The 144179-nt window shown below is 44.7% G+C and overlaps 3 protein-coding genes across 3 annotated transcripts; 1 reads left to right on the plus strand and 2 right to left on the minus strand.

Annotated features, from left to right (window-relative positions):
* The first annotated feature begins 32756 nt into the window (after nt 1-32756).
* Nucleotides 32757-72397, plus strand: LOC128850302 (transitional endoplasmic reticulum ATPase). The gene is made up of 17 exons (XM_054053339.1): nt 32757-32773; nt 36778-36889; nt 46086-46258; nt 51917-52059; nt 53070-53200; nt 55592-55723; nt 56128-56230; nt 58005-58138; nt 58403-58538; nt 59552-59664; nt 60292-60456; nt 60567-60689; nt 61749-61961; nt 69527-69835; nt 71293-71448; nt 71728-71882; nt 72292-72397. Exons 1-17 carry the CDS (start codon nt 32757-32759, stop codon nt 72395-72397), a joined length of 2421 nt encoding a protein of 806 aa, XP_053909314.1.
* Nucleotides 72398-77700: 5303 nt separating this feature from the next.
* On the minus strand, nt 77701-82250 carry LOC128850278 (dnaJ homolog subfamily B member 5-like). The gene is made up of 3 exons (XM_054053294.1): nt 81819-82250; nt 78033-78101; nt 77701-77772 (listed from the first exon to the last, which is right to left on the minus strand). The coding sequence occupies exons 1-3, from the start codon at nt 82248-82250 to the stop codon at nt 77701-77703; spliced, it is 573 nt and encodes a 190-aa protein (XP_053909269.1).
* An 8218-nt stretch (nt 82251-90468) lies between these two features.
* On the minus strand, nt 90469-94670 carry LOC128850306 (uncharacterized). The gene has a single exon (XM_054053347.1). The coding sequence runs from the start codon at nt 94533-94535 to the stop codon at nt 91179-91181; it is 3357 nt and encodes a 1118-aa protein (XP_053909322.1). The 5' UTR covers nt 94536-94670; the 3' UTR covers nt 90469-91178.
* Between the last annotated feature and the right edge of the window lie 49509 nt (nt 94671-144179).

Consider the following 144179-nt stretch of genomic DNA (forward strand, 5'->3'; position numbering starts at 1 on the left):
ATGTGGTGCTTTATTTCGAGGCCCCGGGAACCAGGGGTATTCAAACCCAAATCAGGTTCCAAGACCATCCCGGCACATCCGCAATTTAACCCTTAAGTGTTTCACAATCTAATGTATATTCAACAGATTACATCATTTCTTCATGCATATGTATTTGAGGATTGTCTCATCATTTGTGTGGACACCAGCATTTCCTTATCTTTACTTGACTACCCTTGGTATGCTTCTGGCCTTCACAAACGTAGACTGATCAAGGCGCACCAGAAAGTGAATTCGGAATTGGAGAGAGGAAATGAGCTGGCAGACAGAGAGGAAAAAGCGGCAGCCAAAGGTGAGGTAAAAACAAAAGGGGCTTTGATCCCTGACAGGCAAATCATTCCTAACAAGATGACTGTTCTTGTATAATCACCTGTTTGGAATCCTTACTAATCTGAAAGGCAAGGTCAAGCAGGGAGCTGGAGCCAGCTCCAAATCAGCAAGAGTTTTTACTGTTGCAAAGTTTTGTAACATTAAAATTAGACCTCAGAAAGTAATAGAATATGCATAAGAATTATGGAAAATTTTATACATATGCATGTAAGTGGGAAATATATTCTGTAACCAGCTCTTGTCTTGATGCACATGATTGATGGAGATCATTCCCGCATGTTGCCCAGGCCTGATAAAAAGTTGCTCTCTTTCTAAAAGTCTAACGAGTCTTAGAGAGTTTTATTTGCCTGCATTTTCGGTATCAAAGGGGTTGGGGTCTATCTCACACTACCCTCCCCCCCCCACTCCCACCCCCACACAGTGGAAGCCTGCTTCCCCCCACAGCACCCAATCATGGAGTATCTCTTGCCTCATGACAGTAGGGGCCAGGGGCCCGGGGTCGTATCCTCCTGGCACCAGGGTCCCTCCCCGGGGGGAGGGGTATTGGGATGTGCATAGTAGGCCTGGGGACAAATGGGTATGGGGGTACGAAGGGGGCCGGGTGGGAATCTGGTTGCAGGAGTGGTATTGGGGGACAGGGGGCAACCTGGTATGAGGAGTGATGAGGTTAACTGGTGGGGAGATGAGTGATCTAGGGCTGAGGAGGAAATAAGTGTAGGACAAGTGGATGTGATGGGCTGTGGAGACCCGGAGGGAGTGTTGTGATGTGGGGGTGAAAGAAGAAATCATTGTTAAAAGTTATAAGTATGAATTAATTACAATATAGAATTCTGACATAGAGGTTTTAGCGGGGCAGTGACTGTATCTGGTTGAAGCCAGATAACAATGACTGGTACAACCGACATGGGAAGGACCACCACCTGGAACAGATAAGGCCCGAAGATGGCCTAGGCTCTCTAAGAGCATGTGCAAGGAGGGAAGGTGAAGAGTTCAGTGCGAGGAAGATGGCCTATCTTCATTCCCAAAGACCCCATTGACCATTACCACGAGAAAACGCGCAAGCGCTAAGAGGAGGAGACCTATGATAATGAGTTCCTGGAATTAATCTTACAATGATAATGAGTTCCAGTGACTAATCTTACTAACCCTACCCACTTCTTGGAAAAGACATGACTATGTATGTTACCTTGATGCATATGGATAACATGGCACAATAAAGATGTACCAGCTTTGACACATGGTGTGCAAGCTTGGAGGAAAGATCCCCCTTGCACCCTGTGCACAGCTGTTAGCGTAGAGACAAACACATAACCATTCCAGGTAGGTTATATGTGGTGCTTTATTTCGAGGCCCCGGGAACCAGGGGTATTCAAACCCAAATCAGGTTCCAAGACCATCCCGGCGCGTCCGCAATTTAACCCTTAAGTGTTTCACAATCTAATGTATATTCAACAGATTACATCATTTCTTCATGCATATGTATTTGAAGATTGTCTCATCATTTGTGTGGACACCTGCATTTCTTTATCTTCAGTTGACTGCCCTTGGTATGCTTCTGGCCTTCACAAATGTAGACTGCGTTCAGATAAGGTTGTTAGTAAAAGCGTAGGCTCTGCTGGGATAAGGTTGTTAGTACATTCTTTCTAAGTACTCCCTAATACCATACTTGTGAAGGTTATATGTGGTTTGTGAGAAAACCGTCACTGTCTACAGAGACAGACACAAAGTCTGCACAAACTTAACTATAAAGATCAACAAAATTAAATGCTAAACACAATATATATCAAATGCTAAATACAATATACATAACCTATAATTTTAATCTTATTTTAATTGAGCCCTAATTCTTCAGCTAAATTAATGTTTTCCAACAGCAGGAGTTCTGTTAATATTTTTATGTTCAGACTCCATATATGAAACGCATCATTCTTATAAAAATTGGTTGGAAGGCTGCTGTTCAGCTTTTCAGATACAATTATAGCAAACACTCTTAACAACCTGTCTTGTGTCAGAATACAGTGGAGTTGCAAGTTTCAGAAAAAGTGAATAGCATGTAGACAGTCATGTTCAGTCTTTGCATTATTTACCTAAATCAGCAAGGGTCCTATAGAAATAAATAATTTTAAAAAACTATAAAAAAGGAAAACCTTGTGTTTTGCGCACTTTGAGAACGCCTTATTGTTTAAGCAGTTGGACAATGAACTTTTCTGTTGTCACACCCACCCCCTTCCCCATCCCCATGTTTCACTTACATTTTTAACCCCTACTTGTGGAACAAAAGGTGAAACAAAACACCGTGAGTGTGGAGGATGGAGGGAATCTGCAACAGTGGATTCAGCTGTGTTTTAGTGCAGTTTCGTAGTCTCATCTTTCCAGACTGCCCAGCAAGAAGCCACATTGCCCAAATTGGCATGTTTCAATGAAAGAGAACCCCATAACTACTGCAAACAGGAAATGTTGACATAATGGAGTTACTAAGAAAATCTGAATGTTAGTCATGCTCCATAATAGACACACTGCAGGCAAGGTCACATAAGTGATATTCACATTAATACTGCTGCTGGTTTTGTCGTGACAAGGGTCTATGGCAACTAGGAAAAATACTATTTTTTTGTAATTGCATGAAATGAAAGAGCATTTCCACAATTACATTGAAAAGAAACATGTTGGGCCTCTAACATGGTTGTATCCTGTGAAACGAGAACAGATTTATTTTGAAGAGGGGCATTATCATAGAATCACCAGGTTGGAAAGGACCCACTGGATCATCGAGTCCAACCATTCCTAACACTCCCTTAAACCATGTCCCTAAGCACTTCATCAAACCATTCCTTAAACACCTCCAGGGAAGATGACTTAACCACCTCCCTAGGCAGCCTGTTCCAGTGCCCAATGACTCTTTCTGTGAAGAATTTTTTCCTGATGTCAAGCTTGAACCTCCCCTGGTGGAGCTTCAGGCCATTCCCCCTTGCCCTGTCCTCAGTCACTTGGGAGAAGAGGCCAGCTCCCTCCTCTCCACAACCTCCTTTCAGGTAGTTGTAGAGAGTAATAACGTCTCCCCTCAGCCTCCTCTCCTCCAGGCTAAACAACCCCAGCTCTTTCAGCCGCTCCTCATAAGACTTGTTCTCCAGCCCCCTCATCAGCTTCGTTGCTCTTCTTTGGACACGCTCCAGAGCCTCAACATCCTTCTTGTGGTGAGGGGCCCAGAACTGAACACAGTACTCAAGGTGCGGTCTCACCAGTGCTGAGTACAGAGGGAGAATAACCTCCCTGGACCTGCTGATCACACCATTTCTGATACAAGCCAAGATGCCACTGACCTTCTTGGCCACCTGGGCACACTGCTGGCTCATGTTCAGTCGGCTGTCAACCAACACCCCCAGGTCTTTCTCCTCCAGGCAGCTTTCTAGCCAGACTTCTCCTAGTCTGTAGCACTGCATAAGGTTGTTATGCCCCAAGTGCAGGACCCGGCATTTGGCCTTGTTAAACCTCATGCCATTGGTCTCAGCCCAGTGGTCCAGCCTGTTCAGACCTCTTTGCAGAGCCTCCCTACCCTCCATCAGATCCATGCTGCCACCCAGATTAGTGTCATCTGCAAAATAACTGATTTTTGTTTAAGAGCCAAATTGTGAGCATTTTGGAGTAATTTACAAGAAGGTAAAGTAAAACAAATTTCACCTATGAAATCAGCCACAGTGATAGGACTAGGGCAATGGGTATAAACTGGAGAGGGGAAGATTTAGGCTTTGCATAAGGAAGAATTTCGTCACCATGAGAGTGGTGAGGCACTGGAACAGGTTGCCCAGGGAAGTTGTGGATGCGCCATGCCTGGAGGTGTTCAAGGCCAGGTTGGATGGGGCCTTGGGCAGCCTGATCTAGTGGGACATGTCCCTGCCCATGACAGTGGGGTTGGAACTAGATGATCTTTAATGTCCCTTCCAACCAAAACTATTCTATGATTCTATGATTTGCAATTACAGAGATTTTTGAAAGAGAAAGGTATATTCCTGTGCCTGTAAATGTGGATAAAGGATTTCAGGATCATATCCTGTTAATGTCTGAATAAGATGACGGCCTTTCATAATTAACGATATAACCACTTCTAAAAATGTGGTTATAGTTTTGTTAAGAGTGTTTGGTGAAAATAACCATTCTAAGTAAAAAACTTGCTTATTATCTGTTGATAATTGACCTACCAGCCCAACTGGCTGATGCTCAGTTCAAAGGATAAAAAGACATACAGGTAATTCTGGTCAAATTGTGTCTGCTTGAAGCTCAGATAATTTTTGTGCTACAGAGTCAATTTCTTTCTCTGCTTCTGGCAACAAGCAGCATTTTGAGGTCAAATCGCTATCCCCTTTTAAGGAGGCAAATAAATGAGTTAGTTCATGATTAGAAATAGCCAACATAGGGCATACCCAATTAAAGGTTCCTAATAATTTTTGTAAATCATTCAAGGTATTTATTTGTTTTGTAATTTGCAGCACTTGAGGTTTAACATATCATTCTGATAAAATCCACCCTAAATATTTCCACGGTGGCATAGTTTGTATCTTTCCATCAGCAATTTCCAGCCCATAAGATTTTAATTCATCCAACATATGCTGCAGGTTGTTTTTCAGGTATAGTTCGTTTTTTGCACAAATAAGAATGTCATCCATATAATGATATATTATACTGGATGAAAAATATTGTCTGGTAGATTGCAGAGCAGCTGCGACCACAATCTGACAAATAGTCAAGCTGTTCATCATGCCCTGCGGTAATACTGTCCAGTGATATCTTTTCATGGGTTCAGAATTATTTACAGCAGGTACCAAAAAAGCAAAATACTTACAATCATCTGGATGTAGGGGGATTGTAAAGAAACAATCTTTTAGATCTATTATGAAAAAGTACCAATCTGCAGGTAACATACTTGGATTCGGTAGTCCGGGCTATAAGGCACCCATCGGCTGCATTACTGCATTTATAGCTCTAAAATCATGCAGTAATCGCCCTTTCCCTTATTTTTTGGAATGATGAATATGAGAGTATTCCATGGACTACTAGATTGAACAACATGTCCAGCTTCTAATTGTTCTACTAAACATTGCAATTGAATGAGTTTTTCCCCTTTAAGAGGCCACTGATCAACCTGAGCAGGTTTCTCTGTTAACCAAGAGAGTTTGAGCAGGGGCTTTAGATCAGTGACCTTCAGGATAAATTTGTTTCTGTAGTAGTGATAGATACATTCCATTGCTTTAGTAAATCTCTTCCCCATAAATTTATCGGTGTTGGCATTACAGGTGGTTGAAGCCACGCTCGTAAATTTTCTGGTCCTGTCACCGGTAATAATTTGGCACTCTTCATAGGAATCTGTATCCCACCTATGCCTGTAACAGTAGTGAAAGCTACGTTGCGAGGCCACTGAGGAGGCCATTCAGTTTGAGAAATTATAGAAACATCATCTCAAATATAGAATAGTCCTGTAAATGTTTTTCCCTGTATGTTAATGTTAAGTGTTGGTTGTTTTGCTGTGACTTGCTGAGCCCAAGGTACCTGGGCAGAATTAGTACTGTCAAATCATTCCTGCTCTTGAATCTGAGGGGAACTTTGGGGAACAGAAGAGGGTAACAGAATAATTTGTGCAACCTTCCAATTTATTGATATGCAGCGCAGGGTTTGAAAGGCAGCTAGCATTATCTGAATCTGACCTATATAGTATGAGTCAATTATTCTTGGTGATATATATAAAGTTTGTTTGAAATACACCCTACAATTAGTCCTACATGTCCCATCGCTACAAGTACACACATCTTAGTTCCTACAGTTTGAAATGTATGTGGTTGTAAAAGAACAACTTCTGAAACAGTTGCCAGATCAAATCCGGCACTGCCTGTTGTAACAGCTGAAAGGTCAGAGATGAAGCATTTATCAGAGGTGGGGCATGGGTGTATTGTACAGGAGCATTCAATACCTTGTTGGTTTGAAGGGCACCGGGCTGCATGCCCCCTTTCCCATTTCCCGAGAGAGTGTGCCCATTTTTGTCAAATTTAGATTTGCATTGATTAGCCCAATGATATCCTTTCTGACATTGGGGACATATCTGTTTAGGTTTTTTTGTATTTCATAGAATCATAGAATATTTAGGGTTGGAAAGGACCTTAACGATCATTTAGTTCTACCCCCCCGCCATGGGCAGGGACATCCCACTAGATCAGGCTGCCCAAGACCCCATCCAACCTGGCCTTGAACACCTCCAGGCATGGTGCATCCACAACTTCCCTGGGCAACCTGTTCCAGTGCCTCACCACTCTCCTGATGAAGAAATTCTTCCTTATATCAAGCATAAATCTCCCCACTCCAGTTTATACCCATTCCCCCTTGTCCTATCACCACAAGCCTTTATGAATAGACCCTCTCCAGCTTTCTTGTAGGCCCCTTTCAGGTACTGGAAGTTTGCTATAAGATCTTCTCGGAGCCTTCTCTTCTCCAAGCTGAACAAGCCTAACTCTCTCAGCCTGTCATCGTATGGAAGGTGCTCCAGCCCTCCGATCATCTTTGTAGCCCTCCTCTGGACCCGTTCCAGGAGTTCCATAGCCGCCTTATGTAGAGGATTCCAGAACTGGACACAGTATTCCAGATGAGGTCTCCCAAGAGAGGAATAGAGGGACAGAATCACCTCCCTCGACCTGCTGGCCACGCTTCTTTTGATGCAGCCCAGGATACAGTTGGCCTTCTGGGCTGCGAGCGCACCTTGCCGGCTCATGTCGAGCTTCACATTGACCAGCACCCCCAACTCCTTCTCTGCAGGGCAGCTCTCAATCACATCATCCCCCATCGTGTACTGAAATCAAGGATTGCCCCAACCCAGGTGTAGGACCTTGTACTTTGCCTTGTTGAACCTCATGAGGTTCTCACAGGCCCACTTCTCCAGTCTGTCCAGGTCCCTCTGGATGACATCCCGTCCTTCCGGTGTGGCAACTGCACCACTCAGCTTGGTGTCATCTGCAAACTTGCTGAGGGTGCACTCAATCTCACTGTCTATATCATTGATATTAAACAGCACCAGTCCCAGTACAGACCCCTGAGGGACACCACTTGTCACGGATCTCCATCTGGACTTTGAGCCATTGAATACAACCATCCAACCAGTTTCTTATCCACCGAACAGTTCACTCATCAAATCCATATCTCTCCAGTTTTGAGAGAAGGATGTTGTGGGGGACTGTGTCAAAGGCTTTACAGAAGTCTAGATAGATCACATCTGTTGGTTTACCCATGTCCACTGCTGTGGTTACCCCATCATAGAAAGCCACTAAGTTGGTCATACAGGATTTGCCCCTGGTGAAGCCATGCTGGCTGCCATTAATCACCTCCCTGTCCTCCATGTGCTTTAGCATAGCTTCTAGGAGGATCTGTTCCATGATCTTCCCAGGCATAGAGGTGAGGCTGACAGGTCAGTAGTTCCCAGGGTCATCCTTTCTACCCTTTTTAAAAATGGGCACAATGTTACCCTTCTTCCAGTCACCAGGGACTTCTCCTGATTGCCATGATTTTTCAAATATCATGGAGAGTGGCTTGGCAACCACATTGGCCAATTCCCTCAGGACTCCGGGATGCATTTCATCAGGTCCCATAGACTTATATTTGTTCAGGTTCCTCAGGTGTTCACAAACCTGATCCTCCTCTACTGTGGGAGGAGGTTTACCCCCTCTGGTTACCGTCTTGCTGTCTCATAACCCAGGAGGGTTGAGGAGAGCGGTTATCAGTGAAGACTGAGGCAAAACCATTGTTGAGTACCTCAGCCTTCTCCTCATCTGTTGATATGAGGTCACCATTCACAGCCATCAGTGGGGGTACATTCTCCTTAACCTTCCTTTTCTGACTGACATACCTGTAGAAGCCCTTCTTGTTAGTCTTCACATACCTTGCCAAGTTCAGCTCCAGCTGCGCCTTGGCCTTTCTGACCTCATCCCTACACAACCAGGCAGCGTCCCTATACATGCCCCAGTTTACCCATCCCTGCTTGCACTGCCTGTACAATTCCCTCTTCTTCTTTAGTGTAACCAGCAGGTCTCTACTCAGCCACACTGTTCTCTTTCCTTTCCTGCCTGATTTTCTACAAATGGGGATTGAGCAATCTTGCGCTTTCTGGAAAGCATCCTTAAATATTTGCCAGCTCCCTTGTCCCCGAGGACCATGTCCCAGGGGGTCCTACTGAGTAACTTCTTGAAGAACTGGAAGTCTGCTTTCCTGAAATAGGGTCCTGACTATACTCCTCACCTGTCCCATATCCCTCTGGACCTTGAACTCCACCAGTGTGTGATCACTGCAGCCCAGGCTGCCTCAGATCCTTAATACAGTATCTAGTAAAGAGGGCTTTAAAAGGCAGATTGTGGCTATGAGGGGTTGTGCATTAGTCACAGGAACCTTGGTCTGCATGGGAAGAGCAGGTTGCAGCACTAGATACTGAGTTAGTTCTTCAGCTTTTCAAAATCATAGGACCATAGAATCACTATGTTGGAAGGGACCCACTGGGTCATCGAGTCCAACCATTCCTAACACTCCCTAAACCATGCCCCTCAGCAACTCGTCCACAGAGTTGCAGAGCCTGCCACCCAGCTTAGTGTCATCCGCAAACTTGCTGAGGGTGCACTCAATGCCTTCATCCAGGTCATTGATAAAGACATTGAACAGGGCTGGAATCTAGCTAGACGCTTAAATAGGGCTTTAAACTAGCTGTGAAGGGGGAGGGGGAGGAGACCAGGCTAGTCGGGAGTGAGCCTGGAAGTGGGAATCCAGTAACTGAGAGATGGTGTGCTGGAGAGGACCGCCAGTACATCACCTCAGAGCAGGTGGGGGTGACTATATCTGGGGACAGTAAGGACGAAACTGGCACTGTGGAGTTAGTTATTCCAAGGACCAGTCAATTGGGAATGAGCTCTATTCCCTTTATGAGGGCTGAAGGTTCATCAGCCCAGCTGAAGTGCATTTACACCAATGAAAGCAGCATGGGCAATAAGAAGGAGGAGTTGGAAGCTGTTGTAGGGCAAGGTGACGCCGCCGAAATGTGGTGGGATGACTCATAACTGGAGTACAGCTGGGGGGGGGTATAAACTCTTCAGGTGGAACAGGAAGGGTAGGAGAGGAGGTGGTGTAGCCCTTTGTGTTAAATAGTGCTTTGATACCCTTGAGCTCAATTACAGTGCGGAAGGGACTGAGTGCCTGTGGGTTAAAATCAGAGGTGCCCACAAGAAGGCAGACATTGTGATGAGAGTCTGCTACAGACCACCCAGCCAAGAAAAAGCAGATGATGAGCTCTTCTATAAACAGCTGGGGATAGTCTCTAGATGGATACCTCTTGTCCTTGTGGGAGACTTAATTCTTCCTGATACCTGCTGGAAGTACAATATATCTGTCCTGAACTCCCCCTCCATCGGTATAGCCCCACATTCCTCCCTGGGTAAAACATATATATATTTCTCCTTTCGGGCAGGTACTGTATCCTTTAATAACTCGTCCTGTTCTACTCCCAAGGTTTTCTGCTACCCAATATTTTTGCCCTTGGATGTAACAACTTTGTAGTCGTCTCTCCTCGTAACAACCAGCGTTAATGTGTGAATGAATTGCCAATGCTTGGATGATTTGGCGTCCATATTTAACATTTTGGTAACACTTTGAGCATGAGTCAGCAGTCCCATCGGTTATTAGATTTAGCATGATTATTATCCATTCCCACTTTCGTATCCCTCTGCCTCTTCCTACGCCTACCGGGTTGCCTCCGGCAGCGAGGGGAGCCATCTTCTTGGCAGCAGGGATATTCTTCAGGGAGTCCAGGGGAAGACTGCCAGAGCTCATGTCTTTTCTTAAAGACATCCCAATTCCTTTTCTTTATTGCTGGTGCAGAACAAGGGACTTTAATTTGCTTTCTGCACTCAAGGGCAACTATATTAGGGTGCGCTCTTAATTTTCTTTGGACTCCATTTAAAAATAATTCCCACCACTCTTGGGAATCTATTTCTATAGTTCCTAGAAGTCCTGTGATATGGAGGTTCTATTCAGTATTCTTTTGGCACTCCAGACATACCCCACAGGGAGTATAACCACATCAACAATGACAGACTCACTTTTCCTTGCAATAATTGCATATAAAGCAGATAAGTGGATAACAAACACACTCTAGTTCCCCACAATTAATCTTTTGACTGCGATACCACTGTTCCTGTGATTGGGCTTCCTCTTGCATCAGTTCGGCGTTGAATCCGGAGTTTCAGGCTTCCGGGCAGGGAGACCACTGTCCATTCATTTTTATCCAAGTCTGGTTGAATAGGTCCTTTCACTCATGACGTATGGGTCCAACACTTCTCAGCAGTTCGTATTGCAGTATCTGTAGCCAAAGCCCAAGAAATGGTCCCTCCCATCGAGGAGTGAGGGAGGTTTCTTTCTAGCCTTTTACCATTACATAATCTCCCATTTGTATTTCATGTATTGCAAATCCCAAAAGGGACATTTTGTGTTAATAGGTGAAGTAATTCTATAAGATTGAATAGACATATCATTTACCCGTGGGTGATCAATGGGCATGCCATGGGAATATGGCATCCCATATAACATTTCAAAAGGTGCTAAACCACTCTCCGAATGTGGCATTGTCTTAACATTTAATAGAGCTAATGGAAGACATTTTATCCATGCCACTTTTATTTCTATACTCACTCGTTCAACTCTACCAGAACTTTGGGGATGCCATGGGGTGTGATATTCCCATTTTATACCTAAGGCAGCTATGATAATTTCAAGAACCTTTGATGTAAAATGCAATCCTTGATCTGAATTGATGACCTGAATCATACCAAAATGAGGCACTTATCAACCGATATTTTAATTCTTCTGGGCGGTAGGGGTTTGAGGGTCAGAGTCAACATAAGCAGCAAAAAAAAAAAAAAAAAAAAAAAGAAAGAAAAAAATATACCCCTGCCTCTTTAACTTAAAGCGCATGTGTCCAGGGCTTGCGCATGCGTTCTAGGAGGTGAGGAAGGGTGAAAGGGTCATATTGCGCACTTAGCTTCAGCCGAGCCACCAGCACCCATCCCACCAGGAAAAAAAATGACCGGAATCTGGGATGAACCCCTTTGTGTTGCCATGCTGGTGGGGTATATCATGCAGGTGCTCGTGATAGTGGCTGCCATCACGATATATGAATGTGTGACTAGGGGCTGGCTTAGAAGAAGAAGACCGTCTTCCCCTTCCACTTGTCCGAGGCCAAGACTGAGACCAAGACCGCTAAGGCCACCAGCATGGCCTGAAGTTTCAGTTCAGGTACTGGAGAAAGCTTTATAAAAAAAAAAGGAAAGCAAAAAAAAAAAAAAGGACAAGGTTAATCTCCATGTGGCGCATAGTTTCTTGTTGGACTTTTCCTATCATTATCGCCCCTGTGAGAAAAGACCACGATGAACAGAAGGATTGAAGGTCATCGTCAGGTGAGCGTCGGGTGCCTTACGATCATGCAGCACGCTACGGGAGAGAGACGGAGCCATATTTGTCCACCTCTTCCAGTCCCAGTCAGGTTGTCCATCATCCTGACAACCACCAAAAGACTGTTCTGAACTCACGGGTGGTGTATTTCTGTTTTGATTGTGTCGCTTGGGATTTTGTCGGATTGTTATACAGTTAATTGTTCTCAGGTTCTTATTTTCTATTAAATTGTTTAATAGTTCACTAAACTTGTCTTGGGATTGCATTAACTATATAATCCTTATTCTTGACTGTGTGGTTTGGTGTTCAGAGTTATAACGTTTTGAATCAATTGTATAAAACATGGAATAGCACATGGCAAAAAAACCAAACAAACAAACAAAAAAAACCCCAACAATGTGGCTAATTCACATAATAAATAAAATAAGATTTATTTTCCCATGGACTTCCGGGAAGCCAGGAAAACAGGTCGATGCCTCAGCCTTTCCAAATTTGGACGGGGACGTGTGCTAACTTCCGTTGCAGTCCCTGTGGTAAGCAGGACAACAAAGAGGCCTTCCCAACATGGTGTTAAAGAATTTTCTTTCCATGACTTAATAAGCACCTTATCCCCTGGCTTAATTTTGTGAATCGTTATATCTAAGGGAGGTCTCTGGGCCAACACCCCTTTTTCCCTTAGTTCCTGCCTTCGGTTCATTATTTGTATTATGTAATGCTTAATCTGGGAATCCTTTAAGCATGGATGGTCCGTAGGGACTTCCATGTCATAAGGCATCCCAAAAAGCATTTCAAACGGGGAGATTCCCACATCGGTTCGGGGTTGGGTGAGAATGTTTAACAAAGCTAAAGGCAAACACTTAATCCATGATGTGGAGAGTTTTTGTAGAGACATGGCTTGAGGAGAAGAGACGTGAGAAAATACAGCTGGTGAAATAATAACAGCCTCGTACAAGGCCACAGTCTCCCTGAGCAAGAAGTTAGGCGATAACAGGAGATAAAAACAGGACCTAGAAAAACCACAAACATCCTAGGAATGTAGCAATAGAGGCAGGGCTGACACTCTGTATCGGACCAATGATGAGCCTTACTTTTGTAATATGTATGAGCCTTATTACTGCTATTATAAAAACATGCCTATCGTATCAATAAATCGAGACTTGTTGATCATCATCGGATGTGCTTGTCTCCCGTCGACTCCATCAAATGGTGATCCCCGACATGCCGGAGCAAAATGCAGGCATTGAACCACGGACGAGCGACGACAGGGTAAAAGTTCGGGTCCTGAAGCAGCCGGGACGGCAATAAGCGCGAATAAAAGTAAGGTGACCGTATAGACGAGCCTGAGGACGCGCCGTGCTCTGGGCGACCATATAGATGGGCCCGGCCGATACGTGCTGCCGAGACCTTGAGGGGCTGCAACAGCGCTGATAAATTAGGTATGGAAAGGCAAGCAGCATATAATTTATTTACCGCTTTCCTGGAAGAGCGGCGGGTTAAGGGAATAGATTTGCAGAAGGAGTTAACGAGTCTTTTAACATATGGGCATGCTAAAGGCTTATTCATAAATCCGCATACCGTACATGAGCTGACAGAGTGGCGAAAGTTCGGAGATGTGTTGTGGGAGGCTACATTACAGGATGATAAAACGGCAAAAAAGTTGGGAAAGCTATGGAGGGTGGTACATAACGAGCTTTTACAGTACCAGGCAGAAAAGAAAGCAGCTGAGCAAGCATCTGCTGCTCACACAAAAAATAGAAACTATGAAAGAGAATGGTCCCAAACTACTCCTTTGCCCCCTACGGACACGCAGGTGGCTTTACCCCCCCCGCCGCCACCACCTTCTGGTTCTGGTTCAGAGGCAGCTTCTGAGCCGTCCGCACCCCCCGAAGAGCAGGGGCCGCGGCCGAAAGCGCCCCCGGCCGTTCTCCCTCTGGGCAATGAGACAACCCCTGGGGCGGAAAGCGAGTTAGCGGAGGTCATTGCCAGGGAGCGGAGAGAAGCTTGGGCTGCGCTTGCAAAAGACGGCTTGGAAAGGGGAGATCACTGTGCGGTTAATGCAGCAGCACAGCTAGCATGCCCGGTGATCTTCCAGGCTCAGGCAGGTGGAGGACTGATGGCAACAATTACTGCCCTCGATTGGAAATTGCTGTCACAGTTGCGATCTACAGTCAGCCAGTTCGGGGTGACAAGTGAGCCAGTAAAGCAGATGTTAGACTACATATGGGGCACTCAAGTGCTTCTGCCCGCTGATTGTAGAGGAATAGCAAAGTTAATATTTACACAGCATCAACAGCTTTTATTTAATGCACATTGGCAAGCGATTGTTAACGAATGCTTGGCAGTACAGAGGCAGCCAGCAGATCCTCTTCATGGAGTGACAGCTGATGAGCTTATGGGGCTGGGAGCGTTTCTCCGCACGGAAGCTCAGGCTATGGTGGGACCAGACAAGTGCCGAGAGGCTATGAGATTGGTCAGATTGGCTATAGATAAGGTAAAAGAACCTGGAGGAGTACCCGTATATATGGGAATCAAGCAGGGTCGGGAAGAACCGTTTGGTGCATTTATAGATAAGGCTGCTGCCGCAATAGAAAAAGCAGGGGTACCCGAATACATGCGAGGGGCACTGCTAAAACAGTGCGCTCTTCAAAATTGCAATCAGGCTACACGGAGTGTGATTAACACCTTGGGTGCAAATTGGACCATAGAGGAGGCATTAGAAAGGATGGCTCAAATGCCGTTAGGATCACAAGCATTTTTAGTAGATGCTATTAAGCAGCTGGGGCTGGGATTACAGGAACAGGCAAAGGCTTCACAAAATCAGGTGTTAGCTGCTCTCACACCCCTTCAAGCGTCAGCCGCAGTTAATTCGGCTCCATCGGGAACCCGTACGCGATGCTACAGATGTGGAGGCATGGGTCACATGCGCCGAGAATGCCAGGCTACAGGGATATGGTGCCGAAAGTGCCGTTCGGATACTCACACTACGGGCGCCTGTCGGCGGAGGTCGGGAAACTCCGGCAGGAGCGCGAATCGCAGTGGCCGCGCTCAGACACAAGTCGCCGCTGCAGCTCAACCGACCTTCCCTGCCCCCAACCTGCCACCACAGGGAGCCTCGGGCTGGACTTGGCAGCAGCAGTAGAAATCACGCTAATGACATCGCACCCACAAAAGATCCCAACAGGAATTAAAGGACCTATTGTCATACAAGGTCGAGCGGTGGGTGCACTGCTATTAGGACGATCGTCTGCCTCTATGATTGGATTATTTGTGTTACCTGGTGTTATTGATGCGGACTTTACTGGAGAAATTATGATCATGGTGCATACTCCTTTTCCACCCGTTCAAATTAATAAGGGACAGAGAATTGCTCAATTGGTACCGTTGGAGCAAATGACAAAAGAGATAAAGCCTATAAGGGAACAAGAGAGGGGAGAAAAAGGTTTCGGATCCACTGGCGGCCTGACCTTGCTGACTTTAAATCTTAATGAAAGGCCCAAGAAAACCGTGGAGGTGGAATATCAAGGACAAAAGAGGTCATTTTTAGGCCTTTTGGACACTGGGGCTGATTCCAGCATTATTAGCCCTAATTGCTGGCCTCCACATTGGCCTTTACAACCGGCTGCCACCACAGTGACCGGGGTTGGAGGTTTAACCCTGGCCAGTTGTTCCCCTCCTATCAAGGTGAACATGGATGGAAAACAATTAACAGCTACTTTCTCGGTAGTCCAATTGCCACCTACCGTGCAGTGCCTTATAGGGCAGGACATTCTGACCCAATTGGGAGTGGTGCTAACCAATGAGCACCCTTTGGGGTAGTGGCCGTTGCCTGGACTTTCCCGATACCCATTACCTGGAAAACCAGCTCTCCGGTGTGGGTTAAGCAATGGCCTTTAAAAAGGGAGAGTCTCCTGCGTGCTCATGATCTAGTGAAGGAGCAATACGAACAGGGGCATCTGCGACTATCCACAAGCCCCTGGAACACTCCAATTTTTGTGATCAAAAAGAAATCAGGAAAGTTTCGTTTGTTACATGATTTGCGTACTGTCAATGCCCAAATGGAACCCATGGGGGCTTTACAACCAGGATTACCTAATCCCGCAATGATTCCTAAGGATTGGCCACTACTAATTATTGATCTTAAAGACTGCTTTTTTACTATTGCCCTTCATCCACAAGACATGATGCGATTTGCATTTACATTGCCTGCACTTAACAGGGAGGGGCCAGACCAAAGATTTGAATGGACAGTACTCCCGCAGGGAATGCGCAATAGTCCTACTTTATGCCAAATTTATGTTGACTCTGCATTACAGCCCCTGAGAAAGAGATGGCCAAATGTAGTGATTTATCACTATATGGATGATATATTGTTTGCCCAACCAAAACCTTTTACTGAACAGCAAATTCAGGAGATACGGACTGCCTTGGCACAATTTTCCCTTGTTATAGCCCCTGAGAAAATTCAAACAACAGCTCCGTGGAAATATTTGGGATGGACAATGTCGGAACAAATAGTTAAACCCCAGAAGCTACAACTGCAAACAAAACTCACAACTCTGAATGAGGCTCAGAAGTTACTGGGCGATCTTCAATGGTTAAAACCGATTGTGGGAATACCAAACGAACTGCTGGATGAATTACGCCCACTTCTCAAAGGTACGGACCCAGCAAGACCGATCCGTGTTACTCCGGAACAACAGCACACTCTTCAGAATATAATGGACTGCATTACACAGGGGCAAGTCCATCGGCGAGATCCAGAATTATCCATAGACCTGACGATCTGGAACGGTCCCAAATACCTCCTTGGGGCACTGACTCAATTGCAAAAGAAAACGGGGGAGATAAGGGTATTGGAGTGGATTTCCCCCGCGTTACAACAAACCAAAACTCTGGTTCAAAAGGTCGAAATGCTAGCAGACTTAATAAAGAAAGGCAAGGAGAGAATGCTACAAGTAGCTGGAACCGAGCCAGCAGTAATCAGGATGCCAATTAAAAAGGATACCTTGGACTGGTACTTGTGTAATAGCAAGGAGCTGCAGGAGGCACTTTTAGGTGCGAGCTGCCCCATTGAAACAGAAAAGCTCCGGCAGGCGCCAGTTCAATGGATTGGGGAATGGAATTGGATCACCCGGCCAAAACGAGAAAATTCCCCTATCGCAGATGCTCTTACGGCATTCACGGATGCTGGCAGAAAATCCAGAACTGCTGCAATAACATGGCAAGAAAAGGGACTATGGAAACATCAGATTTTACAAGCAGAAGCTGCAGACAGTCTACAGACTATGGAACTTTTAGCAGTAGTATGGGCAATATCACAGCTAAGAGGACCACTGAACATCGTAACAGACTCTTTGTATGTTGCTGGGGTCGTAGCTAGAATCGAAGACGCCTCTATAAAAGAGGTGCAAAACCGGAGGCTGTATGAGTTGTTGGTACAGTTAAAAAAGGCTACAAGGTTAAGGGAGCACGCTTATGCTGTGATTCATATTAGAAGCCATAAATGGGAAGCTGGCTTGGGTGAGGGTAATGCTAGAGCAGACAGACTAGTGTCTGTGGCTCAGGGCACTCCACTGCCAGGCCAGATGCTAGCCAGAGAAGCTCACTCTATGTTTCACCAAAATGCAAAGGGCTTGCACCGAGAGTTCAAAATCACAATGGCAGAGGCGAAGGCCATAGTTAGGGCCTGCCCGATTTGCAGCCATCACAATGGAGGTGGTGGTCTAGGCCTAGGGGTAAACCCACGGGGACTACAATCAAATGAGTTATGGCAAATGGATGTTACGCATGTCCCTAACTTTGGTAGATTGAAGTATGTGCATGTATCTATTGACACCTATAGTAAGTTCATTTGGGCAACAGCACAGGCAGGAGAAAAGGCTATCCACGTGGAAAGGCACCTATATAGCTGTTTTGCAGTAATGGGGACGCCAAAAAGGATTAAAACGGATAATGGGCCTGCTTACATTAGCAAGAGAATAGAAGGGTTCTTAAAGAGTTGGGGAATTGAGCATATCACAGGCATTCTAAACTCCCCAACAGGGCAAGCTATCATCGAAAGGGCTAATGGCACTCTGAAAAGGTACTTGGCAAAACATGAAAAGATTGCTGATCCCCAGGCAAGGTTATTGAAGAGCTTATTTGTGATCAATCACTTGTGCATATTTGGGGACGCAGAGTACCCTCCAGCAGAACTACATCATCGGCCAAATGAAACTACCGAGCAGAAAAAGGACGTGTGGGTGAAATACAGAGACCCTAAGACAGGGTTATGGAAAGATCCTGCTAAGGTTATGTTTTGGGGGAGGGGATATCTTTGTGTCTCTACCCCTACAGGACCGGTATGGGTGCCTGCAAGGTGGACTAAACCTGTTCTCGATGCAACAACTGCCAAGCAATCTGACGGAGGAAGACAAGAGGAGAATAGAGGAGAAGCTGCCACTGATCCTACGACCGCTGCTGTCACAGTTGAAAGGATACTCGAAAGCCATCGACAGGGTTTTGAAGCACTGCCAGACCTTTGAAGGACTAATTACAACTATTGGACGGTTATTGGAAGTATTACATATGGGGCCAGCGGGTCAAAATTGTCTTGATTGTAATAATCCATGTTGTGCTGCTTGGGTAGCTTTGTACTGCAGGGGTTGCGATAAGATCTTTTGGATAGAACAGTCCCTAGTATGTGACTTATGGTGTAACAGGTGTGCATTTAACCATAACTTTAACAGCTGGCAGAAAGAGCTGCAAGAGCAAACAAGGCTAGCAACAACCACGGCCTTAGCATTTTTTTTGAAGCACCTGAACAGAAAATATTGGCTTACTACCGTTGGGAATTGGAGAATATTGTTAAAAGGGGTATAGTTCAAGGTAGATCTCATATTATCTCTGCGAGGTGTAGCAAATTGGTACCCATAACACAGCATTACGTGGTAGGGCCCATAAGAGGAGATCCTGACAGGGAATTGGATCAGTGCTTGAGCAAGTTACAGGAGTTAAAACTGCAACAGCTAGGAACAGTAAGGACTAAAAGAAATAGGGAGAGAAAGGATAGAAGAGAAAAATGAAGCCTGTTTCTGCTGTATTGCTTAGTGCTGTAGTAGCCAGCATAGCAGGAGTTATACGCTTTACACGCTTTAATCAGCCAAGAGATAACATCTGGGTAACATTGGCAAACCAAACTAGTCAATCGTCATTTTGCCTTAGCTTAGGAGGGGTTACTAATCCTTTCCGAACTTGCCTGTTAGGTTTGCCTGCTTGGTCCCCAGGGGAATTTTGTGGTTTTGTGAACGAAAGCAGCCTGTGCAAAAACTTATCGAGCGCTGAGGGCTGTAGCCAGGTGTTTCCCGAGTGGGGAGGTAACCCTCAGATTGAGGATGGCTGCCAACAATGTAAGATCATACTGTCCTTGAACATCACCCTGCACTCTCCCCCAGAAGAATTAGATCTCTTTGGAAGTGCAAATGCCAGTTTATCCAGTGTCAAACAGGGGGGTTGGTTTGGTTTTGAGCCACTGAACCTAAAAGACTTTAACAAGAATCGCAAAATTGGGCCAGCCTAGACTTATCCCTGGAATCAGGAACAGTGAATAGCCAGCTTTACTCCCGATGTAACGGTGCCAACATTACGGCCCCGAAGAAATTGCCCCCCAGGATATTTTTAATTTGTGGAGACAGAGCTTGGAATGGTATACCGGCAAAGCCACAGGGAGGACCTTACTATTTGAGGGAATTTATCGTTGTTCCATCCTAATGTATCCTTATTAGTGCAATGGAGTCAGAGAAAAACGCAGTGTGCACGAGCTAGACTGCGGTCAGATAGGGAAACCCACGTTTTGGAGTCAGATGAACCTTCTTGCTCAGAAAGAAAATGGGGGAAATGTGGAGAGTTTTTGTAGAGACATGGCTTGAGGAGAAGAGACGTGAGAAAATACAGCTGGTGAAATAATAACAGCCTCGTACAAGGCCACAGTCTCCCTGAGCAAGAAGTTAGGCGATAACAGGAGATAAAAACAGGACCTAGAAAAACCACAAACATCCTAGGAATGTAGCAATAGAGGCAGGGCTGACACTCTGTATCGGACCAATGATGAGCCTTACTTTTGTAATATGTATGAGCCTTATTACTGCTATTATAAAAGCATGCCTATCGTATCAATAAATCGAGACTTGTTGATCATCATCGGATGTGCTTGTCTCCCGTCGACTCCGTCAAATGGTGACCCCGATGTACCCCCTGGACACCACGGACGACCCCGTCACCATGACATCTTGGTTTCTAGCATTAATTTAGTCAGTTGTTTCTTAATTTCACCATTCATTCTTTCTACTCTTCCCGAGCTTACCAAAAGTATGTACTACTCTGTATGCATATTTAGAGTCAGTATAAATGGTTCCCCTTTTTCCTTTCAAGAGGCTCAAAGCTCTAAATACCGCATATAATTCGCATGCTTGTGCCGACCAACTGGGGCTGAGGGGACCGGATTCCACTGTTTTAAATGTTTTCCCAACTATTATGGCGTATCTGGATTTACTTTTCCCTTCAATGACCCAAGAGGACCCATCTACATACAATCGAGCCCCCAGCTCCAGCTCCTCTTCTTCCAGGTCTGGCCTTATTTTTGTTTGTTCCTCAATCTGTTGGAGGCAATCATGCATTAACTCAGTAGTTGGTTCCCCATATAAAAATTGAGCCGGATTTTGCCAGCCTGTAGTTTCTATAGTTAACTTAGGGGAGGACACTAAAATGCCCTCATATTTTAAGAGCCCGGCGTCTGTTATCCATTTTTCGGCCTTCTGCTGTAAAACTCCCTGAATGTTATGAGGAGATAAGACTCTCAGTTCACTCCCAAAGGTTATTTTCCCTGCTTCTTCTACCAAAAGGGCAGCAGCTACTACAGCTTGTAAACACGTCGGCCACCCTCAGCTAACAGGATCGAGGAGCTTAGAGAGGTATGCCACCGGCTTCTTGCCTCCAGCCCAATCCTGGGCTAATACCCCATATGCCACCCCTTCTTCTATATTGATAAACAGGAAAAAAAAGGTCTTTTTAGATTTGGAAGACTGAGGACCGGAGCGTTCACCAATTCAGTTTTTAAAGCCTCCAACCGGTCCTCATCATCGGGGGTCCATTTTAATAGTCCATCCTTGGTTAATTTCTCATACAGAAATTTAACCTTTCCACTAAAATTTTCAGTCCATGAACCTGCCTTTTGTTTTGTGGAGCTTGCAAGGAGAGTATTCCCTGGACTTCTTAGTCCCTTTGGTTAACTAATGTTCAAGGTATTTAACCTCTTCTTCCACAAACTGCAATTTGGGTTTTGAAACTTTGAGTCCCTTTAAACTTAAAGTTCAGGAGTTTTATGCTTTCTTCTCTTACCCTCTTCTCCTCTTTCCCCGCGATCAATAAATCATCTACATACTGTAACAACACTGTCCCTTCCCCCAAAGAATAATCTGTTAGTATCTGCTCCAGGGCTTGTCCAAATAAATTTGGAGATTCCGTGAACCCCTGGGGAAGGACCGTCCATCTTAGTTGTTGTTTTCGGTGGGTATCCGGATCTTCCCACTCAAAGGCAAAGTAATCCCTGGAAGTTTCCTTAAGAGGACAGGCCCAAAAAGCGTCCTTAAGGTCTATTACACTATACCACTGATTCTCTGGACCGAGTTGACTCAAAAGGGTGTGTGGGTTAGCTACCACCGGGAACCTCTCAACTGTTCTTTTGTTAATTTCCCTTAAGTCATGTACTAATCTGAAACTGCCATTGGGTTTCTTTACTGGCAAAATGGGAGTATTAAAAGGGGACATACATGGCTCCAGAAGTCCCTGTTCCAAAAGCCTCTCTATTTCTGGCTTTAACCCTTGCCTCCCTTCTTTAGGTATAGTGTATTGCTTAATTCTAACGGGTATCTCTGGGTTCCGAATAGTTACCTCAAAGGGTTCGATATTCAGTTTCCCAACACTATCAGGGGTGTACCAAACCTCTGGATTAAATTTTTTTTTTTTTTTCTTTTTCTTTGTCTTCAGCCCGAAGGGGGCATAGTTTCACTCTTAATCCTTCCTTATTGATCTCTATTCCTATTCCTAACTCAGTCATTAAATCCCTCCCCAATAGATTATAATCTGCTTCTGGGACCAACAAAAAGGACCCCATCCCTAATTTAGAATTGCTTTCCAGGAGTACATCCTTAATTACAGGTACTCCAAAGGGTTCCCCTTTGGCCCCGACCACCTGTATTGTTTCAGATGAAATTTTGCACCCTCGGGGAAGGGTTTGGATGGTTGATCTTTCCGCCCGAGTCCACAAGGAACTCATATTCTTGCTGCTGGGGACCTATTTTTTTAGCTTTACCAGGGGCTCTGTTTTTTTCCTTTGTCCCCAGCAGGTAGAGCCCCTGACCCCCCCTAATCTTCTTTGAACTGTCTCTCATCAGCCATCCTCTGCCAACATTCTCGCTTCAAGTGGCCCCTCTTACCACAGTAAAAACAAGTAATAAATAACTCTGCCCTTGTTTCCCCGACTATCCAAAGGGCCGCATACTCGCTTTCTTCCAAATTAAAGGATTCTTTAGAATTAACATAAATGTTCAAGGCCTGGCATATCCAATCTTCGAAAGACCCAAATATCGGCCAAAATAACTGATCTCCTCTTATTTGCTTTCCTCCTCAGACCTCCATGCAGTAATGAACCATCTTGGTTCTGTCTTTTCCCTTCCTAGAGGGGAAAGCGTTCCAATACTTAATCATTACTCTTAATGGACTGTCCTCTGGAATGTGGGGAAGCTTTACAGGGCTTCCCCCCCACACACGGGTTCAGAGGGCTTGCTTTTCCTCTGACCCATCTTCTGGAGTGCCTTCACACACACACTTCCCCCAATTTGTGGCCCAGTCCATCGCCGGATATGGGAACCGCACTACTATGGGGTCCGCACTTGCCTCATCCTAGAGGGACGTCTCACTCAGCACACTCCAGGATCCCAACCCCCAACCGAGCGGATCCTACTTCCCCGAAGCAGGACACCTCCTACGGACACAAGGTCCTTTGGAGAATACTTACACCATCTGATGTCTTCGCCCGGGGCTTTGTGCACAAAGATTAAGGGGGTTGCCGGCAATTCTTTGCTTGCTATCGGATTTTAGGTTCGTCGGTCAGGGCTTCAGGGAAGATTTCTCACGCGGGGCTTGCCAAAAAGAGACGGCAAGGGCGCCTCCCCGGGTGGAGCCTTCCACCGGGGCTGCCTGATCCGAGTCACAGCACCAAATTTGTTATAAGTTGGAGGCGAATAATTGATTCAGCCTTTGAGGATCAATTCACAATTTTATTAATTACAGCAAGCGATAGCAAGCAAACAGTGCTGGGTGCAGCCGAGGGGTCTGCGCTCCACCAACGACTCACACCCTTTCACCCCCAGCAGTCCCCTTTTATGGTTTTCTTGATAACTTCTGTGCACGCATCTCTTAGGCAAAGGTTTCCTGTTGTGCTGATAGGCAAAGGCTTCCGCGTTGTTTTCGCAAGTGGGGTGATAGGCCTCTTCCTTGTGGTTGTCAGTTCCTGCTAAGTCTGCAAAGCTCCATGCCATATGCAACCATTTTATTGTTTCACAACATCTGTCCACTTTCACACTTTATGGCTCGACCCCCACATAGTTCCTCCTGCATTCAAGTTTCCACTCTTGATGAACAAACACGTTATTGTTATTTTTCACATTAGCCTTGGCTTCCTCTTCATCCCTTCTTACGTATACCTTCTGAGCTTCTCTCAGTAGTTCATTAAGTCCCCTCTCGTGTCAGTCTTCTAGCTTCTCTAGTTTCTTCAAGATATCTGGCCACGACCGAGTCACAAAAGTGACTTTAAGTAGTTCTCACCCTGCCTCCGACTCTGGATCAATCCCGGAATATTTTTCTGTTTCACCTTCTCCAACCATTCTGTTGCAATCTTCCCCCTTATTCTGTCGACTGTCAAATGCCTTACTAGCCTTCTGTCCTCTAGGTACGGCTTCTCTTATTCCCTGATTATAAGTGTTCTATAATCACTTAAGTGGTTTCTCCCTTTTGGGGTGTTATGCCAACCCTACCGGATCCTCCAATAAGCGTTTCAATTCCCTCTTAAATTGCCGCACCTCTGTCCCTGTTAAAGGGGCAACCACAAATCCTATGCCCCCTTCCACCCCACTCCACCCAAGGGAACCTCCCTCAAAAGGAACATTCCTGCCTCCTGTTCTTTCCTCGCGGGGAGCCTCATTGCTTCGGTCCCTACCTGACTCTCCCTCACCGAAGACTAGCGCTGGAGTGGTGGGCGGGCTTGCCGTTAAAGAGCCCTTCCAGCATGCTGCATAATCACTCTCCTCCAGACTCCTTTGTATTTACATAAGCATTTAGAGCCTGACATCCCTGTTAAAGGGGCAACCACAAATCCTATGCCCCCTTCCACCAAAGATTGACATTTCGGCCAATACAAGGGGTCCGATCTAATTTCCTCCCTTGTCCATTCTACCATACAATAATGGATCATCTTAAGTTGGTCCTTATCTCATGTACACAAATTCCCTTTCCAGTTACTTAACATCCCTCCTAATGGACTGTCCGGAGGGATGCGTGCCGGCTTTTTCCCCTGACTAGGCTTATCCGCCCCCTGTCCCATTTCCCTCGGGGCATTCACACACCAACCAATTCGTTTCGTCCTTTCAACAGCCAGGTCCCTCACGGGAGACTGGAAATGCCCACTCAGGACTCCGCACTCGCTTCTCAGATCTGTATCAGTCCAAGTCTCATTCACTCCACACTCGACACCCCGAATCCGCCCAACTGGATAATACTCACCAGTCCGCGTTTTCTTACCCGGATCTTCGTGCACAAGAATTACAGGCAACCGCGGTACCTTTCCCTGAAAAACATTGCCTTGCGAATTCCACCCGTCAGGAGATCGAGCAGCCGCCCCGGCCGCCGCACTGGACCCAGTGAGCCACAGAAATTTCCGTGGGGTGCACCACTCACCGAGATCCAGTGAAACAGTCCGAGCGCGGGTCGATGTATATCCCGGACGAGCCACCAAAATTGTTACAAACACACTCTGGGAACTAAAATTCCGAGAGTATAAAATATCTCTTTATTGTGGAATAAAGTCAGCAAAGCAAGGTATACAGCACTGGGCGCGTGGCTGAGGTAAGGCTGCGTCTAGCCAGAGAGGCACGCCTGGTCCAGGCTCCCCTCCCCTTCTTATACATTTTGGGAAAGCGGTTACATTTGGGCATGAAAGCAGTTAACAATAAGGCCCATCCTTCCCTCCCCGGTCTTGCCACGTGTCTTTTGAGAATGGTCCGCCCGTGCTGTCCCGCGGGCAGAAGAAGGGGGCGGGGTGGGGGTGGGGTGGGTAAGCAGCGCTTGCTGGTACTGCACTGCCCCTCCGCTGAACCCCGCACCACAGACAAGCTGGCGCCACCAAAGAAAGAAGACATTCCACCCCATGACTTCCAAAACTCAGGTACGACTACATTTGGATCTCCACCCCCCCCCTCAAGCCAAAAATGCTGAATAGCCTGTTTATTACAGAAGTCTCTCATATTTTCAAATTTACTTCATGACAAGGTTCCACCTGGTTGCTAGTACTTCTTGGGGTCCTCCTGCTTCTTCTACCACATGTTCTGTCCCTGTTGCAGGGTGGCTAATGCAGTGGAACATTACCTGGATTTTCTGGCTCTGCTTCAGGAGAGGCTGCAGCAGTAGGCAGGTATCTGAAAAGCTCCCTTGGTGACTTGGTAGATGAGGTTTGGATCTCCAACTGTGAAAAAGGGGGAAAGAATGGTTGGCTTTGTGCCTGTAAATAATGCCAAATAAGGGCATGTAATGCGACCCCTGAAGACCTACATGGTGGACTATAATGGGGGGGAGGGGAAGCAGATGAGCCTTGTTGTTAACTGTTTTCAAGCCAAAATGTAACCGTTTTCCAAGAATGTATAAAAGGGGGGGGGGGGGAGCCCGGACCAAGCGCGCCTCTGGCTGACGCGGCTTGGCCTCAGTCACGCGCCCAGCGCTGCTTCCTTGCTTCGCAAATCTAATACCTCATAGTAAACCTGTGTTTGATTTGATAAAAGATTGTGCATTGTCTGGTGTTGACAATTTTGAGGGCTCGTCCAGGATACTCGACCGGCTGTGCCCCATCTTGGTGAGCGGGTTGAGAGGTGCACCCCGCGCCCCTTGCGCAGCTTGCCTCATTCCCCACGGTGGTGGGCAGCGGTTGCTCGAGTCCCCGAGAGGAGGTTTTGCCGAGTAAGGAAAATTCTCTAAGAAAAATTAAAAGAGACTCCCTTTTGACTATTATACCGTGGTTGCCTGTAATTCTTGTGCACGAAGATCCGGATAAGAAAACAGTATTATCTGGTTTGGCGGGGTTGGAGGTGAGTCGTCTTATACTGCAAGACCCCCCGGTATTACTGTTAGCGTAGAGACAAACACATAACCATTCCAGGTAGGTTATATGTGGTGCTTTATTTCGAGGCCCCGGGAACCTGGGGTATTCAAACCCAAATCAGGTTCCCCGACCATTCCGGCGCGTCCGCAATTTAACCCTTAAGTGTTTCGTAATCTAATGTATATTCAACAGATTACATCATTTCTTCATGCATATGTATTTGAAGATTGTCTCATCATTTGTGTGGACACCTGCATTTCTTTATCTTCACTTGACTACCCTTGGTATGCTTCTGGCCTTCACAAATGTAGGCTGTGTTCAGATAAGGTTGTTAGTGAAAGCGTAGGCTCTGCTCAGATAAGGTTGTTAGTACATTCTTTCTAAGCACTCCCTAATACCATACTTGTGAAGGTTATATGTGGTTTGTGAGAAAACTGTCACTGTCTACAGAGACAGACACAAAGTCTGCACAAACTTAACTATAAAGATCAACAAAATTAAATGCTAAATACAATATACATAACCTAATCTTACTTAATTGAACCCTAATTCTTCAGCTAAATTAACGTTTTTCCAACATTTGAGGTGAGCGAGACCCTCTGGATATCGGAGGTGAACGGATGTGAGTGTGTGAGACCTGGACTGGCAGCCAGATCTGGGAAGTGAGTGCGGAGTCCTTCTAAGCTACAGTTACGGGAAACAGATGAAGCATTGATCAACTCGGTTGTGTGGGCGACCGAAGGGAACAGAGATGGGTTGGATATACCCCCGATACACGTCCTACCCAAGGACGAAGAAAAGCCTATTTGAGTAAAGCAATATCCCATCTAAAATGAGGGGAGAAGAGGATTAAGACCAATTATAGAAGGATTTATTAAGGATGGGACCCTGGAAGTATGTATGTCCCCACATAACACCCCCATTCTCCCAGTCAGAAAGGGGGATGGGACATATCGGTTAGTCCAGGACTTGAGAGAAGTAAATAAGCGTATATTTATGCGGTATCCAGTCGTCCCAAATCCATATACGATTCTGAGTAAGATTCCTAGGGATCATGGTTGGTTTAACGTGGTAGATTTAAAGGATGCCTTCTGGGTCTGTCCTCTGGGGAGGAAAGTCGGGATATCTTTGCATTTGAATGGGAGGATCCGGACACGAAAGAGTCAATTAAGATGGATCAAGTTACCCCAGGGCTTCACAGAATCTCCCAACTTGTTTGGACAAGCTTTAGAATCCATTATGCAACAATTCTCCTCCTCCCTGAGAACGCAGATTTTACAGTACGTGGATGACTTGTTATTGTCAGGGGAAGGGGAAAAGATAGTACGAACTGAGACTATAAGACTTTTGAATTTTCTCGGGGAACAGGGGCTAAGAGTGTCAAAGGGAAAGCTACAGTTTGCGGAAACAGAAGTGAGATATTTGGGACATGTTATCAGCAAAAGGCAATGAAAAATTAGTCCGGAGCGGATTTCTGGAATTATTTCTTTACCAGTTCCACGAACCAAAAAGGAGATCAGGAGCTTGTTAGGACTAGTCGGATATTGCCGATTGTGGATTGAGGGTTATACCCAGTCCGTGCGGTTTTTATATGAGAAACTAGTTGAGGACCGAAAAGTGGAGTGGACACAAGAGGATGAGCAGAGCTTTGAAAAGTTAAAGAATAAATTGATATCTGCTCCTGTATTGGGGTTGCTGTTACTCGGACAGCCATTTTTCTTATTTGTCAATGTTGAAAAGGGGGTAGCACACGGAGTACTAGCTCAAAATTGGGGAGATAAGAAGAAGCCCATTGCACTTTTGTCAAAGGTGTTAGACCCTGTGAGTCGAGGGTGGCTGATGTGCATCCAGGCGGTAGCCACCACTGCATTATTAGTGGAAGAAAGCAGGAAATTAACATTCGGAGGGAAGTTGATAGTTTATACTCCACATGCGGTTAGGAGTATTCTCAACCAAAAAGCGGAAAAATGGCTCACAGATGCAAGACTGTTGAAATATGAAGCCATTCTGATAGATAGGGATTTGGTCCTAGAAGTAAGCTGCCACATAAATCATTCTCAGTTTTTATACGAGGAACCTGGTGAAGACCTCCAACACAATTGTCTTGACATCATACATTATCAGACGAAGGTCAGGGAGGATTTGGAGGAGGAACCCTTGACTCAGGGGGAGGAATTTTTTGTAGACGGATCCTTGAGATGTATAGAAGGGACAAGATTTTCAGGGTACGCAATACTAAATGGAAAAGGGATGGAGGTAATTAAAAGGGGAAGTTTACCCCCATCTTGGTCGGCACAGTTGTGTGAACTGTATGCATTAAAGTGAGCATTAGATTGGTTAGAAGGGAAGCAGGGAACTATCTATACAGACTCAAAATATGTGTATGGTGTAGTCCACACATTTGGGAAAATTTGGGAGGCCTGGGGGCTGTTGAATTTGAAAGGGAAAGGATTAATTCATGAACAATTAGTGCGAGATGTATTAGAATCTTTAATGAAGGCAGAAGAAATTGCAGTAGTGTATGTGAAGGGTCACCAAAAGAGGATGACGAAGAAAATTAGGGGCAATAACTTAGCGGATAAGATAGATTGCAAAGCAGCAACCCAACTAGAACCAAAAGTTTTGCTGGTTATGACTCCAGAACCCAAGGAGGTGGAAGTTCCAGTATTTGAAGCAAAAGATGAGGTCCAATTATGTGCTATAGGAGCAGAGAAAGACAAAGTTGGAATTTGGGATGAGAGTAGTTGTTAACTAGATTGAGAAAATGTGGGCAGCCCCCCCCCCTCCCCCGTAATGCATATGGCAGTAAAAAGGATTGTGAGTTCTTGTCCCACATGTTGGAAGTTTTCTGATACAAAACCCAAACAGGAAGTTGTAGGACAACCATGGGTATACTTCCCATTCTAAAGACTGCAAACTGATTATGCTGACATGCCTCCCATGAGCAGACTGAAGTACCTGCTGGTAATCATGGATCAATTCTCAGGATGGGTAGAAGCTTTTCCCAACAGGAAAGCTGATACTGTGGGAGTGGTCAAAGCACTCATTCAGGAAATCATTCCCAGATATGTAATACCTGAAACCATAGAATCCAATAGGGGTTCTCATTTTTCACCAGGAATACTAAACAAGATCTATAAAAGTTTAGGAATACAGCAATGGCTACATGTTCCATATCGTCCACAATCCTCAGGACAGGTGAAAAGAATGAATAGGACTCTTAAAAATAAAATTGCTTGAACTTGTAATCAGGTAGGTTTGAAATGACCTGAAGTTTTAGAAATAATGCTATGGGATATTAGAAATGCCCCTCACCAACCTCTAGGGTTGTCAACAGCAGAAATAGTGTTTGGCAGGCACTTAGCTGTACCTTGGATCTTTGCCTCTGCTAGGACCAGCCTATTAGATGGAGATGAATGAGTTACCAAATCTGTACTGGCAATATAAAAACACCTACAAGAAAATAGGGTATAAACCAGATGGTTTCAACCAGTAGCAGCTGCAATGCAAGTACATGATATCTGGTCTGGTGATGCAGTAATAATAAAAGTCCACTCTCGCAAAACAAAGTTGGACTCTAATTGGGAGGGACTGTATATAATGTGTTATTAACTTCTTACTTTTCCGTGAAGGTTGCAGAAAAGGATAACTGGATTCACCACTCTCGCATTAAATGACTGTCCAAAGAACATCAGTTAGATGGATCACAGTTGACCCTTCGTGACTCTGTCAATCCTGCCTTGGAGATTGGAACTGGGACCGTTCAAGCTTGCAAGGACTGAAAGAATCCCAGAATCATGTTGGTTTTGTTTTCTTTCTAGAGTCACCTGGACCAAGAAATCACCTGCTGCTTGGCTAAGTAGACAAACATAGGATAATAGAATCATACAATGGTTTGAGTTGGAAGGGACCTTAAAGCCCATCCAGGTCCAACCCCCTGCCATGGACAGGGACACCTCCCACTAGATCAGGCCACTCAAGGCCCCATCCAACCTGGCCTTGAACATTTCCAGGGATGGGGCATCCACAACCTCCCTGGGCAACCTGTGCCAGTGGTTCACCACCCTCATTGTAAAGAATTTCTTCCTAATGTCTAGTCTAAATCTTCCCCTCTCCATTCCCCCTTGTCCTATCACTTCATGCCTTTATAAAAAGCCCCTCCCCAGCTTTCTTGTAGCCCCTTCAGGTACTGGAAGGTCATTATAAGGTCTCCTCAGAACCTTCTCTTCTCCAGGCTGAACAAGCCCAACTCTCTCTGCCTGTCCTCATATGGAAGGTGCTCCAGCCCTCTGATCATCCTTGTAGCCCTCCTCTGGACCCATTCCAAAAGCTCCATATCCTTCTTATGTTGAGGATTCCAGAACTGAACACAGGACTCCAGGTGGGGTCTCAAGAGCAGAACAGAGGGGGAGAATCCTCAACCTGCTGGCCACATTTCTCTTGATGCAGCCCAGGATATGGTTGGCCTGGGCTGCGAGTGTGCATTGGCAGCTCATGTCGAGCTTCTCATCAATCAGCAGCCCCAAGTCCTTCTCTGCAGGGCTGCTCTCAATCACATCACATCATCCACCATCCTGTATTGAAACCATGGATTGCCCCAACCCAGGTGTAGGACTTTGCACCTAGCCTTGTTGAACCTCATGAGGTATACTGATGCTTTACTTGGTCATTGTAGTTTGGAGCCCAGAGAAGTGGCTTTGGCTGAAGCACACAGCTCTAGGTCTGATTTCTACCACCTGCACTAGCCAGGGAAGGTGGCAGTGCCGAGACCTGTGCCTGTGTCCCCCGTGTCCCTGGAGGAAGTCTATGCTAACCACACAATGTGGCTCTAGTCCGCTTTGTTGTGATAGTGAGCAGGGCTGAAGGGGCTCCTGCCTGGTGTTTAGTGCAGCTAATTTTGTGTGAGGAAGGTCCCACAACCACATTAACTAAGCTTTTGGCAAGCCTTGCCTCCCACAAGAGGTAAGAAATGGTTGGGAACTGCAAGGTAGCAGGTGAATTAAGGGAAAGGAAGCAGGACCTGATTAAGCTCAGGAAAAGTGTGACATAGAAGCTGCTGTGATCTCCTCTGAATACTGGAAGGGCCTTGAGTAGGCTTTTCCCTGCAGTCCCTTCAGAAAAAAAAAAAAAACTTGGAGAGTGAGGGATGAACAGAGGGCATTGAAAACCCAGTTAGTTGAGGGACAATGCCTTATCTGGAAGAGGTTAAATTCAGCAGAGCCAAACTGCTCTGAGCTGAGAGAGCACCATAGCTGCTCTTTTTCAGTCCCACCTTACTGCCCAGACTTTAAAAAGAGGACAGAAGCCAGGAGGTGGGGATTAAGTACTAATTGGCTCCTTGAAACAGAGCACCAGGTAATTAAATTATTAATAAGCACCTAGGAGAAAACAAGGGAGTGCCTGCTAGTGCTGGATGGTTGAGAATAGGTATCGGTCACATCCAATTTCCTGACATGAGCAGGGACAGGGTTGCAGGTGCAATGCCACTTGGTTCCAGCAATGTTTCTGACCCTAAGAAAATGCCATTCAGGCACGGGAACATGGGGATGGGAGTGCCCAAACAGACTGGGAAATGGTGCTTGAAGGGCAGCAGGTCGCCGAGGGCTTGGCCAGCAGTGGTGAAAGAGCTGTTTCAGGTGTTTCAAGGGAATCTAAAGCTTAAAACCCCTGATGGAGCAGGGTCTGTGTTGGGACGAGTGGATGGGAGCATGAGTCCTGTGGGGGTGCCTGGCAGGGCACCAATCAATCAGAGAAAAGAAAACCTGACAAAAAAAAACCCCAAACAAAACAGCAAGGAAAGGAATCCTGTGAGTACCGTTAGATGGAAAGGAATGGCCGGGCAGGGAATTTCCGGGAGGGAAATTAAGCCCCATGGAGCGCATCCCCCAAAAGGCTCGCCAAGGCTGCCCCACCAGCTGAGCTCAGATGCGCTCGGTGTACTCTAGCCGCTCCCCAAGCATCCACCTCCCTCCCCTCCTGTTTGGCTGTAACTACCCGTCCCCACTCATTTCTCTTTCCGCAGGCGCTAGCCAATCGGAAGGTGAGGCTAGCCCAGATGGCTGTCGTGGTAGGACTCTCCATCTGGATTTTCCCTTTGGTGGATTTTTGCCATTGGCTGCCCGGCCTTTATTGCCCTGCAGGATAGCCACAACAGGGGCTATGCTGTGATTGGCTGACAGGTTTTGCGCTTGGCTCATGACGATTGGGAAGGGAAAAGAGAGGGGGCGGGACGGAGGAGGGAGAGCACTCGTTCTTTTTTTTTTTTTCCTTCACTCCCTCGATTTCGCCTCCCAGATTAGCCGAGGCACTGACCGGGCGGGATTTCCGATTGGCCAGCGCGCGCTGTTGCTAGGTAGGCGAGGCAGCGCGGGGCGGAGCTTCCCCTTCCGATGAGTCGGCTTTGAGGTTCAGTCAGCGCAAAGCGCCTCGGCTCACCGCCGTCGCGAGCTCTCGAAAACCGCTGCCATCCGCCTTGAGGAGCCGCCGCTGCCCGCTTCCCCTCGCCCCTTTCCCCCTCAGCGCCATGGCCTCAGGATCCGAGTAAGTGTGGGCTACCTGCTGGCAGGCCGTGGCCTAGGCCCAGTCGCGGCGGTGCTGGGCCTGGCTCGGCCTATCGCTCCTTACTTCGCCCCTGCGCGGCGCTGCCTAGCCCGGGCCTGACGGCGGATCCGATCCCTGATCCCACTGTGTCATGCAGGCTCTGAGGAAGTGGGGGAGGGTCCGGGAGGGGGATGGGCCAATCCTCGCGTGTGCCCGGCCAGGCGCGTGCCTGCAGGGGGCCCCACGCGCCACCGCCCCTCCTCCCCCCCTCTGGCCAGGCCTCCCCGGGAAGTGTTGAGTCATGGGGTGGGGGCGAGCGAGGCCTGGTCAGGCCGGGCCTCCTGCTGGGTCCTGGCAGTGCTCCCGCCTAGGCTAGGCCTTAACCAGGGAGGGCTTTGTCTTCTAAGTCCTGGAGGACCGAGTAAAGTGGCGGAGTGGCTGGCAGGGCAGTGGGGGGAAGAGGCAGGTCCCGGCCTTCTCCCTGCAGTGGCCCTCGGGTCGGGGCTAGAAGTGATTTGGCATTAGAAGAGGCAGATGTGTTGTGCCGGATTGGTCTCTGTGGCAGTTGAGGCAATCGGCTATATTTTCATCTCTGGCGTCTTGCCTCTTTCTGTTTTCAGTTCCAAGCTGAGGGTCATCTTTTGTGACCTCAAAAATGAATTGAGTAATACTGGTCTCTCTGCTCCCAAGCCACTTCATTGCCCCTTGAGAGAAGTAAAAATATAACCTAAAGATAATTTCCCAAATCCAAGAATACTTAAAGTGACTTGTTTGCTTTGCCAGAGGCACCTTCAGTCCCTTTAGTGTCTATTGTTTATTTTCATAGAATCATAGAATGGTTTGGGTTGGAAGGGACCTTAAAGATCATCCAAATACAACTCCCCTGCCATGGGCAGGGACACCTCTTACTAGACCGGGCTGCTCAAAGCCCCGTCCAACCTGGACTCGAACACCTCTAGGCATCCACAGCTTCCCTGGGCAACCTGGGCCAGGGTCTCACCACCCTCATCGTGAAGAATTTCCTCCCAATGTCTAATCTAAATCTTCCCCCTTGCAATTTACAGCCATTCCCCCTCGTTCTATCATTCCACACCCTTGTAAATAGTCCCTCACCAGCTTTCCTGTAGCCCCTTCAGGTACTGAAAGGCCGCTATAGGGTCTCCTCAGAGCCTTCTCTTATTCAGGTTGAACAACCCCAACTCTCAGCCTGTCCTCATAGCAGAGGTGCTCCAGCCCTCTGATCCTCTTTGTAGCTCTCCTCTGGACCCATTCCAGCAGTTCCAATTTTCTCCTTTTCTTTTGCGACTCTTGCAGTTTAGACCTTCTTGGTCCTATTAAGTCAGTTCCAGCAAGGTGTGCCAAGAATTTAGTATCTGTAGTGGAGCTTGTGTTGGAAGTAATGGTGTCAAAGGCATATTTGGAGCCTGAGCGACATGAACAGTGTCTTTAAAAAGAAATTTCTACTTTTGCAAAGTTGTTCTCACCACATAGGAATCAACAAAAGTTACTCTTGAACTGGAAAACAGTTACTTTTTAGTTGCAATATTTGCTTGGGTCAATGCTGTTGGCAGCCATCTCGCTGAATTGAGCTTTAGTACAGAGAGTACCATTGCAAGAGCTAATAGAATGTGGTTTTTGAAGAGATTCTCAGTTTTGTGTGTATACCTGTCTGAAACAGTACTTGAGAACTTGGCATCTTGAGCATGAGTATGAACTCACTTGTGTGCTGTTTGAGTAAGTGGCTGCAATCATCAGATATTTCACTCATTTACTTCAAGGGATGAAATGTTTTATTGATTTTTTATTTTTTTTTTTAATACTTAACTGGGGAAAGTAGTTCAGTATATAACATGGATGTTCATGGTGGCAAGAAACTGCTGAAAGGTTCAGCAAGTTCATGAGGGTATTGATTAAAAAGCATACCAGAATACAGAAGGCATGACTGTTTTCGTTTGCATTACTGAAGCTGCAATCAACAACCTCTGTGCAGCGCTCCAGGCTTGGGGAAGAGTAGCTGGAAAGCTGCCCAGCGGAGAAGGACCTGGGGGTGCTGGTTGACAGCAGCTGAACATGAGCCAGCAGTGGCCTAGGGTGGCCAAGAAGGCCAGCGGCATCCTGGCTTTGATCAGCCATGGTGTGGCCAGCAGGAGTAGGGAAGGGATTGTGCCCCTCTACTTGGCATTGGTGAGGCCACACCTCGAATCCTGTGTTCAGTTTTGGGCCCCTCGCTCCAAGAAGGACATTGAGAGGCTGTAGCGCATCCAGAGAAGGGGAACGGAGCTGGGGAAGGGGCTGGAGCCCAGGGTTTCTGGGGTGCAGCTGAGGGCCCTGGGGCTGTTTAGCCTGGAGGAGGCTGAGGGGAGACCTCATGGCTTTCTGCAGCTCCTAGAAAGGAGCTTGTAGAGAGGTTGTTGTGCTGGTTCTCTTCTCCCAAGGAACAAGCGATTGGATGAGAGGAAATGGCCTCAAGTTGTGCCAGGGGAGGTTCACATTTTATACTGGGAAAACTTTCTTTAACAAAAGAGCGGTGAAGCACTGGCAGAGGCTGCCCAGGGCAGTGGAGTCTCCATCCCTGGAAGGGTTAAAAACCCATGTGGCCGTGGCACTTCAGGACATGGTTTAGTAGGCACTGTGGCGTTGGGCTGATGGTTGGACTGGATGAGCTTAGAGGCCTTTTCCAACCTTAATGATTCTATGATTTTGAGTCAGTGACTTTTTTGTATATTTCACACAGACTTGCAAGAACAACTTAGTTTCACGCTTTATGTAGAGCTATGGACATTGATAGTTGTTTTCAGAAGACTCATTAATTACTTTCTGCTCTCACTCTTCATGCTGTCCACCACAGTGCATAGCCTCTGGGCATTATCACATGCTGAACAAGGGGAGCTCTGACACAGAGAAAAACAATGAAATTATGCGAGTTGTAAAAAGTCCTCCCCACCTCTTCTGTGTGTCAAACAGGGCTATTGGACTACTTTGCTGAGAGAGAAAAGAGGGCTAAGGATCGAGACTGGGTACCCATTATTGTTGGTCTTTAGGACTAGTACATATTTGCTTCAATTTTATTGATGTCTTGTACTTTATATGCAAGTTTGGCCATTAGCTGTGCCATTATGTTCTGTTCTGCCCTTAGTCACTAGCACATCTGAACTATGAGAGAGAGTACTCAGACACCTACCAAGGGAAGTTACAACAGTCTGCTCTTGTGACTGGCTAATGTACAACTTTCAAGTGTTCCCTGGGAATCAGTTGGTTCAAGTTCATATTTCTTTTGTAAAGTGAATTATTACTATTATTATATTTTGAAGGAAATCACTTAATCTGCATTTCTTCCATTACCTTGCTGTTTGATGTGCTCCATTTTGTTAAGACAATTGAATTATATGACATATGTCTTGTGACATAAGTGGACTAGAGCTGCAGTGACTCCTGTGAAGTTATTATGTAAAGGTGCTTATATCCTAAAAAAAAACCAAACAAAAACCCATCCCATTTTTCATAAGCATTTGAATATTTCTACTGGCTTGCTAGATTTAGCTAATAGGCCTCAACAGGCTAAACTCTTAGATCTTCCTGTCAGGGGAGCTGCAGCATTGTCCTTTAATTCCTCTGTTTGTCTGGGATTTGACACCAAATAGACTTGAACTTTTGTTTTGGTGGCATTGGTTACATGCTATTTCAGATTAGTCTGACTAATTCTTTTAGGCAAAACATATTATGGTCAACAACATCTCACTGATCACTTCTTTTCATAGATAGCTTCATAACTTTCCATTTGAGGCTAACAAAAAAAAATATATTTAGTGACTGAAAACATTCTGCTTTGAACTCCTGAAACTAGTGCCTAGGAATAATATTCTCCTTTGTCTTACAAACAAGTATAGTTTCTAAAAGACAAGACAACAAAGAAACCTGTAGAAAATGGAGACCACAACAGGGGGGTGGCTGGAAAGGGAGGAGCAATATCACTTGGACTCATTAACTTCTGTTTTCTTTGCCAGTTCTAAAGCAGATGACTTATCAACTGCTATTCTGAAGCAGAAGAACAGGCCCAATCGTTTAATTGTTGATGAAGCCATCAACGAAGACAATAGTGTTGTGTCACTGTCCCAGGTGAGTCCTCTACAAAAGCAAAGCATTTAATCTGGTAATATCCAAGCTGTTGCTGTCTATTAACTTGAAATGTAAGTTTGCAACATGAATCTAAGTATTTCTGTCAGAAGCTGCAGCAGTTGCAAGTGAGGGAGGTGAGTTGTCTTGTTTTCTAATGCTCTTCCACAATAAAATATATTTTGTACCCTAGTGCACGCAGCATGGAGAAGAAACAGGAAGAACCAGAGATCTGTGTGCAGTCACAGGGCTATGACCTCATTGCGATTGCAGAGACGTGGTGGTACAGCTCACATGACTGGAACGCTGTCATGGACAGCTATGTGCTTTTTAGAAAAAACAGGCCAGCAAGGCGAGTGGATAAGGTTGCTCTTAATGTGAGGGAGCAACTGGAATATAACGAGCTCAGCCTAGGGGTGGATGAGGAACGAATCGAGAGCTTATGGGTAAGAATCAAGGGGCAGGCTAATGTGGGGGACACTGCTGCTGGTGACTACTACAGGCCACCTGATCGGGAAAAGGAGATTGAGGCCTTCTACAGGCAGCTGAAAGTAGCCTCTTGATCACAAGGCCCTGTTTCTCATGGGGGACTTACACCACACAGATATTTGCTGAAAGATAATATAGCCAGGCACGCACACTCCAAGAGATTCCTGCAGAGCATGGATGAAAACTTCTTGACACAGGTGGTGGAGGAGCCAATGAGAAGGGGTATGCTGCTGGACCTTGTGCTAACAAACAAAGATGGTCTGGTTGGGGATGTGAAAGTTGGGGACAGCTTTGGCTGCAGCAACCACGAGATGGTGGAATTCAGGATTCTGCGTGGAAGAAGCAGGGCAATAAGCAGAATTACAAAACTGGACTTCAGGAGAGCTAGCTTTCAGAGTCTTACTTGGAGGAATCCCATGGGTAAGAGCTCTAGAAGGTAGGGAGTCCAAGAGAGCTGGGCAATATTCAAGCACTTCTTCCTCCAGGCTCAAGATTGATGCATCCCTAGGAGTAAGAAATTGAGCAAAGGAGGCAGGAGGCCTGCGTGGATGAGCAAGGAGCTTCTGGAAAAACTCAAATGGAAGAAGGAAGTTTGCAGAATGTGGAAAAAGGGACTGGCCACTTGGGAGGAATATAGGAATGCTGTCAAAATATGCAGGGATGGAACGAGGAAGGCTAAGGCCCACTCAGAATTAAATCTGGCAAGGGACAACAAGAAGGGCTTCTTCAAGTACATCAGTAGCAAAAGGGAAAACGTGAGCCTGCTGCTGAATGAGGTGGCTGCCCTGGTGACAGAGGATGCAGAGAAGGTGGAGTTGATGAATGCTTCCTTTGCTTCAGTCTTTACTGCTAAGGCCAGCGCTCAAGAACCCCAGGCCCCGGAGGAACGAGAGAAAGTCTGGAGAAAGGAAGACTGTCCCTTGGTCAAGGAGGATCTGGTTAGAGCTCATTTAGGCAAACTTGACACCCACAAATCCATGGGCCCTGATGGGATGTACCCATGAGTACTGAGGGAGCTGGCAGATGTTATTGCTAAGCTGCTCTCCATCATCTTTGAAAGAACATGGAGAACAGCAGAAGTGCCTGAGGACTGGAGAAAAGCCAGTGTCACTCCAATCTTCGAAAAGGGCAAGAGGGAGGACCCAGGAAAATACAGGCCAGTGAGCCTCACCTCCATTCCTGGAAAGGTGATGGAACAGCTCACCCTGGATGTCATATCTAAGCATATGTAGGAAAAGAAGGTTATTTGGAGAGTGGTCACCAAGGGGAAATCATGCTTGGCCAATCTGATGGCCTTCTATGATGGCATGACTGGATGGGTAGATGGGGGGAGAGCGGTGGATGTTGTCTATCTTGACTTTAGCAAGGCTTTTGACGCTGTCTTCCACAGCATCCTTGTAGGTAAGCTTAGGAAGTGGGAGTTAAATGAGAGGATAGTGAAGTGGATTGAGAACTGGCTGGATGGCAGAGCTCAGGGGGTTGTGATCAGCAGCACAGAGTCTAGTTGGAATTTTAGGGCTGGTTGATAAAGTTCCTTTGGAGGCAGTCCTTAAGGGTAAAGGAGCTCATGAGGACTGGACACGCTTCAAGAAGGAAATCCTGGTGTCGCAAGAGCAGGTCATCACCATATGCCAGAAAAAGAACCCGGGGGGAAGAAAACCGGCCTGACTGAGCAGAGAGATCTGGGTGGATCTCTGCAAAAAGAGGAAAGTCTATGACCTTTAGAAGAAGGGTCAGGCATCTCAGGAGGACTAAAAGGATGAAGTGAGGTCATGCAGAGGGAAAACCAGAAGGGCTAAAGCCCAACTAGAACAGAAATCAGCCAGTTCTGTGAAAGATAATAAAAATGTTTCTACAAATACATTAACAACAAAAGGAGGGCCAAGGAGAATCTACATCCTCTACTGGATGCAGGGGGAACAATAGTGACGAAGGCCGAGGATAAGGCTGAGGTACTTCATGCCTTCTTTGCCTCAGTCTTTAATAGTAAGGTCAGCTGTTCTCCAGGTACCCAGCTCCCTGAGCCAGAAGACAGAGACGGGGAGTGTCGCTGTTGAGTCACGACACGGTGATGTGGAAGCAAGTTTCTTTATTGAAGTTACAGGGCTGGCCGGCCGGTGCTTGATCTTACGCGCGCCTCTTATACCCTTGATTAACACACGCGTCTCCGCATGATTGGATTAGCTTATACACAAACAATCTGTGAATGGATAGTGCTACTTTCATGCATGGTCCTATATTGTCTGCCCACTTCCCGTCCCATGATCTCCTTCCGGGTGCATTAATCAGGGGTCCTCAGCCCGCTGTGGACCCCACAATTCCCCCTTTTTGTATTTGTGCTGAAGAAAATTGCCCGTTAAAGATTGCCTGTGTCGGCTGCTGCGGGGCCCTTCGCAGCAGACACACAATGCAGGGCAACATCGACAGCACAACTACAAACATACCCATTCTTGAAACAGGGAAGCAAAGCAGCATCAATACTTGACCGCGCTGAGTAATATTGTAGGTGCATCTGAAAAGTATACAAACAGTGACTTATACTCTGTTTCTACTGATCCTAACAGCTCTAATCTGTGATTCCAGTACATGACTTATACTCTGTTTCTACTAATCCTAAAAACTCTAACTTGTGATTCCAGTACATGACTTATACTCCACTTCTACTGATCCTAACAGCTCTAACTTGTGGTTCTGATATACGATTTATACTCCAGTTGTTATGGCAGTTCTTTGATGTTAGCAAGGGCTATCCATCACACTCATCTCCAGCTGTTTGATTCTCCACACGTGGCCTCCGTGGCTTATCCACAGCAGGGCGAACACAACGAGCAGGGTACCACCGAGGTCCTTCATCTGTGGAAACACAAGCATACCCTCGACCCCAAGTTAATAGCTTGCATGGGCCTGACCACTGACCACTTTGAAGGTCCTTCACTTGAACCTTCACTCCATCAGAGATAGCTGTGGTAGACTTCAAGGATTCAAAATGTCGAGTCATTGGGGGATTCTGATGTTCCTCATTGATAGTTAAGAAATTTAATACATACATCACCTTGTTCAGCCTTGCTTCAGGTGATTCCCCAGACATTCCCGCCTTTTGTTTTTGTAAAAGGCACTTAAGTGTACCATGGGCACGTTCTACAAGTGCCTGACTGGTGGGGGAGTGAGGAATACCTGTAACATGGCTGACACCCCAAGACTGTAAAAATGATTTCACTCGCCCAGAAACATAAGCGGGACCATTGTCAGTTTTAATAGGGTAGGCTGCGTTTTTGTACAGTTTCCCACAGGAGCTTCATAACTCCAAACAACAGGTGGTTTGTCACTTGTCCAAGACTGCTCGTAATTCCACCACTTGTGGGGAGCCTTGTTGATGCTCAATTAAATGTTGCCAATTTTGTCCATCAAACCATGTAACAGCAGCTTTCCCTGTTTTCCCAGACCCATCTGTGAAAGCTGTGGGTCCATCAACAGGTGCTGTTTGGCTTAACAATTTCTGTGTGATAGAGATTTGAGTTCCCAGTTTACAAAGTGGATGGGAGGGAAAATGATACGATATCTGGCCTGTAAAATTAAGTAGTGCTGCTTGAAGTACAGAACTATTGGCAAGACACCATTCAAAATATTGAACTTGTAAAGGAATAACAATACATTCCGGATCTCGTGCCAATAGTTCCACACATCGTGTTCGAATTTTTATAATGAGTTGAGCTAACAGCTCATATAATCCTGGAGCAGCCTTTTTTGTTCGAAATGGTAAGAAGATCCACTCCAGTATATGGAGGGGGTCTTCCCACCCCTGATCCCACTGCCCGAGCACAGCATAGGGCATCGAGTCTTCCACAAAGACCAATGCCTGCACAATTACAGTCAGGTCAATGCGCCAGATATGCTCTTCCTGAATGGCTTTGCTCTACAAGTGTCAGAACATTTCTGGCTTCCTTATTTAGAACCCTGGGTGCTGCAATACCTGTGTTCCCTTTTAACAGATCAACTAGGGGTTGTATTTGTGATGATGTAAGGCCCAAATAGGGTCTCAGCCAATTTATAATTCCAACTATTTTCTGAACATCATTTAAAGTCCTGATTTCAGTTACTATTTTAATTGCCTGAGGTTGGACTGTTTTGGCCAGTACTTTCATGCCCAAATACAACCACGGTTTAACACGTTGTACCTTTTCAGGGGCAATGACCAGGCCATAACATTCCAACATTTGTTTAGTGTCCCTTTCCAATTCTCCTAATTGTTCTGACATTGCAGCAGCCAATAAGATGTCATCCATATAATGATAGCAATAGCATTCAGGATATTTCTGCTGTACAACACTCAGTGCCTGGGCTACAAAACCTTTTTTTTTTTTTTTTTTTTTTTTTTTTTTCCCGACAATATTTCAAAAAACTGTGCACTGAACAGGCTGAAACATAATTTGTGCAATTTGGGCAAAGTCATACGGTGTCATTTCTTCCATAGTTAATAATCAAAGCAATTGCATTGTTGCAGGGGAGCTGGGACCATACTGTGTAACAGTTTTTTGAAGTTCCTGTACTACTTTCCAGGTGTATGGTCTGTGCTCATCCATAATTCCCTGTCCTGGATCCCCCCGGACCACTGGGAATGCCATAGCTGTCACAGGGCTCGGGTCACGTTCCTTTAAGAGTGTAGTTATTGCCTCAGACAATGTCCACTGTCCTTCTAGCATAGCCCATTGTTTTATCTTTTGCCAAAATACACATGGATCATACGGTCTCACAGTAACCTGTGCCGAGGGTGGATGCCACGCCTGAGGGGTTTTAGGTTTACCGGAGGAACCCCTAAAGGGTGGCTCGGCGCTAGCCTTGATCTTTCTGTTTTTTAAAGCAGCTGCCTCAGTCCATCCCCCCCACCGCGGGATTGTCCCAATCATCCGGCTCATCTGGCAAAGGCGGGAGTAGCAGTGGATTGTATGCTTCGGGTGTCCCTCGCTCTTCAGGGGGCAGTGGAGGGGCGGATGGCATTACGGGGTTAACCCGCTGTTGGCTTTGTTTATATATCAGGCAAGCCGAGTCTGTTTCATCGTCTGACTCATCAACAAGAAAACTGTTTCGCACTAACTGAGATGGTTTATTCTTTGGGCGCGTTACCGGATTTCTTGAATGTAGGTGTTGAAACTCAGATAGAGATGCAGAGTCTGGGTTGGCAGTTAATATAGAAAAGTCCTCTTGCTCCGTTAACAGATCCTCAGCAGATGGAGGCTTGTTTCGGGAGGCAAGGGGTGAAAGATCTTGCTCTGCCCGATCCCTCTGTTTTTTAAAGTCTTTCAAAGTATCAAACAAAAGGCACCATGTGGTTAACAAAGATACCGACTCTTTGTCTCCACATGAAGCACTATCAAACAGCCTGTCCCCTATTTCTTTCCAATTCAAAACAGTAAATGATGTCATTATATCTGGCGTATAACCCTGTCTCTTACTCCATAAAAGCATCTTTTGTAACATGAATTCCTCTAGCTTTACCCCCTTCTTTTCTAGTATTTGCTTCCACATGCTTATAATCATTTCCTCCTCTTTTGTTAGTGAGGCTCCCATCTTTTTCCCCAGCAGCTCACCTGCACTCGGTGGCTTCTTAAAAGTCCCGGATCCGGAATTAAGCAGCTTCTCTCGCCGCTCCTCTTGGCTACTCTTGCCGAAAACTCTTTCAGCAGCTTCTCTCGCCGCTCCTCTTGGCTACTTTTGCCGAAAACTCTTTTAGCAGCTTCTCTCGCCGCTTCTCTTGGCTATTTTTGCTGAAAACTCTTTTAGCAGCTTCTCTCGCTGCTCCTCTTGGCTATTCTTGCCGAAAACTCTTTTATAGTGGCTGTGCCACCTCGGGGAACCCCAAAATTAAAACTCTCATAAAATCGCTGGCTATATCACGTCGCGGTCACCAGATGTCGCTGTTGAGACACGACACGGTGATATGGAAGCAAGTTTCTTCATTGAAGTTACAGGGCTGGCCGGCCGGTGCTTGATCTTACGCGCGCCTCTTATACCCTTGATTAACACACGCATCTCCGCATGATTGGATTAGCTTATACATAAACAATCTGTGACTGGATAGTGCTACTTTCATGCATGGTCCTATATTGTCTGCCCACTTCCCGTCCCATGATCTCCTTCCGGGTGCATTAATCAGGGGTCCTCAGCCTGCTGTGGACCCCACAGGGGAGCAGAACAAAGCTCCCATGATCCAAGAGGGCATGGTTAGAGACCTGTTCAGTCATTAGACATTCACAAGTCTATGGGGCCAGATGGGATCCACCCAAGGTGTTGAGAGAGCTGACGGAGGTGCTCACCAAACCCCTTTCCATCATCCACCAGCAGTCTTGGCTGACTGGGGAAGTTCCACTTGACTGGAGGCTGGTAGATGTTAGCCCATTTACAAGAAAGGTCGAAGGGAGGATCCAGGGAACTCCAGGCCTGTCAGCCTGACTTCAGTGCCAGGGAAAGTCATGGAGCAGGTCATCTTGAGTGCCATCACACAGCACATGCAAGACAACCGGGTGATCAGGCCCAGTCAGCATGGGTTTATGGAAGGCAGATCCTACCAAACTAACCTGATCGCCTTCTATGACAAGGTGACCTGCTCAATGGACAAGGGAAAGGCTGTGGATGTAGTGGACCTGGACTTTAGTAAAACCTTTGACACCATTTCTCACAGGATTCTGCTTGAGAAACTGGCTGCCACTGGCCTGGATAGGCACACCCTCTGCTGGGTATAAACCGGACTGGGTGGCTGGGCCCAGAGAGTGATGGGGAATGGAGTTAAATCCAGCTGGAGACCGGTCACACGTGGTGTCCCCAGGGCTCAGTGCTGGGTCCAGTTCTGTTCAGTATCTTTGTCAATGACCTGGACAAGGGGATCGAGTGCTCTCTCAGTGAGTTCGCGAATGACACTTAGGTGGGCAGAAGTGTTGATCTGCTTGAGGGCAGGGAGGATCTACAGAGGGACCTGTACAGGCTGGATTGATGGGCTGAGACCAGTGGGATGAGGTTCAATAAGGCCAAGTGCCGAGTCCTGCACTTGGGTCACAACAACCCCATGCAGTGCTCCAGGCTTGGGGAAGCGTGGCTGGAAAGCTGCATGGCAAAGAAGGACCTGGGGGTGTTGGTTGACAGTGACTGAACATAAGCCAGCAGTGGCCTAGGTGGCCAAGAAGGCCAATGGCATCCTGGCTTGAATCGGTCATGGTGTGTCCAGCAGGACCAGGGAAGTGATTGTGCCCCTGGACTCGGCACTGGTGATGCCTCACCTGAATCCTGTGTTCAGTTTTGGTCCCCTCACTACGAGAAAGACATTGAGATGCTGGAGTGCGTCCAGAGGAGAGCAATGGAGCTGGGGAAGGGGTTGGAGAACAAGCGTTGTGGGGAGTGGCTGAGGGACCTGGGGTTGTTTAGCCTGGAGAAGCAGTGTCTGAGGGGAGACCGTATCACTGTCTACAGCTCCCTGAAAGGAGGTTGTAGAGAGGTGGGTGCTGGTCTGTTCTTCGAAGTGACAGGTGATAGGACAAGGGGGAATGGCCTCAAGTTGCGCCAGGGCAGGTTCGGGTTAGACATCGGGAGCAATTTCTTCAGCAAAGGTTTCTTGGACACTGGCAGAGGCTGCCCAGGGAGGTGGTTGAGTCCCCATCCCCAGAGGGATTCAAACGGAAGTGCTCAGGGATGTGATTTAGTAGTGGACAGGTATGGTTGGTTTTGATGATCTCAAAGGTCTTTTTGAATGTAACTATTCTGTGATTCTATGGAAGCCTGTAGCCAGTGGTGTTCCCCAGGCGTTGATACTGGGCCGCACCAGTGCAGGTCAGGGGTTGACCAGCTGGAAAGCAGCTCTGTGGAGAAGGACCTGGGAGTCCTGGTTGACAAGCAGCTAACCATGACCCAGCAATGTGCCCTTGTGGCCAAGACAGCCAATGGTGTCCTGGGGCGCATTAAGAAGAGCCTGGCCAGTAGGGTGAGAGAGGTTCTCCTCCCCCTCTGCTTTGCCCTAGTGAGGCCACATCTGGAGTCCTGTGCCTGGTTCTGGGCCCCACAGGTCAAGACAGACAAGGAGCTACTGGAGAGTCCAGTGGAAGCTATGGAGTTGATGGGGGGACTGGAGCATCTCTCTTAGGAGGATAGGCTGAGGGACCTGGGTCTGTTTAGCCTGGATAAGACTGAGAGGGAATCTTATCAATAAAGATCAATATCTAAAGGGTGGGCATCAAGTGGGTGGGGTCAGACTCTTCTCAGTGGTGCCCAGCGACAGGACAAGGGACACCAGGCACAAACTGGAGCACTGGAAGTTCCACCTGAACACGAGGAAAAACTTCTTCACTGTGAGAGTGACAGAGCACTGGACCAGGCTGCCCAGGAAGGGTGTGGAGTCTCCTTCTCTGGAGAGATCCAATCCCGCCTGGACACGCTCCTGTGCAACCTGCTGTAGGTGACCCTGCTTTAGCAGAGGGGTTGGACTGGATGACCTCCAGAGGCCCTTCCAAACCCCACCATTCTGGGATTCTCAATTTGTAGGATTCAGTTGAGCTTGTGCCCTTAGTCTGGCTTCAGGATTAGCTCGACTGGTGTAGTGGGAACCTCTGTCTTTGTAGAGCTAGTATATTGCTTCCAAGATATAATCCTTCAAAGTCAAGTAACTCTCCCTGAAAAGCTTGAATTCTTGTTTTGTCAAAAACTTGCTTTAATCCTGTATTGTTGACAGGCAAAAATGGATGAATTGCAGCTGTTCAGAGGAGACACTGTTCTACTAAAAGGAAAGAAGAGGAGAGAAGCAGTCTGCATTGTTCTGTCAGATGATACCTGCTCAGATGAGAAGATTCGCATGAATAGGGTTGTTCGCAACAACCTGAGAGTCCGCCTGGGTGACGTCATCAGGTGAGGACTAATATACTAACTGTTGCATATCCCTTGGGTGCCTAATAATTTGTGTACTGGCTCTGAATTGATTCAGTCTGTAGCAGAAACAGGGTCTGCAGGAAGTATTCTTATATCTTCCAGAGGAGATCACAGAAATGTTTTCAGATGTCTTGTATCAGGGATTTCACTTTACTGTTACATGTATTTCTGTCTGTATGCATATTCAGATTAATACTAAAAACAATACTAAAGATTCTTTAAGTCTCTTCAGGACCTTCATGAGCCCAGGTCCTTTCATTAAAGTAAGTAGTTTATTTACCCCACTGTTGTTACAGTCATCTTTCCAAATTTACAATCAGATGAATTCACAAATTTTTCCTGTCTAAATTTTTAATGTCTACAAAGTTAACTGTGGGAAGCAGTAAGCAACATTGTAATGAATCTCATTGTATGGTTAGCTCAAGCACTGAGCTGCCCTGTAACAAATAGAAGTTAAAATAAGCTAGAAATGAGTCACAAAACCATGAAGCAGTCAAATTACCAGGAGGACATGGTTAGAGACCTGTTCAGTCATTAGACATTCACAAGTCTATGGGGCCAGATGGGATCCACCCAAGGTGTTGAGAGAGCTGACGGAGGTGCTCACCAAGCCCCTTTCCATCATCCACCAGCAGTCCTGGCTGACTGGGGAAGTTCCACTTGACTGGAGGCTGGTAGATGTTAGCCCATTTACAAGAAAGGTCGAAGGGAGGATCCAGGGAACTCCAGGCCTGTCAGCCTGACTTCAGTGCCAGGGAAAGTCATGGAGCAGGTCATCTTGAGTGCCATCACACAGCACATGCAAGACAACCGGGTGATCAGGCCCAGTCAGCATGGGTTTATGGAAGGCAGATCCTACCAAACTAACCTGATCGCCTTCTATGACAAGGTGACCTGCTCAATGGACAAGGGAAAGGCTGTGGATGTAGTGGACCTGGACTTTAGTAAAACCTTTGACACCATTTCTCACAGGATTCTGCTTGAGAAACTGGCTGCCACTGGCCTGGATAGGCACACCCTCTGCTGGGTATAAACCGGACTGGGTGGCTGGGCCCAGAGAGTGATGGGGAATGGAGTTAAATCCAGCTGGAGACCGGTCACACGTGGTGTCCCCAGGGCTCAGTGCTGGGTCCAGTTCTGTTCAGTATCTTTGTCAATGACCTGGACAAGGGGATCGAGTGCTCTCTCAGTGAGTTCGCGAATGACACTTAGGTGGGCAGAAGTGTTGATCTGCTTGAGGGCAGGGAGGATCTACAGAGGGACCTGTACAGGCTGGATTGATGGGCTGAGACCAGTGGGATGAGGTTCAATAAGGCCAAGTGCCGAGTCCTGCACTTGGGTCACAACAACCCCATGCAGTGCTCCAGGCTTGGGGAAGCGTGGCTGGAAAGCTGCATGGCAAAGAAGGACCTGGGGGTGTTGGTTGACAGTGACTGAACATAAGCCAGCAGTGGCCTAGGTGGCCAAGAAGGCCAATGGCATCCTGGCTTGAATCGGTCATGGTGTGTCCAGCAGGACCAGGGAAGTGATTGTGCCCCTGGACTCGGCACTGGTGATGCCTCACCTGAATCCTGTGTTCAGTTTTGGTCCCCTCACTACGAGAAAGACATTGAGATGCTGGAGTGCGTCCAGAGGAGAGCAATGGAGCTGGGGAAGGGGTTGGAGAACAAGCGTTGTGGGGAGTGGCTGAGGGACCTGGGGTTGTTTAGCCTGGAGAAGCAGAGTCTGAGGGGAGACCATATCACTGTCTACAGCTCCCTGAAAGGAGGTTGTAGAGAGGTGGGTGCTGGTCTGTTCTTCGAAGTGACAGGTGATAGGACAAGGGGGAATGGCCTCAAGTTGCGCCAGGGCAGGTTCGGGTTAGACATCGGGAGCAATTTCTTCAGCAAAAGGTTTCTTGGACACTGGCAGAGGCTGCCCAGGGAGGTGGTTGAGTCCCCATCCCTGGACGGATTTAAAACATGCGTTGATGAAGTGCTCAGGGATGTGATATAGTAGTGGACAGGTACGATTTGGCTTGATGATCTCAAAGCTCTTTTTGAACCTAGCAATTCTATGATTTTATGAAATAGCAATATTAAAAATCCTCAAAAGTTGTTTATATTCCAATTTTTGTTATAAAATAATTTGAATTTAGGAGTGCTTTAAGTGTTGCAGGAATTTTGTGCAATACTTGCAGAATGTTGTGAGAAATCATTGAAGTATACATCTTGGCTTATGGGAGGGATGTTCTATTCTTTCATGGGGGTGGGGGGATAAACGTGTGATCATTTCTTAATCATAAAAATGCTAATTTGCAGGCTTAAATATGTGAGGGCTGACAGCTCTAGGCAGTAGACTTCCTGGAATAATCTTTAAATGCAAAATATGTTTCATATGAACTTTGTAGATGAGAGGAATGTGTCTGTTCCACCCATCTCTACCACTAGAAAATGCAAGTTTTAAGCAGAGTTGTAGCTGGAATAGAACGGTGCTTTAAGCCAGTCTGTGGATTTAAAATAAAGGTAAATCCTTACATTAACCTGATGCACGGTTACTGTTTGAGTAATCTCTAGTGTGACAGTTCAGCCTGTGCTTTCCCCTTTTCTGCTCAGAGTGTCTGTATTGGTTCTCAGCCTTCCAGATGTGTTACCAGTTAGCTTTGTTGCAAGAGTCACACCTCTTGCCCTCAAAGTTTTTCTTGTCGATCTTTAAGTACTTATCGTGTTACTTTCTGTGGCCGGGTTTCTGCCAAAATCCAGATTCATAGAATCACTAGGTTGGAAGGGACCCACTGGGTCATCGAGTCAAACCATTCCTAACACTCCTTAAACCATGACCCTCAGCACCTCATCCACCCGTCCCTTAAACACCTCCAGGGAAGGTGACTCAACCACCTCCCTGGGCAGCCTTTTCCAGTGCCCAATGACCCTTTCCGTGAAAAAATTTTTCCTGATGTCCAGTCTCAACCTCCCCTGGCGGAGCTTGAGGCCATTCCCCCTTGTCCTGTCCCCTGTCACTTGGGAGAAAAGGCCAGCTCCCTCCTCTCCACAAGCTCCTTTCAAGTAGTTGTAGAGAGCAATAAGGTCTCCTCTCAGCCTCCTCTTCTCCAGGCTAAACAACCCCAGCTCTCTCAGCCGCTCCTCGTAAGACTTGTTCTCCAGCCCCCTCACCAGCTTCGTTGCTCTTCTTTGGACACGCTCCAGAGCCTCAACATCCTTCTTGTGGTGAGGGGCCCAGAACTGAACACAGTACTCAAGGTGTGGTCTCACCAGTGCCGAGTACAGAGGGAGAATAACCTCCTTGGACCTGCTGGTCACACCATTTCTGATACAAGCCAAGATGCCATTGACCTTCTTGGCCACCTGGGCACACTGCTGGCTCATGTTCAGTCGTCAGTCAACCAACACCCCCAGGTCCATCTCCTCTAGGCAGCTTTCTAGCCAGACTTCTCCTAGTCTGTAGCACTGCATAGGGTTGTTATGCCCCAAGTGCAGGACCCGGCATTTGGCCTTGTTAAACCTCATGCCATTGGCCTCGGCCCAGTGGTCCAGCCTGTTCAGGTCCCTTTGCAGAGCCTCCCTACCCTCCAGCAGATCCACGCTTCCACCCAACTTAGTGTCATCTGCAAACTTGCTGAGGGTGCACTCAATGCCTTCATCCAGGTCATTGATAAAGACATTGAACAGGGCTGGACCCAGTACCGAGCCCTGAGGAACCCCACTTGTAACTGGCCTCCAGCTGGAGTTAACTCCATTTACCACCACTCTCTGGGCCTGGTCATCCAACCAGTTTTCAACCCAGGAGAGTATGCGCCTGTCCAGGCCAGAGGCAGACAGTTTCTGAAGCAGAATGCTGTGAGAAACTGTGTTAAAGGCTTTACTGAAGTCCAAGAAGACTACATCCACAGCCTTTCCCCCATCCAGTAGTTGAGTCACTTTGTCATAGAAGGTGATCAGGTTAGTTTGGCAATACCTGCCTTTCATGGACCCATGTTGACTGGGCTTGATCACCTGATTCTCTTGCATGTGCTTCATGATAGCACTCAAGATCACCTGTTCCATGACTTTCCCCAGCACTGAGGTCAGACTGACAGGCCTGTAGTTCTCTGGATCCTCCCTGCAACCCTTCTTGTAGATGGGCACAACATCAGCCAGCCTCCAGTCCAGTGGAACTTCCCCAGTCAGCCAGGACCGCTGGAAGATGATAGAAAGGGGTTTGGAAAGCATATCCACCAGCTCCTTTAATACTCTTGGGTGGATCCCATCCGGCCCCATAGACTTGTGGGTGTCTAGCTGGGCAAGCAAGTCTCTAACCACCTCCTCTTGGATCATGGGAGCCTCATTCTGTTCCTCTAACTCCTGGGTTTGTACACAGAGGGAACAACTTCCCTTACTATTAAAGACTGAGGCAAAGAAGGCATTAAGTACCTCAGCCTTGTCCTCATCCCTTGTCACTGTTGTTCCTTCTGCATCCAATAGGGACTGAATATTCTCCCTAGTCCTCCTTTTCTTGTTAATGTATTTGTAGAATGATTTTTTATTATCTTTCACAGACTTAGCCAATTTGATTTCTAGTTGGGCCTTAGCCCTCCTGATTTTTTTCCCTGCACGATCTCACTTCCTCCCTGTGGTCCACCCAAGACGCCTGCCCCTTCCTCCAAAGCTCATAGACCTTCTTCTTCTTTTTGATGTATCTCAAGATCTCCCTGCTCAACCAAGCTGGCTTTTTCCCCCGCCGGCTCCTTTTCCGGAACACTGGGATGGCTTTCTCCTGAGCTGCTAGGATTTCATTTTTTAAGAGCGCCCAGCCCTTGTGGGCTCCCTTGCCCTGAAGGACTGTCTCCCATGGGACTTTGCTAACCAGCCTTCTGAACAGTCCAAAGTCTGCTCTCTGGAAGTTTAATGTGACTGCTTTGCTATTCCCCTTCTTCATCTCACATAGAACTGAAAATCCTATCATCTCCTGATCGCTTAGTCCCAGACATCCTCCAACCGTCACATCCCCCACAAGGCCTTCTCTATTCACAAACAGCAGGTCCAGGAGGTCACCCTCCCTTGTCGGCTCATGTGCTAATCACTTTCTGCTTGTAGTCTGTCAACTGTTTTCCTACCGACATGGTCTGTCTTTTCTTTTAGCCTTCTGCTGTATCCTCTCTGTAAAGCATGTGGTAAAAGAATCTATTAAGAGTCTCAAAGAAAATAGTGTATTAAGAGTCACATGCTCAGCTGCAGTTCCATGTAGGCTTTTCTTAGCTGGCAATGCCAGTTTGAGCTTTCTGCCACATCTTGATAGTCTGAGCTGTTGGTCTACACTGTAAAACAGAATCATAAAATGATTTGGGTTGGAAGGGACCTTAAAGCCCACCCACTTCCAACCCCTGTCGTGGGCAGGGACACCTCTCACCAGAACAGGCTGCTCAAAGCCCCATCCAACCTGGCCTTGAGCACCTCCAGGGAGGGGGTAGCCACGACTTTGCTGGGCAACCTGTGCCAGTGCCTCACCACCCTCATCATGAAGAATTTCCTCCTAATGTCTAATCTAAATCTGCCCCTTATCTAAATCTAGTTCTGGTCTGAGGAGGGACTTTACTACCTTTTCCAGACTGAAGTGTAAGTCCAGGATGATATGGCTAACTGGAGTTTTCTTCTGTTGCAGCATCCAACCTTGCCCAGATGTGAAATATGGCAAACGTATCCATGTGCTACCAATTGATGACACGGTAGAAGGGATCACAGGGAATCTGTTTGAGGTCTATCTCAAGCCGTACTTCCTGGAAGCATACAGACCTATCAGGAAAGGTAATATCACCTGTTATTGAAGTCATGATGGCAGTGAGTGTGAGCTAGCCCTGATTCTAAATAAAAAGAATTTCTAGAAGCTTGCAGAGATCTCCACAAATCATTAGACTGACATCTATAGAGTGAGATTTTGTTGGTGCCGGTTTATTTTTTTTCCTAATTTTCAGAAGAAAGGGTGATATCTGTTACTGGCTGGCAGAGCAGCTTGATAGTTCTGCATTTTTTTTTTTTGTTACATGGGATGGGAGAGTATCAAAAAAGGCTAAGATAGAACTCAGTTTAATGAGATTTTCTCCTGAGTTGCTACCATTTGATGAGATTGGAGAGTTGCCCACATATTAATCAATTGGTTGGATATACTAGCTTGCACCCTGACTAAATTAACTTTTTTTCAAAGTAATTTATTAATAACTGGGAGAGTGCATAAAAAAAAATATACTTTTAGAGTTGTGCTAGTAGCACTTCTGCTGGAACAAGTAGATCCTAATATAGTATAAAGACAAGTTGGTTATCCAGCTTCTATAGCCCAGTTTAGCCAGGAGTCATAGTGTAATGTTACATATTATTCTGCTTCTGGAGACAACCAGTTATAATTAGTAACAACTATATATATATTTGGTTATAACAACTTCAAAATGAGTTTTTCTTAAGTTAGGGCTTTTTTGCCTATTTTAGAAATGTTAAATTGAAACCGAATGGAAAATAAATGCGATTCCTTGCCTTTGTGTTTTATATTTAGGCAGACTATTTTTTTCTGTTGTTTGCTGGGTTTGTTTGCTGTTTGTTTCTGGGTGAAATTTGAGAACTTCAACTGCTATAGATCTAAATGATGCTTTGGGTAGTCACAGTACATGCAGCTCTGGAGTTTAAAATGCAGAGCAGTGTTAAAAATGCCAGCAGCATATGCTTATGTAATCCACTTCCTTGTCCTCTGGGGCTGTTGGTAGTACAAGAGTTGACATTTTGCAGACATCTGTTGCAGCAGGCTACTGAAATGTGAGGTTTTACAGGTGACATCTTCTTGGTGCGTGGAGGGATGCGTGCAGTGGAGTTCAAAGTGGTGGAGACAGATCCAAGTCCTTACTGCATAGTGGCTCCAGACACAGTGATCCATTGTGAAGGAGAGCCCATCAAACGAGAGGTGAGCAGAATCCTGCCATGCATCCCCTCTGTCTGAAATCTGTTTTGGTGACAGTCCTTGTGAGCAGCAGTGTTTGCAGTTCCTGTTTTGGCATTTTGTGTATTGGATGTAATGATCAAACCCTCTGGTTTCAGGGAATGAGCTACTGCTGAAGGTAGTCATAGAAATGTCCTTCCTCGGATGCTGAGATAGCACCAATGCTTAGTTTTGCTGATGAAGTGCAAAGGAAAAAGGGGTTTATAGCTACCCTTTGACCAACCCTTACAATGGGGAAGAGTGGCTAGAAAGCAGCCTGGCAGAGAAGGACCAGAGGGTGTTGATTGACAGCAGCTGAACATGAGCCAGCAGTGGCCCAGGTGGTCGAGAAGGCCAATGGCAATCCTGGCTTGGATCAGAAACAGTCTGACCAGCAGGACCAGGGAAGTGATTGTGCCCCTGTACTTGGCATTGGTGTGGCCCCACATCGAATCCTGTGTTCAGTTTTGGGCCCCTCACTACAAGGACATTGAGGGGCTGGAGCATGTCCAGAGAAGAGCAATGGAGCTGGGGAAGGGGCTGGAGCCCAGGGATTCTGGGAGCAGCTGAGGGACTTGGGGCTGTTTCGCCTGGAGAAGAGGAGACTGAGGGGAGACCTCATGGCTCTCTGCAGCTCCTGGAAAGGAGGTTGTGGTGAGGTGGGTGCTGGTCTCTTCTCCCAAGTAACAAGTGATAGGACAAGAGGGAATGGCCTCAAGTTGCACCAGAGGAGGTTTAGATTGTATATTGGGAATTTTTTTTTCCCTGAAAGGGTTCTCAGGCACTGGCAGAGGATGCCCAGGGCAGTGGTGGAGTCCCTATCCCTGGAGGGATTTAAAAGAGGTGTAGATGTGGTGTTAGAGACATGATTTAATGGTGGTCTTGGCAGTGTTGGGTTTCCGGTTGGACTTGATGATCTTAAAGGTCTTTTCCAACCTAAACAATTCTATGATTTTGTGAAACAATTCTTTTAGATTGGTGCAAATATAATTGCTATTTCCCCTTATCCACTTCAAAGCAGTATATCTCAGCTTAGAATAAAATATGTTAATCAAAATAAGAATCATTAGAATGTATGCATTTTTGCCAAGAAGAAACCAGTCTATTTATTCCGATAGCAGAGAATTCAGGAGTCCTGGAACTGATGAATTCTTCGAAGGTATTTTGAGCTGCTGCTTGGCTGTGGAAAACCTTCTCTTGCAGGAAGTCATGGAGGTGCTTGAAACTGGTAATCGGTGGGAGAGAGGTCTAGGGAGTAAGCGAGGAGGGGGAGAGTTTCGTAGCCCAGTTTGGGCAGCTGCTGCAGTCATTTGCGGGATGTGCGGTTGGGCATTGTCATGGAGAAGAATTGGTCCTTTTTGACTGACCAGTGTTGGATGTAAACATTGCAGTTGTGGGTGCATTTCCTTGATTGCCTGACAGTACGTCTCTGCTGTGATGGTTGTGCCAGGATCCAGGAAGTTGTAGTGGTCGATTCCACTTGCTGACCACAAAACAGTGACCATAACATCCTTCTGATGCAGCTTCGGTTCGGGGAAGTGTTATGGTGCTTCATCCTGGTTCAGCCACTGCGTGGAACTCTGATGTTTGTTGTATGGAATTCATTTTTCATCACATGTCCCAAAAAGTGATCAAGAAAGGGATCGGTTTTATTGCACAAAAGCAGCGCAGACCAGACTTCATAACGGTGCTTTTTTGATTTTCATTCAGCTCGCGTGGCACCTATTTGTAGAGGTATTTTTGTTTTTCCCTATGGTGCAAATGTCAAACAACTGTTGAACAGTCAACAGTGAGTTCTTCTGCAACATCTCGAGCTGTTTTGCATGGGTTCCCTTCAATACTGTCCCTCAATTGGTTGTCCTCTGTCGCAGGACATTTGTGACCCTCTTCCTCTTGAAGGCTCTCCTTTCTGTTATGAAATTATTGGAACCAGTGTCAAGGTGTATGTTTGTTGACGGTCCCCTGGCCAAATGCTTGGTTGATATTCTGCTGCTTTATGGTCCCTTTTGAGCTCATACAACAAAAATGCTCAAATTTGCTTTTTTACATCTTTAATTTGACAGCGTAATATAAAAAAGAATAAACAGTGAAACCAAGGCCATTAGCATAAATAAGTAAAGTGGATTTCGTGCTTTAAAATGGTGTACTGCACGGACACAGTTAAATAAAGGTTTAATCCAACATGAGCATCACAGTTTCAATGCCAAAAATGGCAATTATTTTTGCACCAACCTAATAGAACAAACCAAGAAGTCTTGAAAGTGAGAATCGGCAAAAATGGCAAGCAAAGGCCTGGATTCCTGCTTTTTGTAGATCAGGAGGGATTGTTGAACTATTGTTTTCTCTCAAATGTTTAATGCATTTCCTTCTGGGTAGGATGAAGAAGAGTCACTGAATGAAGTGGGCTATGATGACATTGGTGGCTGCCGGAAGCAGCTGGCTCAAATCAAAGAGATGGTGGAACTTCCCCTCCGACACCCTGCACTTTTCAAGGCCATAGGGGTGAAGGTAAGTCCCTGTGTGCATCAGGTGGATGAGTGGGCTTGCCCTTGCAGATGACTCTTTATGTTCAAGGTTTATGGGGTATTGGGAAGGGAATGAGTAATTGGGGATGGATGTGTTAATGATAGTGTTGGGAAAGTATTTGCTACATGTTTTGGACACAGATTAAAGTACTGGCAACTTGCAAACAGAGGGATGCTTTGAATCAGCACTGTCAGTTACTAGCAAGGTTTCTGTTTGTGTCATGCAAAGTTGTAAGAGTGTTGATAGCAGTGCTGGGATGGCAGCTGTTGCATGAGTTTGCATCACAATTTCGGACTGGCTTTATCAAATGCTTACAGTTTCACTGTGAAGCTACTTAGGCATTCAGATACCAGCTCACCACTTAAGTCTCTTGCCTTTGTCCTCAGCCTCCTCGTGGGATCCTGCTGTATGGTCCTCCTGGCACTGGTAAAACATTAATTGCCCGAGCAGTGGCAAATGAAACAGGAGCTTTCTTCTTCCTGATCAATGGTAAGTTTTGTGGCTGCTTTGGCCCCAGATCTGTTGTATGCTCATTCATCCATCTCATGATAATAAATGGTATTAATAGGGCTTATAGAGCCACATTGTCTCCCTGACTTCCTTCTTTATCTCTTTGAAGTGTGCTTCTGGGGACACTTAGAAGCCATTTGTGTTGGAAGCATCTGTGTAGCAGAGTGGTTGGAAGGACAGCTTTGCAATGCAAGGACTTGGAGTCTGTCTGAGTGTTCATTTATGTTGGTGAGGGCAGAGCTGGGAGTGAAGTGGTGAGATTATTCTATGTATATGGATGCAGGATGCTTGTTTCTGTTGCTGCCAGTTTGTTCAGAAAAGAAGCTGGTCTGCTGTGGATTTCTTTTTTTCCCCTCAAGTAAGGCACAAGACCTTTTCTGTTTCACATAACATTAACTGGGAGGAACTGTCCTGAAAGCCATAATGATTAGCTACAAGTGACAGAACCTCCTATTGATCAATCTTCACCTGTAGCAGTTGAGATGGATGCTGGTTTATGTCCAGTAAGGACTAGATTCTGAATTTTCCTCACTGTTTTTTCTGTCTCATTTTACAGTCAGTGCTGGAAAAACTAAACGTTTGAACTTAAGGAGTGCTGCTTTTCTTTTGTGATTTCAATCATTTAGACCCGTGAAGGTGAAAGCAAAGGAGTGTATAGCACAGAGCAGTGGTAGGGAAGTGACTTGTTTTGTGTCTCAAAATATCAGATGTAAATTGGCTGGTTTTAACCATATGTTGCCCTTGTCATATACTTCCTAAATGTGTGGAAGGTGTTACTGCATGCTAATGGGCCAGCTGTTTCTTGAGACACTTGTGCTTCTATTGTGTAATAAAATCAACATTGTCAGAATTAGTGATGCATTCTTTGTCTGCTAGTCCCAAGCCTGGAGCTGCAGGCAAGTGTTGCAGACAGAGCTGGTATGATTCGGTGAGTTACTTGTAATGAAACACACTCAGTAACTACCTGCATCAGTGGCTCTGCAGCTGTCATACTTCAGTCGGCTAGCAGCTTTGCGCTCTGGAGGGTCAGGTTTATTTTTTTTGGATCTCTTAGAAGCATACTTTTCTCTTCATTACCACTCCCATCAGCATGATGGAAAAATCTGTAAACCCAAAATAAATCTATGAGCCTGCATTAGTGTTCAGCAATTGTATGAGATCTCAAGGGAATGCTGTCCTTCCTTCTGGGATTGATGTGCTTACACTTTTTTAATTATCTATTTATTCTTTAAGAGGAGATGGGTTTTGGGGATTTTGGGATTTTTTTTAGTGTGGCTTTTTTTTTTTAACTCATTCATAGATTTATACAGAGGTAGATGTTGTATACTTGTGTAATGCAAAGTAAAGACAGCTTCAATATTTTACAGCTTTTTCCTTCCCTATCCTGATAATTCAGCACCATATAATTTGATTGCTTCTCTTGCAAGCTAAGACTGGCATAAACTGTGTGTGGTGGCACATTACAGAGAAGCTCATCAAGTGTGAAATAGGATAAGGAAAGAAGCAGCTAAAGGTAGCTCATTGACTAGTGCTGCATTCTGTTAAACTGAAAATACCAGAATAATGTCAGAAAGTAATTCTGCATGCTGTTCTTGCCTGTTCAGCTGCAAACTTAGTGAACTTGGTTGATAGTATTTGCTTTGGCTTGAAATATAGGTACTCCCCTGTGAACATTGTACTAAAAAAATTCAGCTACACGCCTTGGGGCTAGCTACCTCTCCTCTGGGTGCCACAGTGCCATTATTTTTTGCAGGTCCTGAGATCATGAGCAAGCTGGCTGGTGAGTCTGAGAGCAACCTAAGGAAAGCCTTTGAAGAAGCAGAGAAGAATGCTCCTGCCATCATCTTCATTGATGAACTGGATGCCATTGCTCCTAAGAGAGAGAAGGTAAAGAAAGCCCATAGAAGGTAAAGGAGTACATCTTTTTCGGTAGCAGCTGTTGTGAATCTCTGCATTTGACTATAGGGTAAAGCAGTATTTAACTTAATGCTTGAATTCAGTTGGATGTCAGAAGCTGGATATCAGAAGAATCTGATATAGTTCACGATATTTCTTAACAGCTCTTGTCTGTTCTATCTGTCTGCTCTGGTGCAGTACTAGCTCCTGTGCTGTGTTGTAGAGCTTTTGGTCTAATCATTACTTTCTCCATAGACACATGGAGAGGTAGAACGTCGCATAGTGTCTCAGCTGTTGACTCTTATGGATGGACTGAAACAGAGAGCACATGTGATCGTTATGGCAGCTACCAACAGACCTAACAGCATTGACCCAGCGCTCAGGCGATTTGGTAACCATGATTGCCATCTTTTTTTTTTTTTTTTGTGTGTAACAGGTACTTTGTTATGGCCTATGCTTCAGGCCATAATGCTATTCAGGCCATAACAACTATTGCTACTCCAGCTACTTGTTTGACATTAATTTCTAGACTTCCAGCCTTTGGTATCATTTTCCGTGCTTTATTGGGTTAGGACTTGTAGAAATAATGAAATACTTAGAGGGTAGCATGCTTTTTCACTTCTTCAATTAGGTGAGGCTATTTCAGGACTAAATGCTTAAGGGGTTGTTCATGCCTCAGATTGCAGAAGGCGCTGAATTGTCCAATTTCTCTTACTTTTATTGATGAGAAGTCTGGTAGTTTCTGAGATTCATGTTTTTGAAACTTTGCAGTGTGAATGAATGTCTTTTGTATGACCAGTTGGTAAAGTCTATAATAGCAAACCAGTCAAGTTTGCAGGAAAAAGACGGCCTCTTAAATGTGTAGTGAGGCATTTGAATGCACAACTATGACTAGAGGAAAATAGGTGTATGTACCTTAGTTAATATTGGAGAAATACGTAGGTTTCCTGTCTCCCCAGATCTTGGGGCAGTTCATGTTTTTTACCACTTGGGTACTGCTATGAAAATTCTGAAAAATAAAATTTCTCAGTATTTGTGGACTCCTGTGCTGAGGACACAAAGGGTAGGAATAAACAAAAAATGTCTCATAGTGTGTTGGCTAGGGGAAGCGTATTTTCCTATAAATGAGGCTTGGTAAAAACAGAAATCCTCTGTGTTTATATAATCTTGATCTCTAGTTAATACAGTAGTCTTGCTTTCCCTAAATGGCTAAAGCATTTCCTCCTCTGATCTGACTCTGCTATTGTGCTGATAGATGCTGCAGAGAAACCCAAAGCTCTGGCATTCTCTGAAACTGTGTGTATTTGTGTATCATCATTGTGTTCCTCTGTCAGAGGAAGGCAGGAACTGCAGCTCTTTTAGTTCACAAAATCAACCGCTCAATGTGTGTTTTGTACTCCCCAGGTCGTTTTGACAGAGAGGTAGATATTGGTATCCCAGATGCCACTGGACGCCTGGAGATCCTGCAGATCCACACAAAAAATATGAAACTGGCTGATGATGTGGATCTTGAACAGGTGAGTAGCATGCTATTAGGAAAGCTTGTATCTGCAGACAGATATTCCTGATGCTCTGTTTTGTAGTGGAAGAGTTGTTATGGCTTGATCATGTAAACATAGTTGCTCATTTAGGACAGTGTGAAATTGGGCAAATGTGTGATCTCTGGGCTTCTTACTAAGTAGTTGACCAGTGACCGAAAATCTTCACTTGCGAGTGAAGAATGGCATGGCTAAGTGAAACAAACGTTCAGTCTTGGAAGTGCCTTGCCCCACTGTCCTTCTGGGTTTGTTTGCTGTGGTATTCTCTTTAAAAATAAAGCACTCGCAGAGCTGGGTGAACATTGTGGTGGTACCAGATGATTATTGTAATCTCTGTCCTGAATGAAGAACTGCAGTCCTGAGGGTTATCTTTCTGCACACCATCTGAATTCCAGTTGCAACTTTTGATCTCAAGTAGGAGGTGGAACATCAGTGTCTTTGTCTGTCAAATATGTGATAGCACTTGTCTTGAATTTGAAGCAGAACACTGATGTTCTTGTCCTCCAGGGTTCTGTTGCACCTCCCAGTGAGTGACCAGAGCATGCATTGCCCTTGCAAAGCACTTCCTTGTATCCCTATGAGTCATAGTCAGTGCTCTGCTTTCAGGTGGCAAATGAGACCCATGGCCATGTTGGTGCTGACTTGGCTGCTCTTTGCTCAGAAGCTGCTCTTCAGGCTATCAGAAAGAAGATGGATCTCATAGACCTAGAAGATGAAACCATTGATGCTGAAGTGATGAACTCACTGGCTGTGACCATGGATGACTTCAGGGTAATGCAGGATTGTCCCTCTTTCTTTTGGGAGCAATGTTTAATTGCTCATCTGAAATGTGTGAACATAATGTGTTAGAATTCATATAATGCTGTTTCTTCTAACAATAGTGGGCTCTGAGCCAGAGCAACCCTTCTGCTCTTCGGGAGACTGTGGTGGAGGTGCCACAAGTTACCTGGGAAGATATTGGTGGTCTAGAAGATGTAAAGAGAGAACTCCAGGAACTTGTACAAGTAAGGGTTTCCAACAGATTTTTGCCTAGTTAGCTTGCAAAATAATAATAAAATCCAGAACCTGTTCACATTCCTGTTTGAGATGTGAACAGGGTAAATGCAGAGGTTTTTATGGTATTTTCTTGTAATGGACTGAAAATACTCTCTTGGTGAACTTAAGGAGAGGAAGGTGCTGGGAAGCAGCATCTGGCTTTCCTTAGCTGAGTCTACAGTGACATCTTGGGTGGGTGTTTTGCTACATACAGAAACAGCAGCAGTTCTGCTTCTCTTAAGTGGAGACAAGCAGTGGGACCACTGCTGAGAATCCTCTGACATGGTGGTTTTATATGCCAGAAAATGGATGAAGCCTCTGAAGGGCTTTCCGTCAATGTTAGCATAGGGACAGGTGAGAAGTAATTGTGAAGCCTTCTATGAAAGGAGAGGCTGGAACAAAGTCATGAATGGTCTGGAAACTTCTGGTTCCTGCCTGCATTGGAGTGGTTTGGGTTTGATACGTCCCTATTTTCAGTGGGCACTGTAGAAACAGCCTGTCTGTGAATAAAAGAATCTACTTTTCAGTCTAATTTTCTGGTGTTAAAATCACCACCTATCTATGACCTTGTTGTGGAGGATAAATGCTCATATTAGACACCTTGCTTGTCTCTGGAGGGCAGAGTAATTAGGTTAGATAATGAGCTATTCCCTTTGGCTTCTGCAGAGCAGAGTGAGACTAGGGTTGTGTGCTGGAAAACTACCTGAACTGGTACTTAGTTGATAGGTGGAAATAGGCTGTTTAAGGCAGCCTCACAATTTAGCTGTGATGTTTTTCAAACCAGTGCCTGTTTAAAAACTCCAGTGGCCAGCAGAATCTTGCGTTAAACCCACCAGAAATCTCTGGTAGTGTTTCTGGTAGGAGCAGAAACAAAACTGATCTAGTGAAAGATGTCCCTGCCCATGGCAGGGAGGTTGGAATAGATGATCTTTGAAGGACCCTTCCAATCCAAACTGTTCTGTGATTCTAAGGTACAATCCTGTTCTGTCTCATCACAAGAGGTTTTTGTTTGTTTTGTTCTCCTTCAGTATCCTGTGGAGCACCCAGACAAGTTCCTCAAATTTGGCATGACCCCATCAAAAGGGGTTCTGTTCTATGGGCCACCTGGTTGTGGTAAGACACTGCTGGCCAAAGCCATTGCCAATGAATGCCAGGCAAACTTCATTTCCATCAAGGGGCCAGAATTGCTCACCATGTGGTTTGGCGAGTCTGAAGCTAATGTGCGTGAGATCTTCGACAAGGTAAATGTATCTTCTACTCCTTGTGCTATGTTTGTGCTGAGATGCCCCCAAAACATTGTCTCCACTGCACCTGTCTTACTGGTCTGGTTCTTGTTTGTGTGTTTTGCATCCCTTAAAACTTTGACACCTTGTTAACCATCACCTTCTACAGGTTTTCAAAACATGCTACAGATTCTTCTTCTGCAGTTGGACTAGATGATCATTGTAGGTCCCTTCCAATTGAAATGTTCTGTTCTGTTCTTGTCCTGCAATATATATGGCTTGGAAAGGAGCTCACTCCTACTACCCAATTCCTCTGTAGATAGTGTGACCTCCTGTCCCAGGAGGTATCTGCATGGATTATCTTGGAAATCACCACTCCTGTGGTCAGGAAAGGTGCTGAAAGAGCAAAGTTGGAAGAAGAGTGAGAGAAAAATTTAGGTTGGGAGGGAAGCTCAGAGGCCATCTGGTCCAGCTGTTTGTCCAGAGCAGGGAGATAACTTGGAAATTCAATCAGGTTGCTTGGGGCCTTGTGTTCTGAACACATGCTAAGGATGGAGAATCCATGACCTCTCCGTACCTTGTGCTGGTGTTTTGAGCTCGCTCATTGTGAAGAATTTTTTTTCCTTATTTCTAACTGGAATTTTCTTCGCAGCCATTTGTGCCTGTGGTTTTTAATCCTTTCACAGCACACCTTGAAGAAGGCTCTGTCTCCCTCTTCCCTATTAGGTAGCTGAAGACAGAGATTGGATTTCCCCATTCCATTTTACAGAATCATAAAATCATTTGGTTGGAAAAGACCTTTGAGATCATTGAGTCCAACACTTCCTGTCCACTACTAAATCACATCCCTGAGCACCTCATCTACCCGTCTTTTAAACACCTCCAGGGATGGAGACTCAACCACCTCCCTGGGCAGCCCCTGACAGTGCCACAGAAACCTTTCAGTGAAGAAATTTCTCCTAATGTCCAATCTGAACCTGCCCTGGTGCAGATCATTGATAAAGATATTGAACAGAACTGGACCCAGCACTGAGCCCTGGGGACACCACGTGTGACCGGTCTCCAGCTGGATTTAACTCCATTCCCCATCACTCTCTGGGCCCAGCCATCCAGTCAGGTTTATACCCAGCAGAGGGTGCGCCTATCCAGGCCAGTGGCAGCCAGTTTCTCAAGCAGAATCCTGTGAGAAATGGTGTCAAAGGTTTTACTGAAGTCCAGGTCTACTACATCCACAGCCTTTCCCTCGTCCATCAGGCAGGTCACCTTGTCATAGAAGGCGATCAGGTTAGTTTGGCAGAACCTGCCTTTCATAATCCATGCTGAGTGGGCCTGATCACCCGGTTGTCTTGCATGTGCTGTGAGATGGCACTCAAGATGACCTGCTCCATGACCTTCCCCGTCACCGAGGTCAGACTGACAGGCCTGGAGTTCCCCGGATACTCCCTCCGACCCTTCTTGTAAATGGGCATAACATCTGCCAGCCTCCAGTCAAGTGGAGCCTCCCCAGTCAGCCAGGACTGCTGGTAGATGATGGAAAGGGGTTTGGAGAACACCTCCACCAGCTCCCTCATTACCCTTGGGTGGATCCCATCTGGCCCCATAGACTTGTGAATGTCTAATGGCTGAACAGGTTTCTGACCATGTCCTCTTGGATCATGGGAGATTTGTTCTGCTCTCCCTCCCTGTCTTCTGGGTCAGGGGACTGGGTACCCGGAGAACAGCTGATCTTACTATTAAAGACTGAGACAAAGAAGGCATGGAGTACCTCAGCCTTATCCTCATCCTTCGTCACTATTGTTCCCCCTGCATGCAGTAGAGGATGGAGATTCTCCTTGGCCCTCCTTTTACTGTTAATGTATTTGTGGAAACTTTATCATCTTTCACAGAATTGTCCAATTTCCATTCTAGTTGGGCTTTAGCCCTTCTAATTTTCTCTCTGCATGACCTCACTTCATCCTTGTAGTCCTCCTGAGATGCCTGCCCCTTCTTCCAAAGCTCATAGACTTTCCTCTTTTTGCAGAAATCCACCCAGATCTCTCTGCTCGGCCAGGCTAGTTTTCTTCCCCTCCAGCTCATTTTCCAGCACATGGGGATGGCCTGCTCTTGTGCCACCAGGATTTCCCTCCTGAAGAGTGTCCAGCCCTCTTGGGCTCCTTTGCCCTTCAGGTCTGCCTCCCAAGGAACTTTGTCAACCAGCCTTCTGAACAGGCCAAATCTGCCCTCTGGAAGTCTAAGGTGGCCATTCTGCTGACCCCTCTCCTTACTTCTAGAACTGAGAGTTCTATCATCTTGTGGTGGCTGTGCCCCAGGCATCCTCCAACCGTTGTATCTCCCACAAGGCCTTCTCTGCTCATAAACAACAGGTCCAGCAGGGCACCTTCCCTAGTTGGCTCACTCACCAGCTGTGTCAGGAAGTTGTCTTCCACACACTCCAGGAACCTTCTAGACTGTTTCCTCTCTGCTGTATTACACTTCCAGCAGACGTCTGGTAGGTTGAAGTCTCCCACAAGGACAAGGGCTAGCAATCGTAAGACTTCTCCCAGTTGCTTGTAGAATACCTCATCAGCATCTTCTTCCTGGCTGGGTGGTCTATAGCAGACTCTCACCACGATATCTGCCTTATTGGGTGCTGTGTTGATTTTTACCCATCGACACTTAACCCTATCATCACCATCACTGTACTCGAGACAATCAAACCACTCTAACACAGAGGGCTACTCCACCACCTCTCCTTCCTCACCTATCCTGCCCGAAGAGTTTATAGCCACCCATGGCAGCACTCCAGTTATGCGAGTCATCCCACCACCTTTCCGTGATTACAATTATATCATAGTTTTTGCTGTACAGTGGCTTCCAGTTCCTCCTCTTTGTTGTCCATGCTGCATGCATTGGTGTAGATGCACTTCAGTTGATCCCGTCACACTCCTGAGGGAATAGTCTTAATTCCTATGTGACCCCTCACTGTTGTTTCTGACCCATCAATAACCTTTGCATCTGTGCTACCACTGGAGTGCTGTTCCCAGGCTTTTTTCTAGCAAGCCTGGTTTTGTCCCCGTCCCCTTTCACATCTAGTTTAAAGCTCTATGGATGAGCCCTGCTAGCTTCTTTGTAAGCATCCTTTTGCCCCTTGGGGACAGGTGTACCCCATCATTTGCCAGCAAGCCTGGTGTTGTGCAGGCCAACCCACGATCAAAGAACCCAAAGTTTTGCTCCTCACACCAGGTTTGGAGCCAGGTATTTATTTCCTGGCTCTTCCTACTCCTTCCCTCATCGTTCCCTGCAATAGGAATGACAGAGGAGAACTCTACCTGCGCACTTGATCCCTCCACCATTCGTCCCAAGGCCCTGCAGTCCCTCTTAATTGCCCTCAGGTTTCTTGTTGGGGTTTCATTGCTGCCTACTTGGAAAGTCAATAGTGGATAATAATCTATGGGCCTGACTAGAGTTGGAAGTTTTCTTTGCACATCTCTAACCAAGGCCCCAGGTATGCAGCAGACTTTCCTGTGAAATGGGTCTGGTCTGCAGATCGGGCCTTCTTTTTCCTTAAGAAGGGAGTCCCCTATGACAATGACCCGTCTTTTCTTCTTTACAGAAGCTGTTTTGATGGAGGGCTTAGGGTGTCTTAACCTAGGGAATGTTTCTAGGCTGTGAGACCCATCATCCACGTTAAGGTTGGGTTATAGAATCATAGAATAGTTTGGGTCGGAAGGGACCTTAGAGCCCATCCAGTTCCAGCCCCACTGCCATGGGCAGGGATACCTCCCACTAGATCAGGCTGCCTAAGGCCCCATCTAGCCTGGCGTTGAACACCTCCAGGGATGGGGCAGCCACAGCCTCCCTGGGCAACACGTTCTAGTGCCTCACCACCCTCATTGTGAAGAAATTCCTCCTTATGGCTAGTCTAAATCTGCCCCTCTCCAATTTAAAGCCATTGCCCCTCGTCCTATCACTACAAGCCTTTGTGAACAGTCCCTCCCCAGCTTTCTTGTATGACCCCTTCAGGTACTGGAGGGTTGCTATAAGATCTCCTCGGAGCCTTCTCCTCTCCAGGCTGAACAAGCCCAACACTCAGCCTGTCCTTGTATGGGAGGTGCTCCAGCCTTCTGATCCTTGTAGTCCTCCTCTGGACCCATTCCAACAGCTATCCTTCTTATGTTGAGGATTCCAGAACTGGACACAATACTCCAGGTTGGGGTCTCGCAAGAGAGGAATAGAGGGGCAGAATCACCTCCCTCAGCCTGCTGGCCACGCTTCTTTTGATGCAGCCCAGGATACGGTTGGCCTTCTGGGCTGCGAGCGCACATTGATGGCTCATGTTGAGCTTCTCATCAATCAGCACCCCAGAGTCCTTTTCTGCAGGTCTGCTCTCAATCACATCATCCCCCATCCTGTATTGAAACCGCAGATTGTCCCGACCCAGGTGTAGGACCTTGCACTTGGCCTTGTTGAACCTCATGAGGTTCACAGAGGCCCACTTCTCTAGCTTGTCCAGGTCTCTCTGGATGACATCCCATCCTTCTGGTGTGGCAACTGCATCACTCAGCTTGGTGTTACCTGCAAACTTGCTGAGGGTGCACTCAATCTCACTGTCTATATCATTGATGAAGATATTAAACAGCACTGGTCCCAGTACGGACCCCTGAGGGACACCACTCATCATGGATCTCCATCTGGACTTTGAGCCATTGACCACTACTCTTTGAATACGACCATCCAACCAGTTTCTTATCCACCTTACCGTCCAGCCATCAAATGCCTCTCTCTCCAGTTTAGAGAGAAGGATGTTGTGGGGGACCATGTCAAAGGCTTTACAAAGGCTTTTTATCAAAGTCCAGATAGTTCACATCCATTGATTTTCACATGTCCACTGATGTAGTTATCCCATCATAGAAAGCCACTAGGTTGGTCAGGCAGGACCTGCCCTTGGTGAAGCCATGCTGGCTGTCTCGAATCACCTCCCTGTCCTCCATGTGCTTTAGTATAGCTTCTAGGAGGATCTGTTCCATGATCTTCCCAGGCAAAGAGGTGAGGCTGACAAGTTGGTAGTTCCCAGAGTCCTCCTTTCCACCCTTTTTAAAAATGGGGACAATGTTGCCCTTCTTCCAGTCACCAGGGACTTCTCCTTACTGGCATGATTTTTCAAATATCATGGAGAGTGACTTGACCACCACATCAGCCAGTTCCCTCAGGACTCTGGGAAGCATCTCACCAGGTCCCTTAGACTTATCTATGTTCAGGTTCCTCAGGTGGTCATGAACCTGATCCTCCTTCACAGTAGGAGGAGCTTTAACCCCTGGTCCCCATCTTGTTGTCCCATGACCCAGGAGGGTTGAGGAGAGCGGTTATCAGTGAAGACTGAGGCAAAACCATTGTTGAGTACCTCAGCCTTCTCCTCGTCTGTTGATATGAGGTCACCATTTTCATCCATCAGTGGGGATACATTCTCTTTAACCTTCCTTTTCTGACTGATGTACCTGTAGAAGCCCTTCTTGTTAGTCTTCACTTCCCTTGCCAAGTTCAGCTTCAGCTGCACCTTGATCTTCCTGACCCCATCCCTACACAACTGGGCAGCATCCCTGTACTCTTCTCAGGTTCCCTGTCCCTGCTTGCACTGCCTGTGCAGTTTCCTCTTGTTCTTGAGTTTGACCAGCAGGTCTCGATTCAGCCACGCTGATCTCTTCTCTTCCTTGCCTGATTTCCTACATCTGAGGACTGAGCGCTCTTGTTCTCCATGGAAAACATCCTTAAAGATCTGACAGCTCTGTTCTGCTCCCTTGTCCCCAAAGACTGACCATATCCCAGAGGGTCCTACTGACTGACTCCTTGAAGAGCTGGAAGTCTGCTTTCCTGAAATTTAGGGTCCTGACTATACTCCTCACCTGTCCCATATCGCTCAGGACCTTGAACTCCACCAGTGTGTGATCACTGCAGCCCAGGCTACCTTCGATCTTGATGTCACTGATGAGCTCACTTGCGTTGGTGACCATCAGGTCCAGTATTGCATCCCCTCAGGTGGGGGTCTCTATCAGCTGAACCAAGAAATTATCTTCAGTGCACTCTAGGAGCCTCCTGGATTGCCTACAGCTCGCCATGCTACTTTTCCAGCATATGTCAGGGTGGTTGAAGTCCCCCAGTAGGATGAGAGCTTGCGAGCATGAAGCCTCCTGTAGTTGGAGGAAGAAGACCTCGTCAGTTGTCTCTCCTTGATCAGGTGGCCTGTAGTACAAGCCAACCACAAAGTTCCCATTGGTTCTTCTGTCTTTAATTTTGACCCACAAGCTTTCAACCTGTTCGTGGCTACTCTTCAAAGACAGCTCTTCATATTCTACCCCTTTCCTGATGTAGAGGTCAATGCCTCCACCCCTCCTGCCTCGCTTCTCCCTTCTGAACAGCCTGTAGCCATCAATAGCCACGCTCCAGTCATGGTATTCGTCACACCAAGTTTCAGTGATGGCAACCAGATTGTAGCTTTCTAGTAGCATGGTGGCTTCCAGCTCCTCCTGTTTGTTGCCCAAGCTTTGTGCATTTGTATAGAGCCCTTCAGCCGGGTTGCATTGCCTTCTTAGTGGAAGAACCTTTATTTCCTTTAAGGTGTTTTGGGGAAGTTTCCTTCCTGGCTCCTACTACCTCAGGAGCTTCTCGCTCTTCTCCACGGGACTTCAACTGTGCTGCAGCATTCCCAGCATGCCCTGGGGCACAGGTGTAGGGCCCATCCCAGCACCCCATCCCTCCAACCATTGTGTGTCCTCCCACAACTTGTCACAGGCAAGCCTGATGTTATCCTCCCCCCTGCCCTTCACATCTAGTTTAAAGCCCTGTCAGCGAGCCCTGCAAGTTCCTGAGCAAAGACCCTCCTCCCCCTTTAAGAGAGGTGGCTCCCATCTGATACCTGTAAACCTGCTGCTGTGTAGGCCATCCTGTTGTCAAAAAACCCAAAGTTATTACAGTGACACCAGCCACAGAGCCATGTATTGCAGACCTTATCTGTTGTGCAAGAAAACCTGAAATGCTGAGTTTGTCACAGGGCAGACATGCCTGTGTGCCGGTCAGGAACCTGCTGCCATTCCCCTCCATCTCCTGAATTTCTCTGTTCAGCTGGATGGAGAGAGAATGGGGAGTCCTCTGTCACACAAGGCACGCCTGCCTGTTGGGTCTGAGACGGGGAGCACAGGGTGTTGTTCCAGTGGTCAATCTCACTCTTACACCCGCCTGCTGATATCTTGCCTACTGATACTTGAGTGCCTAAATAACCAGTTGATGTTCCTAGATCTTGCCGGTAGAGTTCTGGTCCAAGCAAATTGGCTCCAACTTTTCCCTCTAGGTACTGGAATAACCACCCTTCTGCTTGGTTCACAATACTCCTAGTGTTGGGGAAATGCAATTTGTTGTTCAGGATAATTTAATTAAGGGTTTGTGTGGCAGGAGACTGTTCTAGAGCAGCTCCTCCAGGCTCTCCTTGCAGCAGCAATGCTCTGTTACTCTTCTGAGCCGCTTTAATTGTAGGATAGGCTTAGTGTGAAATCAGTGTGCTCCTCACCTGGTGATATTAACATGGAGTAATTGTTGCCATTTGCTTTTTGCAGGCCCGCCAAGCAGCTCCTTGTGTGCTCTTCTTTGATGAGCTGGACTCCATTGCAAAGGCCCGAGGTGGGAATATCGGCGATGGTGGTGGTGCTGCAGACCGTGTCATCAACCAGATCCTGACAGAGATGGACGGCATGTCCACCAAGAAAAACGTCTTCATCATCGGTGCCACTAACAGGCCAGACATCATTGACCCAGCCATCTTGCGCCCTGGCCGCCTGGATCAGCTCATCTACATCCCACTGCCTGACGAGAAGTCCCGGGTTGCTATTCTTAAGGCCAACCTGAGGAAATCACCAGTTGCCAAGGTAGGATCTGCACCCTGACTGTGTCTGACTTGGGTTTACTGTGTGCTGCATGTGCTCTTCACAAGTTGGGGATAGAGAAGAAGGCTGGTGGCTGCTCCATGCAATACAGAGCTGTGAAACCTTCTGTCCCTGAAGGATGGAAATGAGAGGTAGGGGGAGTCTTGAGTTCTGAGAGTAGGTTTCAATGAAGCTAGGTGTTGGTGTGTAAGCACAGCAGGTCTTTATCACATAGCGGAGATCTTACCATGGTGTGGGTACAGGAAAGCCTGTTATGGCAAGATGAAAAAGATTCTTGTACTCTGAAAGAAAAGTAAATGTAGAAAACAGGGATGGGAAATGGAAATTGATGAGGAACCATGGCAGTTAATTTTTGCTGAATTCTATCATAGGCAAGAGCTATGTGCCTTGCCTGGGGAGCAGGCAATAATGCAACTGATAGTTAATCAGAGAAAAGTAGATGTCAAGTGAGAGCTCAAGCTATTTTATGCCAAGCTTAACTTTTTAGGTGCTATTGGGAAAGAAAGCTTCAAAGGAGGTTGTAGTACTGCTCCCTCAGCTGAGGGGAAGGAGAAAGACGTTGATTGTCTTGGTCTGCCTGTACACTGTCTTCATTTCCAGTCTGATGGTGTTTCATTTGACTCCTAATGCTGAGACCTGAGCAAATCATATCCTAAATCTACAAGTCAGCCTGTTGAGGGTCAACGGTGCAGAGGCATTCTGCCCCTCTACTCTGTTCTGGTGAAGACCTCACCTGGAGCCCTGTGTTCAGTTCTGGAGTCCTCAGCACAGGAAGAACATGGAGCTGTTGGAGCAAGTCCAGAGGAGGTCATGAAGATGATGTGAGGGCTGGAGCACATCCTGTACAAGGACAGGCTGAGATAGTCGGGTTTGTCCAGCCTGGAGAAGAGAATGCTCTGGGGAGACCTTCCAGTACTGAAAGGGGCTCCAGGAAAGCTGGGGAGGGGCTCTTGATCAGGGAGTGCAGGGATAGGACAAGGTGGAACAGTTTTCAGCTGCAAGAGGGGAAATTGAGATGAGATCCGAGGAAGAAATGTTTTCCTGTGAGCAGTGGTGGCTGCCCCATCCCTAGAGGTGTCCAGGGCCAGGTTGGATGGGGCCTTGAGCAACCTGATCCAGTGGGAGGTGTCCCTGCCCATGGCAGGGGGGTTGGAACTGGAGTGGCTTTAAGGTCCCTTCCAACCCAAACCATTCTATGTTTTACAGCTACTTTACAAGGTCTTGCTGGGTGTGAGGAGTGTAGCCTGCCTTTGTATGTGGTTAACTTTTCCCAAAACCAAGAACTTTAACAGCTCATGTTTTCAAAATTATCCAAAGTTAAGGCAGCACCTTGATACCATGGAATCTAAAGACACCTCTTTGTCACATGAGAGTGTAAGGTGTAAAGGACAGACCTCTCTTGGTTTGTTTTGTTTTTGATTTTGGTTTTTTTCCCCTAGGATGTTGACCTGGATTTCCTAGCGAAGATGACAAATGGCTTTTCGGGGGCTGACCTGACAGAAATTTGCCAGCGTGCCTGCAAACTGGCCATCCGTGAGTCCATTGAGAGTGAGATCAGGCGAGAACGCGAGAGGCAGACCAACCCTTCTGCCATGGTGAGTGGGGCACTCTGAGCTTTCCCCACTCATGAGACAGGCAGCTCACCTCTGCCTGTGGGTGAGGTGGGATGCATTCCTTTCCATAATCCTTGGATGGGAATGAATGGGCTCTCAGCATGGAGTGTGGAGCTGGAGCACTTTGTTCTCATCCTGTGGGAGGGCAAGGCCCTCCTGGGGTGTCTCATTGTCAGCATTGCTCAGAAGGGAGGCTATGGGTGGCTGTCAGGCTACAGAGCTTGAGCACGCAGCTCCCCTGGGCCCTCTGTCCCACTGCAGGAAGTGGAGGAGGATGACCCAGTTCCCGAGATACGCAGGGATCACTTCGAAGAGGCCATGCGCTTTGCTCGACGCTCTGTCAGTGACAATGACATCAGGAAATACGAGATGTTTGCACAGACTCTACAGCAGAGCCGTGGCTTTGGCAGCTTCAGGTAACGGGAATGGAAGGAGGGCAGCATGGTTCAGCCAGCACCCAGAACAGCACCAAGGCCACTTTCTGCTTGATTCTGGGTAACAAATTCCCTCTTCCACCACATTTTCCCATTCTCCTCAGTATGTACAGCAGCCAGCTGAACGTGCAGCAGATGTAGACTGTGCTGCGGGTTGGTTGTAGCTGCTGTTAGTGCTCCTGAAGTCCATCAACCCTTTTTTCCTTCAACATGAGCAACATCCAGCAGCCTTATAAGCTATTTGTGTGATTTGCCATAAGGTTTCATCCCATTTCTCCTTCCTGTCCTACTTGGCACCAGGGTGTTGGCATGGAGGGAGGGGATCATTCTGAGCTGTGAGGAGGATTTTGAACAGCGTCTCTTCTCTCTCATTCTGCATTGCTGCACACAGGTTCCCGTCGGGTAACCAGGGTGGTGCTGGTCCGAGCCAAGGCACAGGAGGTGGCAGCGGGGGCAACGTGTACAGTGAAGACAATGATGATGATCTCTACGGTTAACTCGCTGTCCTCTGTGGACCAAACTCCAAATCGGGCCACATTGTACAGGGAAAAATCCAATGTTCAGTGGACTCTCGGCTTCCTCATTCCTCAGTCAGAACAGTGTAGCTACATGTCAGACTTTGTACAGGGGATGTTTTTTGAAAACACAGATCCAGACTATTGTTCAATTGGGAGGCAGACAGTGAATTAATAAGGAGGGGAACCAACTTAATTTCTGAGAAATTTCTGTTCTAGTTTATGTGGCAGAATCAGCAGCTTTAGCAAAGAATACAATGCTAGCCTGTATAAAAAATATCCCACAAAAATAATAATAAAAAAGTAAAAATCCCACAAAACTGTAGCCAGGCCCTGGCAATTCCTTTGTGTGAGGCTGGTGCAGTGTAGCTTGTGCTGTCTCTGTAAACCCTGTGTCTCACGTGCTATTCGAGCACTCAGTCTGGTGGAGCCCCTCGGTATGCGTGCTTCACTGGTGCATTTGAGGATGCTCTTTGTTCATATGCCTCTTAGCCCAAGTTAACAGAAGAAATTGGTTTGGTGGTCTCTCTCCCTTGCCCTAATTTGGCAGGAAGCACCATGTAAGAGAGCCTGGTAGCAAGTATCTCTTGCTTCTCTGATGCTGGCCCTGAGCCGTCGGGTCTCCTGCTGCTTTGGCTCCTCTGCACAAAGGACTTCTCCAGAAATACCCGTTTCATCTGCCCTGTCTGAAGGCAGGCACAAGTGGGGCTCTTGGGCTGTCTCTGGAGTTTGTGGTGCAGCGTGACCCCATTATGATTAGGGAAGAGGAGAGCTTCCTCTTCTGATGCTGCAGAAGCACTGTTCAGGCTCTGTGGAGAGATTTCCTCCTTCCCCTGTAATGTTTCATGCATCCTTTCGAGTTTCTTATGACAAGCTTGATCTGCTGCCAGCCAGCCTGCCCTTTGTTGTGCCTCATACTCAGTAGTTGAATTCTGATCATGGTACTTATCCTTCCTTTCCACTTACAGGTTGCTGCCTTGCTCCTTGGTTTATTTTCCCTTATCTGAACTGAAAAACATGCTACTGCTGTACTTCAGTATTTTATATGAGAAGCCCTGGGTCTGGTCCCATTGTGCATACAGAAGCAGGGGCAAGGGAGAGCCTGTTTGAGACAATGACTATATGATGCACAGAATAGCCACATGCTATTGGCTTTCAGGGGGAGTGCAGGAACTGAGGATTTCTGTGAAGAGGCTTACATGTAGATTGTGTGCCAGAAGTTGTGTGAGGCCTGGGCAGTGGGAGTTCCAGACCCAAAGCCTGGCACCTAGGAGGGTGCCATCAACCTGGCTAGATTTAAGGGGAGAGGGGAGACAGGGGAGGTGAGTTGTCACATTCAAAATGGCAGAAGGATGGGACTGTCCATGGGGGGGGGGGGGGTTGTGTGTAGCAATGTAGAGAAAAATACTGAAATTTGGAACACTAAATATCACAACATCCTCCTAAGCCCTTGGGGAGGGTGGGTACCCCCTGCCCAGGTGCTCTGTCTTCAGAGCTGTCTGCCTGCCAGCACCACTCTTGCCCTGTCCTTATGCTACCTCTGTTTTGCGCTGCAGAGAAAATGCTAGTCATCATCTTCTCCTATGGGAGCAGGGCTGAGAATGGTCTGTCCCTCTTGTAGGCAGACTCATGGGGGCCAGGAGAGCCAAGCAGGGAGGGATGGCACTTCCACTGCCTGATACTAGACATTTTGGGGGATAACTGGCACCTGGAAACCTTTACTCCAGGGCTGCTTCCTTGCCTGCGCTTCTCACTGCTCTGTGCTTCTCAAAGCAGGGTGGATGCAGATGCTGGCTTTGCTTTCATTGTGTCCTACCTGTTCAGTGGTGTAATCATGAGAGAGACAGCTCCAGCCAGCAAGTGAACCAGCTGCTTTCATCCACCAGGCAAAGTTTTACACCCATGCTGGGAGCTCTCCAGGACTCTCCCAGAAGCCTTCCCCAGCTCTGGTAGTGGGTGGATTTTTTCCTTCCTGCCAGTTTGGGGCTGTGACCACTCAGCAAGTCCCCAGCAGATCCACCCTGGTGTCTCTGTGTGCTGTGGAAGCTGGGGCAAGCAGGCAGGCCTTCCCTGCCACCTCTCCTAATTGCAAATGCTAATTAAATCCATTATGAGGGCCCTCATCTTTTTTTTTTTCCTGCCACCTCTGGGACATGGCTCCTGGTGAGGACAGCACCCACGGAAGCACTGACAACATCTACCCAGCACTGGAGCTGTGTGAACCTGCTGGGGGCTGAGGGTATCCCCCAAATTAGTACCTGCAGCAGCCAGGGAGCTTGTCTGGGCCTCTCCCACATCCATTAACCTCTATCCTCAGGGACCCCAGAAGAGCAAGCAGCACCAGGGACTGTGTTTGTCCCCAGCCTGTGTCCTTTGCTGCAGGGGTGGCCCCTGGAAGAGACCTCTGGTAACTGCATGGCAGTCACTGGGCAGCCCCAAAGGTGATGGGGGGGGGTGGGGGGGAGGTGCTGTCAGCTGAGGCTTGCCCTGGATGGAGCAGGATTAGCGAGTTGGGCAGTTGAGGGCAGCCGTTTCATTCCTGCCATAGTCAGCATTTCCTTATGCCCATCTGGGGTTCCTCATGTCCCCTCTGCCCCAGCCTTACAGCCAGTCCCCACAGAGGACTGGTGCATGCAGGATGGGGGGAGCCCTCCCACGGCAAAGGTGTTGATGTTAGAGGCTGGTTCCTGACCCAAGTGATTGGGGTCCTGCAGCACCTCAAGACTTTCCGGGCTCAGCAGGATGCTCCTGCCAGCAGAGGGCAGGCAGTGGCCATGCTCATCATGTTCCCTATCCCAGTCTAGGCCATCCCATGGGCCATCTCTATAGGCATCCCTGCCCCAGGAGCATCCTCTCCTCTTGACTAACCCATGCCATGGACATCCCTCCACTATGGATATCCCCTGCCCTGTGGGCATCCCTTCCCCATGGGTGTTCCTGCTCTAAGGACATCCCTTTCCCATGGCCATCCTCTGCCCTATGGACATCCCTGCAGTACTGTCATGCTCCCATGGCTGGGGATGTTGTGCTGGCTCTGCCCCAAGTCTGTCCAGCCCTGTCTGCTGTGTGGACTTCAGGGTTAGCTTGTTGGGTGATTTCATGGCCTGAAGCTCAGGCCCAGAGTCCTTCTCTGGAGGGCTGCTCTCAATCACATCATCCCCCATCCTGTATTGAAACCGCAGATTGTCCCGACCCAGGTGTAGGACCTTGCACTTGGCCTTGTTGAACCTCATGAGGTTCACAGAGGCCCACTTCTCCGGCTTGTCCAGGTCTCTCTGGATGACATCCCATCCTTCTGGTGTGGCAACTGCATCACTCAGCTGCCTATGTCAGCCATGTATTGGGAGACCCCAAGGGGACACAGAGCCCCAACGAGGTTTCCCTGGTGCTGGTGGGGGCTGAATCCCTTCCCTGGCTCTGCTGCCTGTGCCCAGACCAGGGCAAGCATGGCCCCAGCCTCTCCCATTATGACATGCCCCAAAGAGGTATATATTTTAAAATACTTTATATTTTCCTCTTTATACTGACATTACAAAAAGCAAACAAAAAAAATTACAACCCCCTCACTGTAAAACATTCATGTCTCGTTGAAACAGAAAAACAAAGCAGCTTGCATCTACACACTGACCTGTCATCTTGCTCCAGCAGTGTCCATCAGGTTTCTCTGTCATACTCCACAGGGACCAGCAGAGGGAACTAGCGGCATACCCTCACTGGTCAAACTGGGCAATAAATTAAATAGTGCCTAACAGATCTCACCCTTTGCCAGAGCTGCAGCACCAGCCAGCCTCCCCGCCATGTATGATAGAATGTACAGCTGTATGCCTAGCTCCGATGGATGCCCCATGCTCACACACCCTGCCCCAAAGGGCTCCCTTTTTCAAGTCAGTGATTCCTCTTTAAAAATAAAGGATTCCTTGTGGGTTGTAATATTTTGGCAGAGGTTTTCTCAGCAGTGCTGTAGTGGAAGAGGAGCAGTACAAAGCCAGGTCAAGCATACCTCCCACTCTGTAGGAGCCCTTCCTGGGGAAAAAAAGCTAGCATAAAGCAGTGGATCAATAAAGGTAAAAAACTGTAAAAATTCTCCTGATGGAAATCCATTTAAAAAAAAAAAAAATACAACATTTAAAACCAAAGCCAGATTGCCTCATGCACCTCCCAGCCCCATCCAAATGCCTCCTGAATGAATCATCCCTGTAGAAAAATATATACATGTGCATTTCTCTTCCCAGTAAAATCCCAAAGGTTGAATGCAAGCGCTAGTTTAAACCACAGCTCTGCTCATGCTTGGCTCTGCTTTTGCACCCAGGCTTAGAGTTTATCTAACAAGCTCTCTATACATGTGTGTGTATATATATATTAAAAAAAAAAACAACAACAAACCAGCAATGTGAACTCAACACATTTGAACAATAAAGTTCTACCCTAGGCTTCCCCCTCTCCTCCTTCTGGCTGGGGCTCTGCAGGCAGCAGTTGTAGGCAGGGACAGCCCCAGCCCTGGGCAAGGGCAAGAGGCTGGATGAGTCTCCAAGGGTGATGCACTCCATCATTTGGTACAGCTGAGGCTCAGTTGTAGGCTTGGCACGGGAGAGTGGACTGTGGTTGGACTTAGTACTGTGGTCCCAGTTAAGAAAGAGTCTGGCTCCGGGGGGAGGGGGGGGCATCACAAGCAGGAGTGATCCCTCTGCCCTTACATGTGTAGGACAGTCTCCTTGGAACTGCGTTACAGCTAGGACCCTGAACAGCAGCAAATATCAAAAAGGGGAAGAGAAAACTAACAGTGGGGATGTGAGACCCTGCGGAGTCCTATTTACACTGCACCGAACCCCAACAAGTCTAGCCTTTTGTGAGAAAAGTGGCCTGAAAATTAAATGACATAAAAATGCAGAATGTGATGCACCTCCCCAGGCAAAGGGCCCATGCCACTTGCTTGTGCAAGGCGGAAAAGCTGGACCTCTGGGGAAAAATAAAAAATTTGGCAGCCAGGAGAGCCATGACAGACGAGGCAGGAGCCTCCCTGCTGCCAGAGTAGAAAACTGGGTCGGGGTGGGGGATGTTGGATGGGAATTTTGGGAAAGCGGTGTGTGGAGCGATTTGCATTTGAAAGTGCTCTAGCACCCCTGCTCTATGCAGGCCAGATGCTACAGCATGTGCATTTGGAGTATTGCTGTTTGGAGGAGAGTTCCTGGGCTCTAGGAGCATGGAAGGTGCTGCTTGAGGATCTATCTCGTCTGGGGAGCTATTCTGTCTGGGAAGTGGATTTTAAACTCCACAATCAAGTCTCTTCACTGGCTGGGGGCCTTGGGGAAGGGCAGCCTCTCCCCACACAGTCTCTTCACCGTCCCTGGCTTTCCCAAGTGACAGGGGACAGGACAAGGGGGAATGGCCTCAAGCTCCGCCAGGGGAGGTTCAGACTGGATATCAGGAAAAAATTTTTCACAGAAAGGGTCATCGGGCACTGGAACAGGCTGCCCAGGGAGGTGGTTGAGTCACTATCCCTGGAGGTATTTAAAAGATGGGTAGACGGTTCAGGGACACGGTTTAGTGGCAGATAGGAATGGTTGGACTCAATGATCCAAGAGGTCTTTCCAGCCTGGTGATTCTATGATTCTATGATGTCATTGCAAGGCAGTGGGATCACCCAGCCATCAGTGGCGGGAATGTTCATGGTGCAGCCACGCGAGGCCTGTAGGGAGAAGAGGGGGACACACTGTCAGATGGGGCTGCAACCCAAAAGCATCCCCACCAGCCGTGCCACTGCACCCCAACTCCCCACCAGCCGTGCCACTGCACCCCGTCTCCCCACCAGCTGCTCCTCAAGTTAAACTACCTGGGTCTGTTTGGATGATGCACATGATCAGTGTAGTTGATGCTCACCAGTACCAAGCCCAGTTCTGTACCAGTGCTGGCCAAACTGGGCTGCAGGAACCATGCAGGAGAGGGGTGCCCAGGTGAGAGGTGCCTCAGGCAAGGAGTGCCCCGGGAGAGCGATGTGCCTCATGGGAAGAAGGTTCCCCTTCCCCATCTCCTGGGCTCCCCGGGACATGCCACCAGCAAGGGCCCAATCACTGGCAGCAACAGGACTGACTTAATTTATCCCCATCCCTTCCCTAGCCTCACCACCCAGCCTCAGGCAGCCAAAAATCCAGCTGAGATCATTGGATGCCACCGTGGCTCATCAGCTGTCACCCACCGGAGCCCAGCAGCTCTGCCCAGTGCTGAGGGTTATCTATAGCACAGCCTGCATGTTCCCTGTCCCCCCAACAGCCCCCCAAAGGTTACACTGGCACAGGACAGCTGTACGGCTGCAGCACAGCACTGAGATTTCCTAGAAGCCGAAGTCCCAGAGGGGCTGGTCCCCATCACCAGTCCCCGTTGTAAAGCCAAGAGCCGGTCTTGTGGGTGCCACTCCATTGTACCCCAGCCCCCAGCAGCAGCCAGGGCAGTGGGTGTCATGGCAGCTGCAAACCAGCCTGCATTGACAAGCCACATGACATGGGAATACAGTGAGAAAATTGTTGTGTCCTTAAATAACTCGGACAGCTCTGGTGTACATTTGGGCAGGATCATCTCCAGGCTTTCAGCAAAGGAGAAAGGCTGAGGACTGTGAAGAGATGCTTTGAGGGGCAGAGAGGGGAATTTGCCAGGGGTACAGGCTCAAGCTTCCCAGGTGAGGGTCTGGCACAGGCTTGTCCCTGCCCAGCATGCAAAGCACTCAGCCCCCTGAGCTCAGTCCTGGGAGTCCCAGCCCTCCTGTTCTACCCCCCACCAAATACCCTGCAAAAGAAGGGAAGGAGGATGCAATTTGCTGTTTCTGGGGTAGATGGAGAGGTGTTCTGTATCTCCCTCACCAGGAAAAGCCTCCGGTGGCAGAGCAGTAACAGGCACCAGGAGAAATATCACTTCTCATGCTGGCCATTGGCTCAAACTGATGGTTGTGGCTTCTGTGGCTGAGCCAGGGCTTTGCACCGGAGCGATTGTAGTGGGACCCATGCTTGGATTCCAGCAAGTAGAGAACAGAAGAGCTGGACCCATCTCCTTACACAGCTCCTCTGCACAGATTCTCTTCCTGGGAAGAACTTTTCTGGCTGCAGGAGGATGCCCATTTCCAGCTCTGTGCAAGCAGCAAGTGCTTGGCCAGATCTCCAGCAGGTTGGGAGGGGAAGTGAAGGATGACCTCCCCATGTTAATACATTTCTGCCCAGCACTTGCCCAAGGATGCTGAAGCCCTCCTGCTTGTTAGTGCCCACCATCATAGAATCATAGAATCACCAGGTTGGAAAAGACCTCTTGGATCATCGAGTCCAACCATTCCTATCTGCCACTAAACCATGTCCCTGAGCACCTCATCTACCCATCTTTTAAATACCTACAGGGATAGTGCCCCAGGAGTCCTCCAACCATCACATCTCCCACAAGGCCTTCTCTGTTCACAAACAGCAGGTCCAGGAGGGCACCTTCCCTTGTTGGCTCACTACCATGCATCATAGAGGGCTGCACATGTGCCAGGGAAAGGACATCTCCAGCCACAAAATAGGAAGGAGAGCAGAAACTCTCTATGGGAGCACATGGACAGAGCAAGAAGAGGGATGCAAGCAGGAGTGTGCAGCAACAGAGATGAGCTTTATCTAGGTCAGCAGTGGGTCCTCCTCTGCTTGCAGTGAAGCTGGGGGAGGGGGAAATGTCACCACTAGTTGCATCTCAGGTGGGTGCTAACTCATAGATACTGCAAAGAAGGTGATGCCAGGTAAAGGATTGCAAAGCAGGCAGCTGCGGAGAGCAGGCATTAGGCAGGCAGCTGGGCAGGTACAGGCTGCTGCTGTCAGTGCTGCCTGAAGATCTGCCTCCCAGGAGAGACAGCTGCTGGCAGAGCAGCGTCACTCCTCTCTCTTAACCTCCCACTGTGATGCATACCTGTAATTTTAGAAAGGGACACTTCCCCACAGCCCACGAGTCTCTGGGGAAGCTCTCTTACACCTCTGGCTTCTGAAGCAGCCAGACAGCGGCGCCCACTGGGCAGCAACCACTCTGTGCTGCCTCGGCTGGGGGGATGTGGCACCCAGCAGGGCCAGGATGTGAGCACTGGGAGGGCACTGCTTCCAGGTGATGAAGAGATTGAAGAGGCTGTACCACGAGGCGCTCTGTCACATACCGAGGCGGTGGCATATGGAGTCAGGGAGCTCCCAGCATCTGCTCATGCTCCAGAGCACCTTAAGCTACTTCTTTTCATGGAAGATAAAAGCAGCAAAGTACCACCCTGCCCCAGCAAGCAGCAGACTGGCAATGGCAGCCAGGCCAGCAGCTCTATGAGAATGCCCAGCACACTGGATTTGCAGTGGGGAGGACAGAGACCAGACAATCCAGCTCAAAGAGATGAGGAATTTGCCCCAGTCACAGCCCCAGCTGGGATGCAGAGCCATCACAAAGCTCTCCCAACTCACTGACACACTGATGAGGTCATGTTTCCCCACCCCAGGTCTGGACCATTGAACTTATTTCTATTAAATGCATTTGAGAACAATAAATCTGTCTTCAGAAAAAGAAATAATCAGCTCGTTAAGAAGACAGACAGCGTCTACAGTCTGAAAGAAACAGCAAATGGCAGCTGCCAATAATGGCAATGTTAAATGCAGCTGCCAAGCTGGGATTTATTAAAAGGTAATTATACAGCAGCAACAGTGGATGACACATCTTGTACTTGAGTAATCTCCCATTCCTCTCCCACCTTTGCACAGCTTCCTGGCTCTGATGTATCCAGCCCTGCTCCTCCAGGACTGACAGCCTAGACATATTAGGTTTTGCTCACTGCCTAAATATTTCATATTTTATTTTATTTTATTTTATTTTATTTTATTTTATTTCGTTATCTAGGGAAGCCAGAACTGAAGAAAATAGCTGGTTATGGCTAAAGCATTGCTCAGCAAGGTCAAGGTACCACCTTTCTCTGCATGACCCTGCTCTCTGTCTGTTGGGAGAGGTACCCAGCGCTATCCTGTACAGTACCTAAGCCACAGCAGGCTTGTCTACAAGAACAAGCAGGGACCAGGCTCATGCCAGTAAACTTGAGTTTTCCCTTGTTCCTACAGAGGATTTGGGCTCTCTTCCACATGTGAATACACTAAAATAGAAGGGCTAGACATATGGGGAAGTGAGAAAATGGGTAAAGACGTGTTCAACAGGGATCATAGTACCCATGTCCTACAACCAGCACAGAGGTTAAGCATCTCCAAAACCAAGTACTAGTTGGTCTCTGTCGCTCCTCTCTGCAGAGGTCTTTTGTGTCTTTCATGACGTACTTGGTCCTTCCCCATGAGCACAGGACAAGGACTGAGTCCCTTCTTGACTTCATATGCCACGACCCAGTGTCACCTCCCACCCCATAGGATTTCCCACTGATACCCACCTCTTTAAGACTGATGTTTGCAGTGTAGACCACGTTTGTCCCATCCCTCTTGAAGTACGAGTGAGGCTTGTCCTTGAGGATGAAGATGATGTCAGCAGGGATGTTGTCTGGGGTGGCATCCCTTTCTTTGGGGAATGTGATTTTGGTTCCCTCCTTCCAACCCCATTTGATGACAATGTTTAGGATCTTGTCCTCAGTCCACATGGTCCAGCCATCAGTGTTGAGCCTTCTGCAGGTGATCTTCATCCTCTTGGTGGAGCCATGGTAGATCTCTTCCAGGAACATCTTGAGCTCATGGATGATGAGTAGGTCTTGGACCTGCATGTGCAGGGACTCCTGATGCCGCTGTTGAACCCCAAACCAGCCAAAGGCACTGAAAGGGTCATCATTTTCATTGATATCCATATCTTCCTGATCAAAGCCATTGAACATCCTAGAGCAGCTGCTAGTGAAGATCTCAAAAGAGTTGGAGCCTCCAAAGACGGATGTGAAGGTGGCATGGGGGTCTCCATGAAAGGTGTAGTGGAAAGTGTTCCCTGAGCCACCTGAAGAGCCACCTCCAGTTCTCAGACCTGGAAGAGAAGGGGGAAGATGAGACATTAACATTCTCTGTGGGCAGATGCCATGCTGGGCCCATACTTTCCACATGGGAGCATGGTCTCTGCTGGCTCCAGATAGCCCTTCTAGCAGCTTCTAGGGGTGCAGGTCACCTCCTCCAGCCCAGACAGCTGTGGAGACCGTGGGCCAGGAAGGCACCACCCCAACCCATGACACACAATCCTACCCCTACACCCAGCAAGCTCAAAATCTGTTCAAGATTTGTCTCCATTACCCCAACTGAGCACTTGCTTGGTTCTCTCCACCCAGTTCACGGCCTTTTCATTTAAAACATTTCCTGACCAGCCCATCTCCATTTTTCCCCATGGACAAGCTCCCTTCCACTCAAATATCTCTGTCTTTTGGGCTCAACTGATGTCTGTGGTCCAGGAACATCATGTCCAGCACGTGAGAAAAGGCTTTGAGCTCCTTGAGCAACCGTGACTCTTGGTGGCAGAGCAGGTGGAGGTCAGTAGACCTCCAGGTCGGCACACAATGGGAAGGATACAGTTCTCTGTTTACAGACTGTGTAAAATGTCAGGTAAGTTCAAGGTTTGGATCTTTTGGCAACCATTCTCATGGGAAACTCCTCTGTCAGACCTTGGGCAGGGCCTTACATCAGTGCAACCCCCCTCTCCTCCCAAAGTCCCAAACAGCTAAGGTGCACAACAAGTGGCCTCCAAAGAGGTGTCACACACTCTGCAAGTTGTGTGAACAGTGTGTGTGATGCATATCTAAAGATCTGTGGAAGGAGGTGCAGACACTTTAAATCATACAGTTTTGGTAATTTGTGGGAAGTCAGCTTTCCTTTATTTTCCATTAAAAATTCCTTGTGTAGGAAAGGAAGGAGAAGCAAGAAGCATAAATATTTGGAGCAGAATAGTAAGGTCAGTGCAACATAGGAACTAAATTGTGCTGATTTAATTGGAATTATGAAGTCATGGAATGCATGTGCTTGATTTTTTTTATCCTTTCTTATTTGTTACCTTAATATTACTCAGTGAACACAAAATGTTCAAACAGTTTTTCTCTGCTTTATATAACTTTGGACAGAATATTTTCTGTCTTTGAGATTTATTTGTGTGTGTGTATTCAGATACAGCAAGTAGTGATATATGACTTTTTTATTATATAAATTGAATTTTTTATTCATGGGTCCATTGCTAGTCTTCCCTTTGAGATCTGATCTTCTGGGGTTCATTTAGCACTTTTTGATGTTCAAAGGGTTTTATGTTTTTGCTCTTTAGACTTTTTTTTAACACCCATCCCCAAATCTAAGCATTTAATATGATTACTGACTGTAAGAATACAAGTATGTGCTCAGTTATATAGAGTGCATTCATCTGAATTCAGCCAGTTTTTGTCCTCACCCATAGTAAATAATTTTACATTGACTTTGGCACTTAGATATGAAAATAATAGATGCTTTACAAAGAATTTAGATAAATATGGGAAGGTGTACCATTTTAAGTTTCAGAAATGTAACTGACATAAGGTTACTGATGAACTCAGGTCTTTGTTTATTTTTATTGCACAATATCTTTTCATGTACTTTTAGCACTAAGTCTGAAAACCAACAAAACTTCAAGTATTAGATATAAACGTGTTGCTCTTCTGCAATCTACCTAACTTGATGTGGTTCTACACTGCCTGGTTCAGTGTATGTATGCTGAAACCTTACTAAACTATACTGAAGCTATACCAAACTGAAACTATATACTTTTTCTCACTATGTCTTATTCCAATTTTCAAGATATATTTTCTTCAAAGACTTTTAATGCATGTCTATGTTTTGTTTTCCTTTTACTACTCAGTGCTTCTCAGGGAACTAAAGTAATTGCAATTTGATGTATGAAAGGCATTTCAAAAGGAAGATCACTCAAAGCAGAGTTGGATGAGAACTATGCTAAGAACATCAGGAAAGATAAGGTTCATAAGTAATGTATACTCTATACTAGCAGATGAAAAGTTCTACAGAGTTTTGCAAAACAGTTCAAACCTCAGTAGGAAAAACTTTGAGTGTATTGGAAGAATATTTCAATGAGAAGCCAGATTCCAGCATATTTTCCTGATTTAATCAGATGCATGTACTCATGAGATTAAAAGTATCATTTAATCAAGTTACAGATGCATAAAAAGTATTTAACAATGACATCCTTTTGGAAATATTAAGATAAAATGTAGAGTTTAAGAAGACAAGATTATTTGAATGAGATGAAGATGAGTTGCACATTTGCCTATGTGACATTTTTTTCTGTTGAATGAAGAAGACAAAGTAGTCTCTTTTGTTGTTGTTGTATGTCTCAAATCCAGTTTGTTTGAGTTTCTTCTACTACTTCCTTGCTTTTTCTCACACTTCCTAAATTGGCTAACCAAATATTGTATAAGATTTTAGTCAAGGTAACAACTGACATATTACAGAGGACTCTTCCATTGGTTTTCAGACTTTTCAGATTACCTTACTCATTTTCTTGGAATAGTATGGGATCCTCTCCACATATAATGTGAAGATATTCATAATAGATGCATAAATTATTCCCAGGAAATAATTTGATTGATACTATTGTCACAGTGGCATACTACAAATATGTAAGATAACCCAGTCCACATATCCGCTCTTGAAATTCCTTTGGGTAAAGGTATTGGATCCAGCCCTGTTCAATATCTTTATCAATTACCTGGATGAAGGCATTGAGTGCACCCTTAGCAAGTTTGCAGATGACACTAAGCTGGGTGGCAGCATGGATCTGATGGAGGGTAGGGAGGCTCTGCAAAGGGACCTGAACAGGCTGGACTGCTGGGCTGAGACCAATGGCATGAGGTTTAACAAGGCCAAATGCCGGATCCTGCACTTGGGGCATAACAACCCTATGCAGTGCTACAGACTAGGAGAAGTGTGGCTAGAAAGCTGCCTAGAGGAGAAGGAACTAGGAGTGTTGGTTGACAGCTGACTAAATATGAGCCAGCAATGTGCCCAGGTGGCCAAGAAGGCCAATGGCATTTTGGCTTGTATCAGAAATGGTATGACCAGCAGGTCCAGGGAGGTTATTCTCCCTCTGTTCTCAGCACTGGTGAGACTGCACCTTGAGTACTGCGTTCAGTTCTGGGCCCCTCACCACAAGAAGGATGTTGAGGCTCTGGAGCGTGTCCAGAGAAGAACAACGAAGCTGGTGAGGGGGCTGAAGAACAAGTCTTATGAGGCGGCTGAGAGAGCTGGGGTTGTTTAGCCTTGAGAAGAAGACGCTGAGAGGAGACCTTCTTGCTCTCTACAACTACCTGAAAGGAGGTTGTGGAGAGGAGGGAGCTGGACTTTTCTCCCAAGTGACAGGGGACAGGACAAGGGGGAATGGCCTGAAGCTCTGCCAGGGGAGGTTCATGCTGGACATCAGGAAAAAATTTTTCACGGATAGGGTCATTGGGCACTGGAACAAGCTGCCCAGGGAGGTGGTTGAGTCATCTTCCCTGGAGATGGAGGAAAGGAAATATGCATCTCGACCATTTTCACTGAGCCTTTATGTCTTCCAAATCTGGTACTACTTCATAAGTTTTATTAGCTGAAGTGATTTGCCTAGGTCATGATATTGTCTGATCTATTGCCTTTAATGGTGTGCTCTGTGTTGGCCATTATTTAAGAGGAATTCTAAATAATTTAGCAGAAATGGAATGGAGTTCTTATAGTTCTACTTTTGTTTAGTAGTACCCTCAAAAGCAAAGAACTGCTTTGCAAGAGTGCTTTTGCGTCCACAATTTTTTATTATATCTTATTACATTGTATTGTAAGATATGAGTGCCTGTAAAGGTTTTAACTCTTGTGCCTTTCCATAAATTCTCTGACTTCCTTAAGGCTTTTTAAGAATTTGCAAAAACTTCCAGTAGTTTTGGTAGAACATTTTTATTAGCTAGTGACTCGCGGAGTAACAACACCAAACGCAGAGTTAGGTGCAGGTATGCAGCTGTGCACAGGGTGCAAGGGGGATCTTTCCTCCAAGCTTGCACACCATGTGTCAAAGTCGGTACATCTTTATTGTGCCATGTTATGCATATGCATTAGGATAACATACATTGTCATGACTTTTCCAAGAAGTGGGTAGGGTTAGTAAGATTAGTCACTGGAACTCATTGTCATAGTAAGATTAATTCAAGGAACTCATTATCATAGGTCTCCTCCTCTTAGTGCTTGCGCGTTTTTTTCGTGGTAATGGTTGATGGGGTCTTTGGGGATGAAGATAGGCTGTCTCCCTCGTGTTGAACTTTTCACTTTCCCTCCTTGCACATGCTCTTAGAGAGCCTAAGTTGTCTTCAGGCCTTATCTGGCCCAGCTGGTGATCCTTCCCATGACTGTTGTACCAGTCCTTGTTATCTGGCTTCAACCAGATACAGTCACCGCCTCGCTAAAAAAACCTCTATGTCAGAATTCTATACTTTAGTTAATTCAAACTTATAACATTTAACAAACAATTTCTTCTTTCAGTTCCCCCCTTTCCTTTATCCTAAGCAAATTCTTTTGCCTACATTACACCATTTCCTCATGTAGTCAAACAAAATGCTTAAAACATTGCAACATAAAACAGATTAGAATTCCTAAAACGATCATAACTATCATAGCAACAAATAATTGTTTCAGCCAGGTAAAATTAGGTAACCAAGAAGTTAGTTTCTCCCACAGCTCTGAAAACCCATATGAGGTATCATCTAAGGTTACACCATGCAAGACTTTGGCCTGTTTCCAAATGTCATCTATATCTTTTATCACTCTTCCTGATTGATCAATATAAGTGCAACAACTTGTATTTATCAAAGTACATATCCCTCCTAGTTGTACGGTTAGCATATCCAGAACCATTCGGTTTTGTTGCACATCTTTACCCAAGGAGATTATCTGAGTCTGGAGAGCTGTAAGGGCATCTGCAGTGTGGTTGGATATAACTTCCATTTCTGCTGAGGGGTTTACTATTGCTTTTTCGAGTTCGCTAGCTCCTAGCCAGGGGAGGACCCACCTTGCAAAGCTATGAAAAGCAGTTGGCCTTTGTGCTAGAGGGTTAGTTCCTCATCTTATTCTTTTCCATGATGACCTTATTATACTACTAGGAATCTCTGATCAATTGAATATTTTACTCTGGGTCATCAGGAATCCTCCCACACATGTTCCTGTCCAATTAACGGGTAGACTCTTTCTGGCCCATCCGTCCTCACAAAGCCACCAAAATCCAGGGCCCAGCTTACATTGCTCAGTTCTCTTACTTAGGATGACTTGCCTTTGCCTTTCTTCTTAATCTCTTTCAGGGTTACATTTAGATTTCTAAGTGATTCAAATGTCCCTACGTTTTGGCCTTCTGTTTGGTTGTTTAGGTATACTATATTTTTCTGTTTCCACACTTGTAAATCAAATTTGGGCCCCTTCTTTTTCTGCACATCCTTTCCACAGGTGCAGTGGGTCTTATTCCAGGCATTCAAAGTAAAATTTGTAGATAATATTCCAAACAAAGGCAACCCTGGACTTCCTCTGGGAAGAGCTGTACACACCCTGCAATCTGAACAATTAAGATGGCTTGCTATGAATTTAGTCATCCTTACATATGAGTTCTGTTCCCAAGCAATCACTATTCCTACCAATAATTCCAGTATGACAAACACAGTTATTTTCCATCCTTTTGCTGGATTTGGAGCTTTAGGGGTCCAGTTGGTGTTGATTCCCATCATGGCGTAGGAGCTTTCTTGATTCTGGTATGATGTATCCATGATGTTTGTTCCTAAATCCTGACTGCAGTATGAGATGTTAGTAGAACTTGAAAGGGTCCTTCCCACTTTGGTTCTAAAGATGAGTCTGAAATAGATCTGACATATACATAATCACCTGGCACATTATTATGAATTGGTCCATCAAGATCTCTCACTTGAGTTCCCAAAACCTGTCTTTCAACCTTTTGGAGTTGTTTTTGTAAACTTATCACATATTCAGACAATATTTTGTTTCCGATTTGTGTTGTACCCATTTGTATATCATAAGGTCTGCCGTATTGTTAGCGTAGAGACAGACACATAACCAGTCCAGGTAGGTTATATGTGGTGCTTTATTTCGAGGCCCCGGGAACCTGGGGTATACCCAAATCAGGTTCCGAGACCATCCCGGCGCGTCCGCAATTTAATCCTAAAGTGTTTCATAATCTAATGTATATTCAACAGATTACATCATTTTTCATGCATATGTATTCGAAAATTGTCTCATCATTTGTGGACACCTGCATTTCTTTATCTTCGGTTAACTGCCCTTGGTATGCTTCTGGCCTTCACAAATGTAGACTGTGTTCAGATAAGGTTGTTAGTGAAAGCGTAGGCTCTGCTCGGATAAGGTTGTTAGTACATTCTTTCTAAGCACTCCCTAATATCATACTTGTGAAGGCTATATGTGGTCTATGAGAAAACTGTCACTGTCTACAGAAACAAACGAAGTCTGCACAAACTTAACTATAAAGATCAACGAAGTTAAAGGCTAAATACAATACATATCAATTGCCAAATACAATCTACATAACCTATAATTCTAGTCTTACTAACTCTTCAGCTAAATTAACATTTTCCAACATTTCCCCCCTTTGAAAATACTTCACTTTCTGCAAGTATTTTCATTTACACAGCTGTTTCTTGGTAAACCGGCTGCAGTGTTGGGTATTGAGGGTATTCTCGTGTGATGGCTCTGATGATTCTATGTGTCCAATTGCTTCTACGAACAATTTCTTTTCGGATACACAGATATACTAAACAAATTGCGAGAAAGATAATCAGGAGGGTAAATAGTGTTTCAGCCAGGGATTGAATCCAGCCAGTAAGGTGAATTCCTAATCCATTGAACAGTTCCCCGATCCAGTTATGACTAATTACCTCCTTTTCTCTTTCAGCCTCCTTTTCTATTTTCCCGAGTTGTGAAATATCATATTCTATGTCCGCAGTTACATTTGGTATATGTACACAGCAATGATCAGTCCGGTCTTTGAGGTACCCGCATACTCCATGTTCTTTTAGTAGCAATATATCTAATGCCATTCTGTTCTGCAAGGTCATTTTGGTTGTGGCCTGCAATTGCAAATTTAGATCTCTGAATCCTCTCTTGGTTACTCTAGCTAGTCTTTCAGTTTGTCCAATTAAATCATAAATCATTTCCCTATTACGATAAGCAGCTACCTGAGCAAAAAGAGATTCCAGCGCCCAGCCTACTTTAACTCCAGTTGAAGGTTCTTGCCAAGTGTCATCTATATCTTCAATATCATTGTTTATGTCTCTTTTAGTTCGAATCTGTAAGGTTTCTAATCCACCTTTAAAAGGGGATCGCTTCCAAATCGGGCATAGGGTAGGTAAGCCTAAAGTTATTTCCCGTACTGGTCCTGTCACTGGGAGGTGGGTAGTCCAGGTTCCATCGTTAGCTGCCCATACAAAGTTACCCATACTATGTATTGTCGAGTATCTGCAATCTGTTTCTGGGATCGGTATTACTTTTCCGTTAATTTTCAGATCTCGACATGAACATCCTGTTATTAAAGCTATTCTTACAGGAGGGATTGCGATTTGTTTAGGGTCTGTGTCACAATCAAAAGTCTTAGAGCAGTTCCACCATGAAACACTCTCAATGACATCCCGACTGACCTTGTTAGTCGCCAGTAATGCTAAATCATTTGTGACACTCTGTTTCCCTGTCCATCTGAAACACCAAGGTGTGTCACCTCCATATTGGAATTTTTGTAAGATGCTGGTTGACCAGACAGAATCCCATTTTGTGTTTATCTCATCCTTTTCTCGGCATACCCACTCCTTCTTCTCCTGAGGGGCTATGATTTCTTTAACCACATCATATGTACACCATCCCACGTCTCCAAAGCTAAACATTGAACCCATTTGGACAAATTGATGGTTTAGTAATTTGTAACAATCCTCTCGCCTTCCTGGCCATTTCCATTGCTGCTTTATATACTGTTTTTGTTTCACCTGTAACACTCTCGTTTCTTGTTTGCATACTGTACTGTTCCCTACATTCTTTGGGAATGGAAAGGTCAATATTCCCCATTTTATTGGTTCCCCTGCTGTTTTCGGCAAGGGTAAACATGCTGTAATTCTACTAGTATTCTGTATTTTTGCAAAATCTTTGATTAAGCCAATTATCAGGTTCTCTTCAGAATCACCCCGAGGTATATTCATTACCTGGGGTAGTTGGGTTGATTCTATTGCTCGTTTTACTCTAATTCTAGTGATGTTTATTTCACTGTATCCAGAAGCAGTTTCATTTTGGTATTGGCATCTATATGCTCCCATATCTGATTCATTTACTTGTTTAATAGTCTGAACTAACATTCCTCCTGATCTTAATTCTGTTAAATGCCTGTTATCGTTAGGGACTTTCTTCCCTTTCCTTGTCCATCCAAACTCCCTAGGTAGTGGATCATCCAATAGGCAATAGATAAGTATATCACTGTCCAGAGGAATCTGATAGTATGAATGTCCTGCCTTTATCCCATGATCCTGAAGGGGGTTACGTAAACAGAATTTATTTAATACCTTGCCTCTAGAGTTCTGTTTTCCCTTTAATTTCCATCCATACCTGTCTAATTCTAAATTCCTCGGGACAGTGTTTTTGAACTTGCAAAACAGAGTGGCATTTTGTCCAGTGACAGATTTCATCATTTCCTTTTTCTGCGGAACCTTTACAAAAGTGATGACCATTAGGGATGTCAAAGACCAGGTTACAATTAAGGTACTATACACCAAACACGACATTTATCTGCTTTTCAGTCTCAGTTTTGTTGGTCCAAGAGTTTCTACTTCCCAATTTCTAGGAACCTTTTTCACTCGGGTATAATGAATCCAAGAGTCTATTCCTTTTACTTTTACCGCAGTAAATGTTGTTAGTAGTACCAAGTATGGTCCATTCCACCGTTCTTTCAGTGGTTCTTCATTCCAATCTCGAACGTAGACCTGGTCTCCTGGTTCAATTTCGTGTACTGGATTTTCTAATGATAACGGACGGTTCCAGATCAGGGCACTTCGTAGTCGCGTCAGAGTTCTACTGAGAGACAGTACATAGTTATATACATCTTGATTCCCTTTTATATGCACATTTAGATTTGGTTGCGGCGCCTCATATGGTTTCCCAAAAAGGATTTCATAAGGGCTTACTGTCATCCCACTCCTTGGCTTAATTCTTATCCTTAGGAGTGCTATTGGTAACGCCTGTGGCCATTGAATTTTAGCCTCCTGACATATTTTACTGATCTGCCGCTTAATTGTCTGATTCATCTTTTCTACTTGCCCGCTTGACTGTGGTCTCCACGGTGTGTGGAGATTCCAAGAGATTCCTAGCATTCTGCTTACCTCTTGAACTATAGTTGCTACGAAGTGCGGTCCCCTATCTGAAGATAGGCCTAGGGGTACCCCAAATCTTGGAATAATCTCCCGCAGCAACCATTTTACTGTCTCCTTAGCTTGGTTGGTGCGACAAGGACAGGCTTCCGGCCACCCAGAAAAAGTGTCAACCCCAACTAACAAATATCTGTATCCTTGACTTTTAGGTAATTCTACAAAATCAATTTGCCAATAATCACCCGGTTCCATACCTACTCTGATATGTCCCATTTCTATTCCTTTCCTAACCACCGGATTGTTCCTCAAACAGATTTCACATTTTGAATTTATTGACCTTGCCATTGTTAACATCCGTGTTGAGATTATGCTGCGTTTTAGATATGCCACTAAAGCTTCTGCTCCCCAGTGACATTTCTGATGTTCCGTTTGTAAAACTGTCCGCATAATAGTTGTTGGTACAATTACTTGTCCGGTTGCAGTTAGGTACCATCCATCTGAACCCAACTGGGCCTTCAGTAATCTGGCTAACTTCTCGTCCTCCTCCGAGTACTTCGGCTTCTGTGTTAAATAATTTTGTAAAGGGCTTACCTTCGTGGGTATTAAGGCCATCGTGTTTGATACCTGTCGTGCAATCCGTCGAGCTGTCCGGTCTGCTAACGCATTTCCTTCAGCTATTTTGGAATCTCCTCCTTGATGTGCCTTACAGTGCATGATCGCCACCTGTTTGGGTAACTGTACAGCAGTTATCAAATTCAGAATTTCTTTTTGGTATTTTATATTCGTACCTTGTGAAGATAGGAGTCCTCGTTCTTTCCATAGTGCTCCGTGTATATGAACCACTCCAAATGCATATTTTGAGTCCGTCCATATATTTACTCGTTGATCCCTGCTCAATTCCAAGGCTCTCGTGAGAGCTATTATTTCTGCTAGCTGTGCTGAAGTTCCTACAGGAAGAGCCTCTGCTTTTATTACCCTATTTTGCGTGGTTACCGCATATCCGGCATATCGTGTCCCGTTTTCTACATAACTACTTCCATCTGTAAAAAGTTCTTGATCAGGCTGTTCAAGTGGGGTATCCTTTAAGTCAGCCCTTGTTGCATGAGTGTGTTCGATAACTTCCACACAGTCATGTTCCAAAGGGCCGTCTTCCATAGGTACTCCTAAGAAGGCTGCTGGATTTAACAAATTAGTTGTTTTTAAACTTACATCATCTTGTTCGGTCAGTACTGCCTGGTATTTCATCATCCTGCTAGGGGAAAGCCAATACCCCCCTTTTTGCTCTAGGACTGTTAACACCATATGAGGCACATATACCTCAATACGCTTCCCTAAAGTCAGTTTTCTGGCTTCTTGTATCAGGGTCACCGTTGCTGCTACCGCTCTCAAACACGATGGCCAGCCAGCACTCACGGGGTCTAATTGTTTAGAAAAGTACCCTACTGGTCGTTTCCAGCTTCCTAACTTCTGTGTCAAGACCCCTAGTGCCAGCCGTTGCCTTTCATGGACAAACAACTGGAAGTCCTTAGTTAAATCTGGCAGGGCTAATGCTGGTGCCTTAGTCAGGGCTTCTTTTAATTTCTTAAAGGCCTCCCTCTGAGGTCCTTCCCAGATGAAAGTTGGTGACTTCTGTGCCTCATACAGAGGTTTTGCTATAAGTCCATAATCCAGTATCCACAACCTACACCAGCCTGCCATACCCAAGAATGTCCTTAATTCATGTAAATTTTGAGGCTCTGGAATCGCACAGATTGCTCTAATACGATCCATTCCTAGTCGTCGTTGTCCCTGTGTTATTTCGCAACCCAAATATAATACAGTTGTGCAGGCAATTTGAGCTTTCTCTTTCGAGACTTTGTACCCGTTAAGGCCTAATTGGTTTAAAATTCCAATTGTCACCTGGATACATACTGATTTGTGTTCTGTTGCAATTAAAATATCATCCACATATTGTAGCAGAAGATATTGTGACCGTGGTACCTGAAATTTCTCCTGCATTGTCCATGATTCCAATTCTTTTGCCAGCTGGTTCCCAAAGAGCGTTGGACTGTTCTTGAATCCCTGTGGAAGCCTTGTCCATGTTAACTGCATTTTTCGTCCATTATGTGGGTTCTCCCATTCAAAAGCGAAGAGTTTCCTACTATCTTTGTCGAGAGGAATACAGAAGAAGGCATCTTTTAAATCAAGTACTGTAAACCATTTGTATTTCTCCTTCACAGATGTTAACAATGTGTATGGGTTAGCTACTACCGGGTGTATATCTTTCGTGATTTCATTAATAGCCCTTAAGTCCTGTACTAATCTATATTCTCCATTTGGTTTCTTTACTGGGAAAATTGGGGTATTATATTCTGATTCACATTCTTCTGATATTCCAAATTTTAAAAATTTTTCAATAATTTTCACTATTCCATATCGGGCCTCTAATTTGATGGGATATTGTTTTATTCGCACTGGTTTCTTTCCTTCCTTCAATTCTACTACTATCGGTTGAGCCATTTTCGATTTCCCTGGTATATCAGTTTCCCATACTGTAGGGATCACTGCCTCTTCTACTTCTCTGGGTATTTGAACTTTTGGATTTTCCTTCAACACTAGTATCTGTCCTGACTTCGATTCTGGAACTTGCATAATCAATTCTCCATTCTCAAAGACAATTCTCGCATTTAATTTAGATAACAAATCCCGTCCCAGCAGGGAGATTGGACAATCAGGCATATACAAAAATTCATGCCATATTTCCTTTCCCCCAAATCGTAATTCTAGGGGTTGCATGAATGGCCGGGTTTCCTCTTTCCCTGTGGCTCCCACTATTGTAGTTGTCTTTTTCCCTATCTGTCCACATAAATCATTTAAAACCGAGTATGTTGCACCAGTATCTACTAAAAATTGCACCTCCTTTCCCCCTAGTCTTACTTTCACTAGGGGTTCATCCTTTCCTGATCCTAGTCAGCTCTGATTCTCATAGTCTCCCAAAACCATTGCCTTGGCTACTTCGGTGTTTCCAAATGGGTTTCCCGGCTGCAAACTCTGCCTCATTCTGTACGGGCACGCATTCTTCCAATGTCCCTCCTGCCTGCAATATGCACATTGGTTAATGCCTAATCTATTCAGCCTAGGTCCTAAGTCATTAGGCAAGCAATTAAATCCAGCCCCCCTTCCCCGTCCGCGCATCGAGCCTCTTCCTCTACCTCGACCTGCAGGGTTGTGCTGGCCTCTGCCCTGCATCACCGCCATTAGATGTCGCTGTTGCCTTTGAGAACTCTCCCTTTCGCGGTTATTGTACACTTTCCAAGCAGTCTCTAATAGTCTATCCAGATTACGCAGCTCCGCGCCCTCCAGTTTTTGCAGTTTCTTTCTAATATCATCCTGCGACTGCCCTAAGAAAATCAGGGCCAGCTGCACCTTAGCTTGCTCTGTTTCTACGTCTAAATCTGTGTATTTCCTCGCCACCTCTTTAAGCCGCTCCAAAAACGCAGACGGGGATTCTGTTTTCTCTTGCCTGACATTATACAGTTTCGACCAATTAATTGTTTTTGGCATAGCATTTTGTACTCCAACAACTATCCACTCCTGGTATCTCCTCAGATTTCCCATTCCTCTCGCAGTATTACAATCCCACATGGGATCTTCAGTTGGAAAATTCTGATCAACTGTCCCTGTGACAATCCCCTGCCTAATGTCTTCTCTAACTCGCTCACGGGCAGTTCTCAACACCATTTCCTTCTCTGTGGAGTCCATTAAAGTATCTAGTAATACCTGTATATCATCCCAATCAGGATTTTGGGTTTTCAGAATCATCTTTACAACTCGTGCCACTTTACTCGGGTTCTCCCGATAAGTTCCAGCAGATTGTTTCCAGAGCATCAGATCTCCTGGAGTGAAAGGTACTTTAACATACACGGGTCCTTCTGGCCCAACCCCCTGCCGAAGCGGTGCTAATATGGCACTAGGTGCCTGCTGTTTAACTTGAATATCCCGTTGCCGTGTTCGGTGGGATACTGGGGTAGTGGAATACTCCTGTTCTTCTATTTCTACCTCATCCTCCCCATCACCTTCTACTCCAGTATCTCTGGGGGCTAGTGGGGCCGACGGAGCCACTAATGAATCAAAATCATCATCCTCCTTATGCTGCAAAACATTTTCTACTGCGAGACATTTCATACATTTCTTCTCAGTCACACATCCCTTACATTGCTCATCCGATTTTGTACTAACGACCATTATCTCACACGCCTTCTTCCACTCCTCTTTCCCTCTCAAAATAAGGAACAGTTCTACATATGGTATCTCATCCCATTTGCCCTCATGCCTACAAAACTGCATCAATTGTAGGATGGTACTATAGTCTAAAGTTCCATTCTCAGGCCAACGAACCTGACCCTCTAAATCATACTGTGTCCACCATACATTACAATACTCAACCAATTTCCTTTTCCGCATTTCTTGCCCAAACTGCCCCTCTTTCCAATGCATCAGAATACACCCCAACGGTGATGACTTAGGTATCGGTGGCATTTTATAACAATCCAGACCAGTACCAAACAACAAACTAAACGAGCTTCCACGTAACAAATAATACAGATTACTGAAAAATACAAGATCAGAACACTGTTGCCGAACCTGCAAAACAAATAATACAGAGTAGGAATGATACGGGTAACAAATAATACAGATTACTGGAAAATACAGAACAGATCACTAATACTGAAAATGCAGAACAGATCACTGATGCCGAGCCTGCAGAGCTTTCGCTGCTGTCTTACGGACGGCGCCTAGGCTTTCCTCCGGAGCTCCCTAGCCCAACCAAGCGTAGCTTTCGCCGCGTCTAACAGGCAGGCTTTTACCAGACAGATTCAGAAAATATGGTACCTTTCCGATTTGGGCACAGGACCCGTAGGAAAATTTAGCACTACTCCCAATTAGGCAGAAGACCCGACAAAGTTGGTACCATTCCCGATAAAGCACCGTGTCTTACCGATAGCCCAGGTCCGTCGGGGGCAGCGGAGGTCGGCTGCAGTCGATGGAGCTCCCCGAGAATCACTCGGTGCCGGCTGGAGCGAGATCGATGCGGGCCGCCTCAGCAATGCCCACGAAGTCCCATCTGGGTCGCCAAAACTGTTAGCGTAGAGACAGACACATAACCAGTCCAGGTAGGTTATATGTGGTGCTTTATTTCGAGGCCCCGGGAACCTGGGGTATACCCAAATCAGGTTCCGAGACCATCCCGGCGCGTCCGCAATTTAATCCTAAAGTGTTTCATAATCTAATGTATATTCAACAGATTACATCATTTTTCATGCATATGTATTCGAAAATTGTCTCATCATTTGTGGACACCTGCATTTCTTTATCTTCGGTTAACTGCCCTTGGTATGCTTCTGGCCTTCACAAATGTAGACTGTGTTCAGATAAGGTTGTTAGTGAAAGCGTAGGCTCTGCTCGGATAAGGTTGTTAGTACATTCTTTCTAAGCACTCCCTAATATCATACTTGTGAAGGCTATATGTGGTCTATGAGAAAACTGTCACTGTCTACAGAAACAAACGAAGTCTGCACAAACTTAACTATAAAGATCAACAAAGTTAAAGGCTAAATACAATACATATCAATTGCCAAATACAATCTACATAACCTATAATTCTAGTCTTACTAACTCTTCAGCTAAATTAACATTTTCCAACAGTATAATATTTCAAAAGAACTCAGTCCTTCCTTGGCCCTTGGCTTCGTTTTGATTCTCAGTAGGGCCAAAGGTAACGACTGAGGCCAGGGCAATCCAGCTTCTTGCCCCAATTTTACAATTTGCAACTTAATCAAGTGGTTCATCTTTTCCACCTGGCCACTTGCTTGTGGCCTGTAAGGCGTATGTAATTGCCAATCTATTCCCAATACTTTACTAACTTGCTGAACAATTTTTGCAACTAAATGGGGCCCTCGATCTGAAGATATTATTGCTGGGACCCCAGACCTTGGTATTATTTCTTGTAACAATAGTTTAGTTACGTCTCTAGATTTCTTAGTTTGACAAGGGAAAGCTTCTGGCCATCCTGAAAAGGTATCCCTTAAAACCAATAAATATCTATACCCCCCTTTCCTTGGCAATTCCATGAAATCAATTTGCTGATGCTGTCCCGGGTGATTTCCTTTTCCTATTTGTCCTAACTTAGTCTTCCAGTTTACTGGAGGATTTGGTTTTAGACATATTTCACACTGTTGAGTTACCTGCTTGATGGTAGTATATAGGTTTTGACTGAAATATTTATACAGGGCCTCTGTTCCCCAATGCATCTTTCCATGCTCTGCCATAATTGTGGCCCATAATATTGTAGACGGTATTATTGTTTTCCCTTGTGGAGTCTTTGCCCATTGCCCTTCTTCTACCTTTCCCCTTAAATGTTCAATTAATTCTTGATCTTCTCTGGAATATTGCCGCGATTAAGAGAGGGGACGCAGCTTGATGCAAGCAAATGTCGTCTTTATTGTGCAGCTAACTTATATTTATACCAGTTACAGCTAATTTAGGCTCATACATATTACAAAAAGCGAGCTCAGTATTGGCTAATACAAAAGGGTCTTCTGCCTCACTTAACGACAATTTCCTGCCATTCAACAATAAGTACCCGCGATCAAGCCCGCAATCTTTGTTAAAGTTCTTGTCTCACTCCCTCCCAGGGCCTGTGGCCTACAGTCTCCAGCACGTCTGCCTTTATCAACTGATCTGTGCTGGGGGTTCTCCTGAAGCAACCCCCAGCTGTTGCAACAGAATATTTAGGATCTCAGTTATCGATTTCTATTTTACCATCAGGGACCAGGGATTGCACTTCTATTTCTGGTGGACTAAACTCAGCCACTCTTTTAGCTTCGCAGTCTGCCATAGTTTCCCAGCTCTTGACTAGTTGTTCCTTTTTGATGAGCTTTGCAGTACATGATAGCCACCTTTTCTGGCAATTGGACTGCCTCCAATAACTTAAGAAATCTGTCCAAATATTGATTCTTTTCCCTTTTGCCAGTTCCAATGCCCGAGTCAGGGCTATAATCTCTGCCATTTGCACTGAGGTATTTGGGGAAAGGACCTTGGATTCTATCACCTGATCTGTGGTGGTCACGGCATATCCGGCCTATCCAGCCTTACGAATGCCTTGTTGAACGAAACTACTCCCATCTGTGTACCAGGAGCCTTCAGCATCTTCCAGTGGTTCTTCTTTCAGGTCCGGGTGGCTGGAGTACATGGCTTCGATTGTTTCCAAATAGTCATGAGATATTGGATCTCCCGTAGTTCTGCTAAGAAAAGATGCTAGTTTGACAATGTTAGTAACCACTATTTCCACATCATCTTGCTCTACCTTAATGTCTTGGTACTTTAGGAATCTCTGTGGTGATAACCAATGTCCCCCTTTTACTTCTAATATTCCAGACACAGTATGTGATTAATTTTCTGTCCTAGTGTGAATTTTCAGGCCTCCTATATGTTGAGTATAACCACTGCTACTGCTCTCAGGCAGCTCAGCCATCCTTTGCTCACTTCATCAAGTTGCTTTGAAAAATATGCCACTGCTCTTCTATGTGGCCCTAAATATTGGGCCAAAACTCCTAAGGCTATTCCCTGCCTTTCATAGGAGAATAGCCAAAAGGGTTTTGTTGTGTCTGGTAAGCCCAAGGCTGGTGCTTTCATCAGTTCTTGTTTTAATTGGTGGAAGACTTTGTTAGCCTCTCCACCCCAGACAAGATCCTTCGAGTTTGTTTTCAAAAGTTCGTATAAAAGTCTTACCAAAAGTCCATAGTCATGGATCCATAAATGGCACCACCATCATACCCCGGAAGGTGCAAAGTTCCTTTTGTGGTCTGGGAGGTTGACAGATGTCTTCTTTTCTTGCTGCTCCAAGTGTCTGTTGTCCCGCGGTAATCTCATATCCTAAGTATGTTACTTGTTGTTGTACCACTGAGGATTTCTGTGGAGAGACTCGATACCCAGTTAGTCCAAAAAGTTTAGCAAACTAACTGTCCGTATCATACACAGTTCCTTTGTTTCAGACTACTCCTGCCCCAGATGGCCATTCCCATTGTTCCAGATGCTTGGCTAATTGATTTCCAAAAAGAGTAGGACTATTTTTAAATCCTTGAGGTAACACTGTCCATGTAAGTTGAGTTTGTCTCCCAGAGTCTGGATTTTCCCACTCAAAAGCAAACAACGGCTGGCTTTCCGGGCTCAAAGGCAGACAAAAGAAGGCATCCTTCAGGTCCAGTACGGTAAACCAAGTTAATTCAGATACTAAATTGGTTAATAATGTATAAGGATTAGCCACCACAGGGTGTAAGTCCTCAGTTATTTTATTAATAGCCCTAAGATCTTGTACTATCCTGTATTTCCCATCCGGTTTCTTTACTGGTAAAATAGGGGTATTATATTCTGACTCACATTCTATCAATAGCCCATATTTAATAAACTGATCTATTATTGGTTGGATACAGAATCACAGAATCACAGAATCACACAAGGTTGGAAAGGACCCATTGGATCATCGAGTCCAACCGTTCCTAACACTCCCTAAACCATGTCCCTAAGTACTTCATCAACCCGTTCCTTAAACACCTCCAGGGAAGGCGACTCGACCACCTCCCTGGGCAGCCTGTTCCAGTACCCAATGACTCTTACTGTGAAGAATTTTTTTCTGATATCCAACCTGAACCTCCCCTGACGGAGCTTCAGGCCATTCCCTCTTGTCCTGTCCCCTGTCACTTGGGAGAAGAGGCCAGCTCCCTCCTCTCCACAACCTCCTTTCAGGTAGTTGTAGAGAGTAATAAGGTCTCCCCTCAGCCTCCTCTTCTCAAGGCTAAACAACCCCAGCTCTCTCAGCCGCTCCTCATAAGACTTGTTCTCCAGCCCCCTCACCAGCTTTGTTGCTCTTCTCTGGACACGCTCCAGAGCCTCAACATCCTTCTTGTGGTGAGGGGCCCAGAACTGAACACAGTATTCGAGGTGCGGTCTCACCAGTGCCGAGTACAGAGGGAGAATAACCTCCCTGGACCTGCTGGTGACCCCATTTCTGATACAAGCCAAGATGCCATTGGCCTTCTTGGCCACCTGGGCACACTGCTGGCTCATGTTCAGTCGGCTGTCAACCAGCACCCCCAGGTCCTTCTCTTCTGTGCAGCTCTCCAGCCATTCTTCCCCCAGTCTGTAGCGCTGCATAGGGTTGTTGTGCCCCAAGTGCAGGACCCGGCATTTGGTCTTGTTAAACCTCATCCCATTGGTCTCGGCCCAGCAGTCCAGCCTGTTCAGATCCCTTTGCAGAGCCTCCCTACCCTCCAGCAGGTCGACACTTCCTCCCAGCTTAGTGTCATCTGCAAACTTGCTGAGGGTGCACTCAATGCCTTCATCCAGGTCATTGATAAAGACATTGAACAGAGCTGGACCCAGTACTGAGCCCTGAGGAACTCCACTTGTGACTGGCCTCCAGCTGGAGTTAACTCCATTGACCACCACTCTCTGGGCCCGGCCATCCAACCAGTTTTCAACCCAGGAGAGTGTGCGCCTGTCCAGGCCAGAGGCTGACAGTTTCTGAAGCAGAATGCTGTGAGAAACTGTGTCAAAGGCTTTACTGAAGTCCAAGAAGACTACATCCACAGCCTTTCCCCCATCCAGTAGTTGAGTGATTTTGTCATAGAAGGTGATCAGGTTAGTTTGGCAAGATCTGCCTTTTGTAACCCATGTTGACTGGGCCTGATCACCCGGTTCTTCTTGCATGTACCTTCCCAGTCTTCCATTTTTAGTGGATATTGTTTGATTCTTGCAGGATTTTCCCCTTGCTTTACCTTAACTGCTATTGGGGAGGCAGTTTTTGCTTTTCCCAGTGCCTCCAATGCCCATACCCCTGGGTATACCTGATTTCGGACTTCTTCAGGTATCTCAGTTTTGATGGGACTATTGATGAGAGCTAAGCTTAAAACTTGAATCAATTGTTGGTCTCTTACCTTAAATTCTATTTTTCCTTTTTCAAATTTTATTTCTGCTTCCAATTGCTCCAACAAATCCCTCCCTAACAGAGGTTTTGGTGAATTTGGCATATACAAAAACTTATGTACCCCCCATTGCTTTCCCAGTTTAAAACCAACGGGTTTCAAAAAGTATGCCTTTTCCTTCTGGCCAGTAGCTCCCCTTAACGTTACAAAATCATCATCAATAGGTATTAAAGCTTGGTTTAAAACTGAAAATGTTGCTCCTGTATCAACCAAAAACTCTAATTTTTGTTGTTGTTTCCCTAGCTTTAATACAACCTGTGGATCAGCTAGGGTAGATTCCCCAGGTCCCTGTCAGTCCTCTTTGATGTGAGCCTGTATCTTGTTTCCTTTTCTTCTTTCAGGACACTCATTTTTCCAATGACCCTCCCTTCTACACCATGCACATTGATTTCTTCCCCAAACCCTCCTAGATCCAGGTTTCTTTATTTCCCAAGCTTCCTGTAATGCTGTGACCAGCATCCTCCTATCCTTCTTCTTTTCTTCTTCTTGGTTACTATGTATTCTCCAGCCTTCATCTAACAGCCTCTCTAGATCCGTACTTTCCATTGGCCTTAATTTCTGCAACTTCCTTTGAATGCCTGGTGTTGATTTTTCTAAGAATATAAAGACTAGCTTTTGCATCCCTACTTCTGACCCTGGATCAAGGAGGGTATGTCTCTGCATGGTGTTCTGTCCTATCCTACATGTTGAACAATATCGTCTCGACTTTCTTTTTCCTTTTTTCTTGTTTTCCTTTTTTCTTGTTTTCCTTTTTCAATGTTAATACCATCAGATCTTGTGGAGGAGTCAGTCCACAGTTTCTCTGATACTCCTGATGATTTTGGAGGGTGAAAAACATATCCGCATGTATTACCTTGTCCCACTTTCTTTCTCTTCTTAAAAACAACATAAGTTGTAAAAGAGTATTATAACTGAGAGTCCCATTCAGGGGCCATTTTTCCCCATCGTCCAGCTTGTAGACAGGCCACCACTGATTACAGTATTTTATAAGAGTTTTCTTATTCTCTATTCCCCCATGTCCAACTAGTTTTTCCCAGTGTGCTAGAATGCAGTTTAAGGGCGTTTTCTTCGGTATCTCTTTTCCCTGCCTTCCTCCCATTCTCTTATCTCTGTCTCTGCTCTCACGCAAACCTTTTGTTTTTACACTCTCAAATTGTCCTTTTCCACTGATCCACACACCAATGCCAACACTGACTCTATCTCCACCTCTGCTCCCACGCAAATCTTCTTTTATTTTTTTCAGATTGTCCTTTTTACTGATATCAAGCTTTCCCTTCCACAGACCAATGCACTGTCCCCCCCCCCCCTTCTCTATTCCAATCCTCGATCCTTATCTCCAGCATACACTTGTTAAAGACCTTCTTACACACACAACAATAGAACTGCTTGCAGAGATAACACCATTAACTCCTGCGGACTGAAAAGAAAAAAACTTCACATTCGGGGGTGTGTGTGTGTGTGTGTGTGTGTACACACTCACAGCTGCAAGGTTGGGCTTTTCCCGTTTTTGGTTTTTTTTTTTTTTTTCTGTCTTTTTCTCTTCTATGCTAGGTATTTTAAAATTTCACCCTCTGCAGCTTTCCACTCCAAAGGTCCCAGTTAAATCTACCTGTTTGCCAGCTTAATGGACATTTGAGATTGAAAGGTCTCAGAGATGTATTTCTAGGATTAACCAAGACAGAGGGGGCTCAAACCCCTATAACAAAACCATTTTGTAAGTCTTACAAACGTCCTCGTGGTGTCACAGAACCGCAGATCAGGACCCCCACTCACTTCGCAGTGATGCTGTGTCTCACACACACACACACACACACACGCACACAACCACTCGTTTCAAAGCTAGCTCAATACAATGTTGGTTATGACCGGTCAATGATAACAACCTGAGTTGTTCACTATTGGATACACAATTTCCCAATGTTATGGATATTTAAACTATACACGGTACTGGGCACACCATACAACACTTAGAGTATGCACATGCAATAATTATTACTCCAAGGAGTGCAACTCCAGGAGTACAATACCACAGCCCATCAAAACGACACTGGAAATTGAGCTTTTAACCAAACCGGACCCGACCAAACCAAACCTCCCGAGAGCCCCTGGGGGTAAGTCACGCAGACTTTTCTTTAGCCATACGTGAGATGTCTTTCCACAATTTATAGGCCCCCCCTTTACCTCACATACCTTGTCCGCTCAAAGACGGTCCTTGTCTGTCCCTGCGGTGATCTGGGTGAGTGAAGGGAGTCCTCCCGAGAAATCCCAAGGGTGCCCAGAGGAGTCCCCGTCCTCAGCAGGTCCCGCAGCCGGACAGAGAGGGTCCCATCTGGGGTGCCAAAATTGACTCGCAGAGTGATGACACCAAACGCAGAGTTAAGTGCAGGTGCAGGCTTCTGCAGTTTCAATGCAGAATGTTTTATCCAAGCTGAAATTGGTCTCTTATAGTAACCTTTTCCTCAGTTTTGAATCTCAAGACTCCACTGTACCTTGCCCTTCAATTAAGGATTTCACAGGTATTCTTTAGTTGCATGTACATAAGCTCAATGTTTCAAACGTTATAAAAGCCACAGAAGTTTCTTTTCCTTTTTGATTTCTTATAAAAATTCATATTTCTTAATAGATATATTTCTTATGGGAATACGTATTCTTATAATTTCTTTAGCAGTCTAGCAACTAGCTGGCTTTTCCTATAAGTATATTCTTGAAGAGCTTCAGCTATGGAGAGTTTTTGTAGAGACATGGCTTGAGGAGAAGGGACGTGAGAAAATACAGCTGGTGAAATAATAACAGCCTCGTACAAGGCCACAGTCTCCCTGAGCAAGAAGTTAGGCGATAACAGGAGATAAAAACAGGACCTAGAAAAACCACAAACATCCTAGGAATGTAGCAATAGAGGCAGGGCTGACACTCTGTATCGGACCAATGATGAGCCTTACTTTTGTAATATGTATGAGCCTTATTACTGCTATTATAAAAGCATGCCTATCGTATCAATAAATCGAGACTTGTTGATCATCATCGGATGTGCTTGTCTCCCGTCGACTCCGTCATTCAGCTTCTTTGGGGTTTGTAGGTACTACTCCTTTTTTTTTTTCCTCGACATTTCTTCTGCATCTCATGAACTTTTGGGTTTTTCTTATACTTCGATTTCATCCAGTACCAAGTATGTTTTTTCCACTGAACATTGATCTTAAAACTTGCAAGAGTTCATTATAACAATAGATAAGTTAACATTTAAGTAAGAAAGAAGAGTGGGAGAATGATCTCAGCATCTCAGCCTGTCAATCTACCAGTCCCATGAGGAGCAACTGTTGAATGGAATCAGCAAGTTTTACTCTGTCAAAGGACAGAGTACTAACAGATGTCTCATTTATGCAAAACTGCAGTGAATCATTTACTAGTGGAAGGAAAATGGACAGTGTTAGAACCAGTCTCTACCTGGGGCAAGTTACTGGTGCTTAGACTGTGTCTGCAATAGTGTGTGGTTACTCAGTTGTGGTGAGATACACTTCCAGACCTGTCCTTTCACTCACGCCCAGCTAATGTTTGATCTTGGTCACTGGATGATGTTGGTAATATTGACATCTCCCTTGTCAAGCCCCACTCCTGACACGACTAGTGTTTGAGCCTTTTCCAACCTGCACAGTTGAAGAAGGAGGTTAGTTTGAGATCTGCATGGCAATTCAGAAGCCAATAAGTCTCTCGGGGTGAAATCAAATGCAGCGTTTATTTTGGACACAGCCAAAATAACAGACCAAAAACTCAGGCGCACTCTGAGAGGCAACTCCCCAAAGTTGCGGAAAACAGATCTCGATCTGTTCACATTACAGTGTGATACCTTGAACACAGCCAAGGTCACAAAGGACAACTTGGATTTAACCTGACACACACCCCACAATGCTAAGAAAAGAAAAGAAAAGAAAAGAGAAGAGAAGAGAAGAGAAGAGAAGAGAAGAGAAGAGAAGAGAAGAGAAGAGCCCAGTAAGATAAGGGGGGGAGCGTTGTGGGGTGACATGCACGGTTCTAATGTCCCATCCTATAATAAGCCTTCAGTTACTGGTTTCAACTCTTGCCTTCCTTCAATTGATATGGGGTATTGTTTAATTCTAATAGGTAAACTAAAATTCTGAGAGTATAAAATATCTCTTTATTGTGTGACAAAGTTAGCAAAGCAAGGTATACAGCGCTGGGTGCGTGGCTGAGGCAGGGCTGCATCTAGCCAGAGGTGCGCCGGGTCCCGTCTCCCCTCTCCTTTTTATACATTTCACGAAAACGCTTACATTTGGGCTTGAAAGCAGTTAGCAATAGGGCCCATCCGCCCCCCCATCAGCACATGTTGGGGTGGTCTTGCCATGTGTCTTTCAAGAAGAGTCAGCCCAGGTGGTCTGGCGGTCAGAGGAAGTGGGGGTGACCAGCGCCCGCTGGTGCAGCACTGCCTGTCTGCTGAACCCCGGACCACAGACAAGCTGCTGCCACCAAACAAAGAAGACATTTCACCCCATGACTTAAACATTTGTCCAAAACTCAGGCACCAATACATTTGGATCTCCACTCCCATCCTCAAACCAAAAATGCTTTATAGCCTGTTTATTACACAGTCAAATGAAAACCCATAGTCATGAAAAGATAATGAGAATTAACATTTTGCTGATGCAAGAAGAGCAATGCAGTGACAAATATCAGGTACCTAGGAATATGGCTAGACATTTACATTCATTTCCTTAATCTTCTGTTTTGAATTCAGACTATCTGAGCTATGAATGTGATTTTGGAAACTAAATGCCTCTGACACCTAACCTGTCAGGTTGGATTCCTGTATATAGTTACAACCTATATTTCTACCAGTGAGCACTGGAAAATGCAGTGCAAGCACAGATAAAAAGTGGCTCTTGTCAAAACCCCAAAGCAAATTTCTCAAACAATACCCTGGTAACTTTACAGATTTTAATTGATGCAACTTCCCTCTGCTTTTCTGACCTCTTTTCTGTCTCTGTGTGATGCTTGCATGAGTGTTTGTGCAGTTATGGGGTGAACTGGACTGGGAAGCTGATCCAGATGCAAAGTAACCATGAACATTCATCATTTAGCTTAAGCAGTATTGTATCAAATACTGAACCACATTAAAAAACAGTTCCCTGGCGTAAGTCAAAAATAAGGAGGATCTGATCAAAACATGTTATGTTACAGACATAAATTCCATCAAGAGAAAAATTACATGAGCATCCTTTGCCTTCCCAAATATCTACCACTCTGACAAAGCTCACACAGCAGGAGTAGCTTCCTGGCTCAAAGGCACTTGTTCCTTTTACTTTTTCCTCTGGATTTGATTTTTTTTGATAACCTAAGCTTCTGAATGAACGGAGAGTCCCAACTCTTACCCGGTGCTTTTGAGGATCCCGGTTAATTTCCAGTCAATCATATTATATGGAGTAGGAAATTTAAGGGTTAAGCATTGATAACAGCTCAGTATTAATGATTTGGTCTTCAGGGCCAAAATGAAAGGTTGCCGTGTGTGTGCAGAAGCTCCTTCAGTAGGGTCTGTCTCGGGCAGTCCGGCGGGTGGAGGGGGTAGGGCATGAGCTCAGCCAGGTGAGGGAGGTGCGGTGCGGTGCTTGCTCCTGCATCTCCCCTCCCATTGAAACTGGGAGCCACAGAGTAGGCCCTCAGACAATACAGCCTGCTGCTGCAATCCCTCTGCTATTCATTGCTGGCACCAAAAAACAGGGGCACAAATGGCCAGCCTTCAGACAAAATGTTTAAAGCAAAGAAAGAAGCAAAGTCGGGCTTTACTACTACTCTGCTCTCGTGAGACCCCACCTGGAATACTCTGGGGTCCCCAACATAAGAAGGACATGGACCTCCTGGAGCGAGTCCAGAGGAGGCCACTAAGATGTTCACAGGGCTGGAGCACCTCTCCTATGAAGACAGGCTGAGAGAGTTCAGGTTGTTCAGTCTGGAGAAGAGAAGGCTCTGGGGAGACATAGAGGCCTTCCAGTACCTGAAGGGGGCCTATAGGAAAGCTGGGGAGAGACTCTTTACAAGGGCATGTAGAGATAGGATGAGGGGAAATGGCTCTAAACTAAAAGAGGGTAGATTTAGATTAGATATTAGGAAGGAATTCTTTACTGTGAGAGTGGTGAGATGCTGGAATAGGTTGCCCAGAGAAGTTTTGGATGCCCCCTCCATGGAAGTGTTAAAGACCAGGTTGGATGAGGCCTTGAGCAGCCTGGTCTAGTGGAACATGTCCCTGCCCATGGCAGGGGAGTTAAAACTAGATGATCTTTAAGGTCCCTTCCAACCCAAACCATTCTATGATTCTATGACTCTAAATGAATGCCCTATTTGGGAATCCCCCAAATCCCTGAAGGTCACTGTCCACTTACACAGCTCTCCACCGTGTCTGCGTGCAGCACCACAGGCTTGGGGAAGAGTGGCTAGAATATCTGAAGGTATTGTTTGACAGCCGGCTGAACATGAGCCAGCAGTGTGCGCAGGTGGCCAAGAAGGCCAATGGCATCTTGGCTTATATCAGAAACAGTGTGGCCAGCAGGACCAGGGAAGGGATCCTGCTTCTGTACTCAGTACTGGTGAGGCCACACCTTGAATCCTGTGTTTGGTTTTGAGCCCCTCACTACAAGAGAGACACTGAGGTCCTGTAGCATGTCCAGAGAAGAGCAACAAAGCTGGTGAAGGGGCTAGAGAACAAGTCTTATGAGGAGCAGCTGAGGAAACTGGGTTTCTTTAGCCTGGAGAAAAGGAGGCTGAGGGGAGACCTTATCACTGCCTACAACCACCTGAAAGGAGATTGTAGAGCGGTGGGTGTTGGTCTCTTCTCCCGAGTGATACGTGATAGGATGAGAGAGAACGGCTTCAAGCTGCACCAGGAGAAGTTCAGATTAGACATTAGGAAAAATTTCTTCACTGAAAGGGTTATCAAGCACTGGAACAGGCTGCCCAGGGAGGTGGTTGAGTCCCCATCCCTGGAGGTATTTAAAAGATGGGTAGATGAAGCGGTTAGGGATATGATTCAGTAGTGGACAAGTACGGTTGGACTTGATGATCTCAAAGGTCTTTTCCAAACTAGTGATTCTATGATTCCCTCACAGGCTCCTGCCAGCCAGGAGGCATTATGCTTTAGGTCTACCATGACGACTTCTATGGGACCAAAGTCAAGTTCATCATTAATTCAGAACAGCTCTAGATTACTGTAATTTCCACTGAGGCAAATGTACAGGTTTAGGATCAGGGAACTGGGAGCTGCCTTACTGTTGCTTAGTTAGCTGCACCCAGTACAGGCTAGACACTTCTGGCAAGTGCTGAAATATGCAGTGTAATTTACCAAGCAAAAATAAATTCACTCTAAATTCTATTTATTATTGTTTTCTCTCTACTACCAGTGCCATACTTTTCATGCTCATTGTTTCAGCTGTCCTAGGAGAGCGAACTACTGACCAGAGAACAGGAAAGCAAAACTCTTAGAAGACAGATATCAGATCCTAAGATGATCTTCTCCCTGATGTTGTCAATTGCTAAGTTCTAAGTGACCACTCAGCATGTATGCAAAGCAAACAGGAAAAACAGGCTTCCAAAGGAGAACTGATATTGTTTGTAAGTTGTAATAGGCCTACATATTATGCTGACCAAGATACTCTTGTTATTCTAACCAGTTGAAATAAGTCATGGAATAACATTAAAATAGAATTTAGGTGCAATTGGTCAATTACCTTTAAACATAATTAACTTAATTGAAAAAATAAAGTTACCCCATCTGTAGTCATTCTCAGATCATAGGAAGTTTAGCGCAATGCTTTCATTGACAGGAAACATTAAAAATTAAATTACACATCCTTATTGTTTTTATTACAAATCTCCTATATATACACACCATGTTTCTATGGTAGTGTCATATATTTGTGTCAACACATTAATTATTATGTTTGATGTATTTTGACATACATATTGCATATATAGGATACATGCAAGAACACAGCATGCAAACAACATAATCAGAAAATGCATAATACATTAAACTTGAGGATTCTTTGGACTCATGTGGCTCCAGGATTGCTGAAACATTTACCAGTCTGGGTTTTCGTAGCTACTATACACAAGAAGTTTGGCCTAAGTTCTTGGGAATGAAAAGTATAGAAATGCACTCTCAGACCATAGCAGCACAATGCAGCAGCTTTTCCTTTTCGAATATATTTTCTTTTGAAATTGCCATTACACTTTTGATAAAGCCAAAAGGGAATCAAAATTACTGGAAACAGTTATTAGAATGAATGAACTGCTATGAATGAACTGCATAAAGACTTTTTCTTTGCCCTTCTGTAGGCCACAAAATGAAGGTGAGACTATGGCATTTAAACTAGGTTAAAATAATGGTGCTAATTTTAATCTTGGTAGGTGAGATGATAATCCCAGTACAAGAAAATTGCAGCATGGTTCTAAACACAGACTGGAATATGTGCCTTAGGTCCCCAGAAGAGGGCACCTCAAGCATTTAAAATAAGATATCTTTATCACTGCACGAAAAAACATGTGAACTCATCTAGTGATTTCGCCATCTGAAAAAAAGTCAGTTGATTGTCAAGAGAATGATGACTCAGATGTCTCCCTAATATTTCTAGATGACCTGGCAAGGTTTACTGACATTCCAATTACCAGAAGTCATTCAAGAACTCTCTAGTAATAATTATATCCTCTGCTACCAAGTAGATGGTACTGAGTAGCAGGAAATTGCAGGAATCAGATTACCCTGCATTAGATTCTAATTACTTAAAATTTGTTAAACAATCCAAGGAAAAAATTGCTATTTCCAGACGATTGCCCCTGAGTTTCATGAATAAAGATGAATATTAAGCACCCTCATTTATACTCAATAAATGAAAGCATAGTTGACAAATAATCATGTATTCGAAGTTTTAATAACTCTGTGGGTTCAGATATTTCTTGTCACCACACTTTGAGCAGGTATAGGATTTTTGCTTCCTCCTCGGTCATTATGGCCTTGTTCCAACATTTTAATATTTAAATGAATCTTTATCTTTCTGTCCAAGAGACCTAGGTAGTTAATGGTTGATTAATAATTCTAATATGTTGAATAAAGTAGATGACGATCATCATTTAAAATCATTCCATAAATGCTTTATCACTGTTGTGTAATAATGTGGCTTTAGAGTGTGTTTTGCCAAAGCTTGCACTTCAAATCCATTGTTATTCTGGTCTCAAAGCAAGAGTGTCATTAAGAAAATTGCTTAAATGTTTTATCTGGCAGTTAATACATGCTGTCTAAGAGTGATCATCATTGACTCATTACAGTAACAAAAATGACAGCATAAAATTGGCAAGACAGTGAGATTTATGGGGTAAATTCATGTGGCTAAAAGAGAGCAGGATGAGTCTAAATTCATTATGTGCCAGGGATCTGTGGGAAGAAACAAAATACTGTGTGAGAAGTGTTGGAACCAGGCAGCAGGCATTACCAACATCATTTTGGAGAGCTACAAACCTTTTTGGTATGTCAGCTTTTTAGCAGTAATCTTGTGGCTGTGCAGCCTTGCATAGACACACAGCAGCCATGGGGATAGTAGACAAAAGGTAGATAACCTCACCAGGGAAAGTGGTCAGCCTAAGGGTGAGTGTCCTGGCACACCTTATGCATCTCTGGAAAGAGCAGCTTTGTCCATATCAACTAAAGAGAACAGTTTCTATCCTGTTTATCTCACCATGACTATTAAGCAAAATGGATAACTGGAGGTCTGTCATGGTTTAATCCAGCAGACAGCTAAACACTATACAGCCATTCACTCACTCCCCCCTGGTGGGATGGGGGAGAGAGTGGGAAGAGTAAAAGTGAGAAAAATCATGGGTTGATATAAAGATAGTTTAATAGGTAAAGCAAAAGCCACACGCACAAGCAAAGCAAAACAAGAATTCATTCACTGCTTCCCATCAGCAGGCAGGTGTTCAGACATCTCCAGGAAAGCAGGGCTACATCGTGCCCAGCTCTCTAGCCTGTCAAGGTCCCTCTGGATGGCATCCTTTCTCTCTAACATGTCGACCGTGTCACACAGCTTGGTGTCATCGGCAAACTTGCTGACAGCGCACTCAGTCCACTGTCCATGTCCCCAACAAAGATGTTAAACACCACCAGTCCTAGTATCGACTCCTGAAGAATGCCACTCATTACCTGTCTCCACTTGGACTTTGAGATGTTGACCACAACTCTTTGAATACAACCATCCAGCCAATTCCTTATCCACAGACTGGTCTATCCATCAAATCCATGTCTCTCCAATTCAGAGACAAGAATGTTGTGTAGAACAGTGTCAAATGCTTTGCCCAAATCCAGGTAGATGATGTCAGTTACTCTTCCCTTATCTACCAACACTATAACCCCATCATAGAAGGCCATCAAATTTGTCAGGCATGATTTGCCCTTAGTGAAGTGTAAAACCCAACTTTGCTTCTTTCTTTGCCTTAAACATTTTGTCTGAAGGCTGGACATTTGCGTGTTTGTTTTGTGGTGCCAGCAACGAATAGCAGGAGTAGTGCAGCAGCAGGCCTCTCCAAGGATGGAGCTTGGGATATTGCCTGAGGGCCTTGTCTGTGGGCTAATTTCAATAGAGGGGAGGTGCAGGAGCAAGCACCATTCCCCTTGCCAGGCCAAGCTCAAGGTCCTGAGCCAGCTGCTACAGGGGTAGGTGATGCAGCGGTGGGTGCTGCCCTCCACCCGTCCTCCACCTGCTGGACTGCCTGGGCCTGACCCTCCCAAAGGACACGTGGCAAGACCACCTCCACATGTGCTGATGGGGCATGGACTGCCCTTATAAAAGAACTCGCAAGGAACCACGTGGCACTCTCTTGCCCATCACTTCGATCGGACCAGCCTGGACCACATGGCCTGGAAGAAGCTGCTGCAGAGACCACGTGTTCCTGAGGAACTGCTGCTGTCCATCGATGTGGTGATTTCTTTCTTTTTCCTTTCTCTCTCTCTTTCTTTCTCTCTGTCTCTTTCCCATTACCTTACTGTTTTCCTGATCTGGTATCAGTGTGTGTATGTTGGATTGGATCTGAGTGACCTTGGCTGCGTTCAGGGATCAGATTGTGAACTGAACAGTTTGGGATTTGTTTCCTGTGACTTTGGGAAGTTGCACTCCCATATCTCGACTAGTCATCCGAGACTTTTGGTCTGTTTATTTTGGTCGAAAGCCAGAATAAATATTACTTTTGATTTTCACCTTGAGAGTGAACTTGTTGGCCTCCGGATCGCCACACAGATAAACGAACCCCCTCCCCTTTGTCTTTTGACTGTGCAGGTTGAAAGAGGCCTGGACATGAGTTGATAGCTCGTGGATCTGGGCCATGACAGGAAGACATGTTGATTGTCACCAATCACCTCTTCATTTTCCATGTGCCTCAGCAGAGTTTCCATGAGGATCTGCTCCATGATCTTGCCAGGAACAGAAGTGAGACTTGACCAGCCTGTAGGTCTCCACGTATTGCCTTTTCCCTTTTCTAAAAATGGGAGTTATGTTTCCCCTTTTCCAGTCAGTAGGAACTTCACCAGACTGCCAAGAAATCTCAAATATAATGGATATTGGCATAGCAACTTCATCCACCAGTTCCCTCAGGACCCATAAATGCATCTCATCAAGTCCCATGGACTTGTGCACCTTCAGGTTCCTTAGATGGTCTCAAACCTGATCCTCTCCTACAGTGGGCAGTTCTTCATTCTCTTAGTCCCTACCTTTACCTTCGGTGATTTAGGCAGTGTGGCTTGAGCCCTTACCGATGAGGAGAGAGGCAAAAATGTTGCCGAGTACCTCAGTCTTCATATCCCGGGCAACCTGTTCTCCTGTTTCCTTCTGGAGAGAGCCCACATTCACCCTAGTCTTCCTTTTATCACGGACAGGAGGAATGACTTGTATCCCACCTGACACTTTCACTTCCTTAGGTGAATTTAAAATGCCCGAGTCTAAAAAGGAGCTACAAGATGCTTTAGGTCCTTTAATGTTTTGGAGGAAGCATGTCTCGGACTTCTCCATTGTTGCTAGACCTCTTTATGATTTGCTCAGGAAAGGTGCCAAATGGGAATGGACTTCTGTCCAAGATGAAGCACTACAACTGTTGTTTTTTGAAGCTACTGCACACCAGGCCTTAGGTCCTATCCATCCTACAGACCCTTTCCATGTGGAATGGGGATTTTCCTTATCAGGGTTGTCGGTACACTTATGGCAACAGGGTCCTGAGGGTCCAGTCTGACCTGTGGGATTTTATTCTCGCAGTTTTAAGGATACTGAGAAAGGTTTGTTTGTGGTAAGCCTGGCTTTCATTGAAGTAGAAAAAATAGCACTTAATCAACCAATTGTGTTAAGAGGCCCATTCAAAGTAATGAAAACAATCACTGCCGAGACTCCTCCCTCTGAAGGAGTTGCACAGAAAGCCTCTGTATGAAAATGGTATGCACATGTTGAGCATTATTGCAATGGTTTTTCTGTAACAGAAGGAGGCTCAAAGAACCTTTCTATCCAAGAAATGGAGAGTCTGGATATCAGCCAAGATAAACCTGCCTCAGTCATCCAGGTGGCCCCTCCTTTTTCCCAAGACTAAAGAGTAAATGCTTGGTTTACTGACACATCTGCCAAAAGAGAGGGGAAGTTGTGGAAATATCAAGCAGTTGCTCTTCACACTTCCTCTGATGAACAGATTATCACTGAAGGACTGGGTAGTGCTCAAGTAGGTGAACTAATTGCAGTATGGAGTGTTTTCCAACAAGAAGCCCAAACTACTTCTCCCGTTTATATCTACACAGTTTCATATGCTTGTAGAAGCATTTTATTTTAACAAAGGCCACAATGCCCTTGAAGGACTCTAAATGGTGCAGTGAAGAGTAAACAACTGATAGCAGCAGTAGGCTATGGCTGTATGCCCAGAAGCTGAGAGGGAGGTGTAAGTTAGAAAAGTAAAAATCATGATAACTTAGGGGAAAAGCATGTAAAATATGCAAAGCTAAGTAACCAAGTAAGCACTTGATCTAGGTGTGTGGACTGTAGCAACTAACCAATAGTAGTATACACTTATATGCATGAACAGCTGTCTGTAACCAATCAAATGATGCCAAGTTTTAGATGTAACATAACATTGGGTATATAAGGAGCTCGCTAAGAGCAATAAAGGTCTTCAATCCAAGATATCAGAGTCCGTGTCGTCAATCTCCTCATATACTGTGTTTAAAGGATGTACTGAATGGCTCCCTTTCTGGGAGCAAAATGAATGGGAGGTAAACAGAGTACCCGTGTGGCAAAAGGAAAAGTGGCAAGAGATTTTGAGAATTGCTAGCCAAGGCAACTTTGCTGTAGGCTGGGTTGCTTCACATCAGATAGATGGAGGCACAGCAGGAGAGTGGAATAACAGAGCTGATGAACTGGCTAGACTTGCTACTATACAAAAGGATCAAATCTTTGAGAATTGGGAGCGCTTGCTTGAGTGGTTGCATGTTAAACGTAAGCACACTGGTGCTAAAGACCTGTATCGAGAAGCCCTCACTCGTCGCTGGCCAATTACCAGAGAAATGTGTAAAACCTGTATATCAGCTTGTGAGCAATGTTGCACACAACTAGAAAGGCACCCTCTGGAGGATGATCCTTTGCATTTGAGAGAGGGTAAAGGCTTATGGGATCCCTGGCAGGTGGATTATATAGGTCCCTTTAAAAGATCAGGGGGAAAACATTTTGTGCTGGTTGGTGTTGAAATTACATCAGGTTTAGTCCAGGCTGAAGCTTTTAAGAGGGCTACAGGAGACAACAATGTGAAAGCACTGAAAGAATGGTTTGGAACTTTTCCAAAACCTCATGAAATACGGTCTGATAATGGCTCTCACTTCTCTGCTAAGGTTGTGCAAGAATGGGCAAAGGCTGAAGGGATTAAGTGGGTTTTCCATATCCCCTACTACCCTCAAGCTAATGGAATAGTAGAAAGGACCAACGGTCTTCTAAAACAACTCCTAAAACCTCATGAGGGAAATTGGGATGTATGACTGTGGGAAGCTGTCAAAGGTGTGAATGACCGTTGCGGGGTAAATGGATGTCCAAAAATCACCGCTTTTTGCCAAAAGGCTCCTACTCTAACTCCATCTGTAAATGAACCAAATGATTCTAAAGAATCATCTTATTTCTCAGGACAACCAGTTCTGGTGGAACTCCCTACTGTGGGAAGTGTACCATTGGTACTAAAAACCCCTTCAAATAAATATGCATGGATAGTAACCAATGCCCAGGAAAACGAACATAGGATTAATACCTGCTGGATTATTCCATCATTTTAATTCCTTTTTGCCTGAAAAGGGCAATTTTTTTTTAATTTTTGTTTTTACAGGAGAACTCCATGGGACTTTAAGAATTTTTATAGAAGAAACATGAAAAAAAATTGAAGACTTAAATCTGAAAATGGCCTACAAATTTTTGATTAGGTTGTTCATACTTCTCTGCATTACACCTCCTACCTGTAACCAAAACAATACTGAACGGCCTTGGTCTCAAGCCATTATAGGATATTCTAGCTCTCTCAGAAACTATCCTAAAGGTAGCTGTCCAAATTTAGCTGTAGTACCATTCGTCTGAGATAAGAATGAGTGGGTTAGAACCCTACCCGGTATCATTGATGAAAAAATTCAGGTGGGATGCAGAAAAGTGGAACTTGGTTTTCAATATGAAAAGGCCTCTTTTATTACAGTTTTTGGCAATTTTTTAGATTTCAATATGACATCCAAAATTCATCCCGGCATTTCAAAAGAAGTATGTCCTACTAAGGATTGGGAATGTATTAGACAAGATACTTGCATCTTGTGTCACTGCCAGAAATTTACTGGCATCAGTACTTCCTGGAACCCGAGTGACATTAATGTAGAGGTTACCAAATCTTGTAAGAAAGAGCAAGGTGATTGCTGGCTCAATTTTCTATGGTTATTTTTTTCTCTGCGGTGTACAATTGGAGAGCTGACCGAAAAACTCGATCAACATTCTCTTTTTGTAATGAACTAAACCTAAACTCGTTGCAATACTCACACACCAAGGCAGAGATATTTCCCTTATTTTAAACGTTAAAGAAGGTGATGACATTTATATAAGATGCCAATTAATGACTGAATCCCTAGTTGAGCCAGCAAACAGCTATGGTATTGGACCACATGGCCTTATTCTACTGTGCAGAACCCAAAATTTAGACTGTTGGTTAAATTTCACCACAGTAAAATTTTCTCATAAGGTCATGTGTGGAAAAAATAACACCAGACATTGGGGGGAATTAATAATAGAAGTTTTAATACCTACGATTCCTCCCAAATTAACACTTCGTCCCAGGATTTATGAGGTTGGACCATTTGTAATTAGAAACACCGGCCAACAACAAAAGTTATTTAAATCAGAATGGTCCCTCAAAAGGGTTGAATTGCTGATGCAAAATAATGTCTCGGAAATTCAACCTGCCTGTTCTCCCTTTTTACGCACCTCTTATGAGGGATGGACCACCTGGTTATGTAGATCTTCTCGGAGATGAATATCGAGAGACCTGACTGGTGTTTTGGGAACCGGATTGAGGGTTCTGAATAGCATTGATTCAGAGGTATTATTGAACAAATTGGCTGCTACAACTTTTGATTTGGTAAAAAATGCAACAGCCTTTACAATCTTCCCTTTTGGCTTTGGGAATGCATCAGTGGCTGTTGTCCAACGTATTACCAAAATGGGAAAAGGTGAAGGTAGAAGATTGTGAACTAATTCTAGACACACTCGGTGTGGCCCGAAGTAATATTTTTTTGGCTCTCAGTTGCACCCAGGCTCAATTGTGGATGCCATCAGTGGCCGTGTCAATCATTAGAGAAGGCGAAGAAGGCATTTTTCCTACAGAAAATAATTTGGAATAGTGCTAACAATTTTGAAAAGAACCTCCAGTCTTAGTGGAAGTTGGTAAATTTTACCTATGATCCTGTTAATAACACTGTCACAGCTTATGTATTAACCATTCACAATGCTTAAGTATCTTTGATTTATCCTGTTTTCGCATTAGGCTTGAACCACAATGGGACTATACTCTATCCTTTCGAGCATAGAGCACGGGCCCAAAAGGTGAACGATAAATGGCAAACGGTAGACCTGGAATCTTGCGTTGTGCAGGAACAACTAGGAATTATCTGTGAAAATAACACCACCAGAACACAAGATTTTTTGCTTAGACACTGACCAAAAAGTTTGCCATTTTGAAGTTCGTCCTGAGGTTAACCCTAAAACTGTAATAATCTATATTGGCAAAGGTTGCATATGCTCAAGAACTGTTTGTAATAATATCACAGTAGGAAATGTAATAGCTTATACCAGTAACCACACGAATTTTTGTGTTTGTAATTTTACTGAAATCACAGGATGTGACTTCTCTTACTCAGCTCCAGTCACTTCCCACCAAATTTTGAAATCTAACCTCACATTGATTCATGAGTTAATGCCCATATCTATTGGAATGAACATAACTCATACGAAGGAATTACTACAGCATCAAGATTATATTCAAATATTAGAGGAGATCAAGAAAAACGGACAAAAAACTCTGATAACAATTCACCACAGTGTGGACAAATTACAACAAATCATGAAAAGAGTGAAAAGTGATGGAGAACATAATTGGTGGGATACACTTTTCAGGTGGTCGTCTACTGCTACAGGCATCCTGAACAAGCTGTGTCACCCTATTGCCATTCTCCTCATTCTTTCCCTAATCAGTATCACTCTGTCTGTAATATTGTATATTCTTAATTGGCAAATTACAAAATAAAAATAAAGTGAATGAGACTTTTGTCATCTGCACGCAATACATGCAAGCCCTTGAGTGTCATATCCAGCAGAGACATCCCAAAATCTATTGATATTGAGCGGGTTGTGTGGCAAAAGGTAATGTAAACATCTTTCCTCCCTTTTTTCCCTTCCCTTCTTTCTCTGAGTGCTACTGCCATGTGGTCCCAAAGACAACTTATTACAAAGACAACTGATCCTGAAGACAAATGTTGAGCCACCAGGTGGTGTAAGGGTTAGTCAAAGGATCGATTTCTGTCTCAACATTTCTCATCAGGTGCTAAGCCTCAGAAATCACAGATGGAGGCCCTATGAAAACAGTCAAAGCTGGTACGCAAAGAGTGTTTTGTGCCTACCAAATCTGGTACAGAACGAATGCTTTGTACCTGTCTCCAAGTCTCCCTGCTACCCATACCTACCTACTATTGTGAAAGATCCATGAAAATTAATGATGGGACTAATACTCCACCAGAGCACGTGCAGGGACAAGTTCATCCAGGGTTCAAGGTGATGATGACTGCGGGCCTTCATTGGGGACCCCAAGTCGACCACCACCGCCAGGAGGAGCACATGCACAAGGGGAGGAGATCTGCCTCCAAAGCTGACCATGCCTCAGACACTCCTCTCATGTGTGGCCTGCTAGGTGGAGACTGGCATATCTCCACAGAGTTGAGGTGGAGCAAAGGCGGGTCGCAAGGAGGAACAAGGTGTATTGACTATCAGAAAAGACATCTCTGGAGCACCTGAATTTTGAAGATCTTCCCCACCGTGAGATCACATTGATCGAAGACAGAAGCAGTGGAATGCCTTCTGGACTGGGAACCCCAGAGACGCTGGATGTCTGTGGACCCACGGTGGTAGCTATAAACCCCTTTTTTCTTCCCTTTCCTCCTCATCTTTTTCTTTATTCTCTCTCTCTTTCTATCGCAAGCCACTTTACGGGCACAATTTATAAAGTTCCTGTTTGGATTGAAATTTAAGTCCCCTGACATGTTAAATTATTGCTTTTTTTTGCACTCTGAGATCATAGCTGAAATGAACCATCACACTTCCACTTATGAGTGGACCGTGACAACATACCTATAGAAATTTTTCTTGTTGTCCTTGACATCCTTGGCCAGATTTAATTCTCACAGGGCTATAGCAATCATAACCTGATCCCTGGCTGCTCGGACTCTTTTTCTGTATTCCTCCCAGGCTACTTGCCCTTGCTTTCACCCTCTGTAGGCTTCCTTTTTGTATTGAAGTTTGTCCAGGACTTCCTTGTTCATCCATTCAGGTCTCCTGGTGTTTTTGCTTGACTTCATCTTTGTTGGGCTGCATCGCTCCAGAGCTTGAAGGAGGTGATCCTTGAATATTAACGAGCTTTCTTGGGCCCCTCTCCCCTCTATGGCTTTATCCCATGGTATCCTACCAAGCAGATCCCTGAAGAGGCCAAAGAAGTCTTCTCTCCTGAAGTTCAGGGTTATGAGCTTGCTCCACACCATTCATGGGGAGATTGATGACACGGACTCCGATATCTTGGCTTGAAGACCTTTATTGCTCTTCATGAGCTCCTTATATACACAATGTTATGTTGCATCTAAAACTTGGCATCCTTTGATTGGTTACAAACAACTGTTCACACGTATAAGTTTATTCTACTATTAGTTAGTTGCTACTGTCCCCGCATCTAGATCAAATGCTTACTTAGTTAATTAGCTTTGCATATTTTACATACTTTTCCCCTAAGTTACCATGATTTCTACTTTTCTAACACCTCCCTCTCAGCTTCTGGGCATACAGCCATAGCTTACTGTTGCTATCCGTTGTTTCCTCTTACTACACCATTCATGTCCTTCAAGGGCATCGTGGCCTTTGTTAATATAAAATGTTTCTATAATTCCCCCTTTCTTTTCTTCGACAACTAGACAATGTAGTTGTTGATATTGGTTTTTTATCATTCCTTGGACACATTGTAGTATGCAAGGAATTATCCTTAAAATCACAGTGATCACCAGTAAAATGATTCCAATTTTCATAACTAGTTCTTGAAGCCAACCTCCGATGCCCCATCCAGACAACAACTGCCTTAACCAATCTGGATCATTGTTATGTTGTAATTGTTTCGTCAAATCCTGCAACTGTTTCAATTGATGGTGTATTGATTCAGAATGATCCGATAAATTCAAACAACACATGCCTTCAAATCTTCACACCTGTGTCCTTGCGCTAATACTAAAAATCTATCACAGCTCTGTTTTGTAATGTAACATGCCTAACGCTATTAACATCAGTTAACAAGCCACTCAAAGCCATTGAAGTAGCATTAGTCTGCTTACTCAACCAACATCCCAAATTTGTCAGCTTTGTCAAGGCTGCTGCAGTTGCTACCCCAGGAGCCAATGCTGAGGCAGCTATAATTTCTCCAGGTTCACAGAGAGGTGACTGTACTCTCACAGTCAGCTCCAAATTGATGGATAGACTGTTTATTTCATTTACTTCGTTTTTTGTTATAAATCATAGTGAGATTAGGAGTTAGTAGCGTAAGCCATCCAAGGCTACATGGCCCACCATTAAATTTTGACAGAATTCCTCCTCACACTCTATCTCCACAAATCAGAAAAAATTCCTACAGGCAAAGCAACTGGAAAAGAAAAAGAATGTGATACTTTAGGAGAGGTATAACTGCACCAGGCTGTAGCATTTCTATACACAGGTAAAGAAGCATTTACATTCTGACCTTTTTGAGTGATGTTATAGGTATAATTACACATTACACAAGCATCCATCATTACTGACCCATTTCACTGGAACTTATCTTGGACCGCTGTCTGTAATGACACAAGCATATCCTCGTCTCCAGGTTAACAATGGAAATGGACCTTCCCAATTTCTTACCATGACTTTCTCTTGATTTTTACATTCAATCATCCCTGTTGACATGGTTTGCATATATTTCACTATTGGAGGGATTAAAATATCTCCCGGCAATCATAAAAAATTCATAACATATTTATAGTTAGCTAACCTATTTGCTAGTGTTTCTCCCTGTTCCCCCCTTTTTTGTTTTGGCAAAAGAGTTTTGATGGTGCAATGCATTTGTTCTACAATTGCCTGTCCAGTTGGGGAATGTGGAATGCCAATAAGGTGTTGCACTCCCATCTGTAAAAAACTGTCAGCCCATTTACCGGTGTGGTACTACACTTAGATTTTTCCTCTAGACATTCTTGTTGCAAAAAGGTTATCAACCGATGGCCTGGATGATGAATTTTAATTTGTCCACTAAAGTTTGCCAAGGCCACTTGTAATTCTAAACTGTTCTGCATGCTCCATTGTAAATATTGTTCTGTCATTGGAATGACTATTGTTTCAGGCTCTTTCCCATTCAATTCCTCTATCCGATCACAACTTTTCATGATTAACTGTGCAAACATTTCTACTCTTGTTACAATCGTCTTTGATGGCTGATTAGATAAGAACTGCCATTCTATAATTTTTTAATTTGTCCAAATCAGTTTCAATCCATTGCATTATTAACCCAACAGGCTGATAAGCATTATTGATGATCAAAAAATCGACAGGCCACCCATATACTACATGATGTGCTTGTCTGTTGCTTACTGCATTTTCTATTTTTTCCAACGTTTGTTCTGCTTCCTTTGTTGATTTCCTTGGTGCTAATATATCCGCATCTCCTTTTAACAACTCAAACAAAGGTAACAACGTTTGATTATCTACCCCAAATACATCCATGGTGCAACACTCTGCACCTTTTCTGGTGCAATTTGCAATTGATGTTTTTGCAACATGTCACATAATTCCTGTTTATATCTTTTGAAATTTTCTTTCCCTGCCACTAGTATATTATCCATATAATGATACACTAATAGCTGTGGATATTTTTTCTGAAAACCTTACAAGGCTTGTTCAACATAAGGTTGACACATTGTTGGAGCTTTTTTTATCCCTTGTGGTAACACCACCCATTGATATCTCTGCACTGGTCCCTGTCTGTTTGTTGTCGGAACCAAAAAGACAAATTTTTCACTATTGCTAGGGTCAATAGGTATGGTAAAAAACCAATCCTTTAAGTTAATAACTAAAATGTCCCAGTCTCTATAAATCATTGCAGGTGGTGGTAATCCTGGTTGTAAAGGTCTCATGTCTTCCATAACTTCATTAATCCAACACAAATCATGTAACAATCTCCATTTTCCTGATTTTTTAGGAATGACAAACACTGATGTGTTCCAAGGGCTGGTAGGAGGCTTGATGTGTCCAGCCTGCAGTTGTTCTTGTACCAGCTGTTGTAAGGTTGCAACGTTTTCCGTGGTCATTGGCCACTGGTCTACCCAAACTGGCTTCTCAGTTTTCCATTTCAGCTTGAATATCGGCTGCCCTTCAGTGGCCATTATTAAAAAAAATTTTTTGATGACAAAACACACCCTATCTGTCCGAGTACATCTCTGCCCAAAAGACTCATGGGTATGGGAGCCACAAATGGTCTTACAAAGCCTTTGGATCCTTCCTCTGTTTGAAATGTCAACATCTGTTTACATTGTTTCATTGTCGTATTTCCTCTGACCCCTAACAACGTTCCTTGAGGACTGACCAACAGCCATCCTTCAGGCCAGTCTTTTTGTGCCATGACGGTGACATCCGCACCAGTATCCACCAACACAGTTATTTGAATTGTTTGATTTTCTAATATCAATGTCACTCTTAATTGTGGTTTTGATTTTTGAATTTCTAATGCCCACATTATTTGTTTTTCTTGTCCTGTAGATCCAAACCCTCCACTTGCCCTTTCTTTGTTTTCAGTTTGGGGAGCTTTACTTTTAAAAGGTAATAATTGTGCTATTAGACCTAATGCCTGACACAGAGTAACAAAACCAAACAAACATATTGGATGACCATCAAGTCGTCTATGGGCTTTTCTCTAAGTAATGGCTTTTTCAAATTTGCCCAAAGTTTTTTGTGCGTCACTCCTAAGAGTAGGAGGTGCGTTGGTGTGTCACTCGTAAGAGTACGAGGTGCTGTTAAAGCCATGTCCCCCTTAAGAAGATCAAATAATGGACTTAGTTCTGCATTAGTAATACCCAAATAAGGTTTAACTTGATTGATTGTTCCTAGGAGCTTTTGTAAATCAATTTAACTACTGTTTGCAATTTGACTTGCTGAGGTTCAATTGTGGCATTCAAAATTTTCCACTCAAGATATTTCCAGGTTTGAATTTTTTTCAGGTGCAACTTGAAGGCCTTTTTTCTCTAATACAGTCTTTGAAATGGTATTAATAGAGCAACACAACTGCTTTGGGTGATATACACAGGTGGTAAAGGCATATAAACCATAGCTTGTATTTGTCCAGCAAAATCCTTTAAAAACATCATGGCCTCCAGGTTCTAAGAATGTTTCCACATGCTCCAGTACATAATATTCATGCTCAGTACAAACAGTGTAGACCACTTGCAAGATTATTTCCACTTTAGGTGTGGAAAACGGAAATGAAAGTTTAATTTGGAAAATAATTTAAAGAAACAATTGTGTTCACATTCAGTATGTACTTTTGATCCTGCTAGATATGTAAAAGCTAGAAGCAATACTAAATTTTAATAAGATTTAGCATGTGGTTCCAGCTCACTGAAAGTCAAGTTTAGTATTCAAAGAGCTTAAAAGACTTCTCAAATACGTAAGACCAGTGTTGCAATGACCTCTGCTCAAATGAAATGTAATCAATTTGGCTTTTCTGCCTATAGATACTACAAATGTATTTGGAAGGATGTCAGTAGCATAATGTTATCACTTATAACCATTTTTCACTTTATAAACTTACTGGTATGTTTACCTCAATGTAGGATCATAGTGCAACTGTTCCAATTAAGTTCTAGCTGAGTAAGAGAGAATGAAATTGGGAACAAGGCACTACAGGCAAGGCAGATACTATTCAACAAGTAGGGGAAGACTCACTCTGAACGTAGCTTATTATAAGGTACATAGGTTGTCTTAAACACACAGTATAAAATCTTTTTGAAAAATTAATTTTGCGAAATGAGTGAGCTAACATGCTTTAATGGATAATCTGTTTCTTGGTCTAGACATATAATGACTCATCCCCTTTTTATGTACTATATGTTGGTAGTCCAAATCAGTGATGGTGACATAGTCAATTTAATTCAAGCTGTCCACTTCAGTGCTTATGCCCCTTCACAAGGGTGAGGCATTAGCTGAACTTCATTACAAGGGATTTCTTGTGGTACTTATATGCATTTGTAAAATTTTCATTGGAGAAGTTAGCCAAGCAAATTGATTAATCCATCTAGTGCAGCTTAAGGAAATATCTTCCACAAGCAGGTAGGCTATTAGGTCTCAGATCAAGTGGAACAGGACACTGTTGAAATACCAGCAACCCCAACAAGCACATTGCAGCACAACTAACTAATCCTTCATGAGAGTTTGCAGAACTGCTCATGGATTTTGGACAGAGGAGTTCTTTACTATTGTAAACCTCAGAATTATACTGTCTCTTATTTTAAGCCAGGCATTTTTGACTTACAAGTTTTGAGTGCTGCGTGTCTTTGCTTGTGTATGATAATACGGTATTGATGGCCTACTGAAAAGATTTCTGGAAATTGGATGAGGGTCAAGCATACAGATTCTCCACTCAAAAGGCAGAATGGTCCCAGTGTAGCTACGAGAAAATAAGGGGAGGTACAAACATATGATTCTTTAGTTCTCTGAAACAACTGCAGGATGAACAAACGTGCTGTTACTGCTGCTGTAGTCTCAATGGCTACAATAAGCACTCTCCAAGAAGAGGTATTGTACAGTTGGTCTTCTCTTGTCTCGGTGTTTAATGGGGATTTACTTCAAAGCAGAATGCTGCACCAGCCAGGTGACTTGTATTCCCTACATGGCATTTCAAATTTAGGGAGGCGAAAACACACCCATTCTGCTTTCTTGTTAGTTTAGACATTCACAGAGTAGGAGGGCATTGTCTACCACGATGTTCTAAAATTGAAGGCATTCATTAATCTGTATGCTTTTCTCAGTCTATGAATGCATTTGTGTTACCATGTGTTTAAGCATCATGAATATTTTCTTACATCTGTGCATTTAATTTCAATTAAAAATAGTGCTAATGCTAGCTGGATTATGCATGGATTAAATACATAGTGCAACTTCTAGTAAGAAGGCTTGATGTATTTCAATGCCATGTTGCACCACCTAATAAGCAAGTATTCCCTATAGAATGTATATGTGACCAGCACAGGGTATTACATGCAAGGTCAAAGCACTCAGTAAGATTTAAGAGGAATTATTTAGACTTACAAATTGCAAAGAAAAAAACCAAACCCCATATTTTGATTATTTTTTTTCCTAATAAGTACAATCTTCAGTTTAGAGACAAAACCCACAACTCATTCCCAGAAACACTTACAAATGAATGAATGTATTGTAAAAAGCATAAGAAACTAATGAATAAGTACTGATGCGCTCAGGAGTTGCTCTGTATTATGTTTGCTCCAAGATTTCTATGTGGCTGGAGACAGGAGATCCTGGGCACTAGCATACTGCACCCACTGTGCGGCGCTGTAGACATCTGTTTCATTCTGCATTGCCCTGCACTACAGGCTGCCTGTACTCTGCAGCAACAGCACACTAAACAATATAGAAAATACAGATTCTACTGCAAAGAGCAGTTTGTCTAGTTCTGTGCTGTTAAATCAAAGTATATACGCAAATGCTAAAACTTACCATGTCTGAATAGGTACAGGGGTTAATTACATTCAAAGAAGTGAAGACAAGATGCACATGGAAGCCAAGAATGTCAAGATAAAAAACTGTATCTTTGGAACTAGCGAACTTGGAAATATTTAGAAATATTGGGACGTATAGGAAATGAAATATTGTATAATTAAAGTATAAAAATATGTTTTTTCAATGCTTATAAGTTTTAGAATCTGTTAACTGGATTCAACACTAGGTAAACAGACATAGATAAAATATTATTCATATCATTAAAACCATTTAATCATTAAAACCAAATTCTATTTTCAGATTGTACTAAGACAAGAGCTTTCTTTTTATTATGTATATTCCTGAAAAATAATATTTCCAGGTAAGGGAAGAGGAACTTTACAGATAATTCCCAGACCTTTGACTTTTTATGCTAAAATTATGTTTTAACTTCACTTCAATCCTACTTAAGGTGCAATTTTAACATGGGCCTCTTGTCAGCCAGGACAGAGGTAAAATTGGTATTGGTTACTGACATAACCAATAGTGGATAATTAAAAGCCTAGTGAATATATTGAAATAAATTTCAAAAATAAATTGTGGTATTTTCTTGACTTGGACCTTTTCTGAAAACTACCAATTACTTTGTTTCTTTATGACTGTATATGAACAATCAAGTGTTCAGCAATGTAATTTAAAAGCTAAGGGTCTTTTTCCTATTGAAAAAGACAAACAAATTCTATCCTTACTTTTCATCCAAATCTAATGAACTGTGACTTAGTTTTATAAATGTAGTTGAAACTACTGTTAAGTGTTTGATGTTATAAAACACCGTGGAATATATATGTTCACCCTGTGATGGCACTCTGTGAGTCCAAGTAGACAATATCCACTGTTCTCCCATCAGTCATTTCATTGCAGAAGATTTTCAGGTTAGTCAAGCATGATTTTCCCTTAATGAGTCCCTTTATGTTGATTACTCCTGATAACTTTACTGTCTTTCATATGCCCAGAAATGTTTTCCAGGATTAGCTGTTCAATCTGATGTGCGAAAGCAGACAAGGGGAGCTGAGAGCGTTCGTTAGAGCTTGGTGTTGTTCGCCTCGAAGACCTTGGAAGTTGATAATGAAGGAGCCAGCTAGCAGCAGTTTACTGATAAGTGGGCACTGGAATGCAGAAAGCTGGCTGCATTTGGTTCAGGAGTTTGAAAACAGCCAGAGGAGACTGAGTCTGCGCAAAGTTCAAGAAGAAAAATATTCATCCCGAGGAAGACTTCCTACTTCATCCCTAAGACACCAGACCACGACCATCAGGAGGCACTACGCAGGCGCAAGATTGGAGTGAACTTTCCAGATCTAATTATAATACTAAGCGGGGAAAGGTTATGAATATGTAGTAGGCGCTTATACCTATGCATGTCTTTACACTATAAGTAGCTGCTTGCTAAGCTATACGGTGTGTAAGCTAGGAGGAGAACCCCCTTGCACCCCAGTGCTGGAAATAAACATACCTGCTTTATAACTCATTTTGGGTTACAGAGTTTGATTCCGCAAAACAATCACCTTCCCAGGAACTGAGGTGAGGCCAAGAGACCTGTAGTTCCCTGGATCCGCCTTCTTGCCCTGTTTAAAGGTAGGAGTGACATTTGCTTTTCCTCATTTCATCATTCGAATTCATCATGTTGTCATTAATTGTGAACAGTTTAAATAACATTAATAGAATGCTGCTGCATAAGAGAATAAGGATTATGGCTTTTTTGTTAATATTCCCATGACAATGCCCTCAATTAGAAGTATTTGGAATCTGTCCTGCTTCAGGTTGACACAGTTCTCACTTCATTCAATACTGTGTAAACAAATAAATTATATTTCTAAGATTACATCTAGGGAAAAGAAATGTATAAGTGTAGCTCCTTGATTTTTCATGTGGTCATCACTTCTTCAGTCAACTTAAGACTTGTGTTAGGACCTACAGCGGTCTGTTCATTAAGTTCATATGGACTTAGAACAGACACCAACTGTTAGAGAGTTAAAGCTATATAAGATACCCTTGATCACATCAGGTCTGTTAGCAGTGAAACAGGAAAAGTTCTGGAAAATGAATCAAGGAAAGATCAAGGAAATTCAAAGGAAACTATAAAAAAAAAAGTCACTTTGTTGGTAACTTTTTTTTCTAGTAAATATTTGCCATCTAAATCCACTTTCATTTTTCTCTGATATAACAATTGAAGATTTTATAAGATGAAGAAATAGTTGCAAAAATCTTGTAAAGCTTTATGCATACATATTAGAAAGAGTACATGCCCATTTTCTGCGGACATTTAATGAATAAAATAGCTTTTTTATAAAACATCAGGAATAACTGGATAAAATTACTCATAAATACTATCAGAACGTGTCATTTTATTCAAATGACTCATGTGTGTGTATATATATATGAATGACAGTATGTTCTTTCTCTTACTGAACAAATTGTTCTATCAAGATGGTGGAAAAAAGTCTTGAGAAAAATAGTTTCAGATATCCAAGAGTGAAAAGTTAATACACAAATTTTTCATCCTTCCTGCATAAATGCAAGACAAAATCAGGGCTGCAGAAAACAGACATGAATTAGAACATGGTTTTAAGAATCAACACTATTAATTTACTCACACTCCCAAAGCTGCCTCAAACAAGCAAGGCCACCCTCACTCCAACCTCAGCTGCTTCAGCATTGTTATAAAGCCCAAGTTAATGAGCCTAACTGAATTGTACCTTATTTTGGGACACATTATTAGTAAAGTGTATCTCACGTCTTGGGAACTGGTGCTTCAGACTAATGATGGCATTACACATCATACTCTTAGATGCTCATCTACAGCAAGTCCCCAAATCTGATTCAGTATTAGGCATTTCCTATCTTTCAGCTAGAAACCTTGCTGCATGAAATGCCTTGTGGAAAGCACTGCTCTGTAGATATACTTTTATTGTAACAAACGGAAACATTCCCTGTTGTAAAGAATCATTTCATTCATTCAATTTTTTCAGTTTCAGTGGCTTATTAGCAGCTATAAAACTGAAATATGTTTGACTATGGTGAAAAGAAACCAAGGAAAGAAGCAAAAGGTATGCTCGCTCTTCTCTCCTGCAGTTTGCCTTATTTCAAGCACTAGTTAAATGAGTTTAATTTAAAGAAATGCTTCCACCCGGCACCATTCAGCAAAATAACAACTAAAGGAAGACAAGCTATTTTTCTGTATATTTATTTGAAATACATACATCTTAAAGAAGATGTTGGCTTTTATAGTTTCAGGAGTATCAACTGTAAATAATGTGATAACACAAAGCAAACAACCATTAACACTTGATATTTAGAGCTATTAAAACCTGGAAAAAAATCAATACAAAGCCTGTTCATGCAGAACACACAAAGCCTGACAAAAAAAAAAAATTAAAAAAAAGGTCAATGTAAAAATCCAGCAAATCATAAACCAGTAGGAAATTATCGTGGACTAGTAAAAAAACAGAAAAAAAAAAGAAAAAATAATGAAACAGCGAGGATATAGCTTTTCTATCACGGAAATCTGTAAATTGTCCCAAATCAAAAGCAACCAGCAATGGTTGGCTCAACTATGTGACAATAAAAAAAATATAATGCAGGTCCTGCTCAAGCATATTATATTATATAGCCAAGGAAGGCAACTTTGAATGCTTGGTGAAGTAATAATTTACCTTTAATGCACTTAACTGAAGCCTTCAAATCAGAAAAATTGCCTGTTTTTTGACAAATGGCACTTTGGATCAAGTATTTTGCAGCATCAAAACACTAAAATGCATTTTTTTTTCCCACAGAAAATGGGACATTTAAAATGGAAAACTAAAAAAGAAGCAATAGCCTGGCATCCACTAAGAGACATTGCTGCACGTATAGATGGACAATGGCTGATCAGAGACCATACAAAGTACAGGGATAAAATGTAGTGAACTGATAATGATTTATGCAGAAGGAAAGCAATGCATTAAAATTAATTCTGACACCTGAGCTGTATCTGAAGTTGATGCAGTTGGATCCCCAGGGGAATTTAGGTACCCAGGTCATGCATAAAGAAGTTGATGGTATTACCAACAGCCCTGCTATTAAACTGTTAGTCCATCAGCTATTAAATAGGTGCCTACGGTTTCTAGAATCTTGTTTTACCTATGTACTTCCCTCATGAATGAATTCCTGGTGATTGGAAAGCCAACACCTAACATGAACTGTGACCAAACAACTGGGCTGTGCATCTAATTTACACTAAAGCCCCAAGAGGTCTGCAACATGGTTGCAAGGCCCTGTCCAAAAAGTGTGTGAACACCACACTGTGGTGATTGAGGGGCATGGACTCCATCTGAGGTGCGAACAAAATGGGTTTATTGAGTGAAAGTACAGAAAACAAGGCAAACGTGACTATACGTAGAAAGATACTAATACAGAGTAAAGCTATTTTAACTAAAGCTTTTAACCATCCCATTAATCCCCAACTATTTAGTAAGTTTTCTAACCCAAAAAACTATCATCCATTTCTAAATTTTTCATTCTGTTCATGAGTGTTGACATAGACTTATGAATAGACAGAGAATGATCACTTAAATTCATGCAACACATTCCCTCAAAGTCCTTACATCCATGTCCATGCACTAGCAACAGAAAGTCGATTGCTGCACAATTCTGTAACGTTGCATGTCTCACAGAATCGATGTCATTCGCCAATTGTGTCAAGATCTCTGATGTCGTGTTCATCTGTTTGGCCAGCCAATAAGCCATTTTGTTCACCTGAGTTAATGTCTTTGCTGCTGCTGCATGTCAAAGCAATAGGCTTGTTGCAAACGCCTCTCCCTGATTCCACAGCTGGATGTTGTCATTACAATTACTGGCAAATGCATGCAAAGATCGCCTTTCTCTCTGGTGGCTCAAAACAGAATGATTAAATATCATGGATGTATTAGGCATAAGAATAGCTTATCTTGCTAAAGCACACGGACCTCCCATAATGCTTGATGGTAAACCTATCCAAGCCCAATCACCACATACAAAAAAAATTTCCAGTGGGAACTGTCTAGGCTTTACATTCCCAGGGAATATTGGTAAGGTCTTATTACACCATAAACTTACATTTTTATAAGCATCGTTCTCTGCATCAACATTGTTAAATGATTGACAATTATGCTGACTCCAATCACCTATATATGAACTATAATTGAAATTCATACAGTAACATATTTTTACTGAACCTAAAATCTCTAATTTTTGTGGCTCTGCTTTTGACTCTAGTAGCTGATACGTGTTGTGCCCTATGGTTTGCAAATATTTCTCAGTCGTGTTGTCTCCATCAAAACAAATTGTAGGATCCCAAACCTTAATTATTCCAACCATGTCATCAAGAGGAAGTACTACTAAACAAGTATGAAATGGTTGTTCTGGCTGAGCCATCGACACAAAAATTTGTCTGATACAAAGTTTTTGCTAAGGACACCGAAATATTGTTACTGTGGATGGGAGGAATCAAACCTTTACTTATTCCCAGCATTACTGCTGTCCGTGTTAGTATTGCTGTCATCTTCACCATGATTACCCTCTCTGTTTAAATATGGATGGAAACACTGGTACTCACTTTGCTCCAGAATCTGTTAAAACACAAGCATAACCTCTTCCCCAAGTGAGTAAGTCACATGGACCTCCCCATTGGCCAGACTGTAGTGATTTCACAAAAACCTTGGCTTTGTGCGGTGTTAAGGTCAGATCTTTTAAATGTAAAGAAGCAAAATGTGAAAAATTTTTGAAAAAATTACAGAAGTGTTTGCATCTATAAGAGAAAAAATGTTAAGGACATATAATGCTTTATTTAACCTGTTCTGTGGGGACTCTCCTACCATAATTCCTCCTTTTTGTTTTTCAAACATCTCTTTTAAAGTGCGATGACCACGTTCTACAATAGCATGTCCTTGCAATGAATGAGGGATGCCTGTGACGTGAGTGATTCCCCATCGCTGGAAATGTTGTGTCTTGTGGGCTACATAACCCAGACTGTTATCTGTTTTGATTTTATGTGGTATTCCTAGAGCTGCAAAGGCTGAGAGCCAATGTTTAATAACATCACGACTCTTTTCTCCTGAATGTAAAGTGGCCCATATGGCACCTGAAAAGGTGTCCACAGAAACATGAACATATTTTTGTTGACCAAAAGCAGGGATATGTGTAACGTGTTTGCCAAAGCTGTAATGCCTGAAGCCCTCTGGGGTTAACTCCACTTTGAGGTATAGAAACAAATTAACAGTCGGAACAGGAATGCACAATTTCTTTAGCATCTGTTCAAGAAAGGCCAAATTGTTTACGCAGTGCTCTGGCATTTTGGTGAAAGAAATCATGAGATAAACGAGCTTGTTGCATAATATTAGGAATTGGAATAATATGTACAGATAAGGTAAGCTGATCTGCACAGGCATTACCTTCCATTAAAATCCTGGAAGATTAGTGTGACTTCTAATATGAAGCACATAAAAAAGGATGTTTTCTATAAATGAGTAAAAATCATAACTGTTTAAAAAGCAAAAAAAGGTGATTGTGAATTATGTGTTTCAGCCGTGATTTCTCTAATCTTTGTACTACATTAGTGACATATTGTGAATCTGTTACCAAATTAACGGGACTATCGTTCCACAATGTAAAAACTTGAACAACAGCAAATAATGATTTATGGTGAACCTGTAGAATTAAAAATTTGATCCTGCCATTGCATGACATCATGCCATGCAAGCACTGCCTTTCCTGATCCATCTGTGAACACTGTAGGCCCTGAAACAGGAACAGGATAACACAAAGGAAAAGAGACAACAATAAAGTCTTTACAAAGTTGTAAAAGCTTATGTGAGGGAACTTTAACTTCTACTGAAAATCCTTCAGGGGTGACATGTAATGAAAGACTGATGGTTAAACACCAATCTAAATATTCTATTGTAATCACAGAATCACAGAATCACAAGGTTGGAAAGGACCCATTGGACCATCGAGTCCAACCATTCCTAACACTCCCTAAACCATGTCCCTAAGCACTTCATCCACCCGTTCCTTAAACACCTCCAGGGAAGGTGACTCGACCACCTCCCTGGGCAGCCTGTTCCAGTACCCAATGACTCTTACTGTGAAGAATTTTTTTCTGATATCCAACCTGAACCTCCCCTGACAGAGCTTCAGGCCATTCCCTCTTGTCCTGTCCTCTGTCACTTGGGAGAAGAGGCCAGCTCCCTCCTCTCCACAACCTCCTTTCAGGTAGTTGTAGAGAGTAATAAGGTCTCCCCTCAGCCTCCTCTTCTCCAGGCTAAACAACCCCAGCTCTCTCAGCCGCTCCTTGTAAGACTTGTTCTCCAGCACCCTCACCAGCTTTGTTGCTCTTCTCTGGACACGCTCCAGAGCCTCAACATCCTTCTTGTGGTGAGGGGTCCAGAACTGAACACAGTATTCAAGGTGCAGTCTCACCAGTGCCGAGTACAGAGGGAGAATACCCTCTCTGGACCTGCTGGTGACCCCATTTCTGATACAAGCCAAGATGCCATTGGCCTTCTTGGCCACCTGGGCACACTGCTGGCTCATGTTCAGTCGGCTGTCAACCAGCACCCCCAGGTCCTTCTCTTCCGTGCAGCTCTCCAGCCATTCTTCCCCCAGTCTGTAGCGCTGCATAGGGTTGTTGTGCCCCAAGTGCAGGACCCGGCATTTGGCCTTGTTAAACCTCATCCCATTGGTCTCTGCCCAGCAGTCCAGCCTGTTCAGATCCCTTTGCAGAGCCTCCCTACCCTCCAGCAGATCGACACTTCCTCCCAGCTTAGTGTCATCTGCAAACTTGCTGAGGGTGCACTCAATGCCTTCATCCAGGTCATTGATAAAGACATTGAACAGAGCTGGACCCAGTACTGAGCCCTGAGGAACTCCACTTGTGACTGGCCTCCAGCTGGAGTTAACTCCATTGACCACCACTCTCTGGGCCCGGCCATCCAACCAGTTTTCAACCCAGGAGAGTGTACGCCTGTCCAGGCCAGGGGCTGACAGTTTCTGAAGCAGAATGCTGTGAGAAACTGTGACAAAGGCTTTACTGAAGTCCAAGAAGACTACATCCACAGCCTTTCCCCCATCCAGTAGTCGAGTGATTTTGTCATAGAAGGTGATCAGGTTAGTTTGGCAAGATCTGCCTTTTGTAAACCCATGTTGACTGGGCCTGATCACCCGGTTTTCTTGCATGTGCTTCATGATAGCACTCAAGATTACCTGTTCCATGACTTTCCCTGGCACTGAGGTCAGACTGACAGGCCTGTAGTTCCCCGGATCCTCTCTGCAACCCTTCTTGTATATGGGCACAACATCAGCCAGCCTCCAGTCTAGTGGAACTTCCCCAGTCAGCCAGGACCTCTGGAAGATGATGGATAGGGGTTTGGAAAGGACATCCGCCAGCTCCTTCAATACTCTTGGGTGGATCCCATCTGGCCCCATAGACTTGTGGGCGTCTAGCTGGGCAAGCAAGTCTCTAACCGCCTCCTCTTGGATCACGGGAGCCTCAATCTGCCCCTCTAACTCTTGGATTTGTAAACAGAAGGAACAACTTTCTTTGCTATTAAAGACTGAGGCGAAGAAGGCATTAAGTACCTCAGCCTTGTCCTTATCCCCTGTCACTGTTATTCCTTCTGCATCCAATAGAGACTGGATATTCTCCCTCGTCCTCCTTTTCCTGTTAATGTACTTGTAGAAAGACTTTTTGTTGTCTTTCACAGACTTAGCGAGTTTTAATTCTAGTTGGGCCTTGGCCCTCCTGATTTTTTCCCTGCACGATCTCACTTCGTCCCTGTAGTCCACCCAAGATGCCTGTCCTTTCCTCCAGAGCACATAGAGCTTCTTCTTCTTATTGACGCATCTTGAGATCTCCCTGCTCCACCAAGCTGGCTTTTCCCCCCGCCGGCTCCTTTTCCGGAACACAGGGATGGCCTGCTCTTGAGCTGCTAGGATTTCATTTTTCAAGAGCGCCCAACCCTCATGGGCTCCCTTGCCCTGAAGGACTGTTTCCCACGGGACTTTGCTAATCAACCTTCTGAACAGGCCAAAGTCTGCCCTCTGGAAGTTTAATGTGACTGTTTTGCTAACCCCCTTCTTAATCCCACCTAGAACTGAAAACCCTATCATCTCATGATCGCTTAATCCCAGGCGTCCTCCAACCGTCGAATCCCCAACAAGACCTTCTCTATTCACAAACAGCAGGTCTAGGAAGGCACCCTCCCTTGTTGGTTCGCTAACCAGTTGTGCAAGGAAGTTGTCTTCGATGCACTCCAGGAACCTCCTAGACTGTTTCCTTTCTGCTGTATTGTACTCCCAGCAGACATCCGGAAAGTTAAAGTCTCCCACAAGGACAAGAGGCAGAGATTTAGAGACTGTCCCCAGCTGTTTATAGAAGAGCTCATCAGCAGCTTCTTCTTGGCTGGGTGGTCTGTAAGACTCCTATCACAAAGTCCCCTTTCTTGTGGGCTCCTCTGATTTTAACCCATAATAGGGATAACCCGTAATAGGGATAACAGTGCAAGATGGTTCATATCCAGTTATTTGTACTATCCTTTTCTGCCTTTATTGATGACATCTGCAATCATTTGAATCTGAATAGATATGGTTTTCTTAGGCTGATATGGTAAAAAAAATTCCTTTCTAAAATCATGAGAGCATCTGAAAGCGTAGGCATCCATTGTGCTATCAGACCGAATGCCTGACAAGGAGTGACAAAAACAAATAGAAATATTGGGTGACCATCAAGTCGTTTATGGGCTTTTCTCTGAGTAACTGCTTTTTCAACTTTGCCCAAAGCTTGTTGTGCTTCATTCATAAGGGCACGAAGTGCTGTTAAAGCCATGTCTCCCTTAAGAAGATCAAATAATGGAAGATCAAATAAAGGACTTAGTTCTGCATTAGTGATACCCAAATAAGGTTTAACCCAATTGATTGTTCCTAGGAGCTTTTGCAAATCATTTTAAGTTTTGACCACTGTCTGCGATTTGACTTGCTGAGGTTTAATTGTGGCATCTAAAGTTTTCCAACCCAGGTATTTCCATGGTGGACAGATTTAAATTTTTTTCAGGTGCGACTTGAAGGCCAACTTTCCCCAATACAGTCTTTGAAATGGTATTGATTGAGCCATACAACTGCCTTGGGAGATATACACAGGTGGGAAAAGATTATAAACCATAGCTTGTATTTGTCTGGTAAAATCAGAATTAATAACAGCAGGCCACACAAAAAGTCCTTGCAAAGTAGTACTGGAGCGGCCCACTAACTAAGCACTTAAAACTATCACTGATAGGACAAAAAGTTTGGAGCGATACCTTATGAATGCATCAATCCCTTATTGTGATTAAGGAGGCTGTGGAGAAGATCCAACCGGGAGCATTTACTGTCATCACGGGTCTCCACCTCGTGCTAGGTTGCTGGTTTCCTTGGTTCCTTGATGTTATCAGTTTACCCCCAATATTTGATTTGTAAAGTGATAGTCTTTTTTACATTTATGGTAACGGTTCAGGCATTGCCAAATTTCTGGACCCTTTTGTCTGTTTTTACCTGTATGGGAATTCTCAAGGCTGCAAATGCATTAACTTTTCTATTCCTTTGCAATTTTTTAATCTCAGAGGGTACTCCTTTAGGATTCTTAATCTATACTTTCATTAGCCTCTGGCTAAAGTCCTCTTTAAGGTTGTCTGCACTAGGACCCAGCAGTTGCTGATCTGATAAGGGACACTGGAATGCAGAGTGTTCCTCACAAATTGTTATTCCCCTAGAGAGAGATAAGGACATGAAGCTGAAGGAGAAAACCCTTCACATTCAAAAAAAGACAGAGGGGGGGAGGGGACACACAGCCACAGGGCTGGGTTTTTTCTATTTTTCTTTTTCTGTTTTCTGTTTTCTATTTTCAATTTTCTTTTTCTATTTTCTATATTCTTTTTTTTATTTTCCTATTTTTCTTTTTCCATTTTATTTTCTGTTTTCTTTCTGTATTTTCTATGTTCTTTCCTTATTTTCTATTTTCTTTCTTTTATATATATATATTTGTTTTGTTTTGCTAGGTATTTTTAAAATTTTGTCCTCTGCAGCCTTTCACTCCAAAGGTCCCAGGTAAATCTACCTGTTTGCCGGCTTAGTGGACGTTTGAGATTGAAAGGTCCCAGAGTAGCATTTTTAAGATTAACCAAGACAAGCAGAGGCTCAAACCCCTATAACCAAACCCCAATTTGCGAGTCTTACAAACATTTAAAGTGCTTCAAACACACACATACACACACCCCATCACTCTTTTGAAAGCTGGCTTAATATACCCATACAATGTTGGTTACGACTCATCGATAATAGCATGAGTTGTTCACTAATGGATCCACAATTTTCCGATGTTATGGATATTTAAACTATACACGGTACCAAATACATACAACACTTAAAATATGCATATGTATTATAAAATAAGGTTTGTATTGATTTTTTAACAGGTAATACTGTTGGAAAAACGTTAATTTAGCTGAAGAATTAGGGCTCAATTAAAATAAGATTAGAATTATAGGTTATGTATATTGTATTTAGCATTTGATATATATTGTGTTTAGCATTTAATTTTGTTGATCTTTATAGTTAAGTTTGTGCAGACTTTGTGTCTGTCTCTGTAGACAGTGATGGTTTTCTCACAAACCACATATAACCTTCACAAGTATGGTATTAGGGAGTGCTTAGAAAGAATGTACTAACAACCTTATCCGAGCAGAGCCTACGCTTTCACTAACAACCTTATCTGAACACAGCCTACATTTGTGAAGGCCAGAAGCATACCAAGGGCAGTCAAGTGAAGATAAGGAAATGCTGGTGTCCAGACAAATGATGAGACAATCCTCAAATACATATGCATGAAGAAATGATGTAATCTGTTGAATATACATTAGATTGTGAAACACTTAATTGTTAAATTGCGGACGCGCCGGGATCGTCTTGGAACCTGATTTGGGTTTGAATACCCCTGGTTCCCGGGGCCTCAAAATAAAGCACCACATATAACCTACCTGCAATGGTTATGTGTTTGTCTCTACACTAACAATACTCTTTAGTTGTTAGAGCATTTTCGTGGCAATGGACTATCGTGTGGTCGCTGTGAATTATTCATGCACGTGCTGGAGCCGGTGGCTGCTGCAGGAGCTGCAGCGCGGGGACGGCCCCCCCTCGGCCAGACGGGTGGCAGTAGGACCCGCGACGGGAGGCTTGGAGCGAAACAGTTAGTACATTCTCTTTTTACAGCTTTTCAAATCTCTTTTATTGCTTCATAACTAACTGATTCCCAGCGAAGACCTGCATCTCGTGATTAAATCATGGGAAAAACTTGCTATACTTCAACATTTCCCCGCCGCTGCATCTCCATCCTAATTTGTGCCCATCTGTCTGAGGGACAGGGTGGAAATAGATCAGACTCCTTCTCAGTGTCTATCGAACTCGGATCAAAAGGGTTCTCGGTAGTCGCTGATTGTCCTGCACTCGGTTGTAAATAGAGGATGTCATCTGCAGGCGCAGGAGGTGAAGACATTGTTGACAGGTAAACTGCTATTTGCATAGTTGTTAAGATACTTCCGACAACATTCGTAATGCCAAAAGGAGTTAAATCTCCCGCAAACACAGATTTTATAAAAGTCTGCGTAGATGGCGCATAAAGACTGTTCTCAGTGGCAGTTTTTCTGAGATCTCTTAAAAAAGCCCACACAGCAGGTGATTGCGAAAGACTGGGAAAACGCCCACCAGTTCCCCTTCTAATTGTGCATGCTTCCTTATCTTAGCTCAGGTTTGCAGAGGATCGCGAGTAGGCAGCGGAAAATCGGGAGAGGAGGGGGGAGGGTGCTCCTCTTCCGCGAGCCCGCGTGAAACAGGGCACGGAGGTAACATAGCAGGCTCTATTAACGGCGGCACGGGTGCATTAAGCAGGAATGGATCTCCCTCAAGCGACCTAGGCATCTTGAGTCGCGCCCCGAGGCCCTTTAGAGAGTCTCTTGATGGTGCCAAAGGTGGTGGCGCAGTACAAATTAACTCTTCCTCCTTCGAGTCGGAGGGGGAGGAAGTGGCTGCTACAGCGGTAGCAACAGCTTTACGATCTTGTTTTAACTTTTCGAGCGTGTTTTTTTTTTTTCTCTTTCTCTCTCTCTCTTTTTTTTTGTGCTTTCTCTATTTCTATTTCTTATTTTTCTAAAATTCCCAGCTGCTCAACTCCTCAGAGGCTTTATTTAAAAGGCGTCGCGACTAGCAGCTCCTCGTTCCGCTGCAATTATCTGCTAAGCTGGGTCACCACGGGCTGCTGTCTCCTTTCTGTGGGTATTAGACCTCTTCAAGCCGCTTCCTAATCACATCACAGGGTCACCATTTGTGGTGATTGAGGGGCATGGACTCCATTTGAGATGCAAACGAAATCGGTTTATTGAGTGAAAGTACAGAACTTTTATACCCTAATCTGCCTTGTTAGTAGCTACCCCAGTAAAATTCCACTATATGACTTCATAGAGATAAAGACAAAAGCTGCAGCTAAAGATGTACACCTTATCTCCTTGTTATGCTTTCTGCTTCTTTGCTTCTCACTTCATAAGTATCCCACGAGTACAGCTAATGATTCAAGGACTTTAAGCTAGCTAGCAAGCTTCAGACCAATGGTCGCTTGGTCTGTGCTCGCTGCTGATATGTAAGCATGCCAAGGCATCGTCCGCTTACGTTGTCATACGTGAGGCAGTCGAATCTAAGTCTGTACAAATTCAGGGACACAGTCTTGTCTCATAAAGTTCAAACCCAAACATGCTTTCTCCCATAACACACCTATTCCTCTCACAAGGGAGGGAGGCTTATGCTCCCTGCACACATATTCACCTACACACTGAGCACAGCCATCAACCTAGGATGTGAGGGAGTCAAGGCTCTGTGCTTGCTTTAAAAAGGAATTTTAATCCAGACTCTGCACCTCCTTGGAAAATACCTTATCCAACAGGCTGTGAAGTAAACACACAGGACCAGTTTCAAGTGGAAGTGCTAAGAAAATCTCCCCTTGCAATATCCTGCTGATGGAGGTACTCAGGATATCTCTAACACATCACTGCCCAGACAGAGAGCAGGTATTAGAGCTGCAGTCCTTTGTATCCCTGATGATTTTTTTATTTACTTATCTGTCAAAAATTCCTAGCTTTCAGCCAGAAATGAAGGTCTGGCTTTGTTTAGGCACCAGATGAGGGTTCTCAGCTCTTAATCCCGGATGGAGGAAAATTATCTTTGGCCTAGAAAGAAGTATATGGCTTATCTTTGGCCTAGAAAGAAGTATATGGCTCAGCATTGCTTCCTTTGAAGAGAGATTTGGCTCTCCTTTCTCCTTGAAAATTTTTTTTCTGGGTCAGGCCTCTATTCCCAGGGGGCGAGCAGTACAGTTATCTCACCACTCGTAGAAAGCCTTAAAGGGTCTTGATAAGCTATACTACTCCTCATCCTCGTGTGAGACATCTCTAAGCGACTTATAGATTCTTCCCCTGTTTCCCCTGCAGGTATTCCCCAAATCACATACCTGGTCCACCTGCTGATGGGCCGTCTCTCCTCCTGCAGCGATTGGATAGGGATGGGAGATTCTCTGGAGAAACAGTCCGGGGCGTGCCTTAGAATGTCCCACTCCCAACCGGTCCTGCAGCTGGACAGAGAGGAGGTCCCATCTGGGTCGCCAAATTGTTTTGCGGAATCAAACCCTACAACCCAAAAAGAGTTATAAAGCAGGTATGTTTATTACATCTGGCGGGCGCAAGGGAGATAACTCTGCCCAACTCGCCCACCTTATGGCTTAACAAACAGCTACTTATAGTGTAAAGACATGCATAGTTATAAGCGCCTACTACATATTCATATTCTCTCCAGTCTTGCGCCTGTGTAGTGTCTCCTGGTGGTCGTGGGTGGGGGTCTTAGGGATGAAGAAACCCCCATCTTCTTCGTGAACTATCCATGAACTTGAGCTGTGCACAGGCGCAGTCCCATTCTGGTTGATTTCCAAATCACTGAACAAGATGCAGCCAGCTTTCTGCTAGGGTCCGCATTCCAATCCCCTCTTACCAGTAAACTTCTACAAGCTAGCTTCCTCCTTATCAACTTTCAGGGTCTTCAAGGCCTTCACTAACGAACAGCACGAGTTCCAGTGAGCTATGTCTTTCCTAATATGGTGTTGGTTTACATTTACAATGAACTAAATCCTTCTAACTTCTTAGCTTCCCACCCCACTCTGTCTGCTTTTGCTCATCACCTCCCTCTGCTCAGTCATGAGCCTATTCATAAGCACCTAATTAATCATATGTATTGTACAAGGAATCCCTATCAAGATGAATTCTGTGAATGAGAGCCTAATAATCTGGTAGTCAATGGCTTCTTTCTCAGTTAATCAGAAGCATTTTTCAAGACATGCTGCCAAAGTATGTAATCTAAAGTGATTTACATTGCTAATGAAATGAATGCCAGTGAATATCACACTTTCTCAGCCTATTGAAGGCATGGTTTCCAAGTGTATATAAGGATAATGGATATTAAAAAATGCACATGAGATATTTCTAATAGGGCACAGAATCGGAATTTGACCAATTCACCTCATGTAAATAGAAGTCTAAGTAATGAAAAATCTATTTATTTGGGTTTTTAAATATGACTTTTAGATTTCTGGAAGAAGGTAATTCCAAAAATACCAGAATCTCTTAAATATGCAGCTATTTGAAAATTGGAGACCAGAAGAAACTATAAAGTTGTAGCTGTGTAACAATCACGCATGATAGAAATAAAATATTTGTTTCAAAATCTGTAATTCTAACATGCAGAATATTAAAGGCTGAGTAAGGAAAAAAGGCAATGGAAGTTTCAGCAATTCCTCATGCAAAATTTATAGGCAACCTTGAATGGACATTAGAAATTAATAAAGAAAAATTTTACATGTACCTGTAATGTCACGTTTGTACATGACAAAGCTGCCTAATCTGTTTTCCTTGTTCAAGCTGAGTGACATTGGGGCAAAAAAGGCAGCAAACAAAAAGCCTTAATGCTGGGAGTCTGCTTTCTTATTCTCACTCTAACACTCAACTCTAAGCTGTTATTATTGCCCCCAAAAGAAATACTGAAAAATCATTTCAAATTTCTTTCGAGCAATTTTTTCTCATGCTCTTCTTTGTGTGGCTGAAACCTTATTAGTTTTAAAGGGGTGAGACACACAATCTGCATATGTGCTAGCATAGAGATGACTATACATTACCACACAGGCACAATTTATGTACGGCTGTATGGCACTGAAATTAGATATCAGTTGCCCAAGTATTCATATAATCAGAATGACAGCTCGAGTAAAGGAATTGTTGGTGCTGTTTAATTGTTTACCACAAGAGGCATTTAATAAAAATAAATTAAGAACCTGTGCTATGAGCAGTGTATAAAGGTATTACAAGATTCTCTGTGATTTACATTCACCAATATTTTGTTAATTATTGTTCTACTTCTGACTTAGCTGGTTGCATCTAATTCCATGGCTGAATTCCTAATATAATTAATTTCTGAGCTTTATTAGTAGATATCTGGTTATTAAGAACTATGTATGTGGTGAATCAAAAAACCCAGTAGCTTGTTAAAACGGAACCAGATGCACAGTCTATTGAAGTCAGTGGAAATTTCCCTTTGACTGTGGACCAAACCCAAAGGAAGCAGTATCTCAGGCACCAGGAATGCTGATAACTCACTACCTTCCACCTGCTTCCCTCCAGTACTGGCCTGAACACAATCTCCTGCTTGTTGCCTGTTATGGTTTTGCAATCTTAGTATTAAAGAAGGGCATTCTATTTTGTTGGTTTATTTATGATTTCACCAACTGTAAAGCTGCCACATTATATTTCAAAATATTCTTCAGCAATTCATTTTTGCCCAGAAAACTCCTTACTGGATCCCACAGGTCTACCTACTGCCAACATTTTGAATAATTTATTGTCCTTTAATCAACTTTCCTACATTAAATTAATACTGCTCCCACCAGCATGTATTTACTTTCTCATGGAATCATAGAATCACCAGGTTGGAAAGGACCCACCGGATCATCGAGTCCAACCATTCCTAACATTCCTCATAAAGCACATTGATGTTGAAACCCAGTTATATCAAACAGCCATTGTTACTACAGTGAAAAGTGAACCTGTATTCTAAAAAATGTAGACTTGAGTAATATATTATACAAACTAATATGCATCAAAGTCACCAGAGCCCCACATAGGATCCCAGTGTAGACATATGTCCTTTATTGTTCTAACTTAAATACATAAATTCGCCACACCAGAATAAGATCATGCAGCCCTCTTTATAGTAAGAGTCAGATTTTCAGCGTGTTCCTGGCTAGATTTTCAAAGAAATTTACAGCAACACCCCAGAAAGACTTCACCTCTGGAGCTAAGTGTGCAGCAGGGCAGGTAACAGTTCCATAACTACTCAGTAATATGACAGTCTGTAACAAGGATTAAATTTGCCTCAATATTAACTATTTTATAGCAAGACCATATATGCATTTAGATATTAATTAAAGAAATAGAGACACTGATATGCCTACTCCCAATTCATTTTTATAGACTTTCCTGGGACTCCACGTATTACTAAGGTATACTAGTAGCAAAGACCTGGTTTAAGCTAGCACAGAGTATTTTCATGTGAAGCTGTATAGAACTAAAATATTAGAAAGTGCTTCTTTAATTAAACCGGTACAGTATACCCACATACAAGTGGATTAGATGAGGGAAACAAGCAGG

This window comes from Cuculus canorus, chromosome W (assembly GCF_017976375.1).
Source record: "Cuculus canorus isolate bCucCan1 chromosome W, bCucCan1.pri, whole genome shotgun sequence".
NCBI classification, from domain to species: Eukaryota; Metazoa; Chordata; class Aves; order Cuculiformes; family Cuculidae; genus Cuculus; species Cuculus canorus.

Coding starts and splice junctions, on each gene's coding strand:
- LOC128850278 (XM_054053294.1), bottom strand. CDS start 82,250: ATGTTCAATGGCTTTGATCAGGAAGATATGGATATCAATGAAAATGAT. Junction 78,102..81,818: donor CAAACATCAGTCTTAAAGAG/GTGGGTATCAGT, acceptor TTCTCCCTACAG/GCCTCGCGTGGCTGCACCAT. Junction 77,773..78,032: donor TCCCACTGCCTTGCAATGAC/ATCATAGAATCA, acceptor GTCCCCTGTCAC/TTGGGAAAGCCAGGGACGGT.
- LOC128850306 (XM_054053347.1), bottom strand. CDS start 94,535: ATGCAACCCCTAGAATTACGATTTGGGGGAAAGGAAATATGGCATGAA.
- LOC128850302 (XM_054053339.1), top strand. Junction 36,890..46,085: donor GTGTTGTGTCACTGTCCCAG/GTGAGTCCTCTA, acceptor TATTGTTGACAG/GCAAAAATGGATGAATTGCA. Junction 71,449..71,727: donor AGACCAACCCTTCTGCCATG/GTGAGTGGGGCA, acceptor GTCCCACTGCAG/GAAGTGGAGGAGGATGACCC.